Consider the following 144179-nt stretch of genomic DNA (forward strand, 5'->3'; position numbering starts at 1 on the left):
AGAAAAAGTCAATATTGGTGGGAATTTATAGCAGGGCTGATTTTATCTAGAGTAATTACTTCGATTTACCCGAGAATAATTTAAGGTAATTAAATAAAACCCGTACTCTGGATAGATAAACCCCCCTACGGCCTAGACCCCAAAATATAGGTGTTATTAGTGGGGCGACGAAAGATGAGGTCCTTTAAATTAACACTGTCAAAAAAGCACTAAATGGAGTGAGGCAATGAATAAACAATTCCAATGAATAGGCTCGAAACGAGCACATTACATAAGTGCACAAACTCAGAAACGGGATGGTCTTACTTGTTGCGGTACAGTTAATAAAGAGGACAGTGGAAGCTAGAGTCCTGGCCCAGCCCAGCCTCCTTCAGCCACCGAACGGCCACAAAACGGCCCGCCCTTGTCCCGGGCTTCTCCCGGGCTTCTCCCGGGACGCTCCCGCGCCGCGGTAGAGGCTTCCAATTAAATGGGATGTGGACCACACAGGGGGCAGGGCTAGCAGGGAGAGCGGGCCAGGTGTTGCCTATTGGCCGAGCAGGGACTCCTGGGAGATGGAGTCCCCGCACACGCTCGCAGCCCTGCTGCTCTGCCCCTGGCTCACCCCAAACACAACGTCCTCCAGCCGTCTGCAGCCACCGCACCAAAGTCCTTTTCTGCGAAGCGGGTTCCGCGAGTTGTTGGTTTGTAAAAGGAAGGGCAGCAGAGTGAACACTTCTAAACGGCAATCCCAGTCGGCAGTTCCACGCAGGGCAGAGTCACAGCACAAGGTATCCCTCCGGGTCAACAACTACAGGGGGTTCAAATGATCTCCAATGCACAGGGGGCGGGGCTAGCAGGGAGAGCGGGCCAGGTGTTGCCTATTGGCCGAGCAGGGACTCCTGGGAGATGGATTCCCCGCACACGCTCGCAGCCCTGCTGCTCGGCCCCTGGCTCACCCCAAACACAACGTCCTCCAGCCGTCTGCAGCCACCGCACCAAAGTCCTTTTCCGCGCTGCGGGACCCGCGAAGCGGGTTCCGCGAGTTGTTGGTTTGTAAAAGGAAGGGCAGCAGAGGGAACACTTCTAAACGGCAATCCCAGTCGGCAGTTCCACGCAGGGCAGAGTCACAGCACAAGGTATCCCGCCGGGTCAACAGCTACAGGGGGTTCAAATGATCTGCAATGCACATGGGGCGGGGCTAGCAGGGAGAGCGGGCCAGGTGTTGCCTATTGGCCGAGCAGGGACTCCTGGGAGATGGAGTCCCCGCACACGCTCGCAGCCCTGCTGCTCTGCCCCTGGCTCACCCCAAACACAACGTCCTCCAGCCGTCTGCAGCCACCGCACCAAAGTCCTTTTCTGTGCTGCGGGACCCGCGAAGCGGGTTCCGCGAGTTGTTGGTTTGTAAAAGGAAGGGCAGCAGAGGGAACACTTCTAAACGGCAATCCCAGTCGGCAGTTCCACGCAGGGCAGAGTCACAGCACAAGGTATCCCACTGTTCATTATGTCGTTTTGTGTCCCTCGGTCAATGTAAAATTGCGGTCCTATATTTTTTATGTACTTTCCTGTTATTGCATCTAGACCTAGCGCTCAAAGGTGAATATATACACCTAAAACGACCCAGACCTGTTGGTTCTGCTGATATTAGTAGTTTGTGTAATTACTCCTCAAGTTAGTTAGTAATTGGAATTGCAAATGTATCAATTCTGAAACTATGAGATTAGATTAAACATTGGTACGGTCAGAAATAGGTAGTGGTTTTTGGATTATCTCAATTGGCTCTTTTCTCCCACTCATATTACTATCTTCTGCAATAACTATTAAACACTTTCATATTTTTTCTCCCCACATTTCTCTGAAATCCCCCATCTTTTTTCTCCCAACATCTCTTTTAAATCCCCCATCTGCTTCTCTCATATGCCATCTCCATCCTCTTCATCGCTTTTTTTATGCATTCCTCCTGCATGCACTTCTTTACATCACCTCCCTCTTTCCATTGGTGCTGTCAGTGGCACTTATTTCCCGTATCAGATATTTACAGAGTGCAAGAGAGGGAAAACACACAAATTGGAAAGACGGAGGAAGACCAAGACAGCAAAACCATCACAAAGGAAGAGAAGCAGAAGAAGCAAGAGCGAGAAAACGAGGCAGGGAGTGTATGGATTAACACCATCCCTGCTTGAGTTATTCTGTGCTGGGTCATAATGGAAATGGGTGTGGTCAGCACAGGAGCACTGTGCCTCATGATGAGCTGAGCTCGTCATGAGCACGGAAGGGGTTAAAGATTACTGGCCTTGGTATCAGACATGTCAACGTTTAATTGCACCAGCCGCTGCCTTCCGATCAGAGCTTCAGGCACTGGCACTCTTTCTTTTACAAATTAAACACTGGGTGTTGGTAATATTCACCACTTGTGTGTCCCAACATCACACTTTCATGTAAAATGTAAAGTGCAATTACCATATGTAAGAGTTGCTTGATGTACTCTGCAGAGAGGCCCAAAATTGGATGAGTATGCAGTCTGAATATCTTCATGTCTGACTAATGAGCACTGTCGGTGTCTAGTTATAGCGCCCAAAAGTGACTGCACAAGAGCAGTTCAAACATGAATCGCAGAATATCCTGGTTTGCAAATGTATTCCACCTAATTAAGGCTCTGCCATAGAAGTCACATAATACATCGTCTGCTGCATAATCGGATGATTTTACTAATAAATTGTTTGTATCTTAAAAAGATCAAAAGATACTAAAAATGTGATTTATGTGGCTGCGAAGTGGAGGGCCCCTTGCAAGGGTTAAGTGGTCACCTTTCTCACTGCTGCATTTGCATGTTACACTTGGACTAATGAGGCGAAACCTTTGTCTTCGCAACTATAAAAAACTGATTAAATCCACTCAATCCAAATATTACCAGGAAAAAATTACTTCTGCCTCCAGCTCTTCCAGGGAAATCTTTAAAATATTCAAGTCCTTAGCAACCCCATCTACTCCCACTGCTGACCCCAGTCTTGCGTCTACTCGTTGCAGGGAATTGGCTAATTTCTTTGTATAAAAAATAACAGACATCTATTCCACTTTCCGTGAGACTCCATGTATAATAACCTCGCCCCCGAGTTTTGAGCTGAATCTCCTTGAGACATTTCCCCCTCTTGATTGCCCTAATGTCCAATCACTTCTGAGTAACCTTAAATCAGGTTCACCGGTTGATGTGGCACCCCCCACCATGCTCAACTTGGTCTCTGATGTTGTGGCCCCGGTGATTAAGAAGGTGATCAATACTTCACTCTCAGCTGGGGAAGTCCCCCTTCACTGGAAACATGCAAGAGTAAAGGCACTACTTAAAAAGCCCAACCTCAATCCTGACGACTGGGCTAACTATCGCCCTATCTCTTTGCTGCCCACAATTAGCAAACTCACAGAAAAATATGTCAATTCTCTGATTTCCAACCATCTAGAAACCCAGAATTTACTGCATCCTACCCAGACCGGATTCAGGTGCAAACAAGGCACTGAAACGGCTCTGGTGGCAGTTATTGAGGAAGCAAGAAGGATTGTAGATGAAGGCAGTTGCGCAGCCATACTGTTATTAGATCTCAGCGCGGCCTTTGACACCGTTAATCACTCTATTCTGATTCAAAGGATGGGTGATGTGGGTGTCACTGGCACCGCGCTGAAATGGCTGCAATCCTTCCTCTCAGACTGGACCTTCTCTGTATTTGAGGATGACATCTCTTCTCCACCTGTTCATCTTCACTGTGGCGTTCCCCAGGGGTCATCCCTCAGCCCGACCTTATTTAATATCTATATGAGGCCTTTGGCTGAGGTGGTGTTACCTTGGGGAGTGCAACTAGTGACGTATGCAGATGAGACGCAGCTTATCATCACCCTTTCTGGCCAGATGTCATCCTATGATAAACTCTCCTCCTGTCTTAGCAAGGTTCGTGAGTGGATGGATGCATCATTCTTGAAACTTAATGGAACAAAGACGGAGATCATGATGTTGGGACATGATGCTCCCTCCGCGGTTGACGGATGGTGGCCTACCACTTTGGGTCACCCTCCTTCCCCCAAAAAGAAAATCAAAAGTCTAGGGGTTTGGCTAGACCCAGCACTTAACTTTTTGGTGCAAGCTCAGAAGGTTGCAGCGACCTGTTACGCCCTGATGAGGTCCCTTAGAAAAATCATTGAACTGCTTCCGTTCGAAGCAAGGCGGATATGAGTCCAGGCCCTGATTTTAACACGCCTGGACTATGCTAACGCAATATATTTAGGAGCACCATTAGGGACACTCAGGGTTCTACAGACGGTACAGAATTGCGCAGCTCGGATGCTTTTAAAGATACCGCGTAGAACTTCTGCCAAACCAGCACTCAGGCAACTCCATTGGCTGCCAATACAACAAAGGGTCGATTTTAAGGCTATGACTATTGTCCATAAAGCCTTGACCAAGACAGGGCCTGGTCTAACTCAATCTCTGTTCTGCCCTTACCAAACCAATAGGACCCTTAGATCCAGTAGTAAGAACTTCCTGGCAGTCCCACGAATAAGGAGAATCCGCATGGGTGGCAGACGTTTTTCTGTCCAATCAGCTAAACTCTGGAACAACCTGCCGGACCCTATTCGGATGGAAGAGAACCACCTTAGGTTTAGAAAGATGCTAAAAACCTTCCTATTTCTGTAATCTCTCGGGTGATGAATTGGTACACTGCAGCGCTGGGATGCCTCCGGGTAACCACGCGCTATATAAATGAGTAATCATTCATTCATTCAGTATACGTAAACATGTCAAACTAATAAAGTATCAAAAAAGGTACCACATTACGCTGCAATCCCGGACTTGTTCCTAAACGGTCGCTCCCTTCCTCCCCCGGTGGTCTCACGCACTGTGGACGCTGCTGACTGACTCCATTTGGTATCGTTACCTTTATTCAGAAATCGGCTCGATTGCCTTCCAAGAGCCTCTGTATTTTATAGCGCTACGCGAGGAGCTTGGTAATTGACTTGCTTGTCTTCATAAGGCACTGTGGACACTGCAACGCTACCCCTGAAATTGACTCGATTGCCTTCCAAGAGGCTCTGTTTTTAATAGCGCTATGCGAGGAGCTTGGTAATTGACTCGCTTGTTTGGACACTGCAACGCTACCCCTGAAATTGACTCGATTGCCTTCCAAGAGCCTCTGTATCTTAATAGCGCTGTGCGAGGGACTTGGCAATTAACTAGCTTGTTTGCAAGTGGCACTATAATTGTTACAGAATAGCGCTGTGCGAGGGACTTTGTGGCGCTTTAACAGAACAGTAGGAGCGCTGGTCCATTTGCTGCTCCTACCTCACCTTCCCTTTGACCCTCCATTTTGTCTGTAGCAGCTCCCTGACCCGCCCCTCCTCCCCGCTACCGCCTCCCAGCTGCTGCCCCTCCCACCCACGGATAGAGAGCTCACCTCCTCCTCTGACCCTCTGTGACCGCCCGGACTTGTTCCTAAACGGTCGCTCCCTTCCTCCCCCGGTGGTCTCACGCACTGTGGACGCTGCTGACTGACTCCATTTGGTATCGTTACCTTTATTCAGAAATCGGCTCGATTGCCTTCCAAGAGCCTCTGTATTTTATAGCGCTACGCGAGGAGCTTGGTAATTGACTTGCTTGTCTTCATAAGGCACTGTGGACACTGCAACGCTACCCCTGAAATTGACTCGATTGCCTTCCAAGAGCCTCTGTTTTTAATAGCGCTATGCGAGGAGCTTGGTAATTGACTCGCTTGTTTGGACACTGCAACGCTACCCCTGAAATTGACTCGATTGCCTTCCAAGAGCCTCTGTATCTTAATAGCGCTGTGCGAGGGACTTGGCAATTAACTAGCTTGTTTGCAAGTGGCACTATAATTGTTACAGAATAGCGCTGTGCGAGGGACTTTGTGGCGCTTTAACAGAACAGTAGGAGCGCTGGTCCATTTGCTGCCCCTACCTCACCTTCCCTTTGACCCTCCATTTTGTCTGTAGCAGCTCCCTGACCCGCCCCTCCTCCCCGCTACCGCCTCCCAGCTGCTGCCCCTCCCACCCACGGATAGAGAGCTCACCTCCTCCTCTGACCCTCTGTGACCGCCCGGACTTGTTCCTAAACGGTCGCTCCCTTCCTCCCCCGGTGGTCTCACGCACTGTGGACACTGCTGACTGACTCCATTTGGTATCGTTACCTTTATTCAGAAATCGGCTCGATTGCCTTCCAAGAGCCTCTGTATTTTATAGCGCTATGCGAGGAGCTTGGTAATTGACTTGCTTGTCTTCATAAGGCACTGTGGACACTGCAACGCTACCCCTGAAATTGACTCGATTGCCTTCCAAGAGCCTCTGTTTTTAATAGCGCTATGCAAGGAGCTTGGTAATTGACTCGCTTGTTTGGACACTGCAACGCTACCCCTGAAATTGACTCGATTGCCTTCCAAGAGCCTCTGTATCTTAATAGCGCTGTGCGAGGGACTTGGCAATTAACTAGCTTGTTTGCAAGTGGCACTATAATTGTTACAGAATAGCGCTGTGCGAGGGACTTTGTGGCGCTTTAACAGAACAGTAGGAGCGCTGGTCCATTTGCTGCCCCTACCTCACCTTCCCTTTGACCCTCCATTTTGTCTGTAGCAGCTCCCTGACCCGCCCCTCCTCCCCGCTACCGCCTCCCAGCTGCTGCCCCTCCCACCCACGGATAGAGAGCTCACCTCCTCCTCTGACCCTCTGTGACCGCCCGGACTTGTTCCTAAACGGTCGCTCCCTTCCTCCCCCGGTGGTCTCACGCACTGTGGACGCTGCTGACTGACTCCATTTGGTATCGTTACCTTTATTCAGAAATCGGCTCGATTGCCTTCCAAGAGCCTCTGTATTTTATAGCGCTACGCGAGGAGCTTGGTAATTGACTTGCTTGTCTTCATAAGGCACTGTGGACACTGCAACGCTACCCCTGAAATTGACTCGATTGCCTTCCAAGAGCCTCTGTTTTTAATAGCGCTATGCGAGGAGCTTGGTAATTGACTCGCTTGTTTGGACACTGCAACGCTACCCCTGAAATTGACTCGATTGCCTTCCAAGAGCCTCTGTATCTTAATAGCGCTGTGCGAGGGACTTGGCAATTAACTAGCTTGTTTGCAAGTGGCACTATAATTGTTACAGAATAGCGCTGTGCGAGGGACTTTGTGGCGCTTTAACAGAACAGTAGGAGCGCTGGTCCATTTGCTGCCCCTACCTCACCTTCCCTTTGACCCTCCATTTTGTCTGTAGCAGCTCCCTGACCCGCCCCTCCTCCCCGCTACCGCCTCCCAGCTGCTGCCCCTCCCACCCACGGATAGAGAGCTCACCTCCTCCTCTGACCCTCTGTGACCGCCCGGACTTGTTCCTAAACGGTCGCTCCCTTCCTCCCCCGGTGGTCTCACGCACTGTGGACGCTGCTGACTGACTCCATTTGGTATCGTTACCTTTATTCAGAAATCGGCTCGATTGCCTTCCAAGAGCCTTTGTATTTTATAGCGCTACGCGAGGAGCTTGGTAATTGACTTGCTTGTCATCATAAGGCACTGTGGACACTGCAACGCTACCCCTGAAATTGACTCGATTGCCTTCCAAGAGCCTCTGTTTTTAATAGCGCTATGCGAGGAGCTTGGTAATTGACTCGCATGTTTGGACACTGCAACGCTACCCCTGAAATTGACTCGATTGCCTTCCAAGAGCCTCTGTATCTTAATAGCGCTGTGCGAGGGACTTGGCAATTAACTAGCTTGTTTGCAAGTGGCACTATAATTGTTACAGAATAGCGCTGTGCGAGGGACTTTGTGGCGCTTTAACAGAACAGTAGGAGCGCTGGTCCATTTGCTGCCCCTACCTCACCTTCCCTTTGACCCTCCATTTTGTCTGTAGCAGCTCCCTGACCCGCCCCTCCTCCCCGCTACCGCCTCCCAGCTGCTGCCCCTCCCACCCACGGATAGAGAGCTCACCTCCTCCTCTGACCCTCTGTGACCGGCCGGACTTGTTCCTAAACGGTCGCTCCCTTCCTCCCCCGGTGGTCTCACGCACTGTGGACGCTGCTGACTGACTCCATTTGGTATCGTTACCTTTATTCAGAAATCGGCTCGATTGCCTTCCAAGAGCCTCTGTATTTTATAGCGCTACGCGAGGAGCTTGGTAATTGACTTGCTTGTCTTCATAAGGCACTGTGGACACTGCAACGCTACCCCTGAAATTGACTCGATTGCCTTCCAAGAGCCTCTGTTTTTAATAGCGCTATGCGAGGAGCTTGGTAATTGACTCGCATGTTTGGACACTGCAACGCTACCCCTGAAATTGACTCGATTGCCTTCCAAGAGCCTCTGTATCTTAATAGCGCTGTGCGAGGGACTTGGCAATTAACTAGCTTGTTTGCAAGTGGCACTATAATTGTTACAGAATAGCGCTGTGCGAGGGACTTTGTGGCGCTTTAACAGAACAGTAGGAGCGCTGGTCCATTTGCTGCCCCTACCTCACCTTCCCTTTGACCCTCCATTTTGTCTGTAGCAGCTCCCTGACCCGCCCCTCCTCCCCGCTACCGCCTCCCAGCTGCTGCCCCTCCCACCCACGGATAGAGAGCTCACCTCCTCCTCTGACCCTCTGTGACCGCCCGGACTTGTTCCTAAACGGTCGCTCCCTTCCTCCCCCGGTGGTCTCACGCACTGTGGACGCTGCTGACTGACTCCATTTGGTATTGTTACCTTTATTCAGAAATCGGCTCGATTGCCTTCCAAGAGCCTCTGTATTTTATAGCGCTACGCGAGGAGCTTGGTAATTGACTTGCTTGTCTTCATAAGGCACTGTGGACACTGCAACGCTACCCCTGAAATTGACTCGATTGCCTTCCAAGAGCCTCTGTTTTTAATAGCGCTATGCGAGGAGCTTGGTAATTGACTCGCTTGTTTGGACACTGCAACGCTACCCCTGAAATTGACTCGATTGCCTTCCAAGAGCCTCTGTATCTTAATAGCGCTGTGCGAGGGACTTGGCAATTAACTAGCTTGTTTGCAAGTGGCACTATAATTGTTACAGAATAGCGCTGTGCGAGGGACTTTGTGGCGCTTTAACAGAACAGTAGGAGCGCTGGTCCATTTGCTGCCCCTACCTCACCTTCCCTTTGACCCTCCATTTTGTCTGTAGCAGCTCCCTGACCCGCCCCTCCTCCCCGCTACCGCCTCCCAGCTGCTGCCCCTCCCACCCACGGATAGAGAGCTCACCTCCTCCTCTGACCCTCTGTGACCGCCCGGACTTGTTCCTAAACGGTCGCTCCCTTCCTCCCCCGGTGGTCTCACGCACTGTGGACGCTGCTGACTGACTCCATTTGGTATCGTTACCTTTATTCAGAAATCGGCTCGATTGCCTTCCAAGAGCCTCTGTATTTTATAGCGCTACGCGAGGAGCTTGGTAATTGACTTGCTTGTCTTCATAAGGCACTGTGGACACTGCAACGCTACCCCTGAAATTGACTCGATTGCCTTCCAAGAGCCTCTGTTTTTAATAGCGCTATGCGAGGAGCTTGGTAATTGACTCGCTTGTTTGGACACTGCAACGCTACCCCTGAAATTGACTCGATTGCCTTCCAAGAGCCTCTGTATCTTAATAGCGCTGTGCGAGGGACTTGGCAATTAACTAGCTTGTTTGCAAGTGGCACTATAATTGTTACAGAATAGCGCTGTGCGAGGGACTTTGTGGCGCTTTAACAGAACAGTAGGAGCGCTGGTCCATTTGCTGCCCCTACCTCACCTTCCCTTTGACCCTCCATTTTGTCTGTAGCAGCTCCCTGACCCGCCCCTCCTCCCCGCTACCGCCTCCCAGCTGCTGCCCCTCCCACCCACGGATAGAGAGCTCACCTCCTCCTCTGACCCTCTGTGACCGCCCGGACTTGTTCCTAAACGGTCGCTCCCTTCCTCCCCCGGTGGTCTCACGCACTGTGGACGCTGCTGACTGACTCCATTTGGTATCGTTACCTTTATTCAGAAATCGGCTCGATTGCCTTCCAAGAGCCTCTGTATTTTATAGCGCTACGCGAGGAGCTTGGTAATTGACTTGCTTGTCTTCATAAGGCACTGTGGACACTGCAACGCTACCCCTGAAATTGACTCGATTGCCTTCCAAGAGCCTCTGTTTTTAATAGCGCTATGCGAGGAGCTTGGTAATTGACTCGCTTGTTTGGACACTGCAACGCTACCCCTGAAATTGACTCGATTGCCTTCCAAGAGCCTCTGTATCTTAATAGCGCTGTGCGAGGGACTTGGCAATTAACTAGCTTGTTTGCAAGTGGCACTATAATTGTTACAGAATAGCGCTGTGCGAGGGACTTTGTGGCGCTTTAACAGAACAGTAGGAGCGCTGGTCCATTTGCTGCCCCTACCTCACCTTCCCTTTGACCCTCCATTTTGTCTGTAGCAGCTCCCTGACCCGCCCCTCCTCCCCTCTACCGCCTCCCAGCTGCTGCCCCTCCCACCCACGGATAGAGAGCTCACCTCCTCCTCTGACCCTCTGTGACCGCCCGGACTTGTTCCTAAACGGTCGCTCCCTTCCTCCCCCGGTGGTCTCACGCACTGTGGACGCTGCTGACTGACTCCATTTGGTATTGTTACCTTTATTCAGAAATCGGCTCGATTGCCTTCCAAGAGCCTCTGTATTTTATAGCGCTACGCGAGGAGCTTGGTAATTGACTTGCTTGTCTTCATAAGGCACTGTGGACACTGCAACGCTACCCCTGAAATTGACTCGATTGCCTTCCAAGAGCCTCTGTTTTTAATAGCGCTATGCGAGGAGCTTGGTAATTGACTCGCTTGTTTGGACACTGCAACGCTACCCCTGAAATTGACTCGATTGCCTTCCAAGAGCCTCTGTATCTTAATAGCGCTGTGCGAGGGACTTGGCAATTAACTAGCTTGTTTGCAAGTGGCACTATAATTGTTACAGAATAGCGCTGTGCGAGGGACTTTGTGGCGCTTTAACAGAACAGTAGGAGCGCTGGTCCATTTGCTGCCCCTACCTCACCTTCCCTTTGACCCTCCATTTTGTCTGTAGCAGCTCCCTGACCCGCCCCTCCTCCCCGCTACCGCCTCCCAGCTGCTGCCCCTCCCACCCACGGATAGAGAGCTCACCTCCTCCTCTGACCCTCTGTGACCGCCCGGACTTGTTCCTAAACGGTCGCTCCCTTCCTCCCCCGGTGGTCTCACGCACTGTGGACGCTGCTGACTGACTCCATTTGGTATCGTTACCTTTATTCAGAAATCGGCTCGATTGCCTTCCAAGAGCCTCTGTATTTTATAGCGCTACGCGAGGAGCTTGGTAATTGACTTGCTTGTCTTCATAAGGCACTGTGGACACTGCAACGCTACCCCTGAAATTGACTCGATTGCCTTCCAAGAGCCTCTGTTTTTAATAGCGCTATGCGAGGAGCTTGGTAATTGACTCGCTTTTTTGGACACTGCAACGCTACCCCTGAAATTGACTCGATTGCCTTCCAAGAGCCTCTGTATCTTAATAGCGCTGTGCGAGGGACTTGGCAATTAACTAGCTTGTTGGCAAGTGGCACTATAATTGTTACAGAATAGCGCTGTGCGAGGGACTTTGTGGCGCTTTAACAGAACAGTAGGAGCGCTGGTCCATTTGCTGCCCCTACCTCACCTTCCCTTTGACCCTCCATTTTGTCTGTAGCAGCTCCCTGACCCGCCCCTCCTCCCCGCTACCGCCTCCCAGCTGCTGCCCCTCCCACCCACGGATAGAGAGCTCACCTCCTCCTCTGACCCTCTGTGACCGCCCGGACTTGTTCCTAAACGGTCGCTCCCTTCCTCCCCCGGTGGTCTCACGCACTGTGGACGCTGCTGACTGACTCCATTTGGTATCGTTACCTTTATTCAGAAATCGGCTCGATTGCCTTCCAAGAGCCTCTGTATTTTATAGCGCTACGCGAGGAGCTTGGTAATTGACTTGCTTGTCTTCATAAGGCACTGTGGACACTACAACGCTACCCCTGAAATTGACTCGATTGCCTTCCAAGAGCCTCTGTTTTTAATAGCGCTATGCGAGGAGCTTGGTAATTGACTCGCTTGTTTGGACACTGCAACGCTACCCCTGAAATTGACTCGATTGCCTTCCAAGAGCCTCTGTATCTTAATAGCGCTGTGCGAGGGACTTGGCAATTAACTAGCTTGTTTGCAAGTGGCACTATAATTGTTACAGAATAGCGCTGTGCGAGGGACTTTGTGGCGCTTTAACAGAACAGTAGGAGCGCTGGTCCATTTGCTGCCCCTACCTCACCTTCCCTTTGACCCTCCATTTTGTCTGTAGCAGCTCCCTGACCCGCCCCTCCTCCCCGCTACCGCCTCCCAGCTGCTGCCCCTCCCACCCACGGATAGAGAGCTCACCTCCTCCTCTGACCCTCTGTGACCGCCCGGACTTGTTCCTAAACGGTCGCTCCCTTCCTCCCCCGGTGGTCTCACGCACTGTGGACGCTGCTGACTGACTCCATTTGGTATCGTTACCTTTATTCAGAAATCGGCTCGATTGCCTTCCAAGAGCCTCTGTATTTTATAGCGCTACGCGAGGAGCTTGGTAATTGACTTGCTTGTCTTCATAAGGCACTGTGGACACTGCAACGCTACCCCTGAAATTGACTCGATTGCCTTCCAAGAGCCTCTGTTTTTAATAGCGCTATGCGAGGAGCTTGGTAATTGACTCGCTTGTTTGGACACTGCAACGCTACCCCTGAAATTGACTCGATTGCCTTCCAAGAGCCTCTGTATCTTAATAGCGCTGTGCGAGGGACTTGGCAATTAACTAGCTTGTTTGCAAGTGGCACTATAATTGTTACAGAATAGCGCTGTGCGAGGGACTTTGTGGCGCTTTAACAGAACAGTAGGAGCGCTGGTCCATTTGCTGCCCCTACCTCACCTTCCCTTTGACCCTCCATTTTGTCTGTAGCAGCTCCCTGACCCGCCCCTCCTCCCCGCTACCGCCTCCCAGCTGCTGCCCCTCCCACCCACGGATAGAGAGCTCACCTCCTCCTCTGACCCTCTGTGACCGCCCGGACTTGTTCCTAAACGGTCGCTCCCTTCCTCCCCCGGTGGTCTCACGCACTGTGGACGCTGCTGACTGACTCCATTTGGTATCGTTACCTTTATTCAGAAATCGGCTCGATTGCCTTCCAAGAGCCTCTGTATTTTATAGCGCTACGCGAGGAGCTTGGTAATTGACTTGCTTGTCTTCATAAGGCACTGTGGACACTGCAACGCTACCCCTGAAATTGACTCGATTGCCTTCCAAGAGCCTCTGTTTTTAATAGCGCTATGCGAGGAGCTTGGTAATTGACTCGCTTGTTTGGACACTGCAACGCTACCCCTGAAATTGACTCGATTGCCTTCCAAGAGCCTCTGTATCTTAATAGCGCTGTGCGAGGGACTTGGCAATTAACTAGCTTGTTTGCAAGTGGCACTATAATTGTTACAGAATAGCGCTGTGCGAGGGACTTTGTGGCGCTTTAACAGAACAGTAGGAGCGCTGGTCCATTTGCTGCCCCTACCTCACCTTCCCTTTGACCCTCCATTTTGTCTGTAGCAGCTCCCTGACCCGCCCCTCCTCCCCGCTACCGCCTCCCAGCTGCTGCCCCTCCCACCCACGGATAGAGAGCTCACCTCCTCCTCTGACCCTCTGTGACCGCCCGGACTTGTTCCTAAACGGTCGCTCCCTTCCTCCCCCGGTGGTCTCACGCACTGTGGACGCTGCTGACTGACTCCATTTGGTATCGTTACCTTTATTCAGAAATCGGCTCGATTGCCTTCCAAGAGCCTCTGTATTTTATAGCGCTACGAGAGGAGCTTGGTAATTGACTTGCTTGTCTTCATAAGGCACTGTGGACACTGCAACGCTACCCCTGAAATTGACTCGATTGCCTTCCAAGAGCCTCTGTTTTTAATAGCGCTATGCGAGGAGCTTGGTAATTGACTCGCTTGTTTGGACACTGCAACGCTACCCCTGAAATTGACTCGATTGCCTTCCAAGAGCCTCTGTATCTTAATAGCGCTGTGCGAGGGACTTGGCAATTAACTAGCTTGTTTGCAAGTGGCACTATAATTGTTACAGAATAGCGCTGTGCGAGGGACTTTGTGGCGCTTTAACAGAACAGTAGGAGCGCTGGTCCATTTGCTGCCCCTACCTCACCTTCCCTTTGACCCTCCATTTTGTCTGTAGCAGCTCCCTGACCCGCCCCTCCTCCCCGCTACCGCCTCCCAGCTGCTGCCCCTCCCACCCACGGATAGAGAGCTCACCTCCTCCTCTGACCCTCTGTGACCGCCCGGACTTGTTCCTAAACGGTCGCTCCCTTCCTCCCCCGGTGGTCTCACGCACTGTGGACGCTGCTGACTGACTCCATTTGGTATCGTTACCTTTATTCAGAAATCGGCTCGATTGCCTTCCAAGAGCCTCTGTATTTTATAGCGCTACGCGAGGAGCTTGGTAATTGACTTGCTTGTCTTCATAAGGCACTGTGGACACTGCAACGCTACCCCTGAAATTGACTCGATTGCCTTCCAAGAGCCTCTGTTTTTAATAGCGCTATGCGAGGAGCTTGGTAATTGACTCGCTTGTTTGGACACTGCAACGCTACCCCTGAAATTGACTCGATTGCCTTCCAAGAGCCTCTGTATCTTAATAGCGCTGTGCGAGGGACTTGGCAATTAACTAGCTTGTTTGCAAGTGGCACTATAATTGTTACAGAATAGCGCTGTGCGAGGGACTTTGTGGCGCTTTAACAGAACAGTAGGAGCGCTGGTCCATTTGCTGCCCCTACCTCACCTTCCCTTTGACCCTCCATTTTGTCTGTAGCAGCTCCCTGACCCGCCCCTCCTCCCCGCTACCGCCTCCCAGCTGCTGCCCCTCCCACCCACGGATAGAGTGCTCACCTCCTCCTCTGACCCTCTGTGACCGCCCGGACTTGTTCCTAAACGGTCGCTCCCTTCCTCCCCCGGTGGTCTCACGCACTGTGGACGCTGCTGACTGACTCCATTTGGTATCGTTACCTTTATTCAGAAATCGGCTCGATTGCCTTCCAAGAGCCTCTGTATTTTATAGCGCTACGCGAGGAGCTTGGTAATTGACTTGCTTGTCTTCATAAGGCACTGTGGACACTGCAACGCTACCCCTGAAATTGACTCGATTGCCTTCCAAGAGCCTCTGTTTTTAATAGCGCTATGCGAGGAGCTTGGTAATTGACTCGCTTGTTTGGACACTGCAACGCTACCCCTGAAATTGACTCGATTGCCTTCCAAGAGCCTCTGTATCTTAATAGCGCTGTGCGAGGGACTTGGCAATTAACTAGCTTGTTTGCAAGTGGCACTATAATTGTTACAGAATAGCGCTGTGCGAGGGACTTTGTGGCGCTTTAACAGAACAGTAGGAGCGCTGGTCCATTTGCTGCCCCTACCTCACCTTCCCTTTGACCCTCCATTTTGTCTGTAGCAGCTCCCTGACCCGCCCCTCCTCCCCGCTACCGCCTCCCAGCTGCTGCCCCTCCCACCCACGGATAGAGAGCTCACCTCCTCCTCTGACCCTCTGTGACCGCCCGGACTTGTTCCTAAACGGTCGCTCCCTTCCTCCCCCAGTGGGCTCACGCACTGTGGACGCTGCTGACTGACTCCATTTGGTATTGTTACCTTTATTCAGAAATCGGCTCGATTGCCTTCCAAGAGCCTCTGTATTTTATAGCGCTACGCGAGGAGCTTGGTAATTGACTTGCTTGTCTTCATAAGGCACTGTGGACACTGCAACGCTACCCCTGAAATTGACTCGATTGCCTTCCAAGAGCCTCTGTTTTTAATAGCGCTATGCGAGGAGCTTGGTAATTGACTCGCTTGTTTGGACACTGCAACGCTACCCCTGAAATTGACTTGATTGCCTTCCAAGAGCCTCTGTATCTTAATAGAGCTGTGCGAGGGACTTGGCAATTAACTAGCTTGTTTGCAAGTGGCACTATAATTGTTACAGAATAGCGCTGTGCGAGGGACTTTGTGGCGCTTTAACAGAACAGTAGGAGCGCTGGTCCATTTGCTGCCCCTACCTCACCTTCCCTTTGACCCTCCATTTTGTCTGTAGCAGCTCCCTGACCCGCCCCTCCTCCCCGCTACCGCCTCCCAGCTGCTGCCCCTCCCACCCACGGATAGAGAGCTCACCTCCTCCTCTGACCCTCTGTGACCGCCCGGACTTGTTCCTAAACGGTCGCTCCCTTCCTCCCCCGGTGGTCTCACGCACTGTGGACGCTGCTGACTGACTCCATTTGGTATCGTTACCTTTATTCAGAAATCGGCTCGATTGCCTTCCAAGAGCCTCTGTATTTTATAGCGCTACGCGAGGAGCTTGGTAATTGACTTGCTTGTCTTCATAAGGCACTGTGGACACTGCAACGCTACCCCTGAAATTGACTCGATTGCCTTCCAAGAGCCTCTGTTTTTAATAGAGCTATGCGAGGAGCTTGGTAATTGACTCGCTTGTTTGGACACTGCAACGCTACCCCTGAAATTGACTCGATTGCCTTCCAAGAGCCTCTGTATCTTAATAGCGCTGTGCGAGGGACTTGGCAATTAACTAGCTTGTTTGCAAGTGGCACTATAATTGTTACAGAATAGCGCTGTGCGAGGGACTTTGTGGCGCTTTAACAGAACAGTAGGAGCGCTGGTCCATTTGCTGCCCCTACCTCACCTTCCCTTTGACCCTCCATTTTGTCTGTAGCAGCTCCCTGACCCGCCCATCCTCCCCGCTACCGCCTCCCAGCAGCTGCCCCTCCCACCCACGGATAGAGAGCTCACCTCCTCCTCTGACCCTCTGTGACCGCCCGGACTTGTTCCTAAACGGTCGCTCCCTTCCTCCCCCGGTGGTCTCACGCACTGTGGACGCTGCTGACTGACTCCATTTGGTATCGTTACCTTTATTCAGAAATCGGCTCGATTGCCTTCCAAGAGCCTCTGTATTTTATAGCGCTACGCGAGGAGCTTGGTAATTGACTTGCTTGTCTTCATAAGGCACTGTGGACACTGCAACGCTACCCCTGAAATTGACTCGATTGCCTTCCAAGAGCCTCTGTTTTTAATAGCGCTATGCGAGGAGCTTGGTAATTGACTCGCTTGTTTGGACACTGCAACGCTACCCCTGAAATTGACTCGATTGCCTTCCAAGAGCCTCTGTATCTTAATAGCGCTGTGCGAGGGACTTGGCAATTAACTAGCTTGTTTGCAAGTGGCACTATAATTGTTACAGAATAGCGCTGTGCGAGGGACTTTGTGGCGCTTTAACAGAACAGTAGGAGCGCTGGTCCATTTGCTGCCCCTACCTCACCTTCCCTTTGACCCTCCATTTTGTCTGTAGCAGCTCCCTGACCCGCCCCTCCTCCCCGCTACCGCCTCCCAGCTGCTGCCCCTCCCACCCACGGATAGAGAGCTCACCTCCTCCTCTGACCCTCTGTGACCGCCCGGACTTGTTCCTAAACGGTCGCTCCCTTCCTCCCCCGGTGGTCTCACGCACTGTGGACGCTGCTGACTGACTCCATTTGGTATCGTTACCTTTATTCAGAAATCGGCTCGATTGCCTTCCAAGAGCCTCTGTATTTTATAGCGCTACGCGAGGAGCTTGGTAATTGACTTGCTTGTCTTCATAAGGCACTGTGGACACTGCAACGCTACCCCTGAAATTGACTCGATTGCCTTCCAAGAGCCTCTGTTTTTAATAGCGCTATGCGAGGAGCTTGGTAATTGACTCGCTTGTTTGGACACTGCAACGCTACCCCTGAAATTGACTCGATTGCCTTCCAAGAGCCTCTGTATCTTAATAGCGCTGTGCGAGGGACTTGGCAATTAACTAGCTTGTTTGCAAGTGGCACTATAATTGTTACAGAATAGCGCTGTGCGAGGGACTTTGTGGCGCTTTAACAGAACAGTAGGAGCGCTGGTCCATTTGCTGCCCCTACCTCACCTTCCCTTTGACCCTCCATTTTGTCTGTAGCAGCTCCCTGACCCGCCCCTCCTCCCCGCTACCGCCTCCCAGCTGCTGCCCCTCCCACCCACGGATAGAGAGCTCACCTCCTCCTCTGACCCTCTGTGACCGCCCGGACTTGTTCCTAAACGGTCGCTCCCTTCCTCCCCCGGTGGTCTCACGCACTGTGGACGCTGCTGACTGACTCCATTTGGTATCGTTACCTTTATTCAGAAATCGGCTCGATTGCCTTCCAAGAGCCTCTGTATTTTATAGCGCTACGCGAGGAGCTTGGTAATTGACTTGCTTGTCTTCATAAGGCACTGTGGACACTGCAACGCTACCCCTGAAATTGACTCGATTGCCTTCCAAGAGCCTCTGTTTTTAATAGCGCTATGCGAGGAGCTTGGTAATTGACTCGCTTGTTTGGACACTGCAACGCTACCCCTGAAATTGACTCGATTGCCTTCCAAGAGCCTCTGTATCTTAATAGCGCTGTGCGAGGGACTTGGCAATTAACTAGCTTGTTTGCAAGTGGCACTATAATTGTTACAGAATAGCGCTGTGCGAGGGACTTTGTGGCGCTTTAACAGAACAGTAGGAGCGCTGGTCCATTTGCTGCCCCTACCTCACCTTCCCTTTGACCCTCCATTTTGTCTGTAGCAGCTCCCTGACCCGCCCCTCCTCCCCGCTACCGCCTCCCAGCTGCTGCCCCTCCCACCCACGGATAGAGAGCTCACCTCCTCCTCTGACCCTCTGTGACCGCCCGGACTTGTTCCTAAACGGTCGCTCCCTTCCTCCCCCGGTGGTCTCACGCACTGTGGACGCTGCTGACTGACTCCATTTGGTATCGTTACCTTTATTCAGAAATCGGCTCGATTGCCTTCCAAGAGCCTCTGTATTTTATAGCGCTACGCGAGGAGCTTGGTAATTGACTTGCTTGTCTTCATAAGGCACTGTGGACACTGCAACGCTACCCCTGAAATTGACTCGATTGCCTTCCAAGAGCCTCTGTTTTTAATAGCGCTATGCGAGGAGCTTGGTAATTGACTCGCTTGTTTGGACACTGCAACGCTACCCCTGAAATTGACTCGATTGCCTTCCAAGAGCCTCTGTATCTTAATAGCGCTGTGCGAGGGACTTGGCAATTAACTAGCTTGTTTGCAAGTGGCACTATAATTGTTACAGAATAGCGCTGTGCGAGGGACTTTGTGGCGCTTTAACAGAACAGTAGGAGCGCTGGTCCATTTGCTGCCCCTACCTCACCTTCCCTTTGACCCTCCATTTTGTCTGTAGCAGCTCCCTGACCCGCCCCTCCTCCCCGCTACCGCCTCCCAGCTGCTGCCCCTCCCACCCACGGATAGAGAGCTCACCTCCTCCTCTGACCCTCTGTGACCGCCCGGACTTGTTCCTAAACGGTCGCTCCCTTCCTCCCCCGGTGGTCTCACGCACTGTGGACGCTGCTGACTGACTCCATTTGGTATCGTTACCTTTATTCAGAAATCGGCTCGATTGCCTTCCAAGAGCCTCTGTATTTATAGCGCTACGAGAGGAGCTTGGTATTGACTTGCTTGTCTTCATAAGGCACTGTGGACACTGCAACGCTACCCCTGAAATTGACTCGATTGCCTTCCAAGAGCCTCTGTTTTTAATAGCGCTATGCGAGGAGCTTGGTAATTGACTCGCTTGTTTGGACACTGCAACGCTACCCCTGAAATTGACTCGATTGCCTTCCAAGAGCCTCTGTATCTTAATAGCGCTGTGCGAGGGACTTGGCAATTAACTAGCTTGTTTGCAAGTGGCACTATAATTGTTACAGAATAGCGCTGTGCGAGGGACTTTGTGGCGCTTTAACAGAACAGTAGGAGCGCTGGTCCATTTGCTGCCCCTACCTCACCTTCCCTTTGACCCTCCATTTTGTCTGTAGCAGCTCCCTGACCCGCCCCTCCTCCCCGCTACCCGCCTCCCAGCTGCTGCCCCTCCCACCCACGGATAGAGAGCTCACCTCCTCCTCTGACCCTCTGTGACCGCCCGGACTTGTTCCTAAACGGTCGCTCCCTTCCTCCCCCGGTGGTCTCACGCACTGTGGACGCTGCTGACTGACTCCATTTGGTATCGTTACCTTTATTCAGAAATCGGCTCGATTGCCTTCCAAGAGCCTCTGTATTTTATAGCGCTACGCGAGGAGCTTGGGTAATTGACTTGCTTGTCTTCATAAGGCACTGTGGACACTGCAACGCTACCCCTGAAATTGACTCGATTGCCTTCCAAGAGCCTCTGTTTTTAATAGCGCTATGCGAGGAGCTTGGTAATTGACTCGCTTGTTTGGACACTGCAACGCTACCCCTGAAATTGACTCGATTGCCTTCCAAGAGCCTCTGTATCTTAATAGCGCTGTGCGAGGGACTTGGCAATTAACTAGCTTGTTTGCAAGTGGCACTATAATTGTTACAGAATAGCGCTGTGCGAGGGACTTTGTGGCGCTTTAACAGAACAGTAGGAGCGCTGGTCCATTTGCTGCCCCTACCTCACCTTCCCTTTGACCCTCCATTTTGTCTGTAGCAGCTCCCTGACCCGCCCCTCCTCCCCGCTACCGCCTCCCAGCTGCTGCCCCTCCCACCCACGGATAGAGAGCTCACCTCCTCCTCTGACCCTCTGTGACCGCCCGGACTTGTTCCTAAACGGTCGCTCCCTTCCTCCCCCGGTGGTCTCACGCACTGTGGACGCTGCTGACTGACTCCATTTGGTATCGTTACCTTTATTCAGAAATCGGCTCGATTGCCTTCCAAGAGCCTCTGTATTTTATAGCGCTACGCGAGGAGCTTGGTAATTGACTTGCTTGTCTTCATAAGGCACTGTGGACACTGCAACGCTACCCCTGAAATTGACTCGATTGCCTTCCAAGAGCCTCTGTTTTTAATAGCGCTATGCGAGGAGCTTGGTAATTGACTCGCTTGTTTGGACACTGCAACGCTACCCCTGAAATTGACTCGATTGCCTTCCAAGAGCCTCTGTTTTTAATAGAGCTATGCGAGGAGCTTGGTAATTGACTCGCTTGTTTGGACACTGCAACGCTACCCCTGAAATTGACTCGATTGCCTTCCAAGAGCCTCTGTATCTTAATAGCGCTGTGCGAGGGACTTGGCAATTAACTAGCTTGTTTGCAAGTGGCACTATAATTGTTACAGAATAGCGCTGTGCGAGGGACTTTGTGGCGCTTTAACAGAACAGTAGGAGCGCTGGTCCATTTGCTGCCCCTACCTCACCTTCCCTTTGACCCTCCATTTTGTCTGTAGCAGCTCCCTGACCCGCCCCTCCTCCCCGCTACCGCCTCCCAGCAGCTGCCCCTCCCACCCACGGATAGAGAGCTCACCTCCTCCTCTGACCCTCTGTGACCGCCCGGACTTGTTCCTAAACGGTCGCTCCCTTCCTCCCCCGGTGGTCTCACGCACTGTGGACGCTGCTGACTGACTCCATTTGGTATCGTTACCTTTATTCAGAAATCGGCTCGATTGCCTTCCAAGAGCCTCTGTATTTTATAGCGCTACGCGAGGAGCTTGGTAATTGACTTGCTTGTCTTCATAAGGCACTGTGGACACTGCAACGCTACCCCTGAAATTGACTCGATTGCCTTCCAAGAGCCTCTGTTTTTAATAGCGCTATGCGAGGAGCTTGGTAATTGACTCGCTTGTTTGGACACTGCAACGCTACCCCTGAAATTGACTCGATTGCCTTCCAAGAGCCTCTGTATCTTAATAGCGCTGTGCGAGGGACTTGGCAATTAACTAGCTTGTTTGCAAGTGGCACTATAATTGTTACAGAATAGCGCTGTGCGAGGGACTTTGTGGCGCTTTAACAGAACAGTAGGAGCGCTGGTCCATTTGCTGCCCCTACCTCACCTTCCCTTTGACCCTCCATTTTGTCTGTAGCAGCTCCCTGACCCGCCCCTCCTCCCCGCTACCGCCTCCCAGCTGCTGCCCCTCCCACCCACGGATAGAGAGCTCACCTCCTCCTCTGACCCTCTGTGACCGCCCGGACTTGTTCCTAAACGGTCGCTCCCTTCCTCCCCCGGTGGTCTCACGCACTGTGGACGCTGCTGACTGACTCCATTTGGTATCGTTACCTTTATTCAGAAATCGGCTCGATTGCCTTCCAAGAGCCTCTGTATTTTATAGCGCTACGCGAGGAGCTTGGTAATTGACTTGCTTGTCTTCATAAGGCACTGTGGACACTGCAACGCTACCCCTGAAATTGACTCGATTGCCTTCCAAGAGCCTCTGTTTTTAATAGCGCTATGCGAGGAGCTTGGTAATTGACTCGCTTGTTTGGACACTGCAACGCTACCCCTGAAATTGACTCGATTGCCTTCCAAGAGCCTCTGTATCTTAATAGCGCTGTGCGAGGGACTTGGCAATTAACTAGCTTGTTTGCAAGTGGCACTATAATTGTTACAGAATAGCGCTGTGCGAGGGACTTTGTGGCGCTTTAACAGAACAGTAGGAGCGCTGGTCCATTTGCTGCCCCTACCTCACCTTCCCTTTGACCCTCCATTTTGTCTGTAGCAGCTCCCTGACCCGCCCCTCCTCCCCGCTACCGCCTCCCAGCTGCTGCCCCTCCCACCCACGGATAGAGAGCTCACCTCCTCCTCTGACCCTCTGTGACCGCCCGGACTTGTTCCTAAACGGTCGCTCCCTTCCTCCCCCGGTGGTCTCACGCACTGTGGACGCTGCTGACTGACTCCATTTGGTATCGTTACCTTTATTCAGAAATCGGCTCGATTGCCTTCCAAGAGCCTCTGTATTTTATAGCGCTACGCGAGGAGCTTGGTAATTGACTTGCTTGTCTTCATAAGGCACTGTGGACACTGCAACGCTACCCCTGAAATTGACTCGATTGCCTTCCAAGAGCCTCTGTTTTTAATAGCGCTATGCGAGGAGCTTGGTAATTGACTCGCTTGTTTGGACACTGCAACGCTACCCCTGAAATTGACTCGATTGCCTTCCAAGAGCCTCTGTATCTTAATAGCGCTGTGCGAGGGACTTGGCAATTAACTAGCTTGTTTGCAAGTGGCACTATAATTGTTACAGAATAGCGCTGTGCGAGGGACTTTGTGGCGCTTTAACAGAACAGTAGGAGCGCTGGTCCATTTGCTGCCCCTACCTCACCTTCCCTTTGACCCTCCATTTTGTCTGTAGCAGCTCCCTGACCCGCCCCTCCTCCCCGCTACCGCCTCCCAGCTGCTGCCCCTCCCACCCACGGATAGAGAGCTCACCTCCTCCTCTGACCCTCTGTGACCGCCCGGACTTGTTCCTAAACGGTCGCTCCCTTCCTCCCCCGGTGGTCTCACGCACTGTGGACGCTGCTGACTGACTCCATTTGGTATCGTTACCTTTATTCAGAAATCGGCTCGATTGCCTTCCAAGAGCCTCTGTATTTTATAGCGCTACGCGAGGAGCTTGGTAATTGACTTGCTTGTCTTCATAAGGCACTGTGGACACTGCAACGCTACCCCTGAAATTGACTCGATTGCCTTCCAAGAGCCTCTGTTTTTAATAGCGCTATGCGAGGAGCTTGGTAATTGACTCGCTTGTTTGGACACTGCAACGCTACCCCTGAAATTGACTCGATTGCCTTCCAAGAGCCTCTGTATCTTAATAGCGCTGTGCGAGGGACTTGGCAATTAACTAGCTTGTTTGCAAGTGGCACTATAATTGTTACAGAATAGCGCTGTGCGAGGGACTTTGTGGCGCTTTAACAGAACAGTAGGAGCGCTGGTCCATTTGCTGCCCCTACCTCACCTTCCCTTTGACCCTCCATTTTGTCTGTAGCAGCTCCCTGACCCGCCCCTCCTCCCCGCTACCGCCTCCCAGCTGCTGCCCCTCCCACCCACGGATAGAGAGCTCACCTCCTCCTCTGACCCTCTGTGACCGCCCGGACTTGTTCCTAAACGGTCGCTCCCTTCCTCCCCCGGTGGTCTCACGCACTGTGGACGCTGCTGACTGACTCCATTTGGTATCGTTACCTTTATTCAGAAATCGGCTCGATTGCCTTCCAAGAGCCTCTGTATTTTATAGCGCTACGAGAGGAGCTTGGTAATTGACTTGCTTGTCTTCATAAGGCACTGTGGACACTGCAACGCTACCCCTGAAATTGACTCGATTGCCTTCCAAGAGCCTCTGTTTTTAATAGCGCTATGCGAGGAGCTTGGTAATTGACTCGCTTGTTTGGACACTGCAACGCTACCCCTGAAATTGACTCGATTGCCTTCCAAGAGCCTCTGTATCTTAATAGCGCTGTGCGAGGGACTTGGCAATTAACTAGCTTGTTTGCAAGTGGCACTATAATTGTTACAGAATAGCGCTGTGCGAGGGACTTTGTGGCGCTTTAACAGAACAGTAGGAGCGCTGGTCCATTTGCTGCCCCTACCTCACCTTCCCTTTGACCCTCCATTTTGTCTGTAGCAGCTCCCTGACCCGCCCCTCCTCCCCGCTACCGCCTCCCAGCTGCTGCCCCTCCCACCCACGGATAGAGAGCTCACCTCCTCCTCTGACCCTCTGTGACCGCCCGGACTTGTTCCTAAACGGTCGCTCCCTTCCTCCCCCGGTGGTCTCACGCACTGTGGACGCTGCTGACTGACTCCATTTGGTATCGTTACCTTTATTCAGAAATCGGCTCGATTGCCTTCCAAGAGCCTCTGTATTTTATAGCGCTACGCGAGGAGCTTGGTAATTGACTTGCTTGTCTTCATAAGGCACTGTGGACACTGCAACGCTACCCCTGAAATTGACTCGATTGCCTTCCAAGAGCCTCTGTTTTTAATAGCGCTATGCGAGGAGCTTGGTAATTGACTCGCTTGTTTGGACACTGCAACGCTACCCCTGAAATTGACTCGATTGCCTTCCAAGAGCCTCTGTATCTTAATAGCGCTGTGCGAGGGACTTGGCAATTAACTAGCTTGTTTGCAAGTGGCACTATAATTGTTACAGAATAGCGCTGTGCGAGGGACTTTGTGGCGCTTTAACAGAACAGTAGGAGCGCTGGTCCATTTGCTGCCCCTACCTCACCTTCCCTTTGACCCTCCATTTTGTCTGTAGCAGCTCCCTGACCCGCCCCTCCTCCCCGCTACCGCCTCCCAGCTGCTGCCCCTCCCACCCACGGATAGAGAGCTCACCTCCTCCTCTGACCCTCTGTGACCGCCCGGACTTGTTCCTAAACGGTCGCTCCCTTCCTCCCCCGGTGGTCTCACGCACTGTGGACGCTGCTGACTGACTCCATTTGGTATCGTTACCTTTATTCAGAAATCGGCTCGATTGCCTTCCAAGAGCCTCTGTATTTTATAGCGCTACGCGAGGAGCTTGGTAATTGACTTGCTTGTCTTCATAAGGCACTGTGGACACTGCAACGCTACCCCTGAAATTGACTCGATTGCCTTCCAAGAGCCTCTGTTTTTAATAGCGCTATGCGAGGAGCTTGGTAATTGACTCGCTTGTTTGGACACTGCAACGCTACCCCTGAAATTGACTCGATTGCCTTCCAAGAGCCTCTGTATCTTAATAGCGCTGTGCGAGGGACTTGGCAATTAACTAGCTTGTTTGCAAGTGGCACTATAATTGTTACAGAATAGCGCTGTGCGAGGGACTTTGTGGCGCTTTAACAGAACAGTAGGAGCGCTGGTCCATTTGCTGCCCCTACCTCACCTTCCCTTTGACCCTCCATTTTGTCTGTAGCAGCTCCCTGACCCGCCCCTCCTCCCCGCTACCGCCTCCCAGCTGCTGCCCCTCCCACCCACGGATAGAGAGCTCACCTCCTCCTCTGACCCTCTGTGACCGCCCGGACTTGTTCCTAAACGGTCGCTCCCTTCCTCCCCCAGTGGTCTCACGCACTGTGGACGCTGCTGACTGACTCCATTTGGTATCGTTACCTTTATTCAGAAATCGGCTCGATTGCCTTCCAAGAGCCTCTGTATTTTATAGCGCTACGCGAGGAGCTTGGTAATTGACTTGCTTGTCTTCATAAGGCACTGTGGACACTGCAACGCTACCCCTGAAATTGACTCGATTGCCTTCCAAGAGCCTCTGTTTTTAATAGCGCTATGCGAGGAGCTTGGTAATTGACTCGCTTGTTTGGACACTGCAACGCTACCCCTGAAATTGACTCGATTGCCTTCCAAGAGCCTCTGTATCTTAATAGAGCTGTGCGAGGGACTTGGCAATTAACTAGCTTGTTTGCAAGTGGCACTATAATTGTTACAGAATAGCGCTGTGCGAGGGACTTTGTGGCGCTTTAACAGAACAGTAGGAGCGCTGGTCCATTTGCTGCCCCTACCTCACCTTCCCTTTGACCCTCCATTTTGTCTGTAGCAGCTCCCTGACCCGCCCCTCCTCCCCGCTACCGCCTCCCAGCTGCTGCCCCTCCCACCCACGGATAGAGAGCTCACCTCCTCCTCTGACCCTCTGTGACCGCCCGGACTTGTTCCTAAACGGTCGCTCCCTTCCTCCCCCGGTGGTCTCACGCACTGTGGACGCTGCTGACTGACTCCATTTGGTATCGTTACCTTTATTCAGAAATCGGCTCGATTGCCTTCCAAGAGCCTCTGTATTTTATAGCGCTACGCGAGGAGCTTGGTAATTGACTTGCTTGTCTTCATAAGGCACTGTGGACACTGCAACGCTACCCCTGAAATTGACTCGATTGCCTTCCAAGAGCCTCTGTTTTTAATAGAGCTATGCGAGGAGCTTGGTAATTGACTCGCTTGTTTGGACACTGCAACGCTACCCCTGAAATTGACTCGATTGCCTTCCAAGAGCCTATGTATCTTAATAGCGCTGTGCGAGGGACTTGGCAATTAACTAGCTTGTTTGCAAGTGGCACTATAATTGTTACAGAATAGCGCTGTGCGAGGGACTTTGTGGCGCTTTAACAGAACAGTAGGAGCGCTGGTCCATTTGCTGCCCCTACCTCACCTTCCCTTTGACCCTCCATTTTGTCTGTAGCAGCTCCCTGACCCGCCCCTCCTCCCCGCTACCGCCTCCCAGCAGCTGCCCCTCCCACCCACGGATAGAGAGCTCACCTCCTCCTCTGACCCTCTGTGACCGCCCGGACTTGTTCCTAAACGGTCGCTCCCTTCCTCCCCCGGTGGTCTCACGCACTGTGGACGCTGCTGACTGACTCCATTTGGTATCGTTACCTTTATTCAGAAATCGGCTCGATTGCCTTCCAAGAGCCTCTGTATTTTATAGCGCTACGCGAGGAGCTTGGTAATTGACTTGCTTGTCTTCATAAGGCACTGTGGACACTGCAACGCTACCCCTGAAATTGACTCGATTGCCTTCCAAGAGCCTCTGTTTTTAATAGCGCTATGCGAGGAGCTTGGTAATTGACTCGCTTGTTTGGACACTGCAACGCTACCCCTGAAATTGACTCGATTGCCTTCCAAGAGCCTCTGTATCTTAATAGCGCTGTGCGAGGGACTTGGCAATTAACTAGCTTGTTTGCAAGTGGCACTATAATTGTTACAGAATAGCGCTGTGCGAGGGACTTTGTGGCGCTTTAACAGAACAGTAGGAGCGCTGGTCCATTTGCTGCCCCTACCTCACCTTCCCTTTGACCCTCCATTTTGTCTGTAGCAGCTCCCTGACCCGCCCCTCCTCCCCGCTACCGCCTCCCAGCTGCTGCCCCTCCCACCCACGGATAGAGAGCTCACCTCCTCCTCTGACCCTCTGTGACCGCCCGGACTTGTTCCTAAACGGTCGCTCCCTTCCTCCCCCGGTGGTCTCACGCACTGTGGACGCTGCTGACTGACTCCATTTGGTATCGTTACCTTTATTCAGAAATCGGCTCGATTGCCTTCCAAGAGCCTCTGTATTTTATAGCGCTACGCGAGGAGCTTGGTAATTGACTTGCTTGTCTTCATAAGGCACTGTGGACACTGCAACGCTACCCCTGAAATTGACTCGATTGCCTTCCAAGAGCCTCTGTTTTTAATAGCGCTATGCGAGGAGCTTGGTAATTGACTCGCTTGTTTGGACACTGCAACGCTACCCCTGAAATTGACTCGATTGCCTTCCAAGAGCCTCTGTATCTTAATAGCGCTGTGCGAGGGACTTGGCAATTAACTAGCTTGTTTGCAAGTGGCACTATAATTGTTACAGAATAGCGCTGTGCGAGGGACTTTGTGGCGCTTTAACAGAACAGTAGGAGCGCTGGTCCATTTGCTGCCCCTACCTCACCTTCCCTTTGACCCTCCATTTTGTCTGTAGCAGCTCCCTGACCCGCCCCTCCTCCCCGCTACCGCCTCCCAGCTGCTGCCCCTCCCACCCACGGATAGAGAGCTCACCTCCTCCTCTGACCCTCTGTGACCGCCCGGACTTGTTCCTAAACGGTCGCTCCCTTCCTCTCCCGGTGGTCTCACGCACTGTGGACGCTGCTGACTGACTCCATTTGGTATCGTTACCTTTATTCAGAAATCGGCTCGATTGCCTTCCAAGAGCCTCTGTATTTTATAGCGCTACGCGAGGAGCTTGGTAATTGACTTGCTTGTCTTCATAAGGCACTGTGGACACTGCAACGCTACCCCTGAAATTGACTCGATTGCCTTCCAAGAGCCTCTGTTTTTAATAGCGCTATGCGAGGAGCTTGGTAATTGACTCGCTTGTTTGGACACTGCAACGCTACCCCTGAAATTGACTCGATTGCCTTCCAAGAGCCTCTGTATCTTAATAGCGCTGTGCGAGGGACTTGGCAATTAACTAGCTTGTTTGCAAGTGGCACTATAATTGTTACAGAATAGCGCTGTGCGAGGGACTTTGTGGCGCTTTAACAGAACAGTAGGAGCGCTGGTCCATTTGCTGCCCCTACCTCACCTTCCCTTTGACCCTCCATTTTGTCTGTAGCAGCTCCCTGACCCGCCCCTCCTCCCCGCTACCGCCTCCCAGCTGCTGCCCCTCCCACCCACGGATAGAGAGCTCACCTCCTCCTCTGACCCTCTGTGACCGCCCGGACTTGTTCCTAAACGGTCGCTCCCTTCCTCCCCCGGTGGTCTCACGCACTGTGGACGCTGCTGACTGACTCCATTTGGTATCGTTACCTTTATTCAGAAATCGGCTCGATTGCCTTCCAAGAGCCTCTGTATTTTATAGCGCTACGCGAGGAGCTTGGTAATTGACTTGCTTGTCTTCATAAGGCACTGTGGACACTGCAACGCTACCCCTGAAATTGACTCGATTGCCTTCCAAGAGCCTCTGTTTTTAATAGCGCTATGCGAGGAGCTTGGTAATTGACTCGCTTGTTTGGACACTGCAACGCTACCCCAGAAATTGACTCGATTGCCTTCCAAGAGCCTCTGTATCTTAATAGCGCTGTGCGAGGGACTTGGCAATTAACTAGCTTGTTTGCAAGTGACACTATAATTGTTACAGAATAGCGCTGTGCGAGGGACTTTGTGGCGCTTTAACAGAACAGTAGGAGCGCTGGTCCATTTGCTGCCCCTACCTCACCTTCCCTTTGACCCTCCATTTTGTCTGTAGCAGCTCCCTGACCCGCCCCTCCTCCCCGCTACCGCCTCCCAGCTGCTGCCCCTCCCACCCACGGATAGAGAGCTCACCTCCTCCTCTGACCCTCTGTGACCGCCCGGACTTGTTCCTAAACGGTCGCTCCCTTCCTCCCCCGGTGGTCTCACGCACTGTGGACGCTGCTGACTGACTCCATTTGGTATCGTTACCTTTATTCAGAAATCGGCTCGATTGCCTTCCAAGAGCCTCTGTATTTTATAGCGCTACGCGAGGAGCTTGGTAATTGACTTGCTTGTCTTCATAAGGCACTGTGGACACTGCAACGCTACCCCTGAAATTGACTCGATTGCCTTCCAAGAGCCCCTGTTTTTAATAGCGCTATGCGAGGAGCTTGGTAATTGACTCGCTTGTTTGGACACTGCAACGCTACCCCTGAAATTGACTCGATTGCCTTCCAAGAGCCTCTGTATCTTAATAGCGCTGTGCGAGGGACTTGGCAATTAACTAGCTTGTTTGCAAGTGGCACTATAATTGTTACAGAATAGCGCTGTGCGAGGGACTTTGTGGCGCTTTAACAGAACAGTAGGAGCGCTGGTCCATTTGCTGCCCCTACCTCACCTTCCCTTTGACCCTCCATTTTGTCTGTAGCAGCTCCCTGACCCGCCCCTCCTCCCCGCTACCGCCTCCCAGCTGCTGCCCCTCCCACCCACGGATAGAGAGCTCACCTCCTCCTCTGACCCTCTATGACCGCCCGGACTTGTTCCTAAACGGTCGCTCCCTTCCTCCCCCGGTGGTCTCACGCACTGTGGACGCTGCTGACTGACTCCATTTGGTATCGTTACCTTTATTCAGAAATCGGCTCGATTGCCTTCCAAGAGCCTCTGTATTTTATAGCGCTACGCGAGGAGCTTGGTAATTGACTTGCTTGTCTTCATAAGGCACTGTGGACACTGCAACGCTACCCCTGAAATTGACTCGATTGCCTTCCAAGAGCCTCTGTTTTTAATAGCGCTATGCGAGGAGCTTGGTAATTGACTCGCTTGTTTGGACACTGCAACGCTACCCCTGAAATTGACTCGATTGCCTTCCAAGAGCCTCTGTATCTTAATAGCGCTGTGCGAGGGACTTGGCAATTAACTAGCTTGTTTGCAAGTGGCACTATAATTGTTACAGAATAGCGCTGTGCGAGGGACTTTGTGGCGCTTTAACAGAACAGTAGGAGCGCTGGTCCATTTGCTGCCCCTACCTCACCTTCCCTTTGACCATCCATTTTGTCTGTAGCAGCTCCCTGACCCGCCCCTCCTCCCCGCTACCGCCTCCCAGCTGCTGCCCCTCCCACCCACGGATAGAGAGCTCACCTCCTCCTCTGACCCTCTGTGACCGCCCGGACTTGTTCCTAAACGGTCGCTCCCTTCCTCCCCCGGTGGTCTCACGCACTGTGGACGCTGCTGACTGACTCCATTTGGTATCGTTACCTTTATTCAGAAATCGGCTCGATTGCCTTCCAAGAGCCTCTGTATTTTATAGCGCTACGCGAGGAGCTTGGTAATTGACTTGCTTGTCTTCATAAGGCACTGTGGACACTGCAACGCTACCCCTGAAATTGACTCGATTGCCTTCCAAGAGCCTCTGTTTTTAATAGCGCTATGCGAGGAGCTTGGTAATTGACTCGCTTGTTTGGACACTGCAACGCTACCCCTGAAATTGACTCGATTGCCTTCCAAGAGCCTCTGTATCTTAATAGCGCTGTGCGAGGGACTTGGCAATTAACTAGCTTGTTTGCAAGTGGCACTATAATTGTTACAGAATAGCGCTGTGCGAGGGACTTTGTGGCGCTTTAACAGAACAGTAGGAGCGCTGGTCCATTTGCTGCCCCTACCTCACCTTCCCTTTGACCCTCCATTTTGTCTGTAGCAGCTCCCTGACCCGCCCCTCCTCCCCGCTACCGCCTCCCAGCTGCTGCCCCTCCCACCCACGGATAGAGAGCTCACCTCCTCCTCTGACCCTCTGTGACCGCCCGGACTTGTTCCTAAACGGTCGCTCCCTTCCTCCCCCGGTGGTCTCACGCACTGTGGACGCTGCTGACTGACTCCATTTGGTATCGTTACCTTTATTCAGAAATCGGCTCGATTGCCTTCCAAGAGCCTCTGTATTTTATAGCGCTACGCGAGGAGCTTGGTAATTGACTTGCTTGTCTTCATAAGGCACTGTGGACACTGCAACGCTACCCCCTGAAATTGACTTGATTGCCTTCCAAGAGCCTCTGTTTTTAATAGCGCTATGCGAGGAGCTTGGTAATTGACTCGCTTGTTTGGACACTGCAACGCTACCCCTGAAATTGACTCGATTGCCTTCCAAGAGCCTCTGTATCTTAATAGCGCTGTGCGAGGGACTTGGCAATTAACTAGCTTGTTTGCAAGTGGCACTATAATTGTTACAGAATAGCGCTGTGCGAGGGACTTTGTGGCGCTTTAACAGAACAGTAGGAGCGCTGGTCCATTTGCTGCCCCTACCTCACCTTCCCTTTGACCCTCCATTTTGTCTGTAGCAGCTCCCTGACCCGCCCCTCCTCCCCGCTACCGCCTCCCAGCTGCTGCCCCTCCCACCCACGGATAGAGAGCTCACCTCCTCCTCTGACCCTCTGTGACCGCCCGGACTTGTTCCTAAACGGTCGCTCCCTTCCTCCCCCGGTGGTCTCACGCACTGTGGACGCTGCTGACTGACTCCATTTGGTATCGTTACCTTTATTCAGAAATCGGCTCGATTGCCTTCCAAGAGCCTCTGTATTTTATAGCGCTACGCGAGGAGCTTGGTAATTGACTTGCTTGTCTTCATAAGGCACTGTGGACACTGCAACGCTACCCCTGAAATTGACTCGATTGCCTTCCAAGAGCCTCTGTTTTTAATAGCGCTATGCGAGGAGCTTGGTAATTGACTCGCTTGTTTGGACACTGCAACGCTACCCCTGAAATTGACTCGATTGCCTTCCAAGAGCCTCTGTATCTTAATAGCGCTGTGCGAGGGACTTGGCAATTAACTAGCTTGTTTGCAAGTGGCACTATAATTGTTACAGAATAGCGCTGTGCGAGGGACTTTGTGGCGCTTTAACAGAACAGTAGGAGCGCTGGTCCATTTGCTGCCCCTACCTCACCTTCCCTTTGACCCTCCATTTTGTCTGTAGCAGCTCCCTGACCCGCCCCTCCTCCCCGCTACCGCCTCCCAGCTGCTGCCCCTCCCACCCACGGATAGAGAGCTCACCTCCTCCTCTGACCCTCTGTGACCGCCCGGACTTGTTCCTAAACGGTCGCTCCCTTCCTCCCCCGGTGGTCTCACGCACTGTGGACGCTGCTGACTGACTCCATTTGGTATCGTTACCTTTATTCAGAAATCGGCTCGATTGCCTTCCAAGAGCCTCTGTATTTTATAGCGCTACGCGAGGAGCTTGGTAATTGACTTGCTTGTCTTCATAAGGCACTGTGGACACTGCAACGCTACCCCTGAAATTGACTCGATTGCCTTCCAAGAGCCTCTGTTTTTAATAGCGCTATGCGAGGAGCTTGGTAATTGACTCGCTTGTTTGGACACTGCAACGCTACCCCTGAAATTGACTCGATTGCCTTCCAAGAGCCTCTGTATCTTAATAGCGCTGTGCGAGGGACTTGGCAATTAACTAGCTTGTTTGCAAGTGGCACTATAATTGTTACAGAATAGCGCTGTGCGAGGGACTTTGTGGCGCTTTAACAGAACAGTAGGAGCGCTGGTCCATTTGCTGCCCCTACCTCACCTTCCCTTTGACCCTCCATTTTGTCTGTAGCAGCTCCCTGACCCGCCCCTCCTCCCCGCTACCGCCTCCCAGCTGCTGCCCCTCCCACCCACGGATAGAGAGCTCACCTCCTCCTCTGACCCTCTGTGACCGCCCGGACTTGTTCCTAAACGGTCGCTCCCTTCCTCCCCCGGTGGTCTCACGCACTGTGGACGCTGCTGACTGACTCCATTTGGTATCGTTACCTTTATTCAGAAATCGGCTCGATTGCCTTCCAAGAGCCTCTGTATTTTATAGCGCTACGCGAGGAGCTTGGTAATTGACTTGCTTGTCTTCATAAGGCACTGTGGACACTGCAACGCTACCCCTGAAATTGACTCGATTGCCTTCCAAGAGCCTCTGTTTTTAATAGCGCTATGCGAGGAGCTTGGTAATTGACTCGCTTATTTGGACACTGCAACGCTACCCCTGAAATTGACTCGATTGCCTTCCAAGAGCCTCTGTATCTTAATAGCGCTGTGCGAGGGACTTGGCAATTAACTAGCTTGTTTGCAAGTGGCACTATAATTGTTACAGAATAGCGCTGTGCGAGGGACTTTGTGGCGCTTTAACAGAACAGTAGGAGCGCTGGTCCATTTGCTGCCCCTACCTCACCTTCCCTTTGACCCTCCATTTTGTCTGTAGCAGCTCCCTGACCCGCCCCTCCTCCCCGCTACCGCCTCCCAGCTGCTGCCCCTCCCACCCACGGATAGAGAGCTCACCTCCTCCTCTGACCCTCTGTGACCGCCCGGACTTGTTCCTAAACGGTCGCTCCCTTCCTCCCCCGGTGGTCTCACGCACTGTGGACGCTGCTGACTGACTCCATTTGGTATCGTTACCTTTATTCAGAAATCGGCTCGATTGCCTTCCAAGAGCCTCTGTATTTTATAGCGCTACGCGAGGAGCTTGGTAATTGACTTGCTTGTCTTCATAAGGCACTGTGGACACTGCAACGCTACCCCTGAAATTGACTCGATTGCCTTCCAAGAGCCTCTGTTTTTAATAGCGCTATGCGAGGAGCTTGGTAATTGACTCGCTTGTTTGGACACTGCAACGCTACCCCTGAAATTGACTCGATTGCCTTCCAAGAGCCTCTGTATCTTAATAGCGCTGTGCGAGGGACTTGGCAATTAACTAGCTTGTTTGCAAGTGGCACTATAATTGTTACAGAATAGCGCTGTGCGAGGGACTTTGTGGCGCTTTAACAGAACAGTAGGAGCGCTGGTCCATTTGCTGCCCCTACCTCACCTTCCCTTTGACCCTCCATTTTGTCTGTAGCAGCTCCCTGACCCGCCCCTCCTCCCCGCTACCGCCTCCCAGCTGCTGCCCCTCCCACCCACGGATAGAGAGCTCACCTCCTCCTCTGACCCTCTGTGACCGCCCGGACTTGTTCCTAAACGGTCGCTCCCTTCCTCCCCCGGTGGTCTCACGCACTGTGGACGCTGCTGACTGACTCCATTTGGTATCGTTACCTTTATTCAGAAATCGGCTCGATTGCCTTCCAAGAGCCTCTGTATTTTATAGCGCTACGCGAGGAGCTTGGTAATTGACTTGCTTGTCTTCATAAGGCACTGTGGACACTGCAACGCTACCCCTGAAATTGACTCGATTGCCTTCCAAGAGCCTCTGTTTTTAATAGCGCTATGCGAGGAGCTTGGTAATTGACTCGCTTGTTTGGACACTGCAACGCTACCCCTGAAATTGACTCGATTGCCTTCCAAGAGCCTCTGTATCTTAATAGCGCTGTGCGAGGGACTTGGCAATTAACTAGCTTGTTTGCAAGTGGCACTATAATTGTTACAGAATAGCGCTGTGCGAGGGACTTTGTGGCGCTTTAACAGAACAGTAGGAGCGCTGGTCCATTTGCTGCCCCTACCTCACCTTCCCTTTGACCCTCCATTTTGTCTGTAGCAGCTCCCTGACCCGCCCCTCCTCCCCGCTACCGCCTCCCAGCTGCTGCCCCTCCCACCCACGGATAGAGAGCTCACCTCCTCCTCTGACCCTCTGTGACCGCCCGGACTTGTTCCTAAACGGTCGCTCCCTTCCTCCCCCGGTGGTCTCACGCACTGTGGACGCTGCTGACTGACTCCATTTGGTATCGTTACCTTTATTCAGAAATCGGCTCGATTGCCTTCCAAGAGCCTCTGTATTTTATAGCGCTACGCGAGGAGCTTGGTAATTGACTTGCTTGTCTTCATAAGGCACTGTGGACACTGCAACGCTACCCCTGAAATTGACTCGATTGCCTTCCAAGAGCCTCTGTTTTTAATAGCGCTATGCGAGGAGCTTGGTAATTGACTCGCTTGTTTGGACACTGCAACGCTACCCCTGAAATTGACTCGATTGCCTTCCAAGAGCCTCTGTATCTTAATAGCGCTGTGCGAGGGACTTGGCAATTAACTAGCTTGTTTGCAAGTGGCACTATAATTGTTACAGAATAGCGCTGTGCGAGGGACTTTGTGGCGCTTTAACAGAACAGTAGGAGCGCTGGTCCATTTGCTGCCCCTACCTCACCTTCCCTTTGACCCTCCATTTTGTCTGTAGCAGCTCCCTGACCCGCCCCTCCTCCCCGCTACCGCCACCCAGCTGCTGCCCCTCCCACCCACGGATAGAGAGCTCATCTCCTCCTCTGACCCTCTGTGACCGCCCGGACTTGTTCCTAAACGGTCGCTCCCTTCCTCCCCCGGTGGTCTCACGCACTGTGGACGCTGCTGACTGACTCCATTTGGTATCATTACCTTTATTCAGAAATCGGCTCGATTGCCTTCCAAGAGCCTCTGTATTTTATAGCGCTACGCGAGGAGCTTGGTAATTGACTTGCTTGTCTTCATAAGGCACTGTGGACACTGCAACGCTACCCCTGAAATTGACTCGATTGCCTTCCAAGAGCCTCTGTTTTTAATAGCGCTATGCGAGGAGCTTGGTAATTGACTCGCTTGTTTGGACACTGCAACGCTACCCCTGAAATTGACTCGATTGCCTTCCAAGAGCCTCTGTATCTTAATAGCGCTGTGCGAGGGACTTGGCAATTAACTAGCTTGTTTGCAAGTGGCACTATAATTGTTACAGAATAGCGCTGTGCGAGGGACTTTGTGGCGCTTTAACAGAACAGTAGGAGCGCTGGTCCATTTGCTGCCCCTACCTCACCTTCCCTTTGACCCTCCATTTTGTCTGTAGCAGCTCCCTGACCCGCCCCTCCTCCCCGCTACCGCCTCCCAGCTGCTGCCCCTCCCACCCACGGATAGAGAGCTCACCTCCTCCTCTGACCCTCTGTGACCGCCCGGACTTGTTCCTAAACGGTCGCTCCCTTCTTCCCCCGGTGGTCTCACGCACTGTGGACGCTGCTGACTGACTCCATTTGGTATCGTTACCTTTATTCAGAAATCGGCTCGATTGCCTTCCAAGAGCCTCTGTATTTTATAGCGCTACGCGAGGAGCTTGGTAATTGACTTGCTTGTCTTCATAAGGCACTGTGGACACTGCAACGCTACCCCTGAAATTGACTTGATTGCCTTCCAAGAGCCTCTGTTTTTAATAGCGCTATGCGAGGAGCTTGGTAATTGACTCGCTTGTTTGGACACTGCAACGCTACCCCTGAAATTGACTCGATTGCCTTCCAAGAGCCTCTGTATCTTAATAGCGCTGTGCTAGGGACTTGGCAATTAACTAGCTTGTTTGCAAGTGGCACTATAATTGTTACAGAATAGCGCTGTGCGAGGGACTTTGTGGCGCTTTAACAGAACAGTAGGAGCGCTGGTCCATTTGCTGCCCCTACCTCACCTTCCCTTTGACCCTCCATTTTGTCTGTAGCAGCTCCCTGACCCGCCCCTCCTCCCCGCTACCGCCTCCCAGCTGCTGCCCCTCCCACCCACGGATAGAGAGCTCACCTCCTCCTCTGACCCTCTGTGACCGCCCGGACTTGTTCCTAAACGGTCGCTCCCTTCCTCCCCCGGTGGTCTCACGCACTGTGGACGCTGCTGACTGACTCCATTTGGTATCGTTACCTTTATTCAGAAATCGGCTCGATTGCCTTCCAAGGGCCTCTGTATTTTATAGCGCTAGGCGAGGAGCTTGGTAATTGACTTGCTTGTCTTCATAAGGCACTGTGGACACTGCAACGCTACCCCTGAAATTGACTCGATTGCCTTCCAAGAGCCTCTGTTTTTAATAGCGCTATGCGAGGAGCTTGGTAATTGACTCGCTTGTTTGGACACTGCAACGCTACCCCTGAAATTGACTCGATTGCCTTCCAAGAGCCTCTGTATCTTAATAGCGCTGTGCGAGGGACTTGGCAATTAACTAGCTTGTTTGCAAGTGGCACTATAATTGTTACAGAATAGCGCTGTGCGAGGGACTTTGTGGCGCTTTAACAGAACAGTAGGAGCGCTGGTCCATTTGCTGCCCCTACCTCACCTTCCCTTTGACCCTCCATTTTGTCTTTAGCAGCTCCCTGACCCGCCCCTCCTCCCCGCTACCGCCTCCCAGCTGCTGCCCCTCCCACCCACGGATAGAGAGCTCACCTCCTCCTCTGACCCTCTGTGACCGCCCGGACTTGTTCCTAAACGGTCGCTCCCTTCCTCCCCCGGTGGTCTCACGCACTGTGGACGCTGCTGACTGACTCCATTTGGTATCGTTACCTTTATTCAGAAATCGGCTCGATTGCCTTCCAAGAGCCTCTGTATTTTATAGCGCTACGCGAGGAGCTTGGTAATTGACTTGCTTGTCTTCATAAGGCACTGTGGACACTGCAACGCTACCCCTGAAATTGACTCGATTGCCTTCCAAGAGCCTCTGTTTTTAATAGCGCTATGCGAGGAGCTTGGTAATTGACTCGCTTGTTTGGACACTGCAACGCTACCCCTGAAATTGACTCGATTGCCTTCCAAGAGCCTCTGTATCTTAATAGCGCTGTGCGAGGGACTTGGCAATTAACTAGCTTGTTTGCAAGTGGCACTATAATTGTTACAGAATAGCGCTGTGCGAGGGACTTTGTGGCGCTTTAACAGAACAGTAGGAGCGCTGGTCCATTTGCTGCCCCTACCTCACCTTCCCTTTGACCCTCCATTTTGTCTGTAGCAGCTCCCTGACCCGCCCCTCCTCCCCGCTACCGCCTCCCAGCTGCTGCCCCTCCCACCCACGGATAGAGAGCTCACCTCCTCCTCTGACCCTCTGTGACCGCCCGGACTTGTTCCTAAACGGTCGCTCCCTTCCTCCCCCGGTGGTCTCACGCACTGTGGACGCTGCTGACTGACTCCATTTGGTATCGTTACCTTTATTCAGAAATCGGCTCGATTGCCTTCCAAGAGCCTCTGTATTTTATAGCGCTACGCGAGGAGCTTGGTAATTGACTTGCTTGTCTTCATAAGGCACTGTGGACACTGCAACGCTACCCCTGAAATTGACTCGATTGCCTTCCAAGAGCCTCTGTTTTTAATAGCGCTATGCGAGGAGCTTGGTAATTGACTCGCTTGTTTGGACACTGCAACGCTACCCCTGAAATTGACTCGATTGCCTTCCAAGAGCCTCTGTATCTTAATAGCGCTGTGCGAGGGACTTGGCAATTAACTAGCTTGTTTGCAAGTGGCACTATAATTGTTACAGAATAGCGCTGTGCGAGGGACTTTGTGGCGCTTTAACAGAACAGTAGGAGCGCTGGTCCATTTGCTGCCCCTACCTCACCTTCCCTTTGACCCTCCATTTTGTCTGTAGCAGCTCCCTGACCCGCCCCTCCTCCCCGCTACCGCCTCCCAGCTGCTGCCCCTCCCACCCACGGATAGAGAGCTCACCTCCTCCTCTGACCCTCTGTGACCGCCCGGACTTGTTCCTAAACGGTCGCTCCCTTCCTCCCCCGGTGGTCTCACGCACTGTGGACGCTGCTGACTGACTCCATTTGGTATCGTTACCTTTATTCAGAAATCGGCTCGATTGCCTTCCAAGAGCCTCTGTATTTTATAGCGCTACGCGAGGAGCTTGGTAATTGACTTGCTTGTCTTCATAAGGCACTGTGGACACTGCAACGCTACCCCTGAAATTGACTCGATTGCCTTCCAAGAGCCTCTGTTTTTAATAGCGCTATGCGAGGAGCTTGGTAATTGACTCGCTTGTTTGGACACTGCAACGCTACCCCTGAAATTGACTCGATTGCCTTCCAAGAGCCTCTGTATCTTAATAGCGCTGTGCGAGGGACTTGGCAATTAACTAGCTTGTTTGCAAGTGGCACTATAATTGTTACAGAATAGCGCTGTGCGAGGGACTTTGTGGCGCTTTAACAGAACAGTAGGAGCGCTGGTCCATTTGCTGCCCCTACCTCACCTTCCCTTTGACCCTCCATTTTGTCTGTAGCAGCTCCCTGACTCGCCCCTCCTCCCCGCTACCGCCTCCCAGCTGCTGCCCCTCCCACCCACGGATAGAGAGCTCATCTCCTCCTCTGACCCTCTTTGACCGCCCGGACTTGTTCCTAAACGGTCGCTCCCTTCCTCCCCCGGTGGTCTCACGCACTGTGGACGCTGCTGACTGACTCCATTTGGTATCGTTACCTTTATTCAGAAATCGGCTCGATTGCCTTCCAAGAGCCTCTGTATTTTATAGCGCTACGCGAGGAGCTTGGTAATTGACTTGCTTGTCTTCATAAGGCACTGTGGACACTGCAACGCTACCCCTGAAATTGACTCGATTGCCTTCCAAGAGCCTCTGTTTTTAATAGCGCTATGCGAGGAGCTTGGTAATTGACTCGCTTGTTTGGACACTGCAACGCTACCCCTGAAATTGACTCGATTGCCTTCCAAGAGCCTCTGTATCTTAATAGCGCTGTGCGAGGGACTTGGCAATTAACTAGCTTGTTTGCAAGTGGCACTATAATTGTTACAGAATAGCGCTGTGCGAGGGACTTTGTGGCGCTTTAACAGAACAGTAGGAGCGCTGGTCCATTTGCTGCCCCTACCTCACCTTCCCTTTGACCCTCCATTTTGTCTGTAGCAGCTCCCTGACCCGCCCCTCCTCCCCGCTACCGCCTCCCAGCTGCTGCCCCTCCCACCCACGGATAGAGAGCTCACCTCCTCCTCTGACCCTCTGTGACCGCCCGGACTTGTTCCTAAACGGTCGCTCCCTTCCTCCCCCGGTGGTCTCACGCACTGTGGACGCTGCTGACTGACTCCATTTGGTATCGTTACCTTTATTCAGAAATCGGCTCGATTGCCTTCCAAGAGCCTCTGTATTTTATAGCGCTACGCGAGGAGCTTGGTAATTGACTTGCTTGTCTTCATAAGGCACTGTGGACACTGCAACGCTACCCCTGAAATTGACTCGATTGCCTTCCAAGAGCCTCTGTTTTTAATAGCGCTATGCGAGGAGCTTGGTAATTGACTCGCTTGTTTGGACACTGCAACGCTACCCCTGAAATTGACTCGATTGCCTTCCAAGAGCCTCTGTATCTTAATAGCGCTGTGCGAGGGACTTGGCAATTAACTAGCTTGTTTGCAAGTGGCACTATAATTGTTACAGAATAGCGCTGTGCGAGGGACTTTGTGGCGCTTTAACAGAACAGTAGGAGCGCTGGTCCATTTGCTGCCCCTACCTCACCTTCCCTTTGACCCTCCATTTTGTCTGTAGCAGCTCCCTGACCCGCCCCTCCTCCCCGCTACCGCCTCCCAGCTGCTGCCCCTCCCACCCACGGATAGAGAGCTCACCTCCTCCTCTGACCCTCTGTGACCGCCCGGACTTGTTCCTAAACGGTCGCTCCCTTCCTCCCCCGGTGGTCTCACGCACTGTGGACGCTGCTGACTGACTCCATTTGGTATCGTTACCTTTATTCAGAAATCGGCTCGATTGCCTTCCAAGAGCCTCTGTATTTTATAGCGCTACGTGAGGAGCTTGGTAATTGACTTGCTTGTCTTCATAAGGCGCTGTGGACACTGCAACGCTACCCCTGAAATTGACTCGATTGCCTTCCAAGAGCCTCTGTTTTTAATAGCGCTATGCGAGGAGCTTGGTAATTGACTCGCTTGTTTGGACACTGCAACGCTACCCCTGAAATTGACTCGATTGCCTTCCAAGAGCCTCTGTATCTTAATAGCGCTGTGCGAGGGACTTGGCAATTAACTAGCTTGTTTGCAAGTGGCACTATAATTGTTACAGAATAGCGCTGTGCGAGGGACTTTGTGGCGCTTTAACAGAACAGTAGGAGCGCTGGTCCATTTGCTGCCCCTACCTCACCTTCCCTTTGACCCTCCATTTTGTCTGTAGCAGCTCCCTGACCCGCCCCTCCTCCCCGCTACCGCCTCCCAGCTGCTGCCCCTCCCACCCACGGATAGAGAGCTCACCTCCTCCTCTGACCCTCTGTGACCGCCCGGACTTGTTCCTAAACGGTCGCTCCCTTCCTCCCCCGGTGGTCTCACGCACTGTGGACGCTGCTGACTGACTCCATTTGGTATCGTTACCTTTATTCAGAAATCGGCTCGATTGCCTTCCAAGAGCCTCTGTATTTTATAGCGCTACGCGAGGAGCTTGGTAATTGACTTGCTTGTCTTCATAAGGCACTGTGGACACTGCAACGCTACCCCTGAAATTGACTCGATTGCCTTCCAAGAGCCTCTGTTTTTAATAGCGCTATGCGAGGAGCTTGGTAATTGACTCGCTTGTTTGGACACTGCAACGCTACCCCTGAAATTGACTCGATTGCCTTCCAAGAGCCTCTGTATCTTAATAGCGCTGTGCGAGGGACTTGGCAATTAACTAGCTTGTTTGCAAGTGGCACTATAATTGTTACAGAATAGCGCTGTGCGAGGGACTTTGTGGCGCTTTAACAGAACAGTAGGAGCGCTGGTCCATTTGCTGCCCCTACCTCACCTTCCCTTTGACCCTCCATTTTGTCTGTAGCAGCTCCCTGACCCGCCCCTCCTCCCCGCTACCGCCTCCCAGCTGCTGCCCCTCCCACCCACGGATAGAGAGCTCACCTCCTCCTCTGACCCTCTGTGACCGCCCGGACTTGTTCCTAAACGGTCGCTCCCTTCCTCCCCCGGTGGTCTCACGCACTGTGGACGCTGCTGACTGACTCCATTTGGTATCGTTACCTTTATTCAGAAATCGGCTCGATTGCCTTCCAAGAGCCTCTGTATTTTATAGCGCTACGTGAGGAGCTTGGTAATTGACTTGCTTGTCTTCATAAGGCGCTGTGGACACTGCAACGCTACCCCTGAAATTGACTCGATTGCCTTCCAAGAGCCTCTGTTTTTAATAGCGCTATGCGAGGAGCTTGGTAATTGACTCGCTTGTTTGGACACTGCAACGCTACCCCTGAAATTGACTCGATTGCCTTCCAAGAGCCTCTGTATCTTAATAGCGCTGTGCGAGGGACTTGGCAATTAACTAGCTTGTTTGCAAGTGGCACTATAATTGTTACAGAATAGCGCTGTGCGAGGGACTTTGTGGCGCTTTAACAGAACAGTAGGAGCGCTGGTCCATTTGCTGCCCCTACCTCACCTTCCCTTTGACCCTCCATTTTGTCTGTAGCAGCTCCCTGACCCGCCCCTCCTCCCCGCTACCGCCTCCCAGCTGCTGCCCCTCCCACCCACGGATAGAGAGCTCACCTCCTCCTCTGACCCTCTGTGACCGCCCGGACTTGTTCCTAAACGGTCGCTCCCTTCCTCCCCCGGTGGTCTCACGCACTGTGGACGCTGCTGACTGACTCCATTTGGTATAGTTACCTTTATTCAGAAATCGGCTCGATTGCCTTCCAAGAGCCTCTGTATTTTATAGCGCTACGCGAGGAGCTTGGTAATTGACTTGCTTGTCTTCATAAGGCACTGTGGACACTGCAACGCTACCCCTGAAATTGACTCGATTGCCTTCCAAGAGCCTCTGTTTTTAATAGCGCTATGCGAGGAGCTTGGTAATTGACTCGCTTGTTTGGACACTGCAACGCTACCCCTGAAATTGACTCGATTGCCTTCCAAGAGCCTCTGTATCTTAATAGCGCTGTGCGAGGGACTTGGCAATTAACTAGCTTGTTTGCAAGTGGCACTATAATTGTTACAGAATAGCGCTGTGCGAGGGACTTTGTGGCGCTTTAACAGAACAGTAGGAGCGCTGGTCCATTTGCTGCCCCTACCTCACCTTCCCTTTGACCCTCCATTTTGTCTGTAGCAGCTCCCTGACCCGCCCCTCCTCCCCGCTACCGCCTCCCAGCTGCTGCCCCTCCCACGCTCCGCCCCCTCCACTCTCCATTCATGTCGAATGTCCACACGCGCAGCGTCCACGCGCTACGGACACGCCGAAGGTGCGCCAAAGGTAAGCCCGTCTACGCCCGTCCGCGCCTGGACCGCGCCCAGCGCCAGACCCCCTGCCCCTCGCGCTCCCCAGCCCCCCCGCATTACCTATGATGCCGCCTCCCTCCTAGCCCTTGACCCCGGTCGCGCCCCCACCTGCGTCCAAGCCGCTCCTGGACACACCCATGGACCTTTCTCCTGCTACTCCTGCAGATTCAGCGGCACCGACAACATCTCCGCCACGACCACACCACAGAATCCCGATCCCAACCACCTACAATGCATCCTTCTCAACACTCGATCGGTGCACAGGCACGCCATTGACCTATGGAACCTTCTCTCCAGACGTCGCCTTCCTTACGGAAACATGGATGAATGCCTCCTCCGCACCAGACATTACCATTGCCATCCCTGAAGACTACAAAATCACCCGCAAAGACCGTACCAGCCACACAGGAGGAGGAATCGCTATCGTCCATAAGAAATCAATCCGCATCTCAACCAGCTCTGACGCCAACCTCGCCAACTCCGAACACCTTCACTTCCAGATCCACATCGACCCCAAGACCACACTCAGAGGCACCCTCCTCTACAGACCACCAGGACCCCGCGCAAAATTCAGTGAAGACATCGCGGACTTCGTCACTCCACACGCGCTCCCCTCCAAAGACTACATCCTTCTGGGAGACCTCAACTTTCACCTTGAAAAGATCAACGACCGCAACACCACCACCCTCTTGGACAACCTCGCCAACCTAGGACTTAAACAACTAGTCACTTCCCCCACCCACATCGCAGGTCACACACTAGACCCCATCTTCACATCCAGCAATCATGTCTCCTTCAGCCACACTACGGATCTCCTATGGACCGACCACAGCTGCGTTCACTTCACCTACAACAAGCCGAAACCCATCAACCACTCTCAACCTATCCTGCAAAGAAACTGGAAGAAAATAACCACGGACCAAATCTCCGCATCGCTCCTTCGAAACTCCCCAGCCCTCTCTTCTAACGCCAACGAAGCCGCCGCCAACCTCACCCTATGGTTATCCAACACCGCCGACACCTTAGCTCCACTGAAAAAACGTCAAAGCAAACCTGGCAGCAAGAAGGCCTCATGGTTCAACGACGATCTCAAGAAGTCCAAGAAACTCTGCCGCTCCCTCGAAAAGGCCTGGAAAAAAGACCCAACCACCAGCACCAAGGACGCCTTCAAAAGCGCCACCCGCACTCACCACCAACTAATCCGAAAAGCCAAGAAAACAGCATTCAAGGATCGACTTGACAACAACGCCCACAACAGCAAGGAACTTTTCAACATCGTCAAGGAATTTTCCAATCCCTCAGCCAACTCCAACGACATCACCCCCTCTCAAACCCTCTGCGACTCCCTAGCCTCTTTTTTCCACAACAAGATTGCAGACATCCACAACAGCTTTGACAACCTACCCGGAAACCAACCCACCCTACCTTCTGCCGACCCTCTTCCCCCCGCGAACACCCTTAACGCTTGGAACCCAATCTCCACTGAGGACACCATCCGCCTGATGAACTCCATCCACTCAGGATCCCCCACAGACCCATGCCCTCACCACATCTTCAACAAAGCAGACTCCGTCATAGCACCGCACCTCCGAGACGTCATCAACTGCTCCTTCAACTCCGCTACCTTCCCTGAAGACTGGAAACACGCTGAACTCACCGCCCTTCTGAAAAAACCAACAGCGGACCCCACCGAACTCAAAAATTACAGCCCCATCTCGCTTCTTCCATTCCCGGCCAAAGTCATCGAGAAAGCCGTCAACAACCAGCTCGCCGCCTTCCTCGAAACCAACAAATCCCTCGACCCCTCACAATCTGGCTTCCGAGCAAAACACAGCACTGAGACCGCCCTCATCGCAGCAACAGACGACATTCGAACTCTACTGGACAATGGAGACACAGTCGCCCTCATCCTCCTCGACCTCTCGGCAGCATTCGATACAGTCTGCCACAGCACCCTTCTACAACGCCTCAATAACATCGGAATTCAAGGAAAAGCACTTGAATGGATCACCTCGTTCCTCACCAGAAGAACCCAGAGAGTCCGCCTTCCTCCATTCAAGTCCGAGGCCTCTGAAGTCATTTGCGCCGTACCCCAAGGATCCTCACTCAGTCCCGCCCTCTTCAACGTATACATGAGCCCCCTCGCGGCCATCGCACGCCAACACAACCTCAACATCATCTCTTACGAGGACGACACCCAACTGATCCTTTCTCTCACCAAGGACCCCAGCACCGCCAAAACTAACCTACACGAAGGAATGAAAGAAGTTGCTGAATGGATGAAACAAAGCCGTCTGAAACTGAACTCAGACAAAACAGAAGTCCTCATCTTAGGTACATCCCCCTCTGCATGGGACGACTCTTGGTGGCCGGAAGCCCTTGGAAAAGCACCCATCCCGACAGACCACGCACGGAACCTTGGCGTCATCCTGGACTCCTCACTCTCAATGAACAGACAAGTCAGCGCCGTATCCTCTTCCTGCTTCAACATTCTTCGCATGCTCAGAAAAACATTTCGCTGGATCCCCTCCGAAACAAGGAAAACAGTCACCCACGCTCTGGTCACGAGCCGACTGGACTACGGAAACACCCTCTACGCAGGCACCACCGCTAAACTCCAGAAGAAACTCCAACGAATCCAAAACGCCTCAGCCAGGCTCATATTAGACATCCCACGCAACGAACACATCTCTGGTCACCTTAAAGACCTCCACTGGCTACCCGTCAATAAGAGGATCACTTTCCGTCTGCTTACCCACGCACACAAATCACTCTACGACATCGGACCAGATTGCCTCAACTCTCAACTGTCCTTCTACACCCCCTCCCGCCAACTACGTTCTTCCGGCCAAGCCCTCGCCACGGTACCTCGCGTTAACAAGACCACCATGGGAGGCAGATCCTTTTCATACCTGGCTGCTAAGACATGGAACTCACTCCCCGCTTACCTTCGCCTCACCCAGAACCACCTAGCGTTCAGAAAGCAGCTTAAAACGTGGATATTTGACAAATAATCCTCCTCCCCTCCTAAGCGCCTTGAAACCCTCTGGGTATGTAGTGCGCTATACAAATTTTTATGACTTATGACTTATGTTTTTGCTGCATAATTTAGTTCAGCACTTCGACATCATTTTGTCCTCCCTTACTGGATAATTCAAGTGCTTCCAAAGCAGATAGCACATGTTAAAAGCACTTGTGCATGAAGCAGAGAGACAGTGAAGTTTGCGAACTTAGTTTGTTGTGCAGGCAATTCCTCCATTGCCGATCCCTGGTGAGTTGCACTAATACTGCTGGAACAAGGCCAACTTTAGTATGGGTTGTGGTGCAGACAGGCCTTCAAGGTTAACCCATACTCTCTGCGGCTAGCGTCCAGCAGCTGGTGCTAAGTGATTAGGGCTTCTAAGGGCTAGCGGGCCTTCTATGGTCTAATAGGGAAATTCGCTCCATCAGGAGAGTGGTCTGTTCATGAAGGCTGAACCTGGTTTCCCAGTTCCAAATTCGGAAGCTCTGGCCATATTGCCACACCCTCTCCCCCACTGAACGCTCTTCTGCCCCACTGAGAGAAACTTGCGCTGCATTCAGCTACAACCCAATTGTGCCCCGTTATACACACCTGGATGGGACTCACTTCAAAGTATGCACTAGACAAGCATAATATGCTGCCTGAAAAAAAAGTGACAACATGCTAGAAAAAAGCAAACACTCATAGGAAATACAAGATTAGGTAAAGCATGTGAAATGTAAGCACAAACGACATGACTGCAGTTGTTAACAACAGTGTCAATGCCCTGACAAAATGGTCTAATAAAACATATTATTTTTGGACAAATTACTAATAAAGTTCATCCACTCCTTTTTACTGCAGTGAAAAGATCATGTCATTTTGTTGTCACGCTATGGTCTCCTTATTTATGACTAAACAAATCACATAATGAATAAATTACATTGTCAACACTCAAAGGGTCAATTTTTTGTATTTGTTTGCCCCAAAATAGACCTAATGTACTAGTGCTGGTTAAATACCTTTGCTTGTGACGCATGGATAAACAGCAGCGAAATCTGTGAATATCGCGGAGAATACAGCGATATTCACGCATTATCGCTAACAGGGTCTTAGCCATTATATCCACCTCCCATTGGATATAATGGCTAAGAACTGGTCTGAGCAGGCGTTAGTTTTTGGAGATTTTCGCGCTTAGCGCAAATATTTCCATCGCTACGCCTGTGTTGGTAATAGGCGATAGCGATGTTAGCAACTGCTTTCAGTCACTAACAGGTTGGGTACGCCCACTTTGCATGTCATTAGCGATAAATATCGCTGACATGCAAAGTGGGCCCCAAACTGCTCGCTATCGCCTACAAGCTGTCGCTAACTGCTGTTAGCGACAGCTTGCTAATAGGGCGATAGAATTATCGCCGCTTAGCGGACGAAAACGGCAGCTAAAGCAGCGATAATTTCCTATCGTCCCCTTGATAATATGCCCCTAAATGCCTTATGAACTGCTGAATGAGTGGTTAGATGCAGGGGTATAAAGCAAGCCCTTGCAGCCCTGTGGCGCAGGGGGCCCTTAACCCTTAGAGGCCCCCATGCTGCCCAAGGTAAATGAATATCTGTGAGATATGAAAGACTGAGGGGCCCCTCATCACATTCTGCAGGAGGTAACATAATTTTGCCTTATGCCACTGGTTAGACGTCGTGTTTGACTGGCTGACTGGTTGATCCACTGATCTGTGCACTTATGTGTGGATAAAGAAAGTTGTGAACTCACTTTCTTTATTGTAAACAGGTTATTGTCAGTAAATCTTTCAATTATTGGTTAAAAAAACTGTTTCCTTAGGTCTTTCTAATCCACAAGACTTTGGATACTTTCATTTAAAGGATCATTATTTTAACCTACCCCAGAAACATTGGCTTGGCTGAGCCCTGCATCTGCCAAGTCAAACTTACTATGACTTTACTAGTTTGCATAAACAATTAAAATGCTACATGCCCATTCGATGGTGTCTATGCTGTTATTGGTAGTTTCCCAGATTCACTCATAGTATTTTGTGTCATGGATCGTGACTTCCGACACCTGGACGTAAATGAAAGCTGTGTGAGTGATAACGGTTTGTGGCTGTCTGCAATCTCCTCTTAGCATAGGTGAGACTGAGGTCTGATTGTAAAAAGTCCAGGGCCAATTGTACAAAGCATTTTATCAGTTGCAAACGGCCCATCAGGCCGTTTGCGACTGGCAAAATGCTTTTTAGCATGTACCAATTCTATTTTATGGTTTGGCAGCATACTATCGACTTGCAAAATTGGGTTTGTGAGTCAATATTAGAAAGGGGCGTGTTGAGGGCACTCCTTCCTAATAGTGAGTCGCACTGGTATGTAGAAATATTTTGCAACCGGAATGCAGTTGCAAAACATTTGCAGTTACCACCAACTTCAACTTGGTAGTAAGCCATTCACAAACGGGAAATGGTCCCCAAAGGACACCTTCCCCATTGTGAATGGGGGGACCAACATTTTTTTTCAGAGCAGGCAGTAGTCCCACTGACCTCCAAAAAAATCAAAAGAAAACTTTTAATTTTTTAAAAATGCCTCCCATTTTCCTTTAAGGAAAACACGCTGCATTTTTTTAAACTGCTTTATTTAAAACGTTTTCATCACAGGTAGCCGTTTTTGTGCACTTACATAAGATTCATGACCCCTACAGTGTTGCTGGACAGACCCCTTCCTCCAGTTACAGAGGAGAAGGGAAGATCATGGCGATGCTGAGGCCATCCTCTATGTGCACCTCACACGGCTCGATGATTATTAAAGCAAGGACCATTCCTGCCTGTCTTGGAACGCATTTTAAAAATAATAAAATAGGGGAACGGACTGCATTAAATAAAAAAAAGTTGGGGCACGCTGTAGCCGCCCTATCCCGCCCTCTTCGACCACTGACTGGATGGGACAATTTAAGGTCATGACAAATAGCTGTTAGTGGTGTTCTTTTTAAGTTCAGACCATTACCCCAAACAAGTTGTGTGATTCCCTAGCAATAGCAGATGAGGTTTCAATGTGAGGTTGCCTGCTTGCAATCTCATCAGGCCACATCACGGCTAGGGCACACCACACTGCTTGCACCACGACACATAAAACAGGTGCGCCATGCACAAACAGTGAAAGTGGGCCCTATCACATTGAATGCGCGGCCCCCAGGACAGCCACAAACTCATGCTGCCCTGAGGGCAGTGCATTCTAGTGAGAAACGGAGCGGCTTTGAAGCAGGCACTCCTATTTTCACTTTACAAGCAGCCACCCGCCTGCATTTTTAAGGGGGATTAGAGATCCTCTTGCAGGCGGGTGCAGTGAGTGACTGCACCCACCTGTAAGGGGGTGTCTTTTGCTCCTCAAGAGGGCTGCTATCAGGGGGCCGAATGACAGTGGGGCACTGTCAGTGGGCCTCCTGACAGCTTCTTTGCGCCCGCGTCCAAGTCATGGTACTGGCGCAGAGGCAAAGGGATTACCTTACTCACCTGGCGCCATGCCCCCACACAAATGAGGGAACACCCTCTTGAGAAAGCGCTGGCGCTGTATGTGCACCAGCGCTTTCGGTATTACAATAGGGTCAGTCGGCAGCCCCTTCTATAATACCAAAGTGCCCCAGGGAACATGCAAAGTGGGCGGCTGCGCCTGTTGAGCCCCTGGTGCACTTTTGTAATAGGCCCCTGCAGGTACACTTTTTATTGAGGTGTTAGGGCTTAAGATCTGAACTACACTATGATAGAAATCAAGAGTTGGGCTGTTGTCCAGCTAATATCAGTAACAGAAAAATTTAAGAACAATCCTGACCCAGTTTCTCCACAAATCTGACTATATAAGAAAGATCCTGCCCCAAAAATAGATCAAGGTTATTCAAGAAAGTTGACCAAGATTAAAAATAACAGGGCCCACCTTAGATGGGATCAAAAGTTAGGATTTGAGATTAATCAACCTCTAATAAGCAGTATGTGATAATAAATAACAAATATTGCCTAGTGGAATGTGACTCCAGCATTTACATACATTTTTTGAGTCATTGTCTGAAATGGTGGGATAGGAATTACCAATACTATTAACAGACCCACATATACAACAAAAACGGCTGGTGTAATGAAACATGCTGAAAATAGAATAAACCTAGTTTGGAAGTATGTATATACAGAATTACATGGTAAATGTGAAAAGAATATAAAAAATAGTTTTTTTACATCTTTATTTAAAAATGTTTAGCTGTCCAACAAGTTAGTAACAACAAGACAACATCAGTTCACTCCTTTACAATCATAGAAATTTACCTCAGCTATGAGCAACATTATACAACAATGAGTGCTTATCAGTTTGAGGCATGATGTCATACACGTACTATTCATACAGAGTGCTGTAACCTTGGCAGCTATACTAAATTAATTATAACAAGACCCTCTCTCATGCACACTGTTCTCATAAACGAGGCATTTCAGAGGGCATAAGTGTTGTTATAAAAGCTAGGATTTAACATTGTAGGAGTGTAGGATCTGCAGGAAAAAAGAGAGTTTTCCCTAATCAACCCAGAAAGGACTGGGAAATATTGTGACAAAAAACAAAATTCCTTCCTGTGTATTCTAATTTAGATCTCAAATATAACTTGTAGAACAAGACACCTTCCTAGAAAAAACGTTCTGTCCTCAATTACTCATATACTAATCAAACCATAGAATGAATTATATCAAAAACCATATTTATTTAAAAAAAAGAGGTTCTTATCAAATGACTTAATATGAGCAATTTCTTACACATAAAGTTTCATACATATTTTATCATCAATCACAACAAATAATATTCAATACATAAATATACAGAAAATCAGTTAAAAAAGCCAGTATTGTCGACGCGTTTCGGTGCTTTGATGATTGGAACACCTTCCTCAGGACTTATGTTAAAAACATCTTCTTTCTAAAAAAGTATATATAACATTAATTAGTATACAGTATATGAGGATTTATAAGTTTTTTACAGAAAGTTTTTTCTAGGCTCATACGGTGTCAAAACCACGAGTAATCAAATCATCTTACATTTATAGCATTTTAAATTTGCGATACCAGTCTTGATCCTGGAGTTGAGGTAGCCTTATATAATTTCTTGCAACTCTGCTTTATCGTCAAAGGATCTGTATATATAATAATATCAAATTTAGAATTATGATACATCCATGGCTGTAGTGCATAGTATCTACATCAGGACAGCGAAAGCGTCTTGCTTACTTATTGATTGTTCGTAGGCTCATGCGAGCAAGTAGATAAACTCCACACGGCTTTGTTTTACTGGTTTATGCCGGTTGTAACCACCTTTCCACTTCTTAATTTATGTGGGGGTTGTTGTGGTCGTTTTTTCCTCGTTTTACTTTGTGGCAAGCTTTATCATCTAAATGAATGGTAAGAAGACTTTTTATTCATTTTATGGGCTCTATGTATGGATTACTAGCATACAAGTATAGGGCTATAAACTTTTTCAAGTATGTATAAAAGAGTGCTATAAACCATAACAGTTATCACCCTAAAAGCCAAAAAAATGGGATCCCCTATAGCCAATTTATTAGAATAAGACGGAACTGTACTAACAAAAACACCTTTGAAAAGCATGCAGAAAACCTGAAGACTAAATTACTCCAACGAGGTTACCCCAAGAGATTAATAAGAGAAAGCTATAAAAGAGCCAAATATCAAAACAGAGAATCTCTCTTTGAATCTAATAACAGACGTCAACAACCTGAAAATAACATTGTAATGGTTTCAAACTACAATGGTATAAGTTCAAAGCTCAAAAATCTGATTAACAAAAATTAGTCTATCTTAAACAAAGAAGGAAAAATCCCTCTACCGAAACCTATTTTCTCTTACAGGAGAAACAGGACCATCCGTAACTGCTTTGTCCACACATATAGAGAACCTAGAAAAGGTAGGCAATTGAGTATTGACCAAGGAAAGCCTATTCGAGGAAACCAGCCATGTGGGTCCTGCTCTCATTGTAAGTCCATTGTCCAATCTGACAAAATAGAATTGAATGGTATATCACATTGTATGAATGACCATGTAAACTGCAGAACATCCAACGTCATATACCTAATAATTTGCCCATGTCAGGAGGGATATATCGGCGAAACTGGACGTGAGGTGCGACTGCGTTTGTCTAAACACAGATCAGCCCTTAAAAATCGCAAGAAAAATGCTCCATTAGTTGACCACTGGACCATAGAAAAACATAAAGAGGATGAACTTAAATGGTTCATAGTGGAAAAAATAAAGACAACAATGAGAGGAGGTGATATGGACTTAAAACGCAAACAAAGGGAACAGTTCTTTATGTCCAAGTTTAGAACATATACTCATGGCCTTAACAGCAGAGAAGAGTGGGAAAGACTAGTCAGGTAATATGAAAGCATAATAGTCAGGTAATCTGAAAGCATAATAGATATAAACTAAGGATATAGAACCTAATAGTAGTCCTAAAATGTATTCTATGTAACTGATAATTATAACTGTCTTTTGATGCTTGGGTTGGGTGAACCACATTATGATGTATAACAATGTGGAGTAAATTGATGTCTCTCTGTACGTTGCTCAATCCGAAGAGAGCGGGATAGTATGAATATAAATTTCCCTATAATGAACTGCGTCTGTATGAATACCATGTGTATTATGTGGAATTGATATGATTGTAAAATGGTTTCTTGAGCATAGTAATGTGCCTTGTTTAAACACTTATTTGGATCCACTCAGAACGAGTATGTCATATTAAATAAGATCGAACAGACCCAATGGTCTGATTATGACGCATTTGATCATAACAAACTATATTCGTGACTGTAGATATGAATAACTCATTGGTATTATAAATAGGAATTACATTGTTTTCTGATTATTGTCAAAGCATTTTTAAAGGACGCTCTGGTTATATGGGACATATGTACGCAGTAAACGCATAAGATTTAACATATATTCATATACACATACTATATGTATAAGATTCAACATATATTCATATATATATACTAGATACAGCCCAATTTTGAATTTATCCCGTATTTGGATCCCCCTGTATAAATTGTCCATAATAATTCATTGAGTGTTTCGTTTACATACTGCAGATCCCAACAACACGAGCGTCCTCTCTCTATAACTTTGTACTAAATAGAAACAAGTTCAAGAATTGCAATGTACTGCTCCGATGTAGCTGCACGTAAATTACTGAAACTACTGAAACTACAAAAATGGCGGACGTGCTTTGATAAATAAGATAGAGTGTACACTTGCGCGAGTAAATTCCAAAATAACCTTTAATAAAACCAACTAACACTAGTAAGATGAAATAAGAGAGTACTCCCACAACACAAAAGAGTTTTATAGAGAAATAGAGTGCCCGAGCGCTGTAAGCGTGCGTGTATCCTTCGGCACCCGATATTATTTAAATATAATAAATAGGACATCTCCACTTCACGATTTCTCTGAACGGTGCCCGAAAACGAAGTATAAATAAATATATGCTTTAAACAGAAAGGGAAGGTTAACAATTAAAAAACGTAATCTTCCGTTTAAGTCCGTTTTCTAATGTGTACAAAACTTTACTATACGGACCAACATAAACTACAAACATGGCGCTCACCATTTAGAGAACGTATTTTGTGTTAATAATATGAAGGTGCGGATAATGATTCAATTAAATACAATTACTGCACATATAAATTGAGGCGCACCGGCACAGTGTTCATACTGATACTGGATACCAGGGAGACCAGGCAGGCGGTGCGTGCTGGCGCGAACCGAGGTAAGAGGAGATTGCGGGCAAACTACGATAGGGGGCTGGGTTATGGGATTGAAGCCCGGATCAACGTAGGACTCCTTTAACTCATTACAGCACTTAATGCTCGTACAAGAGATTGAGTTTAGTAAACAATACTCAAGAGAGCATGCTTTTATTCTTACTAGTATGTCACTCGTGAGAGCATGCTATAATCCTCACTAGCATGTCCCTAGCCCTAAATGATAAAAAGATCCTGTATATACTGGATGTATGTATATAGAACATTAAAAAATAACAAATGGGAAGATATAAGGCTTCTCCTTCTTCTCTTAAACGTGTTAATAAAAAGCTTATAGCACTCTTTTATACATCCTTGAAAATGTTTATAGCCCTATACTTGTATGCTAGTAATCCATACATAGAGCCCATAAAATGAATAAAAATTCTTCTTACCATTCATTTAGATGATAAAGCTCGCCACAAAGTAAAATGAGGAAAAAACGACCACAACAACCCCCACATAAATTAAGAAGTGGAAAGGTGGTTACAACCGGCATAAACCAGTAAAACAAAGCCGTATGGAGTTTATCTACTTGCTCGCATGAGCCTACGAACAATCAATAAGTAAGCAAGACGCTTTCGCTGTCCTGATGTAGATACTATGCACTACAGCCATGGATGTATCATAATTCTAAATTTGATATTATTGTATATACAGATCCTTTGACGATAAAGCAGAGTTGCAGGAAATTATATAAGGCTACCTCAACTCCAGGATCAAGACTGGTATCACAAATTTAAAATGCTATAAATGTAAGATGATTTGATTACTCGTGGTTTTGACACCGTATGAGCCTAGAAAAAACTTTCTGTAAAAAACTTATAAATCCTCATATACTGTATACTAATTAATGTTATATATACTTTTTTAGAAAGAAGATGTTTTTAACATAAGTCCTGTGGAAGGTGTTCCAATCATCAAAGCACCGAAACGCGTCGACAATACTGGCTTTTTTAACTGATTTTCTGTATATTTATCTATTGAATATTATTTGTTGTGATTGATGATAAAATATGTATGAAACTTTATGTGTAAGAAATTGTTCATATTAAGTCATTTGATGAGAACCTCTTTTTTTACATAAATATGGTTTTTGATATAATTCATTCTATGGTTTGATTAGTATATGAGTAATTGAGGACAGAACGGTTTTTCTAGGAAGGTGTCTTGTTCTACAAGTTATATTTGAGATCTAAATTAGAATACACAGGACGGAGTGTAGGATCTGCCTCTTATGGTTACCCCCACTCTTTGCTGATGTATCACTGTTTTTGACTTAGACTGCTGTCCAGGTCCAGGACCCAAGTCTATCTGCTTTCTCCTACACATTGATTGCATGTACTTTAGGTACACTCCAGATTGAATACTGGGGTACCCTTATCAGTCCCTAGTATATGGTACACCATGTGCCCAGGGCATAGATATCCCAGAGGCCTCCCAGGGGCTGCAGCATGTATTGTGCCACCCCTGAAAGACCATTCAAAATGGCACCACAGGTCTGCTACTGCAGCCTGTGTAAGGTGGTGCATGCACCCCTTACTTAGATATAGGTAACCTATATCTATTCTAACTCACTGCACATATAAACCTATCAGTCACCCCTATGGCAGGCCTTATGAATCCCGAAGGCAGGGTGCTGGGTTTTGTGTGAGAGGGTGCCCCTGCATGAGCAGAGCCCCTCTGCTGCCTTTGGAACCTATTCTCCGGGGTTGTGTGTGATGCAGCCAAACCATATATATTTAAGTGCATTATAACCTCGCGGTAAATGCTAACTTTAAAACTGCTGCTTAGAAACATGTTGTGTTTGGTGTCAAACATCTTGGAGTCAAACCTCCACACCAGTAACTGGTGTGGGAGGTATGATTCCTCCCTTCTAGAACCTCTACTGTGGGTCACCGGTCTACCCAGTACCAGCTTTATCGACCAGGACAGCACAAAATGGATGCTGCAAGCCACAGACACTCTCTGAAGGTGGTAGCCGGCTGGTACTGTACTACTGCCGACTGGACTTCTGGTTCCGCTTTGTCGAGCAGAGAGACAGCAGAGAGACTGTGGCATGGCGGCGGCTGCAGCTCCTAGCAGTGGCTCCTACTAGCAGCGGCTCCTACTAGCAGCGGGGCAAAGTGCAAGCGGTGCAACGAGGAGCAGTTCAGCCCGGCAAAAGACATCTGCAAAAGTCACCTGAGCCAAACGGAATACCGGGTCCTTTTGGTCCGTGATCAGCAGGCGCTGCGGTTTCTAGCGATGCCGAGCAGTCTGGCGGCGGTGGTGTTGGCTCCTTGACCGCACCTGCTTCAGCTAAAAACCCGATCTGCGGTAAGTGAGGCCTCTACCAACGGGAGTCCACAGTGGGTCCACAATAATACCTCAGTGACCGCAGCGTGACAGTGAGACAAGCGGTTGTTTAGATCACCTTTACCGCTTCTGTTTAATTAGCTGCTGAACCAACTGAACGAAACCCTGTATTGCAACGGTAAGCACGGCCGCCATAAGCGGGCGGCTGCAGTGAGGGATTGTGTTTGGGTGTTTGGAATGCGGAAGCGGCCCGATTAGATAGGGCACAGCCTGCATCCACGGCAAGTGTATCCACTTGCCCCCCCTAATTCACTTACGCTTATCTCACCTCCTCCTTACCACGTGCCACCTGCCATTTGCCATCTGTAGATACAATTTGTGTTGTGCTTCATTTTACTTTGCATCAATTCACTACTCCCTTGCTCTACATTTGCCACTAAAGCAACTGTAGGAGAATGTAGGAGGAAGAGGTGTTGGCACTGGAGATTGGCTCTGGAGATCTGGATATGAGGCAAAATCCTTAGCCAACTGGGAGACAGCCTTGAGCTTTCTGGAGGACCAAATTTCTGGCAGCAGCAGCAGAGTGACTAGTCTAGTAATTTTCTGCTCAATCTATTGTTCACTACTGTGACACTTCATATCACGCTCTGTTTTAATTGTGCCCCAGGTGTGAACTGTCCCCACTTGCTCGTTCTGTTAAGGAGGAAGACACCTCTTGCTCTACAAAGTGCGTATTATAATGTCGGGAAGGGAGTGGCCACCTTCCCCCCATTAAGAGGAAGAAAAAAATGTAACAATCATCAATTCTAAACAAAGTAAAAGTAGAAAAAGCAGGTAATATTCAGTCTCTCAAACATCTACGGTCCATATATTTGGGAAATCAGGAAAGTCTCCAACAAAATTTGATTTCATGAAAGATCCAACTGAAGCCAACCTAACATTATTAACTAATTCACGCGGACTCCAAACCCCAATTAAGCCAATAGGTGAATCAAGTACAACATCCCTTAACCAAGGAGTAAGAGAACCCAGCCAGTATGAGATGGAGGTGGAGCTAAGGTCAAATTCAACTGAAGAACTATGGGGTTAAATAACGGACCTAGAACTGCTAAATATTCCTCTAACTGCACATTTGCAACGAGAAGTCCAGAACTGCATGGGGCAATCGATGGGAGATACACTACAACTATTAACAACAGGGCTGCCAAGTGCAAGTAAACATAAGAAAAGCCAACGGTGTAGGGGACCCAATTACTCTGGTTCAAAAAATCAACTCCAGCAAGAATCTCCAAAAGAAGGGGTCGACTGGGCTAAAACTGAAAGGAATGATAAAATCCACCCCAATTACCACCAATCGGATCTTAATCTGACTACAACAAATATTGTCCAAAAGTTGGACCAGGAGAATTCTAAACAAAATAATGGGTCTCAAAATAATATGGATGAATACAACAGTAAACCAGAAACCTTGCAGCGTTGGAGTACCCCCTATCAAAAAGATGAACGGAATAATGGGATACAATTCACTGGGCTACGCGAAAAGGGATTCGACCAGCAAAGTCCTGCACATGAAGCCTACAAAGAACAGTCATTTATAAATGGGCAAAGCCGAAGCCCGGGAGTACAAGAAATAGGAAACTGGAATTTTGGGTCAATTTGGGACTTTTTTTTAGAACCTCACAACGAATTCTTAAAGCTTTAACATATCAGTCCAAATAAAAAGGAGGTGCAAATAGATCTTTTGAGTGTTATGGCATCCTCGGTAGCCAGAATTGACCTGAAGATAGCAACATTAAACAATCTAATAATAAAGGCCCAAGCACAACCAATATCTTCATATACAGAGTGCAATTGTGCCCCACTAATTAATAAACAGGCCACCATTCCTGATGGCAATTGCAAACAAAACAGGTGATGGACCGAATGTAGATCAATGTCACACATTCAACCCAGTCAAAAGATCTGGGCCCAAATCCATCATTTTTTTTGCACTCCACACCACCCTGGGTTAGACAATGGCGATATGCAAATCAGCTCTGACCCTGTGCCCCATGGGAACAGTCCAGTCCGAACTACAAAAGCCATGTACTTCCCAGAACGGAATCAAGCATCCGAGGACCGGACCGGTTTCGAGGTAACACCTCTCATCAGCCCGGCTAGCTTGACTCCAGTGGTGTGGAGTGCCTGGGACCCACGTCTGAGCATCCCCAGCACACTTATGGCGGCAATTGCAAACAAAACAGGTGATGGACCGAATGTAGATCAATGTCACACATTCAACCCAGTCAAAAGATCTGGGCCCAAATCCATCGTTTTTTTTGCACTCCACACCACCCTGGGTTAGACAATGGCGATATGCAAATCAGCTCTGACCCTGTGCCCCATGGGAACAGTCCAGTCGGAACTACAAAGGCCATGTCCTTCCCAGAACGGAATCAAGCATCCGAGGACCGGACCGGTTTCGAGGTAACACCTCTCATCAGCCCGGCTAGCTTGACTCCAGTGGTGTGGAGTGCCTGGGACCCACGTCTGAGCATCCCCAGCACACTTATGGCGGCAATTGCAAACAAAACAGGTGATGGACCGAATGTAGATCAATGTCACACATTCAACCCAGTCAAAAGATCTGGGCCCAAATCCATCGTTTCTTTTGCACTCCACACCACCCTGGGTTAGACAATGGCGATATGCAAATCAGCTCTGATCCTGTGCCCCATGGGAACAGTCCAGTCCGAACTACAAAAGCCATGTCCTTCCCAGAACGGAATCAAGCATCCGAGGACCGGACCGGTTTCGAGGTAACACCTCTCATCAGCCCGGCTAGCTTGACTCCAGTGGTGTGGAGTGCCTGGGACCCACGTCTGAGCATCCCCAGCACACTTATGGCGGCAATTGCAAACAAAACAGGTGATGGACCGAATGTAGATCAATGTCACACATTCAACCCAGTCAAAAGATCTGGGCCCAAATCCATCGTTTTTTTTGCACTCCACACCACCCTGGGTTAGACAATGGCGATATGCAAATCAGCTCTGACCCTGTGCCCCATGGGAACAGTCCAGTCCGAACTACAAAGGCCATGTCCTTCCCAGAACGGAATCAAGCATCCGAGGACCGGACCGGTTTCGAGGTAACACCTCTCATCAGCCCGGCTAGCTTGACTCCAGTGGTGTGGAGTGCCTGGGACCCACGTCTGAGCATCCCCAGCACACTTATGGCGGCAATTGCAAACAAAACAGGTGATGGACCGAATGTAGATCAATGTCACACATTCAACCCAGTCAAAAGATCTGGGCCCAAATCCATCGTTTTCTTTGCACTCCACACCACCCTGGGTTAGACAATGGCGATATGCAAATCAGCTCTGACCCTGTGCCCCATGGGAACAGTCCAGTCCGAACTACAAAAGCCATGTCCTTCCCAGAACGGAATCAAGCATCCGAGGACCGGACCGGTTTCGAGGTAACACCTCTCATCAGCCCGGCTAGCTTGACTCCAGTGGTGTGGAGTGCCTGGGACCCACGCCTGAGCATCCCCAGCACACTTATGGCGGCAATTGCAAACAAAACAGGTGATGGACCGAATGTAGATCAATGTCACACATTCAACCCAGTCAAAAGATCTGGGCCCAAATCCATCGGTTTTTTTGCACTCCACACTACCCTGGGTTAGACAATGGCGATATGCAAATCAGCTCTGACCCTGTGCCCCATGGGAACAGTCCAGTCCGAACTACAAAAGCCATGTCCTTCCCAGAACGGAATCAAGCATCCGATGACCGGACCGGTTTCGAGGTAACACCTCTCATCAGCCCGGCTAGCTTGACTCCAGTGGTGTGGAGTGCCTGGGACCCACGTCTGAGCATCCCCAGCACACTTATGGCGGCAATTGCAAACAAAAAAGGTGATGGACCGAATGTAGATCAATGTCACACATTCAACCCAGTCAAAAGATCTGGGCCCAAATCCATCATTTTTTTTGCACTCCACACCACCCTGGGTTAGACAATGGCGATATGCAAATCAGCTCTGACCCTGTGCCCCATGGGAACAGTCCAGTCCGAACTACAATTGCCACCATTCCTGATGGCCTAAAAACAATAATTGAGGAAGTGAAAGGAAATCTATTCAATGTTGGAAATCAAGCCAGCCAGAGTGATTGATTACCTGAAGATATGACGAAAAGTAATGATAATATTGTAGTTAAAGAAAATTTGAAAGATCCAATAGCCAATAAAACGAATGATCAAGAGGCGAAAATTACATGTTCACTACAATCAACATCTCTAGAAGCATCACCAGAAGTTCATTTCTCCAAAAGACAGAGGGAAAAACAATGGAAAGCCAGAAATAAAGTCTTTAAAGTAACAAAAAAATGCAATTATCCCGGAAGTAGTGAGAACAAATAGAGGAAATATCCATTAACAAATATGAAACCAGGAACAAGATGTCAAAGAAATGTTACCAGCAAAACCCTTCTATCCCTTATTCAAGTCATAGTCAGAAGTAAATGCAGTCATAAAAAACAAAGTCATAAACGAACCAATAGATAATACAAAACAGGTAGAGAAGGAAAAAAATCAGCTCTTAGGTATGTCGTATGTGGAAGAAAATAAAGACACAGTGAAAAGTAACATACCCCAATCGGAAAAGATAAGGTCAAAAAGAGAGAGAATTTGAGTGGCTCATGAGAATACAGAATCGCCTGAAAACTCAAAGGATAGTAATACTCCACAGGTTCAGGGAATTGAGGGAAAATATCTACTTAAACAACAACAAATATGGCCTCAGGAATTATGTAAACACATTGGGAAGCAAAGAGAGTACGATCCAGAAAAAGATGAAAATTGTTTACAAAAAATTAAGATAAAAAATCTTGATCAAAAAGAGGGAGCAATACAGGTAATTTTTAGGCCCGAATATAAATCTAGGGGTAGCAACGATATCTTGAATCGAGGAAATATCTAAAAATTGTGCAAAGCAGTATCTTCACTGTAAAGAATTAGAAGTACTGACATAGAATCAATTGAATTTCTAGCAAGTAATAACAACAATCAAGAATCGACATTGGTAACCTGGACAACACCTACCGCTGCTGGTCTTATTATACAAGAACACAATCTTTTTCTGGACTGGGGAATAAAAGTAACAACCCCACTCCAACCCTCTTACCCAAGCCCATTTATCTCACCAAAATCACAAAATAAGAAGCAAAAGAGAATAGATAATAACCAAAAATACTCAATATTAAAAAATCCGATAGTTATGACAAATAGGCAAGTACTGAGAGCACTAAAGGAGAACAAAGGTGCTCAATTAGATACCGTAAAGTTTGGTTGACCGACAGCAGCTCTACATAATGTCAGGCAGGACTGACGTTTTGCAAATGATGTTCCTACAAGAGGGTCAACAATCCCAATTGATAGGATTAGAATTTGCTCCTGGAATATAAACAGCGTACAATCAAAGATCCAGAATGAGCAATTACCCTACCTGTCGGACCATTCTCAAATCATCTGCATACAAGAGACCTGGGCAATTGTACTTTTTAGGTTAGACTGAAACAAGGGAAATTATTCGCAGGCCAAGAAAACAAGTAAATATGGCAGATCCTGTGGGGGTTTGGCTATTTTCATTTCAACTGAACTAAATATTGAGAACGAGATGGATGCCCAAAGTCTAAAGGACTGTTTGATTGTCGAAATACGTTACAAAGAACAAAAAATAAATGCATCTCTTGTAATAATGAATGTATATATTCTCCCTGATACTGGTTCACAAAGAACAATGGTTAGCTGCCTGACAACTATGATATTGCAGAAATTGAATAATGACATCCAACCATGAACATGTTGTGGTTTTATGTTAGAGAAGCCGAAGTTCAACAACAGAACCATTTATGGTCAATCCCCAGCCTCCCACCAACAACGGATATTAAGGGAGGAAAGAAAGAAAAACCTGGTAAGAGTTTCATAAAAGGCTTAGGGCCCGATTACGATTGCGGTGAATCCGCATCCTCCGGGCATGCGGAAGCCACCGCCGGCCCGGAGGATGCGGAATCACCGCTGCGTCGAGAGAAATTACCCCCCCCCCCTCAGATTAGGATGGCGGGGGTGTGATCTGCGGACTGCATGACCGTCCGTCGCTTTTCCGCGGCGAGACCGCGGCGGAAAAGCTCTAATATGGTGGCAGTGTCTATCAGACACCGCCAGCCATATTCGGATTTGCTTAGGGATATGCCTTTCCGCGGCGGCAATGCCGCCACGAAAAGGCATACGGTCTTTTCATTGGGGGCCCTTTGCGGGCCCCTAGGGTGAAGGGGGGGTGCACATGGGGGGTACCTATGGTACCCCCCCTGCATTTGCATGCACGAAGCGGCAGGCACCATGTGGTGCCTGCCGCTTTGTGCATGCAAATGCACTGCTTGCATTTTTGACAGTGTAGCAGGTGTTGCTTCAAGCAGCACCCGCCTCAATGTTAAACATACAGGATGTGACCGCCAGGGTGGCGGTCACCTCCTAATTTGCACGGAGGGACCGCCGCTGCCCCTGCGGACGGTCCCACCACCTGTGGGGTTGCGGACGGACGCTGGTCCGTCCGCCATCCTAATAGGGCCCTTAGAAACTATAAGCTTAAGGGTGCTAAACAGGCGATGTCAGTAAGACCCGCCTCCCGCTTTGACGTATCAAGCAAGCGGCAACAAGTCCAGACTAGATTATACAATAGCATTGTTGGATTTATTTCACAAAATTGCGTCTTACCGGATAGGTGGAACAGACATGAGTGATCATAATCAACAAATAATAGAGTTAAACTTAAATGGTATAAGGCATGCAAAATATATGACACTTCCGGAAGATACAACAGTAAATTATAAGAAACTTTATTGGTCAGAAAATACAAAAGAATCATTAATAGCCAGTGCACAAGCAATGGCAGAGACATATTTTGAAGGAGACTTCTTTAATGCTAGTGAAAAATGGTCCATCTTCACAAATAAATTAATCTCCAGTTAGTCCCAAAAAAATGGTAACAAAGGGCAGCAGAAAAGAAAAGCTTTGGCAATGGTTAAAATATCTTCTGAATGTCATCTATTAAAAACAGAGCGTAATAGAACCCTTAGACTGGTAGGGAAGTACCCAGGCAATCGAACCTATGGTAAAAACCTCAAAAGGATAAACGCAGAAGTAAGGAAATTGACCTGAAAGGACAAAACAAGCGTTTTGGGCAAAAGCTTTATATACTTGTAAAAGGAGCAACGCAAGAGAATTCTGGGTACTAGTCAATAAATTGAAAAGAGTTAGTAGGTAATCTACTTCTCCGACAGTCGCTGAAACAGAATGGGTTACATTTGTAAACATGCATTTGAATCACAATCCAGGCACGGTTATGAATCCCATTACTGAGAGCATATGTGGAGCAGAGGATAAGAAGAATACTGATATAATTATAACGGAAAGCCAAGTATGCAAACTTATTAAGAAACAGAGACCCAATGGTGCCCCTGGCCCAAATGGGATTACAGCTGTGTTTTATAAGGAGAAAGCACTATTTGTCAAGTTATCTAACACCAGTATTCAACCAAGCACTGCAATCAAGAACCATCCCAGAGTCCTGGAAGCGTTCTATAATTTCACTTATTTATAAAAGTGGGGACTGGGCAATTCCAGCAAACTGTAGACTAATTACGCTGCAAGATATTGAAGGTAAGCCTTTTGCATCAATTCTCCTCAAAGAGTTAATAGACTGAGCAACAGACAAGACCTTAATTCATCCGAATCAATCGAGTTTTGTACAAGTCCAAGGGACGGCAACAAGTATTTTAATATTGGGAACATTAATGGAAAAATTCTAAACGAAAAAACAGCCATTATATTTATGTTTCGTTGATTTTAAATCCACCTTTGACTCCGTGGATAGGCAAATTTTATGGAGGAAATTGATCACTATGGTATTAGTCCCGGTCTTCTAAAAGCAATTCAATTGCTATATACTGAGACCTGGACTAGGGTTCGACTAGGCAATGGCTCGAGGCTATCTAGAAAAATCAATACATCCAAGGCTTAAAGCAAGGTTGTGTTTTAGCACCATATTTATTTAATTTATTTGTATCCGACCTTGAGGTAGTGTGCACATTCACCGAAGCTGGCAGATAAGCAAATTTCAATGTCGTCTGCTAAGTCAAACAAGGATAGGGTTGCAGCGAATAATAAACAAAACATCAATGTATTCACTTGAGAATACAATGATGATAAATGAAACAAAAACTAAAGTAATGGAAGTTAGCAATAAGGTATTGAAGCGCAGCAAATATAAATGGTATCTGCAAAAGCGGAAGCTAGAAAAAGTGCATTGCTATAAATTCCTTTGGCATATTGTTTGATGAGAATGGATCTTTTTCACACCATAAAACAGAGATGAAAAAAAGATGCAATTGTTTACAAGGGGCCTTTCGCTTACTTTACAGCTCTTTGGGAGGTCCAACTTATCTCCCACTACTAAAAGTAATAAAAGCAGATTGCTCCCTAGTCTTATCTATTGAAGTGAAGTTCTCTGTGGTTTGGACTCTACACTATTAAATAATGCTGTCACAAAAACTTTTAAATATTTGTTTCCACTTCCATCCAATGAATCGCCTGCTCAGAGCAGGCTGGAATTTTGCTTCTGTAACCAACAAATTGCAAGGATGGGTCAATATGTAAAGACTTGGAAACAAATTAAAACCAATATTAATAATCCAATGTGCTGTCTATTTTGGGAAGAGATGCAACGGAATCAAAAGTTGTCTTTTTTAAATATCTTCATATGGCTTTGAAAGAATTGTCAATCCTTGAGATCTGGGAAATGTCTTTAACCCCACAAGTTTTTAAGAAAATAATTAACAAATCAGTAAAACATCTATCTCTTCTGAAAGACAAAGAACTGTTTATTAAACGATCACATGCATGGATGATAGTAAACGAATATACGAGTCTTAAAGTTCAACCATATCTAGAAATACCCTGGACAGTACAAACCAAAAATATATTTATGAAAGAAAGATTCTGCAACTTGCCAGGCGCAAAACTTGTGATGCTTTGGCTGAGACCATCTACGCCGACTCCCTGAAGATTATGCAATTTATGGGAAGAAAATATTACTCTTTTAGTTTGCATATGTGCAGCAATGGCGGCTGAGAGAAACCGATATCTGAAAAACTGCTTCATTGATAGAGGTGTTCGCACATGTAGACATGCTATGGTAGTTTGTTTTTAGACCAATGGACATTATAATGAACGCTAATTTTACCAAATTCTTGATACTTGCAAAATAGAAACTGGACGCCAGTGAGTTGAGCCCAGTAAATTTGGAAGTTTTAAATAGTTAGGGATAATTTTGCACTATACAAATGAATTTGCACATAAGTAATGAAATTATAATGGCTACTATCCATATTAAGATTTATCTATGTGTCTTATAAAAATGACGGAGTGAATGAACGTTTATAACTCATTTTTGGGTACTATTTGAGAAAATTGTCCGAATAAGATTATTTAAAATTTTAGACTTATTTGCTATGTTTTAAACAAATCTATGACAAAATATCGAATACAAAAATATCTACCTACAAAAATATCGATTACAACAATATCGACATCCTATCTCTAACAAGGGTAGTACAAAAATATCGAAAAAAAAAAGTAAAACATCTATCTCTTCTGAAAGACAAAGAACTGTTTATTAAACGATCACATGCATGGATGATAGTAAACGAATATACGAGTCTTAAAGTTCAACCATATCTAGAAATACCCTGGACAGTACAAACCAAAAATATATTTATGAAAGAAAGATTCTGCAACTTGCCAGGCGCAAAACTTGTGATGCTTTGGCTGAGACCATCTACGCCGACTCCCTGAAGATTATGCAATTTATGGGAAGAAAATATTACTCTTTTAGTTTGCATATGTGCAGCAATGGCGGCTGAGAGAAACCGATATCTGAAAAACTGCTTCATTGATAGAGGTGTTCGCACATGTAGACATGCTATGGTAGTTTGTTTTTAGACCAATGGACATTATAATGAACGCTAATTTTACCAAATTCTTGATACTTGCAAAATAGAAACTGGACGCCAGTGAGTTGAGCCCAGTAAATTTGGAAGTTTTAAATAGTTAGGGATAATTTTGCACTATACAAATGAATTTGCACATAAGTAATGAAATTATAATGGCTACTATCCATATTAAGATTTATCTATGTGTCTTATAAAAATGACGGAGTGAATGAACGTTTATAACTCATTTTTGGGTACTATTTGAGAAAATTGTCCGAATAAGATTATTAAAAATTTTAGACTTATTTGCTATGTTTTAAACAAATCTATGACAAAATATCGAATACAAAAATATCTACCTACAAAAATATCGATTACAACAATATCGACATCCTATCTCTAACAAGGGTAGTACAAAAATATCGAAAAAAATATATAGATGTCAAAAATATTGTTTTAAAAAAAAATCGTTTTGTTTTTAAATTTAAAAAAATGTAATAATAATAAAATAATATTTATAAATGTAATAAATATATTTAAAAATATATTATAATAAGATATAATACATGGTATATACTTCATTAACAATAACTCTAAAAAACGTATTTTAATAACTTATAAATAAATGAAAATATAATAATTTACAAATAAATGTATATACATAAAATAATAATATAAATAAGAATTAATAAAAATGTAAAACAAATTTAAAAAAGTAGGTAAATGTTGGATAGCGTAGGGGTAAAAATTACTATTCCCACTCCAGAGAGTGCAACAGTAGGGAAAGTGTTGGATAGCGTAGGGGTAACAATTACTATTCCAACTCCAGAGAATGCAACAGTAGGGAAAGTGTTGGATAGCGTAGGGGTAACAATCACTATTCCCACTCCAGAGAGTGCAACAGTAGGGAAAGTGTTGGATAGCGTAGGGATAACAATTACTATTCCAACTCCAGAGAGTGCAACAGTAGGGAAAGTGTTGGATAGCGTAGGGGTAACAATTACTATTCCAACTCCAGAGAGTGCAACAGTAGGGAAAGTGTTGGATAGCGTAGGGGTAACAATTACTATTCCAACTCCAGAGAGTGCAACAGTAGGGAAAGTGTTGGATAGCGTAGGGGTTACAATTACTATTCCAACTCCAGAGAGTGCAACAGTAGGGAAAGTGTTGGATAGCGTTGGGGTAACAATTACTATTACCACTCCAGAGAGTGCAACAGTAGGGAAAGTGTTGGATAGCGTAGGGGTAAAAAATACTATTCCAACTCCAGAGAGTGCAACAGTAGGGAAAGTGTTGGATAGCGTAGGGGTAAAAATTACTATTCCCACTCCAGAGAGTGCAACAGTAGGGAAAGTGTTGGATAGCGTAGGGGTAAAAATTACTATTCCAACTGCAGAGAGTGCAACAGTAGGGTAAGTGTTGGATAGCGTAGGGGTAAAAATTACTATTCCAACTCCAGATAGTGCAATAGTAGGGTAAGTGTTGGATAGCGTAGGGGTAACAATTACTATTCCCACTCCAGAGAGTGCAACAGTAGGGAAAGTGTTGGATAGCGTAGAAGTAAAAATAACATACTTATAAATAAAGAAAAATGTTTAAATAATCAAAAACTTAACTAATAAATAAATGTAAACCATTTACAAATACCAATACATAATTATTAAAACCATGATTAGCAATAAATATTTAACTAAAAAAATTGTCAAAAAATACAATTTAATAATATTTAATTACCAATTATTAATTAATTAACAATTATATAATTAACAAAATAAATAATTAAAAAACATTATTACTTAATTATATTTAAATTACTTCCCACTCTATTCTCCTATAAACCCACAACCCACTACAGAACATATTTATCAATTAATCAATTAATAAAAATTAATGACCAATTAATAAAAATTAATTACCAATTATTTAAAATCAATTTATATTTCCCAATAATTAATAATTAATTTAGTATAATTAAATTACTTCCCACCCTATCCCTCTATAAACCCACAACCCGCTATAGAACATAATGATCAATTAATCAATTAATAAAAATTAATTACCAATTAATAAAAATTAATTACCAATTAATTAAAATCAATGTATAATTCCTACTAATTAATAATTAATTTAGTATAATTAAATTATTTCCCACCCTATTCCCCTATTACCCACAACCCGCTACAGAACATAATTATAAATTAATCAATTAATTAAAATGAATTACCAATGAATTAAAATGAATTACCAATTAATAAAAATTAATTTATAATTCCTAATAATTAATAATTAATATAATATAATTAAATTACTTCCCACCCTATTCCCCTATAGACCCACAACCCGCTACAGTACTAAAATACATAATGTAATTAAATTACATAAAAATAAATTAAAAACATAATAAACACATAATATACAAAAGAAATATAAAAATCGATATTAGTAACATCGAAATTATTAACATCGATATTACTAACGTCGATATTTAAAACATCGATATTACTAATATCGATATTAAAATCTATCGATATTACTTACCTTCTATATTTTGTCCCTTCGAAATTTAAACATCGATATTATTGTATGCCGATATTTACATTTCTATATTTTGTCTGCATACCGTTTTAAACCCTTGCCTGCGGGGCTAATTCCCCCGCTGTGCTGGGGGGAGGGGGGGCGTACACATCCTTTAACTCTTCCCATGCTCATGACGAGCCAAGCTCGTCATGAGCCACGGTGGCCGTGTGCTCATGACCAGCTGAGCTCGTCATGACCGTTGCGCCGCGCCCACTCTGGGATAATTCCCCTGCTGTGCTGGGCGTTCCATTGGAATGGGCGTGGTCGTGACGAGCTCAGCCACACGGCCACGGTGGCTCATGACGAACTTAGCTCGTCATGAGCCACGGTGGCCATGTGCTCATGACGAGCTGAGCTCGTCACGACCACGCCCGTTCCAATGGAACGCCCAACACAGCAGGGAAATTATCCCCACGTGGGCGCGGCGCAACGGTCATGACGAGCTCAGCTGGTCATGAGCACACGGCCACCGTGGCTCATGACAAGCTCAGCTGGTCATGAGCACACGGCCACCATGGCTCAGGACGAGCTAAGTTCGTCATGAGCATGGGAAGAGTTAAAGGATGTGTATTAAAGATTGTTCTAATTGTAAGATTTTTATTAATCATACAATACAATTTTACTACAACACAAGTCTTCCCTCCTCCTGCTGAGCTGAGCTCAAGCAGGGGAAGGCCTGACAATAAGTTTCCTGTCACAGGGAGATGTGACCTTCTCCCAGACAGGCTTTAGTGTATTGGGGCTGGGTGGGTGTACTTTGAGAGTGCCTGAAAGTCTGCACTGGGGGCACATTTGGTATCCCTGTGCATAGTCAGCTCAAACAAGCTCAAACCAGTAGCAGGAGCCATTTTCTTCTGCTATGGAACAAAACTGGACAAAGGACATGGGTGTAGCCACCCCTCTGCCCTGTCCCTCCCCTAGGAGGGTCCCCAGAGTGTGTCCAACCCCTTCCTTGGGACTTTAGATTTTACCTGGACTAAACTCTGCAAGCAGAAACCAAGTACTTTGACGGGTACACATTTTGCTGGACGACAGAAGAATCTCCCTTGGAGTAAATGAGTTATTCCCCTGCAGAAGGAGGCACCTTAACGCATCTGACCAGTTTGCAACTCATGAGCTCCTGAGGACTCCGGAGATTTCTGCAACACAGGAGGTGGGTTTCCGAGCTTCTCTGTAGTGGTGACGTAATGTATTTCTTTATTGGAGTGTTAGTTAGTGGAAAGTTATACAAGTAATACTATGTTGTGTTTCGACTGTATGGAGTGTTCTGTGTCTCGTGGTGCATTCAGTAGCTTTAGTTGCTGAATGGACTCCGAACCGGCTAAACGCTCCTACTGTGGGTGAATTACCCCTTGGAATAAATCTTAATTTTTCATATGTAATGTCTCTTTGGCTCATTACATATTGGCGACGATCGGGATTATTTTAATTCACTCACCGACCCACGTAAATAATTTTTATCTGTATGGATTTGAGACAAAATTGGATTTTCTACTTTCCAGAAGTCATTAACTGACCACGAAACTCCCTATGCCTACATCGACATAGTTTCAAAGGATGAGAATAGAGGAGACACGTCGAATTGCGGTAGGATAAGGTCGAGTTTGGTCATTTATACAATTTTTGACTGTCTGGGAATAATTGTCTCGAGAAACTGTTTTAAAATTGGGACTCTGATGATCTACATTGTTTAAGAAGTCTTCTTCATTTGGTTGTGGATTTGTGGATCATCGTGAATTAACTTTTGTTGGGCATCTGTTAGTTGAAAAGTTTAAAAGAATACAGGGCCTCACCAGAATATTCAGCGTCTCACTGCTTTCTCAACGTTCAGGAACCTGAGAGCGGTATTAGAGTGCGACGCTGCCTGGAGTCGTTCTGGGCTCTTCAGTGACGTTCAGCGTTCTACGTTTTGCTGTGACGTGCAGCGCTACGGCAGCAGCTCTACAGCGCTCAAACATGCCGTGAACCACCCTGTAGTATGTAAACAACGTACCACCATTTTGTTTTTGGGATGATAGTTTGGTGAAACATCAGAGCATTTCTCTCGACTTCCTCACGACTTTGGATTTTAATTGGACGCTCCTCTCTATTTGCCTTTTAATTTGATGAACTAAAGACGTAAGTCTATTTTTATATCATTTTGAGCAGTTATCTTGATGGAGCAGATTTCATATGCAGTCAGGCATTGTTTTATTTTTTGTGCTTCAGACAGACTGCATTTAAATTGCGACGCACATTTTGGTGCAAGTAAAAAACATGGCACATGAAAAACATGAAAGTGAGGCCTATTCAGTCTGAAATGCTTTTAACATGTGTTTTTTGCAATGTAGAGAAAAGTGGCCTTTTTAGCTTTGAAGATTAATAGAATGTGTTTCTCTCTTCCCAGCTCATCCCTTGTAATCTAAATACACTATTCCTGTCTTAAAAGACTTTGACTTGTTGCATATTTTGATAAATATTTTCAGTTAATAACACCTCTTTTTATAATGTGTGTGAATTAATAATGCACCAAACACTACACAGGGGGCTAAATGCTTTTTTGCATGAAAAGCTATATAAAACACTAAAGCATGTTGCTGTGTGTGTTGTGTGCGCTATATTAACTGTGTATGCTTTTAAATTTTACACTAAAGCATAAAAATGCCATGTTGCACATTGCACATTTATTTTGCATGTTGTCATAAATAATAGAAAAGCTTTTTTACACTGATAGCTTGGCTAGGTAAACATTTATAAGGGGTATTAGTATGGAGTTGGGAAACATAATGGGCTGATTTACATGAAATTCATATTTTATTTGTGTTTGTTTTATTTTTGGGCCTACCAATAAATGGCTGCCTGTGAAACCAGCAAGGCTATGACTTGCTTTGAAAGAGAAGAGAGCATGCGCAGACACCAGCTTGACTCAAACCATGAAGAAGTCAAGGACATCTTGAACTGTACATTCTTGTGATTGTGCCAATGTACCGGTTTGATAAAGTATCCGTCCTGACTGCGCTGTGAAAGGAAGGAAGAATTAGAATGAAACATTTTTCCTAGTAAATGTTGCAAATGTTTATAAATGTAGTTATTCATGTATGCTTCTTTTGTTAAAACTGGTAAAGTCAGTTTTTTTAGAATGAGTCAGGGTAGTGAGAACTCATGCCATCATGACTGACCAATCACGTACTGGTTTTCCTGAAGATGAAACATTTTGTGTAGACTTCCAAAAATTAGAGTATAAATAATGACCTCTCTGAAGGGGCTTTGGCTTCTAGGCTCATTAGGGGGGTGTGTGAGCTCTTGAGAGAAGAAACAGATTAGACCAGACATTCTATGGGTTAGGTACGAGGAACGTCCCGGGAGATTGCTGAAGGGCGGGGTTTGCGTCCGAGGAGAGTCAGGGGGAGGTTTCTCGCTTTCCAGTCATATTTTGGCACTGCAGGCCCCATTCCTTTGAGGTCTGGTGAAGGAGGGGCTGTCTTACTCCCTGCTTTCTCTTTAGACACAGACAGATGCAGAAGAACAGCACCAGATAGAAAGGCTTTTTAGATTTAGATGCTAAACTTTAAGTTTATGTTTTGACTACTTTATTAGGTCTGAAAAGATTTATTTGTCTTATGCATTTATTTCTCTCTATGGGAGATTTTTGCAAACTATTTGATTTTTGATTAGCCTTGCAAGACTATTTTTCTTAGAAACTCTTTAAGAGTTTTGACTGAAATTTTGCGCCACATATTCTTTCCTATATGTAATGCTTATATGCAGACTGTAATGTGTTCTGTATTAATGCTATTTTTCCTGTTTTCCAAATTCTGTAACCTGATTGATATTTTACTAATGAATAAAGGGTCAGAGAAAAATTTACTTTTGACTAGAAAATAAAGCCCTTTAAATACTCAACAACTCTCTTTATTGGCTTAAAATAATAATTGCATTTTTGACTGTTCATCTTTATTTAAAGTCTCCTGAAGGTAATACATGGTGCGAAGGGCCCAACACCTTTTTCAGCGGTAAATTAGAGGTAGCATGAGGGTTTTGCATTGAGAAATTACCAGAAGAAATTACCGCTCCATCAGTTTTTGGTAATCAGAGGATGGTTATTATTGATTAGTTTGGTGATTAATGATTATTGATTTCACCATCAACTACTCAACTAATGGATCATTGACCTTAAGAGGGAAATGTAATAAATGCCCAAGTTAGATGCATGTCCAAGTCCTGATTCCTGACTCCAATGCTCAGAACCTGAAGACTGGAAAAGCAGTACTGGAAGGTGATGCAAGAAGTGGTGTGAGTATTAATAGGGCTGTGAAACGTTGTTAATGTGCTAGGATGTATTTTTTGAAGTGTTGAAAATATTAAGGTTTTATTTTTACTGTTGGTGACATGTTGCACATTTTGAATTGATGGTGTTATTGATTATGTTGGTAATTTCATAGGACATATTTTTTTATTATTGATTTCATGTTTTAACTCTTTATGTTAAGTAAGTGTCTTGTTCTATGTTGTCTGAACACGCAGGTATGCACACCTGTGGAATCCCGGGAAGGAATAGCGGGTGGTAAATGGAAGCCACACTGCACTGAGATTACTCGTCTGTTGGAATAACACTGAGAAGCTAGGTAGGGCTGGCAGTGTTAAATTAGGGACTATTTTCTGTGTGAGTGATTGATAGCAAAGAGTTCGCTGGTGAAACTTTGGTCTGATATCACCTAGAAAGGGTCACACTAAAGGAGTAGCAGGTTCTTCTGAGCTTGATTGATAGCAAAAGGGTTCGCTGATGAAACTTTGGCCTAAGATATATCCTGAAGGATAAGTCCAAAGGAGTAGCAGGTTCTTCTGAGCTTGAGTGACAGCAAAAGGGTTCGCTGGTGAAACTTTGGCCTAAGATATATCCTGAAGGATAAGTCCAAAGGAGAAGCAGGTTCTTCTGAGCTTGAGTGAAAGGTAAGCGGAAGGGATTTACCTGTAGTGTCTGAAGAGTAAACGGAAGGTCTTACTTTGTGAAGGGTAAGCGGAATGTGTTACTCGCAGTGAATATAAATCTATCCTTCATTTAGAACAACAGACAGAGTAGCGAATGTATTTATGTTGTTACTAACAGAGTTATTGATTAAGAGAAATATTGCAGTAAGATTTTGTGGAGGGTCAGTAGTAGGAGTAAAACTGACTAAAATTGAGACTGACAGCTTTGGAAAAAAGAAATTGCATTGAACTATTGCAAAAATGAAATTGTTTGAAGGCTTAAAGAAGCTGTTAGGAGGTCAAGTGAAAAATTCGTTTTTTATTGGTGACGCTCCTGAAGGAACACCTGTGCATTTTATGTCTACCAATTTGGGACAAAATACATGTATGTGGGTTCACCAATGGTGCAATATTACTGAAAAAGAGGGTGCTTTGAGGTTTCCAAAAGATGGTACTTTTGAATTGCAAATTATTGACAAATTAAGGGAAGTCTTATGTGAAATAAAGACACCATCTAAAGCTGCACAATTTGAGGCCTTAAGCTTGTGGGAAAAGACAGCAAGAGAGAAAGCAAGTGAGGATAAAAATGTAAAGCACCAAATCCATGAGAAGAGAATTAATGATGATAAAGAGCTTCAAATAAATAATGATTCAGGGGATGAAATAATGGATGAATTGTTAACTGAGTGTCCACCACTTTATGTGGTTCCCATTAAAAATATTGAAAATAGTGTACCAGTAAGCACTACAGTGGCTACTGCTTCTGTTGAACAGAGAAAAACACAGATTGAGAAAACTGTGCAAACATTTCAGATTGACCCATTACCTGTTGATTCAGCACTGACAGTGATACCTCCAGGTGTTACTGCTTCAAATGTGCCTGATTCAGTCGATGAATTGCTAACTGCAGATGCACAGATAATGCATAGAAAAAATATGACTGTCCCAATTAATATGGTCCCTACTGAAAAGGTTCAAAGAGCTGCAGAAGGAGTGATTATGGCAGGGTTTATTTCAGAAACTCAGAATTCACAGATTATTGAACAGAAATTACCCCAAGCACTGAAAGGTGAGGGAAAAATGGCCTTTACAACATCTACAGCTCAGGATAAAATAAATATATTTAAAAATGGGATTTCTCAAACCTGCTTTGAGGAAGCAGCAGTGATTAAAAAGATAGAAAACATGGGAGAACATATTAACACAGGCCCTGAAAAAGAGAGACAGTTTACAGCCTGATTCAGCAAGCCGAAATCGCCTCGCAAAGGGCCAGATTCTGAGAATCTGGCCCTTTGCGAGCGCTATATTTGCATTTGGGATTCATCATCCCAAATGCAAAAATCGGTAATAGCGATTTTGCAATTTAGCGAGGAATTACATTTAAGGAATCTCTATTTGAGATTCCTTAAATGCAATTCATCATCCATTTAAAATTTGCGAATTCGCAATTTCGGCCCGCTATTTACAGCGAGGTCAAACCTCGTGGTAAATAGCGAAAACTTAGAAAAATGCTTTTAAAAGCATTTAGTTGCATGTTGCACACACACATGTCCTTTGGACATGTGTGTGCGCAACACCTGTTTCAATTTGCATTCAAGGGGTGCTACAGGGTGTCTTTTGGACACCCCTGGCACCCTTAAAATCGCTATCTTATTTGCGATTAGCAAATTGCTAACCGCAAATAAGGAATACTCCCCATTCATTCCTATGGGCCTTTTGGCCCATAGGAATGAATGGGGAGTTATTCCTTATTTGCGATTAGCAATTTGCTAATCGCAAATAAGGAATGTGTAGGAATCGCAATTATTTTTGCGATTCCTACATGAATCCCGTTTTGCGAGTCTGTAATAGCGATTCCTTATGAATCGCTATTATAGACTCGCAAAACGGGTCTTTGATGAATCAGGCTGTTAGTGTTTTAAATTCAGCACTTGAACATGGAGAAAATAACAGTCCATGCTTTTTAAATAATGAAAATGTTAACCAGTGTCAGGAAAAATAATTAATTTCCCTGAGTAAGGAAACAGTTGCGTGTGAATTAACTACACATAATGGCCTGACAGATTTGGCTAAAAAATATGAAACTGATGTTTCAGGAAGTTTTCCACCTCAGAAAAGTTTTAGGGTACATATGGATGATGAAGCAAATGAGAAAATATGTTCTTCAGAAATGCAATTGCAAATTGCAGAAATAAAATATATTTTTAAATGCAATGGGTTTGAGAAATTAGAAAACAAATGGGCAAGAAAACATGAGAAGAAAAAGAAACCATCAGACCTAGCAAGGAAACTGGATAAGAAAAAGAAGCCACCAGATTTAGTCAAGAAAAATAATAAGCAGAATGAGGGAGAAGCTTTTGCTTACTCATTGAGAGAAATAGTGGGAGAAGTGCATGTTCCTATGCCACAGAATAAAAGTGAACTTGCAGCATTTCTGAACATAATCCCACAATTGAGAGACAGACATATGCTGTGGTACCCACAAGTTGATGGATTTGATGACATTTTAAAAGAGTTGTGCATTAATTTGGAAATGTTCTTTTACATTGCCATGCAGACTAAAATGTGGTTTGAATCTAAAGTTGTTCAAGGGCCAGGTGAGGAGACAATGAAAAGAGTTTGCATGAATGCACCATCATTTTCTGTTGTTATGGAGGAAAATATAGCAGTGATTATTTTCCTGAAGGGTGGAGTGCCAGCAAAGGATGTTGATTGGGTACAGATTAAAAGAACACAGGATGGAAGTAAAGGTGGTTTGGTTTGTGCAAATTCGGGTATGGATGTTGTACTGCTGGAAAATATGTCCTTTTGCCATCTTTATAGCAGATTGGAGCATTGGAAGAAGAAAAATAAATTTAAACATGATGCACAAAAACATGGAGAAATGCACATGCAAAATATACCAGCTAAGCAAATGCAAATGTCAGTTCAGAAACAGGTACCTATGGCAGGAATTTTCCAAGCAAAGATGGTCCCACAAAATATGGAAAATGCTAACATTAATTTAAATAAGTTGTCCAGAGCAAATGTGAATTATTTCCAGAGACAAAATCAGAACCCAGTCCAACAGGTTGCAGTGTTTGAAAATGAGAGTTTTAACCCTCACAATTCTGAATTTGCAAAGTCCATTGTGGAGGCAGTGGAAAGTCCAGACTTAACTTCAAGAGTTTTAAAGAAAGAAATTATAAACCCAGTTTTAGAAAAATTTGCACCAAAATTAGGCCCATTTGAGGAAGATTGCAAAACTGTTGTCTGTGATTCAGGCCTAGCAGAAAAACAATTGTTTTGCAAATTAACCAGCAGAGATTACTGTACATCAGATAATGTCATTTTCAGATTCCTGATGAGGATGTACATTTTAAAATGGCCCAACAAGAAACAGCTGTAGCATTATTTTCAGAAAAGACAGATGAAAAATTACCTTCTGATTTTGAAAAAATAATAAACACAGAAATAAGAGAGTTCACAGAGAAGGATGCCAGATTAATAAAATGTGCAGAACATGTCTTATTAAAATTAGAACCAAGTGACATGTATTCAGGAACACCATCAGTTGCAGGAATTTTACCAATAAAAGGATTTTTGATGGAAGTGATTGGAAGTTTGTGTGACTTTCTGATCACAGGCTCACAGAAAATAAATGAAAAGAACAGAATAGTGCAGGAGATTAAAAGCATATTTTTTCCATGTTGTCCTGTGGTACCGAAACCAGCCAATATATTTTTTCACATTCCATGTGCTGAAGAATGGCTTACTTTTATTGATTTTTGCAAAGTCCATGTAACAGTGCCATTGCATGAGAATAGTCAGGAGTACTGTCAAAAAGAAGATGAATACCTGGGACACAAAATTGAAAAGGGAGGTAGAAAGGTGTCACCAGAAAGGGTGGAAATAATTTCCAAGATAAATCCACCTCAAATTAAGAAAGAAGTCTGGACATTTTTGGGAATGGTTAGCTGCTGTGGAGAGTGGTTACTAAACCTTTCCCTAGTGGCTAAGCCTTTACTGAGGCTGACACATGAGGATGTGTCTGATCCGCTTCCATTGGACAACAATTGCACAAAAGCATTCCTAGAGTTGAAAGAGAAAGAATGTTGTGCCCCAGCACTAGGAATGAAAGTTTATTTGAAAGAAAATACACCAATTTGCAGTGAGAGGGAGGGCTGCACTCTCTCATTCCCTATTCAAAAAGATGACTGTGTTCAAAGGTCTGTGATATATTGCCCAATGACCTTTGACCCTAACTTCACAGAAATGTCAGCAAATGAATTGGATTGTGATGAAACTGAATATGAGTGTCTAAATATCATGAAAATATGTATAAAGCCAAATTCAGACTTTAAGGATGAACGTCTGATCAGCCCAACAATGTCCATTTTGTAGATGGTCCATGTTTGAAAGGTATTTAGGAGAGGCAAAATGGTTTTTGTTAATTGACTTGAGATCTGCCTACCACCAGGTCCCTTTGTCTAAGGACTCCCAGGAGCTGACTACCTTTGTCACCCCATTTGGGGCTTTCAAGTTTTTGAGGCTTCCTTTTGGGTTGGCATCAGCGGGCAGCGTCTTTCAGAGACTTATGGACACTTTATTCAAAGATTTGATTGGTGTGCAGGCATATTTGGACGACATTTTAATCTTCGCAAAGAGTTTGTATGAACATAATATTTTGCTGAGGAAGGTTCTTTCTTTACTAGGATCACAGGGTATGGCAGTGAGGGAAGACAAATGTAAGTTCGGGGTAAATGAGTTAGAATATCTAGGCCACACCATATCAGCTTCTGGTATCAGACCGAAATTTTCAGTAGTCAGAGCTTTAAAAGACGCAAAGGCACCATCAGACAAAGACTCTTTACTTTCCTTTCTCGGACTAGCAGAATATTATGCTAGGTTTGTGGTTAACTATGCTCAGATTGTCGAATCTCTGCGAGCATTACTCATGAAAGGGCAAAAGTTTTTGTGGTCCGATGAGCTGGAAACAACTTTTATTAAGGTAAAGGAACTAATTGTTTCAGCTCAAGCTCTTCACGCTTTTCATGATGACTGTGTCTCCACCATTTCTGTGGATGCAAGCAAGAATGGGTTGGGGGCAATTCTGACTCAGGAAGTTAATGGTAGGGAGCAAACAGTTGCATTTGCTTCCAGGGCTCTGAAGCAGTTTGAAAAACACTATAGTACTATAGAACGGGAAACCTTATCCTGTGTTTGGGCTGCATAAAAGTTTAAGATGTATTTTTGGGCCCGTAAATTCATAATTTTGTCTGATCATGAGCCTCTTTCTTTTATTTTCAGTAGGGTTACTGGAAATAATAATCTTTCTCCAAGATTAACTAGATCAGTATCCAAGCTTCAGGAATATAATTTTGAATTGAGACACATTTCTGGCGGAAAGAATTTCCGAGCAGATTGTTTGTCCAGAATGGGATTGAACAAGGATGATGATGAGGATGTATTGGAGGATGATGTAGAATGTGTGGTGTTGGTAGATACCATTGAAGAATGGAAGTTGCCATTTTCGGAAGAGGAGTGGAAGGAGGCTGGGGGAAAGATCCCATTTTACCTAAAGCAATTGAATTTTCATCAAGGAAATGGCCTGAAATCAGGAATTTGTCTGGTGAGTTAAGGAATCTAGCTCAGGTTGCAGAGGAATTATCGGTGAAAGATAAGATTTTGTTACGCGGGGATATATTTATTCCTCCTGCAAAACATAGAAACGCCATTATAAAGATAGCCCATAAAGGCCATTTGGGGGTTACAAAGACTTGCATGAGAATTAAGCTCCATTATTGGTGGCCTAGTTTGGATGCGCCGGTTAGATCCTTGGTGGATAGTTGTGAGGAATGTCTACTTTCGGATGAACATTGGAAGATTGCGAGTGCTCCTTTGCACCCAACTACTTTTCCTAATTCAGCATGTGAGAAAGTGGGTTTGGATTTTTCTGGTCGGTATAATGTTTTAACTGAGGGAATGAGATATTTGATTCTGGAAGTGGACTATTATTCAAAGTGGCTGTATTATAGGTTTGTTAACACTCCCAATTCATAAAATACCATTTCATTTTTGAAAAGATTGTTCTTATTGGAAGGGGCTCCTCAATTCCTGGTTACGGACAACGGAACTCCCGTTGTTTCAGAGAAAATGTGTAAGTTTTTATCTTCTCAGGATGTTAAACAGTTGAAAGTCTCTCTTTACTCCCCTTCCTCGAATGGTTTGGTGGAAAGAGGTAACAAAATCATGAAGGAGGGAATTCAGACGGCTGTTGCCGGGAGCTAGATGTAGTAAAATTTATTGAGGAAAAAGTTTGGAATTACAATACATCTCCTCATTGTACAAACAAAGTTACCCGATTTGAACTTTTAAGAGGGAGAAAAGTTCATTCATCTTTGTTCCCAGCTTGGTTAGATAGGAAAAGTTCAAATAAAGAGAAGTTGTGTAATAGAGAGTTTGGCTGGGGTTGTTAAGAGAAAACAGGATTTAATGAAGAGAAATTTTGATGAAAAAAAGGTCTGAAAGAGGTGGTAATTGCCGTGGGTGATTGGGTTATGATTAAAAAACCTGTTAAAGTTTCTAAGTGAAATTTGATTTTTTCGAGTCCTATTCAAGTGGTCAAGACAAGTAAAGGTGCTGCCTTTCTAGGGAAGAAGGGTTGGTGGAATTTTAGACAGCTGGTGGGAATGTCTGAGGATCAAGCAAAATTAGTTGGCAGGGTTAAAGACAAATCTGCTACAGAAAATTGTGGCTGGACTCACTGGTTGCAGTCTGAAGTAGGTGAAAATGTTCCTAATCTGAGAAATGTAAATAGTGGTTCTGACAATTATTCTGCTAATTCTTTTACTCGCTGTGGCAGATTAAGAAAATAACCTGCAAGGTTTAATGAATTTGTTAAATATTAATTTATAGGAATGTTTTATTTCCTGTTAGGTTCAATGAAATTTGTTAAATAGGAAATTTTTGTTTTAAAAATTAAGGGGGGAGGTGATGTAGTGGTGACGTAATGTATTTCTTTATTGGAGTGTTAGTTAGTGGAATGTTATACATGAAATACTATGTTGTGTTTCGACTGTATGGAGTGTTCTGGGTCTCGTGGTGCATTCAGTAGCTTCAGTTGCTGAATGGACTCCGAACCGCCTAGACGCTCCTACTGTGGGTGAATTACCTCTTGGAATAAATCTTCATTTTTCATATGTAATGTCTCTTTGGCTCATTACAGTCTCGGAGGTCGATCTGCTCTCTTAGCAATCCTGAGACCATTGTCCCTCGCAACCCGCACCCCTGTGCACTGTGTACATTTGCTTATTGATTAAGTATTGTGTGCCTTGTGCTCTAATCTCATAAAGAGGTTAGTAGAGACTGTTTAGTAATAAATACATGTATTTTATATAACACTTGTGTGGTTCTCCTTTCATTTGATTATTCAGGAGGTTCTGATCTGGTAAAACAAGTTGCTTTACATTCCTTCAAGACTTAGCCTGAAGGCTGCTCTCCATAGCTACCACTAGGATAGCTTTAATAAAGGTTATCTTTAACCTAATCACCATAAGGGTGGTTTGGATTGGTACAGGGTGCCCACTTTAACTAGTGGACAGCATATACCAGGCCAACTTCTCACAAACATCCTATAAGTGGTGTAATATAACAGGGTATGTGAAGTTCATGGGGAGGGCATGAGTTATAGTTAATTTAGTCTGGCTAGCAAGGTGACAGCACTCTGCATGGAATAGGGTAAGTTATAGTAAGTTGTGGTCGGGGCAAAAATTTTAACTTTAAGATAAAACTATAATTTTTTAATTGTTGAGGTTTGTGTAGCTTAAGTTAGCTTTATATAGATGGGATTTAGTGAAGAGTTAAAAAGTACCTGGCTCGTGGGTGTCTAGGAAAAAACTTTATTCACAATCCCGGGCTGGTACTACTAAAAGAAGTGAAGTGCGAGGTTTAATCTGTCATATTTATGGACAGTACCTCATGTGTGCGTCAACATGTTTCGGAGCATGTGCTCCTTCTTCAGGATGGGGGCACAACTTCCCCACCTTACTCACGTTTCACTAGTTTGTAACTTAAAAGTTTTGTGTAAGTAACAAAAAGTGAACAATAATTTTTAAGTGTATAAATATATAGGCTATAATGTGCCTACAGCGTTTTTTTGCTCAAGTTACATGCAATTGCATGCCCTGAAAAAGAAAAAGGAAAAGGAGATGGTCACCCTAGTCATGGGTAGCTCAAACAGGTGCAGTCACCTGGAACAAACCATTTGCGCAATTCGCCCTGTAAAAGAAAAACTAGACACCCATGAGCCAGGTACTTTTTAACTCTTCACTAAATCCCACCACTCACATAAATATCCCTATCACACGCACCACACATAGTCATTACTATCAGTGCTCCCACGTAGTCGTAGGTCGCAGCACGCCGCATCCGGCTAGAGGGGTGCAAAGACCCCTATGATGAAGCATGACACCAAGGGGCCTTTTGGTGTGTGAGGGGTATTTTACAAAACACTAAGTGCTCCCACACTCCTGTGGGTAACACTTCCCCTAGATCCAGGGACTCCTACTGACAGTGACTGACTGATGCCTGCTAGAGGAGTCATATGCAAATTTAAAAGAGTGGGGCTGAGTCAAAAGATTCTTGGGACTCTGCAGATGTAGTCCTTGAGTTCGGAGGGAATGGAGCGAGCTTGTGCTGTTGCATACTTTCAATTATGAAGGAGGCTATCCACTTCAGAGATGGTCCTTAGTTTCTTGTGTTGTAGAGTCTGGGGATGAATGTGTGTGTGCTGGGAAACTACAGGATTCCCCTGAAGAATTGAATGATGACATATACATGCACTTCTCCTTTCATGCAGTGCAGCAAGGTGCCTTCCTGTATAGTGTTTTGTGCATATTTGTGAAATATGACCCCTAGGGGGCAATAGTGCACAAATTGCATGCATGACAGTACAACAGGGAAGCTTTGTACATTGTTCGTACAAAAGGTAGAGGGCAGTAAGGTGGCCAGTGTTGGGGCGCAAACTGAGGTATAGTTGCATTGTGTGAAATGTTTACAAAGAGCCCCCCTAGTGAATAATGAGATTGTTTGCTCATTGCACATGTATTGCCATGAGAAAGGCAACAATAGTGCAAATGGATATATTCTTTTGTGGAAACATATGTTCCACATATCCCTGTGTACTTGAAAGTGAAGCTAAATACTGCCCAAATGTAATAAAAAATCACGTATGTTATATTCAATCATGAAATCTTAATAACACATTTCTATTTCTTTCCAGAGAGACAAACAACATCTACCGGTCCATTATGCCCAACCTTTTGATGACACCATCCTGCCTCCCCATGGATGAAGACACCTTCAACATCTCCTGGACACTTTTAAAACTTTTTCTCTAGTACTGGCAATATAAGATGACATTGTTGGGTCTCAAGATAAACAAACACAGACTGGATAACTTTTACAATAACAGCTGAGGACTCTGAGGACCCCAAAGTTACTTTTCAACAGCGAGTGGTAAGAGTCCATCAGCGAGAGGCTGAATAAGTTCACTTGGGGATGGAGACCATAGCAGGTGCTCTGGAAGTAGTCTGTAGCTGTCTTAGCCCTGATAAGGGGTTGACCAAGGCAAACAAAGACGCCTACACATTGCTCCATGGGATTGATGACTCCCTAGCTGACATTGCAGGTGTCATGATGCAGAAGGAAAACCAAACCAGCCTTCTACATCTGACATCAGTGTAGTTGTCAGGCAGCTTGTAGAAATAAATGAATCCATTCTGTACCTGGAGGCCAAGATTGACTCCTTCATAACATCAACGAGTGCCCTCAATAGCAATGTTGTTGTTTTGATGGCAAGCCAGCAAGCCTTTGAGGCAAGGCCTAATAAGATTGCTGAGGTCACTCCTAATGGAGCTCCCGCTGGCAAAAATAAATCCTGGTGGAATCCTATGGCATTGGGGTTCTGCTATGCCACAAAAACATCTGGGAGCAGACAGGTCAGACAGAGCAGAGTAGAATTTGGCAGCAGTGAGAAGGGACCAGCATTGAACAACAGTTGTACCCTAGCCAGATTGAGCATTGGCGGCTGGAGCATCTGAGAGACAGGAGTGACCCTTGGAACACTGATCCTGGAGGGATGCCCGAAGACGAAAGATGAGATCAGGGACTTGTCGCTGAAATCGGCACCGGAGTGGAGTGCAGTGACTCTATGAATAGGGTAGGAATAAGAATAGGCGGCGCGACAGCCGAGACAGCGCGTGAAACTGTGGCTGAGGCTACGGTCCCCGTGCACACGAAGGGGCATATGTAGGTAATGTTTGTTTTGCGATTCTCAAATTGCGATTTTTGGGGAATCGCAATTAGAGAATCGCAAAACGAAATGTTGGGAGGATTAGCAATTTTTTGGGCGAATCCCAATTATACCTTATTCGCGAATCGCAAATTGCGATTTGCAAATAAGGAATACCTTCTCATTCATTCCTCTGGGTTAGAAGGCCTAGAGGAATGAATAGGAAGGCATTCTCAATTTGAGATTCTCTATCAGAGAATCGCAAATTGAGAATGTAATTTCAAGGTTGCAAGGGTGTCAATAAGACACCCTGTTGCACCCCTGAAATTAACATGTGTGCACATGTGGCCCACATATATGCCCGTGTGTGACCCACATGGCACTTTGAAAAATGCCAAAAAGTGCATTTTTCAAAGAAATCGCAAATTACCACCACCCTGAAGTTGGTGGTATTTTGCGATTCCTTAAGCCACAATTCACACAACTTGGGTGCTTCCTACATTGCATTTAAGGAATCGCAATTTGCTATTCCTTAAATGCAATCTCAAAATAAGGAATCACAAATTTTGCGATTCCTTATTTTGCGTGTGGCTTTTTGTGTGCTACATAGCACACTGCCCAAATTCCGATCGCAAACGCTGAAATTCTTCGAATTTCAGCATTTGCGATCGCAATGGGGCTACCTACATATAGCCCTTAGTGTGGTGGAAGAAAACGGAGATAGGCCTGTTGGAAGAACAACATGGCCGGCAAGTAGTAAGGAAGCATTCCTTGCCCCCAGAAATTTAAGTGGGCCGGGTCTCACCGGTGTTGAGCACTGGCAGTTTTTTAAAGGGGGCTTCGAAACGGGTCTGTATCTGGCTCTGTTTTGTGGCTGAGACAGGCGGTCCATGTTTTTTTCAGACTGCAGTGACAGCGACACCCAGCTGATCCTCTCCGACAGACGACAGACGACACCCAGCTGATCCTCTCCCTCACCAACGACCCCGCCACCGCCAGAACCAACCTACACGAAGGGATGAAAGACATAGCCGAGTGGATGAGGAACAGCCGCCTGAAACTTGTTGCATATATATTGTTATGTATTTATCTTCCACGTGCACTCTGTGCTCGAGGAAGATAGTGTTCTCTTTATGAATTGTTATGGTTTGCATGGCGAGTGGGATCACTGGGAGAATGTTGTTCATTAACTGATAACCTATGACATGAGAAGCTGCATTAAATCTCTTCTCTATAAACACAGTTGTCAATGTGTTTTATTTAACGGATTCCACTTCCCTACACTGGCGACGAGGGGTACAATCCTGCACAAGGAGAATAATCACGTGAGATTATTTAATTTATTTTGCTCTCGACCGCAGTTATCGAGCGGTGGCGTTCCTCATTTGGAAACTTATTCGACCGCATTAACCAAGCGGTGGTGTATCCATTATTTCAACAACTTCTTCGACCGCATTAACCGAGCGGTGGTGTATCCATTATTTCAACTGTGTTTCTTCAACTTTTCAGGAGTTGGAATTACATCTATTTATTTATTTTTTGAGCCTTGATTGCTCCTGCGGCAGTCTACTGTTACGCTTTACACGTGTGCATTTGATAGCACCTGCGGCTGTCTCTGTGTTTTCATAATCTATTATTTATTTTTATTTGTTCCCGACATCTTGTGTATCCTGTTTGTTTATTATTGAGCTTACTTTGTTGGAGCATTGAAGACACGTATCAACGGCAACTTAGAGAATCTTCTCCACGAATTTCCATGTTGTTGCCTAGCTGCGTCTTCTTACTGTAGTCCGGATTGACACACTAGGGATTGTTGGAAGGCGTTGCATTGTGGGTCATACCTCATTACGTTTGCACGTCGGCGACCATTTTTGTTTGAAGGTTTCCATGGTTACGTGTCATCTTTTCATCTGGGAAGTTACAGCGATGCTCGCTCTATGACACACATGAAAATGGGTTTTGGCATTGTTATTGCCACTTCTAAAACAGCAATATGGTTGATTTGACCTTACACTCTTTTGGGAATATTAAGTTATTTCTTTTATACCTATGAGTAAGCTTCATGAACTTTCTTATTAGCTTGTTATTTCAATTCTTGTAATTTTTCACGATTATTTATTTATTTATTTATTTATTTATTAATTATTTCTCTTGATAAAATGTCTGGTATATCACCTCCTCCTTCATGTTTTTAGCCTATGTGGAGGTCATGGAAGGTGAAGATTGTGAAGCAGAGAGGAAACTTTCTCTTTTAAAACACGGTTTAGGTGGTTTTGGACTTAAAGAATTTAAAACTCTTCCTGTGTTAATTAACCCGGGTAGAATTAATGTGTATCAGTATGCTTCTACCCAACTTAACATTCGTTTTGGGAAAAAGAAAAATGTTGTGATGGAAAGGTTTATTTTCTACTCCCGTAAACAGCGCGACGAGGAATCCATTGAAGATTATGTATCTTCTCTAAGATCACTCGCAGCTACTTGCGCATTTGAACATATCTCTTATGACCAGGTATTAAGAGACCAGATTTTGATGCGTACGAATAGTAAAAAAGTTCAAGAGAAATTATGGTCTACCCCTGATTTGTCCTTGAATGCAGCGATTGATATTGCTAAGTCAATTGAGCATTCAGAAAAGTTTGTTAAGGAAATCAGGGGTAAGGATAAAAGTGATGTTTTTAATGTAAATAAGGAACTGAAAGAACAGAATAAACAAAAGATGTCTTCCAGTCAAAGGAGTAACACTTCCAACAAATTTGATACTAATCATAAGAGTATGAATCAATATAGTGAGAAACGCAGTCATACACTGTTGTGTTTTAGATGTGGTAATAATTTGCACTTAGCCAATTACAAGAATTCTCCGGGCTTTGATAAAGTTTGTGCTAAATGTAATAGAAAAGGGCATTTCACTAAATTCCATAAGTCATCACAAAAAAAGTTAATTACATGCATTATTCAAGTGATGATGATCTCAGTACGGGTAATGATGAGAATGACATCAACAATGTTATTAACGTTTGTTGTGTTGAAGGTGTTTCCAAATTTCCATCTTGCATCGTCAAAGTAGATGGTATCGAGTTAGACTTCTATGTTGACTCTTGTGCTTGGTTTACTATTATTGCCCGCAAGATCTTTGAGGACAATTGGCCTGGGAGGTGTTTAACATCACCAGATGTATCTCCTGGTGGATATACGGGCCATAAAATTGATTTAGTGGGATATTTTTCAGCTGAGTTAGTATTTGGCAAAAACCATGCATCAGGCAAAGTTTATGTGACAAAAAGTGGGAAGTCATTACTTGGATGGCCACAACAATTTGATATAGGAATTAAGCTTGACCCTAGGGCAAACCCTCCTGTGTTTGCTATTGAACTACCAACGCAAAATAGTAATGCCTTGGTTGAGAAGCTAAGAAGGGAATTTCCTGATGTGTTCAGTGGGAAATTAGGCAAGTATCTTGGGTTTGAGCACACTATCAAGCTACACGAAAATTCTGTTCCCATACGACATAGGGTAAGAAATGTTCCAATTTCTTATCGTGGTAAATTAAAGGATATGTTGAAAGATTTATGTAATGATGGTATAATAGAGCCTATTGAATCCTCACCGTGGGTTTCTCCGATTGTGATTTCGGTCAAACCTTCTGGTGAGCTCAGATTGTGTGTCGATCTACACAGTTTGAATCGCTCTATTTGGGTGGATGCTCATCCCTTAGCTAATTTACATGAGATGGTTTCCACTTTAGCGGATGCGAAAGTCTTTTCTTGCATTGACTTGACTAGTGCGTACCATCAAGTGGTATTGTCGGAAGAATCTAAAAATATGACTGCTTTTATCACTCCTGAGGGTCTCTACAGGTATTGCCGAATGCCTTTTGGTCTTGCGAGTGCAGCTTCTGTCTTTCAGAGGTTAATGAAGGATACCTTGGACGGATTGGATGGGGCTGTCGCTTTCCAAGACGACATCTTGGTATATGGGAAATGTGATGAGGATCATGATCGCAATTTGTACTGTGTTATTGCTGCATTAGCCAAGAAGGGTCTCACGCTCAGGTTAGAAAAATGCAACATCAAAGCGAAGGAAGTTGAGTACCTTGGTCATACTATTAGTGGGGACGGTATTAGGCCTAAGGGAAAGCATGTTAAAAGCATTGTGAATGCATCTTCTAAGGAACAATTAGTGGCGTTTTTGGGGTTAACTGAGTTTTATGCTAAATTAATTCCTAACTACTCAGTCAAGGTTGATCCTTTTAGATGTCTACTTAAGAAAAAGGCTGTTTTTAAATGGTCTGAAGAGATGTCTGTTGTATTTAATGTGCTGAAGGAGTTCATTGTTAATGCTCCGTGCTTAAAACCTTTCATCCCTGGGAAGAAATGCATTGTGATGGTGGATGCAAGTTGTTTAAGACTGGGTGGAGTTCTTTTACAAAGGGACAATCACAATGAATGGATAGTTGCTTATGCATCTAGGGCGTTGAGGGAAGCTGAAAAAAATTATTCTGTGATCGAAAGAGAATTACTAGCTTGTGTGTGGGGGGGCCGAGCGTATTAGTAAGGACATGGAGTTTTTTTTCAATAAGTGTGGAATAACTCACAAGAGGATTGCTGTTTTCCATCCTGAAGCAAATGGACAGGTGGAGCGCTTTAATCGGGTGGTGAAAGAGGCCATTCAGCTTTCTACTAAGAGTGGTCTGAATTGGAAGAATGCTTTAGGTTCCATGCTCCTGTCTTACAGGACCTCTCCTAATTCGGTTACTTTAGTCAGCCCATTTGAACTTTTGAGAGGGAGGAAGCCTAGTACTACTTTGGTTCCTTGGTGGTTAAAAGGGAAAGTTTCAAGTGGTAAATGGAACAACGTTGATTATGATGTAGTAAAGGAAAGAGTTTAGAAGTACAAAAGTAAAATGAAAGTGGACATGGACAACAAAAGAGGTCATCCGAGCAAGCAAAAGCTGGTCACTGGTGATTTTGTTCGAGTTAAAATAAACACCAATGTCTCTAAGGGATCTCAATGTTGGTCAGATCCTAAGGAAGTTATTGAAGTCTTTAACAATGTGGTCAGGATAGAAGGGGGAAGTGTGTGGAATTTCAATAGGATTTCATTATATAAAGGATTTGATTGTTCTTTAAAAACTGTAAGAGAATTAGAGTTGGGGGAAACTGTACGATCTTGTGCTCCTCCTAGATCTAATCCAGGTTGTTCAAATGAAAATGTGGAAAAACAAAGGGAGAAAAGGGAACTTCATGTGCCGGGTAGGTTCAAAGATTTTGTTATGGCTATTAAGAGGTAAAAAAAAAAAAGGGGGGAAGATGTGTTGCATATATATTGCTATGTATTTATCTTCCACGTGCACTCTGTGCTCGTGGAAGATAGTGTTCTCTTTACAATTTGTTATGGTTTGCATGGCGAGTGGGATCACGGGGAGAATGTTGTTCATTAACTGATAACCTATGACATGAGAAGCTGCATTAAATCTCTTCTCTATAAACACAGTTGTCAATGTGTTTTATTTAACGGATTCAACTTCCCTACAAAACTGAATTCAGATAAGACAGAAGTCCTCATCCTGGGATCGTCGCCATCCGCCTGGGACGACTCCTGGTGGCCCCCTGCCCTGGACAGTGCACCCAAACCAACGGACCACGCACGCAACCTGGGCTTCATCCTGGACTCCTCCCTCTGCATGACCAGACAAGTCAACGCCGTCTCCTCGTCATGCTTCAACATCCTACGCATGCTACGGAAGATCTTCCGGTGGATCCCCACCGAAACCAGGAAGACGGTCACCCAGGCCCTCGTTACCAGCCGACTGGACTACGGCAACTCCCTCTATGCCGGAACCACCGCCAAACTCCAGAAAAGACTTCCGCGGATTCAGAACGCCTCAGCACGACTCATCCTGGACATCCCCCGACACAGCCACATCTCCGCACACCTGAGAGACCTGCATTGGCTCCCCCTCAACAAAAGAATCACGTTCCGACTCCTCACCCATGCACACAAAGCTCTCCACAACGAAGGCCCAAGATACCTCAACGACCGCCTCAACTTCTACACTCCCACCCGCCAGCTTCGATCGACCAACCACGCCCTCGCCGCCGTCCCCCGCATCCGAAGAGCCACAATGGGAGGAAGATCCTTCTCCTACCTGGCCGCCAAGACGTGGAACTCCCTCCCCACCCACCTCCGCCTGACCCAAGACCACCTCGCCTTCTGGAAGCAACTCAAGACCTGGCTGTTCGAGCAGTAGCAGGCCCCCCCCTCCACAAGCGCCTTGAGACCCTCCGGGTGAGTAGCGCGCTATACAAATGCCCTGATTGATTGATTGATTGAGCGGGCACATCGATGTGCGAGTGCTCATACTGCTCACTTCTCACTAGTTGAGCAGTTACGATATGACATCATGCCAGATGAACGTTGTAGGGGAAGGGAAATCCTTTAAAGAGAGTCATTTTCTCTCTGGATTTCCCTTTTCTTTTTGAAACTCAGGAGCAGCAACATTGTCGTTGTGTCACCAGGGCTTTGAGTGGAAGCTTTTTCAGTATTTTATACAAGCCATAGTTGCTACTTATTTATCTTATGCAAGTAACAACCATTGAGAAAGCCAACAATCCTGACGTGTTGTAGATATGATGTTACTTGTATCATATATCTGGATGCAATGACAGAAACCACAAAATACATGTCAGGTGGCACACTGTTAAGCACACATTTTTAGCTTACGTGTTTTTAAGCCACGCCCTTAATTACATTAGCCACGCCCCTTTGAGACCCCCCAGTTTTTCATTCCACTTAAAGCCCTGCTTGTCCCCCTCCTGGACCGCAATGGCCTATAGGTATGCATTGGCTGGGGTTGACGCTGAGCCTACCATGTGCAGTGAGGCTAGGCACTGAGGCTCCCAGAGAGGCCTTGCACACCATGAGCCTGAAGCAGGAGAGTGAACTGGAGTATGGCGAGGCTCAGGGAATACGGTGTGAGCGGGGCTGGTGAGTGGTGGGGCCAAGAGGTAAAGGTCCACGGTGAGAGAACTGCTGAATGAAGCCGGGTAGAGACAGCAAACATAGTGGAGTGGAGGTCCCCTTAGACTTAGAGGATAAACGCTGGCCCGATTCGACTGTGAAACCCTGAGTCGGCCTATATACTGCTGCGCTGAAGACTCGAACCCTGGCATCTGGGGGAGCCCAGGGGAGGTTCCTGTTGAGAGACTGACGCAGGTGGTCTAGAGGCAGCCCCAGCAGGACAGCGACTACCTAACAAATACAATACGGGACGAGGGTGGTCGCTGCTGTGCAGGAGAGAGTCTGCTCACAGTCTTGTGATCAAGACACAGGAGACAATTCTGGCCTTATGGCATGATGGGTAAGGACAAAACTGCCAAAATAGCACAGGCAAACTAAATTGTAAATTACACAGATGTCCTGCAACTGGAGGGGACGGGAGATGAGCAGGGGGGCCGGATCGGAGTTCAGGCAGAACGAACCACGATGCTGGCAGCCTGATGGCGGCTATCAAGGGCTCTCAAGAGGAACTTTTGCTTAAAATAGAGTAAGTAATGGCATGTTTTCCTAAAGACACATTCTTTGACGAAGCAATGCTCACCCTGCGAGAAGTGGGCTGCTAATGTGAAGTCTTGTGGGGATCAGCTACTTATGAAAAGCGGGCAGTAGTACAATCATCACAGCGGGATTAACCATTAAGGACAATTTACCTTTCACCTCTGCGCAGCTGCTATCTGGTGGTGCACCTCGAACGATGTTTTGGACGTTTAGCAAAGAGCGTCTCACTTTCTGGGACTTTGGTAAACATTTTACAACTGTAATTATGGATAATGTGCGCCTGCCAAGTGGACCCATGTCTTATGATACCTTAAGCCAAGCCAGGAGGTTCAACCACCAGCACATAACGGCTGCCCGAGGCCACCCGGTGGCCGGTCAGGAGGGAGGCCCCCTAGTCACAGAGGGCTTCCGCCTGGCCCCCTCTGGCTCCCACTCCTCCCCCGGGCAGGAGGAGTCCCGAAGGGAGTATGGGAGGAGGCTGTGTGGTCACGTCCGGTGTGGCAGGCAGGGCGAGGGGTACTTAAGTGCCCCTCGCCATCTTCTCTGCCTCTTTGCCGCACCAGACGCGTCGTGGTGACCTCACCAGCGGGGACACATATTTTCATTCTCGACCTCTCACCCTGTGTGTCAGCTTGGGGGGGACAGTTCGAACTTTTTAATGTTTTAAGTTTCGTTGCAGGCGGAGTTACAGGGCGATCCGGAAGAAGATAGGTGCAGCACTATACCTCAGCGGGCACATAGGAGTGCCAGAGCCTAAGACCTAGGGCCTCAGGGGAGGTCCCGGGAACCCGTGTCGGCGCCCCAGTAGTCCTTCGGGCTGTTGTGGGCCTGTGCAACTGGGGGTTTGCCTAGCTACGCTACGCCCCACAAGGGGCGTGAGTATAATCATTACCATAAGGGGCAGCACATAGGTGGTTCGCCACAGTGCTGCCTGGCTCATCAGGCGGGCAGGTGGCGAGAATGCGGCCCGCCCTTGGATCGCCCGTAAGATAACCCACTATGATTACATAACGTTGTATGTAATAAACCTGCAGCAGCTTTTCCCAAACTAACACTGGTGTCTAGTGTGTTATTTGCGGGATGCATGCTTATGTTGTGGGGTGGGGGGTCCTGTTGCCATGATGTGACTATGCATGTTGCACATTACCCAAATCTAAATAGTAAAAACAAAAGTGCACGTTTGTGAATGCAAAGCTCAGTTTCCTAGAAAAACCTTTATTAATTGAACGTCTAGAACATTAAAACACTGGTCAGCTAGACTTCTTTCACACGTAGATTACCAGTAAAGATGGTTTACTCTGAGCACAGCAACGATTCAGGTACATTCTGTGGGTCATAGTCTTCATGGTGGTCTGGAAACCTCAGACTGCAACTTGACTGTATCACCACTATGTCCTTTTCTGCAGCTCCAAGTCCAACTGCCAATCAAAAGCCCTCTTCCCCTTGTTGACCACAGCACTTACAGTCTTACTGTCAGTAATGCATGCCTTAGAATCTGAGGTACTCACTTACTAATAGATCAAGCTGTTGCAGTTAAATGGGAGTGGTGCATTCAGTACTGTGTTGTCCTTTGCATTTTGGGACTTTCAGTTTTGGTTTATTCATCATAAATTCAAGACAACAAATTTGATAGTGCACAGAAACAATTATTGGCAGGCAAAGTCCATAGTTTGCACCTTTCAAAGGCATTAGTCAACCTTTTGTTTTTGCCAGTGCTTGTTGCTGATGTAGCGCAAAACTAATTTTTCATTGTAGGGGTGCGTTCATAATCACATATGTAGACTGGATCAGAATATAATCTTAGGTTGTGTTAACCTAAGTGTTAAGATCTTGCAGTGTGTTAACATGAACGTGACATATTTAGGCCACTATATAGAAAACATGAAGGATGAATCTGAGGTAATTAAATGTACTCGTGTTGCGCAACTGACAACCATTTATTATTGAATGTGTTTAATAATCGTGTCATTTTATAGGTAGGTAGGAATATTCATTGGATGTGCCTTATTTCTATACAAATTTGTAAAGCCATGTTCCATTTCTCTTATCTTAGCTGAATTCTGTAGGCCTGAAATGCATTTTCCCTGGGAGCTCTCACATTAGACATGGCCTCCACACAAACTGACTAACCAACTAGTCTCCTACATTCTAATCCTCACTTTCAAAGCCCTTCCTCCACCCTCCCCCTTCTCACTCCACCGACTGCAGCAAATAGAGAAGCCCCTTCATCCACACCGGACTCCTTGGACTGGCACATCAAGCTTACACTAGCGTGGCTAGGGGTGCTCCCCCACCATCCTTCTCCACCTGGCTCACCCATCGTGACATGAATTTTGGGATCTTCCTCCGAACGTTGAGACCTAACTAGCTGACAGATGCCCGGTGGAGCTACCTGTTAGCTATAGAGGAAATGGGTTGTGGACTTCCCCCTCAGCCGTCACCTACCCAGCTGGACTTTGGGCAGACTTTCCTTGGTCTCTCCATCGTATTCTCCCCCTACCCTTTTACCCTTCCCCCTACCCTTACGATCCATTATCACGTCTTCCTTTGCTCTTTAAAATGTTTTTTAACCGAGAACTTGCTATTTGGCCGATGCCCAGTGGAGCTACCTGATAGCTAAAGAGGAGATGGGCCGTGGACGTCCACCTAGGGCGTCACCGACCCAGCCGGACTTGGGGCAGACTTTCCTTCGTCTCGACGTCATATCTCCCTCCTACCCCTTCACCCCAACCCCCTACCCTTCTATGCTCGATTTATCTCATCTCCTATGCTCAAATGTTTTACTAGTAACTTATGTAACCTGTTAACTGATGTAATTTTGTATCTTTGTGGTACCTCATGTAAAGCGCTCTGATACCTTCGGGTCTAGCCAGCGCTATATAAAACTCAATAAATAAATAAATAGATTAGAATTAACAGTTGAATTTCATGTGCATGTTGGATTCTGTTCTTTCTCACGTTTCTGTTGCAGGTGGAAGAATCATCCTTGTTAGCTAGAATAATGTCTTTGTTTTAGGAGTTTGGTGAAGAAGGAAGAGGATACATTGAGTGTCGATATTGATAGTGGAGAACTGTTGCACTTTCTCATCAGAGATAGCCTGGGAATCAATGTCATCCACTGATGCACTGGAGCATCGCTGCCCAATGGAAAAGTACAGTTGAGGATGTGGCCTGACCAGATTGTGTGATCTGTGAGGTATGGGGTGGTCATCTTCTCTATTGATATATCATAACTAGGGAAAGAGCCCTGTGCACTTCTTCTTTCTTTCAAGATAGAGATCATCTCAGAACTTGCTTTGTAGCTTCATGCTACCTGAACCAAAGGATGAGGGGTGATATCTAAGGAAGACCTCACAGGCTGACACCTTAACTGGCCCTGCCCCGGAAAATGCTAATGTAGGCATGTCACGTTAGTGTTAGTGTAGGGACAGATTAATTTTCAATTCCCGCGAACCTTCTATAGAGGGGAATTTGGATGTTTGTTCCCTAATCTTTTGCATCCTGATTCTTGAACTAATTATTCTGCGCGTGTTGCACCACCTTAATTTCATTCATATTATGCCCAATGTACTTCTACATCCTCATTCTGATATGTCTATATGTTCAGTTATTTTTGGCTTTGTAATATATCAACTATCTCTATTTGGTAGTCTGTAAATCTTAGGAGTCATGGGAATTGGAATTGTACTGATTGACCTTCTGACGATTTCTCTTCCCCCCCCCCCACACTTTCATGCTGAGAAAAAGTATCATAAACTCAAGGTTATAGAGCAGATCTAGAACGTGACACCCAGCTCCTTCATTGCTACTTCTGAACATCATTGGCTAAAAAGATAAAACAACCCTTGTTTCTGATGCTGAACAGTATTAACAAAAATAAAAGAACCGACATGGCAAAGCCTAATTTGATGACGTATGCTTGCAAATGCATCATGGTACTGCAACTGCCATTTTTTCTTTTAATTTATCTTCTATGATATTGCAGGATCATCTTGGAGCAGTACACGCTATGTAAAACTCTAAATAAAAAAACAGTGTAGAAAATTAGTTTAGAAAACTTATGGTGAGTGACATGGAGAAAGTGGAAGTGGGGAAGTGCAGGGGAGGCAGCACACTGGAGTGAGAGAAAGCAAAAGCCTAACCTTGTAGTGTGGAAAGAAACGCAAAATAAAAATTAGGGGCCATATTATCAAGCATGGGATAATGGGCTTGATAATATGCCCTTGTGAATTCCCATAGAAGCCCAGGTTCTGCTGTTAACCTGGGCTTCTATGGGAATTCACAAGGGCATATTATCAAGCCCATTATCACCGCTTTATCTGCAGTTTCCTGCCGATAAAAGCGGCGATAATGTATCGCCCATGCTTGATAATATGGCCCATAGTTCCCTAATGTAAGCAGTTAAGGAATAAGTACAGTGATACTTCTACAGTGATGCAGGTAAAGGTTTTATTAACGTAAAGTCAAATCTCACTTCCCTACACATAACTCCACTTTAACGTTGTTTTTGCCAGTGAGTTACTATAGTTTTTTTAGGTTATAGTAATATCTGATTATGAAACGTCTACGGCCAACCCCCCCCGCCACTCATGGACTTTGGACGTACCCTTTGAAGTCACGTCATGCATCCAACACCCGCAAGATGGTCAACCTCCGAAGCACACAGCCAAAGGTCACATGCAGCATGAGGCAGGGAGCAGAAACTGCATCCAATCCCCATAAGCAGTCAAGCATCCTGTGAGCAGCAAACGGCCCACAGACCCACACTCCACTGTCGGCCTTAAAAAAAAAAATCAGTCCATGGGTCTCCTGTGAGACCACAGGGTCTTCATTGGGTCCTCTCGATGGATTATCCCGAAACGTAGGATTAACTTTTTTTTAAAGTTTCTTTAATAGTCGTCAAATGACAGCAAAGTTAAAAGCAAAACAAACTTCCTATGAAAACTCTGATTTTAATAGAACAACACTGTGCTGACCGCCACTGTGCAATAAAACACATATAAAGTTTGTCTTTTGTAAAATGTGTGTTCAGGCAGAGAGGTCTTTCTAGCAATTAATAACAAATGTTTATTGTTACATTATTTTATCATCCTCGAGAGAATAAATGACTTGGGTGGGCCTGCTGGGAATTGTACTTGTAAGCCCGGGATGCCACATCAGCCATGGGTGTAAATCGATTAGTTTAATTAGACCCCAACACCCAGCTAAAAATTGGTTTCAGTGCGTTAGGGCATTTTGCAACAGAAGACTCAGGGGGATATGTACAATAGAAATGGCTGAACGTTTCATTAGCCTCCTGGGCTTAACGGCGCGCTCCGGCCACTTCGGAAACGCAAGGTTGCACTATATTTACAAGAATGTGGTGCAGCCTTGCCTTTCCCCCTGTGATGGTGCTAAGTTTAACGAAGGCACCCTTGCACCATAGTGCAAGGGTGTCTGTGTGCAGGGGAGGATTGGTTATGTGTAGTTTCCCTTCCTGCCCATAAACAATCCTAAAAGGCCATTTTGTAACTTTCATTTGTGCTGCTTTATGCAGCACACATGAAACTTACAAAATGGCATATTTTAAAAAGGTTTGTTTATGTGCAGGAAGGGACAACTTCCTGTACATAAACAAACCATGGCATTTTGCTTTTTCTATTTGTGCTGCACAAGGCAGCACAATTGGAAAAAGCAAAAACGAGGAGAAATAATGTATTTCTCCTCGTTTCGCTAGTTTAAGACCAGGGTTTTCCTGGTCTTAATTTTGGCGCTGCCTCCTATGTACGCCACCCTTATACATAGGGGGCAGTGACAAATACAATGGGTGTAGCAGAGGAACGCCCACCACAATACCCACTGCACGCTCCTTTCACGCTAAACATAGCTCAAAAGGGTGCCTTATGTACAAGACAGTGTTTAGCCTCGTTAAGATTCTTAACGCTGCCTTGTACATAAGGCAAGGCCCCTATCCCCACGGGAACGTCACAAAAAGTGACTTTCCCAAGTCAATAGGGGCTTGTACCTATGCCTCTCAGTATGCCAACTCGTGAACCACCCTCTCCTCCATAAAGCTCTCACATTTATTTTAAAATGTATCTAAGATTGGGTTTGTTCATTTAAAAAGTCTTAAATAAAGTTTACATATTTTTAAATAGTTGAGATTATTTTTATAAACATATAAATAACTTTGTTAGCTTTCCATAAAAACCCACCCTTCTAGCAACTAGTCATAAATACATTTTTAAAAGATCCAGGAAGGGCTGATTCCTTCACACAATTTTCTTATCTGTCTCCCTGGCACTATTTTTGAATCCAATCATAACAATCTTTCGAGTTAAAATAGATTTTTTTTATCAAATGAAAATAGAGGGGTAATTGTATGTTTTGTCGCATAATAATTTCACAAACCTCCAAAAGATATTAAGCTCTCCTGGCTGAGCCTGTTGCATCAATTAAAACATGTTTCGTTTGCCACAACTAAAGAACAATCCTCATGTTCTCTGATTTGCCTTAAATCAGCACTTATACAATACTGCTTGTATTGTGTTGTAGTAAATGAAATTATGGAAGTTCCCAAATCTTAGAAATATTTAACCTGAATCATATTTTATTATTCATTTTTTTCAACGTTCAAAAAGGTATCCCCAAGTGATGTATGCACGCATTCTCAATTAGGTATTTATTCTTCTGGGAGTATTGTGAAACTGAAGGGATGAACCGATACTGTAATATAAATACTGCATCAGGATGTCTAGCCCCTTCAGAGAGTGGCAGGACATAAACTATTTTTGTCTGATGTTCTGTATGTTTTCATTTGAGAAATCTGCTGTCTAAAATATACAGTAGGTTGGCAAGCACGGGCAATACCGTATTTACCGCCGTTCGCAATCAGAGGTAAGCATAAGTAATATCTAATTCCGTTGATGTTTTATTTAAAAGTTTTGTTTTTTTAAACAAATCAGCCCAAGTTAAATAATGCAATACTCCCCCCAGTATTTTAGAACGGAATTTAAGAGAACCATACTACTGCTCAAAATTGGGAACACTAGAGTACTTATTAGACATGCCTATGTGTTTGGTCTGTATATGATATTTGTAGAGCACCAATCTAGATGAAAGGCAGCAGATGTGACAGATACTCGCTTTTAAGGTTGTTCCTGCTTGATATAGGTTTACATCGTAAAACTTGTCTTTTTCTAAATCCCTGTATACAGTATGTTTTTAATCTGTCATCTTGTTTTATACTTTGTGTGCTACTCCACATACAAATCTGCCCTGTGGCCATCATCTAGCCAGGAAGGCAACCAATTTCTTCCACTTTGAAGTGGCCTCTAAGCAGCATTTACAGTTCTATAAGTACTAAAAAATCAATATATAAACGGGGCTGCATTTTAAGATACTGAATTCAAGAGGTCATTATGACTTTGACATTGTTGCATTGACACACATCTTTAACTGTTCACTCAGCAGTGTTGCATTGTGGAATGAATCATTGATGTCGTTCATTTTCTGAAGACATTTAGAGGCATATTTTCAAGGGGATATCACCACCAAAACGTCACTTTTAGCGTCGTTCTGGTGGCGATATACCTTTCTCCTTCTTTACAAATGTACTCTTAATGTGGCTTAACACCGCCTTGTAAATAAGGTCCCTTTTTATGCTTCGCTTAGTGTGAAAGGGGTGTGCAATGGGTGTTGCAGTGGACCTTCCGCTGCAACACCAATTGCTTTTTGACGCTGTCCCATATTTACAATGCTGGGGGAGCGCCAAAATCGAAGACACTGAAATGCATGGTCTTAAACTGGCAATACGAGGAGAAATTATTAATTTCTTCTGGTTATTTGATCCTTCCATGTGTGCTGTATTCTGCAGCGCACGTAGAAAGAGCAAATCGCCTTTCAAGATTATCTATGGGAAGGAAGGTGCCAGAGCATGGCGCAAGTGTGCCTGTGCTGGCGCTAGGAGGCTTTATTAGCGCCAGCGCTAGGGGAAACACCGGGGTGGCGTTACCAATTTTGCTATAACACCACTCTCCGAGATTTGGTTGTTAGTATGAGCATTGAAACATTAAAATACAGCTCATGGACTATCTTATTACTCTCAGGAAAGTTTGACGTAATTTTTGACAATTTGCCCGCTGTCATCGCCAACATGATATTACGTTAAAATAAGACAAGACAAATATGTATGCTTCTCCTTTATGTGTCATATAGTTCTAGCTCCATGACACGCATACAACATTGTTCTAAATTATTTAATTTCCATACAGATCACAGCTTGCTTATTTTTAACCTCTTCAGTGCTGATGACAAAGCCAGCTCGTCATGGGCGTTACCTGCGCTACGCGCATGACGAGCTGGCTTTGTCACGTAACGTGCGATTTTCGAATCTTCAGCGCGCAGTGGGAAAACCCGCTAGCGCGCATGCGGTTAAAGAAGCTTTCGATTGACAGTCACATTAAATTGCCGATTGTAGATTTTTGGAAGGTAATGACAGTGGTGTGAAGACTTATAGTTTTAGAATCCTTCTTGGATCTTTCGCAGCCATTCCACAAATATACATTCAAGAAATAAGCATTTCCGATCATGAGAAAATCCCTTTTCACTTTATTATAAATACCTGCTGGTCCAATTCTAATATCACATATGTCTAGCAGCAAGCCGTAACTTCTTAAATAAGAGCTCTCCATTCCTAATGGTAGTCTTGAAGACCGGATACAGGAAGTCTGGAGGGCAGTGCATATTAAATGTCATCGAGCATACAAAGCGCCAAGAATAGCTAACATTCAAGTAAATACCTTGTTACTTGCCCTGCAATGAAGAAATGCTAGAACAGGAGTGTTTCAAAAGTTTAAAAAAAATATATATAAATATTACTTAGCAATCTTATCGGTCTTCAAATAAGCCTCACCCCAGATAAAAAAGACACAGCAACAATATCCTGCATTCTCCTACCTACATGGACATTATCTGGCTAAGCATTATCAGAATTTTGATCGTCTCTTGAAGAACTCCTAGGAAATGCAGCCCTGCTTTAATTGGGACTGTTGGTGTTTGCGTTCTGTACAGATTCTAAAGGAATGGGGGACTCGATTGCTGTCTTTAGTTTCATCAGCAAAGTTCTCGTTTGCCTTCCAAAAATCAAAGGTTGCTCCCTCCACGCTGAGCACAGAACACAACAATATATCCTTTTACATAAAATGTGTATTTAAAATATGAATACCCACGGTTTAGAAAGTATACTTTCCAAGGTTTTGCATTTTCTGTACCTCATTTCTCGGGTGCAACTACTAAATTAAGGGCTGCAGCTGGGTGGTCTTTGGGTGAACATTTTAAACAATTGTGCGAACATGTTAAATATTTGTCTACTCCACTAATCGACTATTTAAAAAAAAAAAAAAAAACCCAACCATATCTTTTTGAAGCTTTGGTAAAACCAAACATTCTTAGGAGTGCTAGATTTTGTTAGGCAAGTATGCTGTTTGGGAGCAGTGGACAGTAGATCAGTATTGGGCCCCACAGGTAGGATTTCATCCACTTTTGGGCATTCTGCCGCCTAACAAAATACCTCCATGAAAATGGGCGTGAAAATGGGCATGAAACACATTTGGGTTGAAATGTTCAGCAAATTGTTAGTGGATTGCCTTTTATAATGCATCACCCAACGCATCTGTTTGACAGACATTCGAAAACGAGGGGAGGGAGCACTCGGCCTGGCATACACAATTAACCCAGATGCAATGTGGGAATCGCAGTGCATGCTAGCTCTCATTTAAGTGGAACGTCTTTAGTAATCAGAATTGTTGGCACAGCCAGTGCTGTGTATCTCTAGACATATATTTCAGGATATTTGTCGTTTAGTAGAGAGTAACACTTACATTTGGGGGGCCTGCATTGCTGTCCTCAGTCTTCCCAGGTTTCTGTGCCACTCCCAGATCGCAGGTGCGGCTCAATCAATCAATCATATCATTTGTAAAGCGCACTACTCACCAGTGTGGGTCTCAAGGCGCTGGGGTGGGGAATGCTGCTCCTGCTCGAAAAGCCAGGTCTTGAGGAGTTTTCTGAAGGTCAGCAGGTCTTGTGTGAGAAACTATGAGGTTCCTGCTGAACTCTTACTGGTAATCCAGGAACTGCACAGCCAAAATTGGGCACAGGTAATTAAAGATACATCTGGCAGCCTAACACCCAAAATAGCTATAAATAATGGTCTTAGGCAAGGTTGTGTTTTGGCCCCGCTTCTCTTTGCCATATTTCTATCAGATTTGCCCCTTATCCTGAGGTCTGCCAGAGGAGGAAGCCCAAAAAATTGCATCATTGCCATTTCCAGCTAAGATCTTTGAATCTGTCATGAATGAACAACTATCTGACTATATTCAAGCTAATGACCTATTAGACGACACCCAGTTCGGTTTCCGACAAGGTCATGGGACTGAAACGGCTCTGATCAAGGCCGCTGATGAAATAAGAACTACAATGGACAACGATGGACAGGCTGTCCTGATTCTGCTGGATTTATCGGCGGCTTTCGACACGGTCGATCACTCTACTCTGATCGGCCGTGTCGAGGCCATCGGTATCAAACATAAGGCCAGGGATCTTATAGCATCTTTCCTGGCCGACCGCAAACAGGCAGTCAAGCTGGGCCCATTTACCTCCCCGACATTCCCCCTTCCTTGCGGTGTCCCACAGGGCTCCTCGCTGAGTCCGACCCTTTTCAACATTTACGTGTCGGACTTAGCGAGGGTAATAAAAGCTCATAATATCAATCTGACCACTTATGCTGATGATACCCAGCTGGTATTATCTATTCACAAAAACGGTTCCACCATAGCGGCCAACTTCAAAGACGGCATGCGGGCTATCAGCAGCTGGATGGCCTCCAACTGTCTTAAATTGAATTCTTCTAAGACCGAAGTAATGTTGTTTGGTAAGGTCCAGCCTGCCTGGTCTCCCTTATGGTGGCCGGAGGAAATGGGCACTCCACCTGAACCGGTCAGCAAAGTGAGAAACTTGGGAGTTATATTCGACGACAAACTCCATTTCCATCACCACGTGAACTCTGTAGTTTTATCGTCATTCAACATCTTGCGAAAAATTAAAAAGCTTTTGCCATACCTCCCCACCACTACTGGCAAAACTCTTATTTCAACTCTGGTGTTTTCACGTACTGATTATTGCAACGCCCTTTTCCTCAACGCGCAAGAAAAAGTTATTTCCAAATTGCAAATGATTCAGAACGCCGCGGCCAGAGTTCTACTTGGCATTCCAAAATTTACCTCCGTCTCAAGACAACTGGTCCAACTGCACTGGCTCCCGGTCAGGAGCCGTACTAAGTTTAAGTCCTTATGTATTGTGTACAAGGCAATAAACAACATGGGACCCAAATTTCTTAGAAATTCCCTTAAGCCTCTACCAACCCCCAGAACGCTTCGTTCCAACACCGCTCACCTGATTCAAATTCCCAGAACAAGGAAAGCCAATTGGGGAGACAGACATTTTAGCATTGCAGCAGCAAGATTATGGAACTCTCTTCCTCTCAACATAAAATCTAGCCCCACATTGCTCATCTTCAGAAAGCAACTTAAGACATGGTTGTTTTCTCAATGAACTAATTAGCACCTTCAGACATAGAACTCTGCATCTGTTCTCTAAGATACTGGTAATAGATCTAGCTCCTAGCGCCGAGACACCCACGGGTAATTGCTGCGCTTTAAAAATCACATAAATAAATAAATAAATAAATAAAGTAAATGGAAAGCATTTGTCCTGTTTGCTGTATGCCGACGATCTAGTAATACTGGACCAAACTGAGATGGGTCTACAAAGGAAGCTGAATACATTCAGCGCATACTGTACGGCAAAAAGACTTACAGTAAACATGGACAAAACCAAAATGTTGTGCTTCGGGAAGAGGAATATGAAGTTCAACTGGTTTTTAGGCCAAACCAAACTAGATTTTGTAAATGAATACAAATACCTTGGAATATGGTTTACAACTTCTTTGAAGTGGGGCATGCACTTGGAGGCACAGAAAATAAAAGTACAACTAGTGGTATGTGGGTTGAAAAGATTCAATCACAGCTATGGTCATATGTCCCATAAACCACTACTAACGGCCTACAAAGCAATGATTTCCCCGCAACTCCAATATGGTTTGGAAGTTTTTTGTATTGATGGTAAAAGCTCCTGGGATAAAGATGAAGGGAAATCTTTAAAATCATTACTGTCCCTCCCTAGTTCTGCAATGACCCAGGCAATTAGATTGCAATTAGGTCTGACTGCGTGGAATGTTCAGGTACAATTAGGTCTACTCGGATTCTGGAATCATTTGGGTCTTTGGGAGGTCACAAAGGTGTCTCAATGGTGCATGAAAGAAATTCAATCCAGTGAGTTAAAATGGGCTAAAGCTACAAGAAGTAAACTCCAGACCATTTGTGACCACCTGAATGTGAAAATAGATCCGAAGACATTGCAAATCAACGTAACAAAGAGTGTACTTAAAATGCAGGGAAAGGAACTGTCTAGAGCAATAGACCAGGAGTATCTGAGTAAGAAAGACTCTGTAAAATATATGAGTAATAGCTGGGAGAAAGACATAAGCTATCCATACCTAGACATACTACTGAATTGATGGTTACGAATGGAAGTTTTTAGGATAAGAATTGGTATTAACCCGGCCTTAACAAATAGCTCAATAAAATCTGGCTTAATGCAACCAAATGGGAAATGTATGTATAAGATGGGGATGATGTGTAATATTTTACACATTTTATTGGATTGCCGAAAATGTTTAAATCTACGTAAATGTATTACTTTGTCCGATCTTTTTAAAGTATGATGTAAGGGCGCGTTCACAAGCATGGGAGCTTCTTGCTGCTATGGAAAATGTAGATATTGCGATAGCCATTGGGAAATATATGCAGGGTGTATATAACTTCCCTGCTTCATTAGAGGCTTAAGTGCAGCTAAGAGTATTGCGATTTAAAATGAAATTTTATTGTTTTAAAATTGTTGGGAATGAATTTTTAAGGAAAATATGCTTTTTATTGCTTAAGAATACGACTATTTAATGTGTTAGACTAAATGTTAATGTATGAGCTGTAGTTTAAAGACCAAATGGTCTAAATAAGCTTTATTTTTGAACTGAACTCAACTTGTACCTTGTTTATGTCGAAAGTCTGGGTATATGAATGACGTCGTGCGAGAGGTGGGTAAGGTGTAAAATAGTGTGGTTGGCATGTCCAGTCACCCAGCGGCGGGCGCGGTGTGTCACAGTAAAGCAATGGTATTGATGTCTGCACATAAACCCGGTGCAGGGGGGTAAGGGGAGGCCCAGTAAGACTGGGATACTGAGGTCTGCCGGTGCCAAAGCGGGTGGTAAGGTGCGGCCTAGTGACGTTGTGATATTGGTGTACCTGGCCCTGAAAGGCTGAAATGCAGAATATATAGTGGTATGACTTCTGCCTACTGGGTTGTTTAGGTGTTGGTATGCTGTTACAGAGCAAATTGGGGCCTACAGTGCCCCCTTGGGTGGTCATTGAGGATGGCAGGAGAGACAAATAAGGCTTATCCGTGTGGACAGAGAGAGGTAAAGTCCTTGGCGAGGGTAGGCTGTGTGGCATTGCTGTTTGTTAAGGCACAAGGCCCTCAGATGGTCACGGAATGGCATGAAGGAACAGGGTTCAGCTAAACCTCCAGTTGGTCAGGAATTGACATGGCAGATGGTGTTGATCAAGACCTATCAGATGTCCTTGAGGTGGCCAGGGGGGCGGCAAAGCAAGGTAGGATTTATTGGGTCTGCCCTTTATGATGAACAGGTGGAGGCATTTCAGGACAATGTTTGGTACGGTCTGCCCTGTGGCCTGTGCGATGGGTGTGGTTGCATGGCGATGCAGGGTTTCTTAAGCCCTGCTCTGTAACCCCGAAGGTTGGCGGGTCAGGTTTAAAAGGGCCTGTCCAATGGCCCCTAACATGGGCGTGTCCAGCGTGGCCCTCAGGGTGGGAAAGGAAGGAGGTTTGGGTAGTTTGAGAGCGAGGAGGGCCCCTGTATGAGCGAAGACTGCGCCAAGAGATGAAGAGAACAGAGCGCTTTGAAAGCAAACATGTTTACATTTACTTCCCACAACTCCACACCCTCTTATTATTCAGAGACCAAAAAACAAGTATTGCTGCTGAAAACCTGGGACTGATTCACAGTTACCCACATGGCATTGTGGAGCAGCAGTTGCAGTGGGGTCAGCTAGTCGAGAGTGGGCATGTTTCTCCATATTTCTCTAAATGGTTGGATAAACACACAAAAACAATGGTGTGAATAAACAAGTGTAAAGCTAGAGACCTTGCTTCGAATTAGTAACTACAATAAATTCCTAAGCTAAAGTGTAGACTTTATCTGAACGCCGGTTCTATGCTTATGACCCACTGTGTTTGCAAGATCACTTATCAAGGCCAGGCACCTTCCTCCCGATTATCGGCTTTTCTTTTACTAGTTATTGTTCTGGATGTGTTACTCTAATCGGAGAGTTACAAAACTACACCTCCCATAATGCAGTGAGTGTTAGATGGAAGCCTGGAAGTGGTGACCTGCTGACCGGGAGTGATTTGGCAATCTCATTTACTAGAGAAAGGGAATGCAAGCATAGTGCCCACACCGTCATCCGCTCCCCCTTGCATTTTATACACTTGCCCATAATCATTACAAGGACACATTGTTATGGGTAAGAACTGCTGCAGGTTTATTTTCATACAACAAAAGTATGACGTTTTAGTGGGTTATCTTACGGGCGATCCAGGGCAGGCCCCTCGCTGCCCCGCCCGCCTTATGAGCCAGCCGGCACAGTGGGTCGACGCCCGGACAGTGCAGCCTTTGCTGATCCCCTTCCGGATCACGTGATCATGTCTTATACTCCCGCCCCTTTCAGGGCGGAGCGTGCTATGGCACGCCCCCGGTTGGTCAGGCCCCCCAACAGCCCGAAGGACTAACGGGGCGCCATCACGGTTTTCCTGGAACCTCCCTGCGGCTCCAGGTCTTTGGCTCAGGCACCCTTACTGTGCCAAGCAGAGGTACCCTTACTGTACCGGTCTGCCGCAGAGGTACCCTTACTGTACCCGTCTGCCGCCAGATCGCCCTGTAACTCCGCCACAGCTCTGGAGGAGGCTACCGTCGATGACAGAGCCCCCCACCTCTGTGTTCCCTACTTGCATCCCACAGCTTCAAGGGCATCCTGCACATCCAGGAGGAACATATCCATCCCGACTTTGCCACCTTGACCAGACAACTTCATGGTTATGTTCAAATTATCCCTGGTACCCCTAACAATGGAGTCACAACAGGTCTGAAGGAATAGTGCAAGGTGTCCCTCCCAAGACATTGCACCTTTCGTGAAGTGCCAACCTACAGATGGCCGGACCCCGTTATCCACCTGTGACCCTGGATACTTATATCAGTAATGGTGTCAGCACTACCAGATGGTGGGTCACATGTCTAGCTATAGCCCTTTCATGGTGGATTTGCTGGGGACCCATCATTGTCCCTGCCATTCTGGCTCTAGCGCCAGTGTTATTATCTGAGTTGGGTTATCTTACGGGCGGTGGGCTTGAGCATCCATTTCTTAGTGCATGCCTGCAACCTTAATGTAATCACCTTAGTTGTGTAAGCCCCTGCCTGGCCGCAAGCTTAGTTAGGCCCTTGTTATGTGCATGTGTGAGACAGTCATATGTACGATATTTTGAAGACACACTGCCTGGTGAGGTATTAGACTGACGTAGCTCAGATGAAGCAGGGTATAACAAATATCCACAGTCAGTCCGAAAAGCCTGTGGGCAAACCCTGCAGGCTTACCATCCTAGCCCGGAGCACGTCCTGGCAGTTCCTGCTTCCGTTCCCACCTGTCCTTGTCAGAGTGGTGCCTTTGTACTTGATCTGATTGACCTGCTCCAAGGCGTGGTTTGACCATTATCAAGTGAAAACCGAGCGTTTCTGAAAGAGAGATCACATCCATGAAAACAGCCCCTAACCAGCACTGACCGGTAAGCCTATTGCTAACTCGATCGCCAGGATCAGAGCCCATTACTTGCGCTCCAGTTGATGTAGAAAGACTCATTCCAATATTGCCCAGGCTCATCAGTTGTTTTAAGAGAGAAAACAACCCATTATTGCACAGGAACTACCTTCTCTGCTCAGAGTCATCAGTCGACTACCAATGTATTACTTACATGGGGCATAACCTGCGCGTCCTCAAACGGGGACAGTAGTGACTCCTGGGGAGAACCTGGGTGCATCAGACCCTAGATCACTGCCCCCCCCCCCAGTGTGCATGACCCTTATACCTGTTGATATTTCTGGTGGCCCCCATGTGAGTCGGGCGGTTCTCCAGCGCGGCTCCTGCATGAGAGACATAAAACATCTATTAGAAGCCTACCCCCCTAATATACCGCTATATATTCTCTGCAATGAGGCAGGGGCCCTCAATGCCCCCATGTTACCAAGGCCAAGCCTGTTTGTCAGTCATGAGAACTAGCTTGCCCTTATACATTCTCGGAAGGAGTTGGGTGTTGCACGCACTTGTGTACCGACCGAGGTAGTAGTGTAGTGTCGTGTCTTGAAAATAGGTCATTTATTCGTATGCTGAGCCTGATAATGACCATTGCACTTTGGTGTGTGTGATTTAGTATCACATCCTAACTCGACCCCTTACCATTCTGCCCAGGAACCTTCCTCTTCCCAGGCCTCCAAACTGACCTCCAAGTTCTCCTCCTTTAATGGCACTTCCAAATACAATGAATGCCCTTTCCATTATCTGCAGAGAGCCTTATTATTATAGCAAGTTCTATTCTCCAAGACAATGGAAGTGTCTTCCCATAGTGTTCCTGTGGTTAGAGAGTCCGCCATTTACTGCAGTATTATCCTTCTACCTATTTTTGATACTCTTTTGTACCTGTACATGTCACTTTTATCTCGAAACACAATGCTTGCTACCTCTTACATCGTGTTTGCTTCTGGTACTTGCACAGGTGCCACCCTTACTTCGTAACGGTTGTCCTTGTGTATGACTGTCTGCCATGTGTTGCAGTCTTGTACCTCTACTTGTACTTTGTACTCTTTTGTAACTTGCACTCTTGTAAAGTTCTCCTCCTATAAAGACACTTCTGACTATAATGCATGCCCTCTCTATTATCTGAAGGAAGACCTTTTAGAAACTTTGTCTATGGAAGTGTCTTCCCAGTGTGTTCTTGTGGTTTGCGAGTCTGCCATCTATTGCCGTATTATACTTTGTCCTGTGTTTGGTACTCTTTTGCAACATGCACAAGTCACTTTCCTCTTGTAACACACTGTTTGGCAGTATTTTACCTCTACTTGACTTTATACGCTTCGAGCACAAGGGCATGAATTGCCCAAAATCATTGGAAGTGAACACAACCATGGCACGAACCCTGATAACGCACCAAAGTCATCAGCGCTAACTCAACCCGAATGAAAGAAGCGCTTTCAAGCACAGTTTTTACATTACATATTCCGACAGGTGAGAGGTACGCGTTTTGTCCGGAATCACCTAATTGAACGCGGCACTCAGGCTCGAACCTTGGTTCTAGCACCCAAGTCGGCAGCGTGGACTTGGCCCAGACGTAAGGAGTGCTTAAATGCGCAGTAATTTATCACCCATACAAGGCACATACCTGGTCAGTGAGTTGCCCAAAATCACTGCATGTGAACGCGGCCCTGAGGCAAGAAACCAATAATTATCTAGCGCGACTCAACCCTACAGTATGGGGCATATACCTAAATAGTTTAATAACCATGATCACCTTGTGACATTGAAAAGGGGGCTGTGTTATAAAATTGACTGCTTCCATCTGTGTTGTGTTCTTAAAATTACAACAGAGGTTGCCGGATCCGGTATCAGTCATTATGTAGCACCAGTTATGTTACATGTAACTTTCTCCTCCCCTTAGGCCCAGTGAAATTAAGTGATTTGCCCAGAAGCACAGATGTTTCGCGTCATTACCGAGACTCGGAACCAGGTCTCCAGGTCCGAGGTAACAGGGTTGAACACGAATAATAGACCCCACATCTAAGAAAAGTGTGCGAAAGCGAATCTATTACTGGAAATCATATTTGGATCTACATACGTGTTGGTATCTTGTGATGTTAAAGGGGCATAAATAGCTTCATTCACGCCCATAGATAGCTCTATTCTATTGGAATAAACTCCCATTAGCCAGGTTCTGTACCATCTGGCAGGTAGCCAGCAGATGGCCATGGGTAGATGCCAAAGTTAGTGAATTTACACTTGCCCGTGGCCATGAACTTTTGCTTTAGCTATTCTGTGTTTTTTAAGCTTTGGCCATGTGAATAAAGCTATCTTTTGGCTCAGTCTTTGTATTGCAATATAAAGTCGAAATAGAAGAACCCGGTACATTTTCCACCCAGAGGAAGTGCAGAGCCATGAGTAACTATGGGCAAATACCATAGGTATTGCGTCCGCTGTATTGTAAATGCATTATAGCCTTCTACTGGGCCCTTGTGTCTCAGGCCGTGTTTCTTCATCTCCCTGAATTACATACATGTCAGCCCTGCTTTTAACAATACATTCAAATCTCGCCTCACACCTGTTAACATATTTTAGTGGAAACTGTCCTCTGATTGTCCCCCTTTGGAATATCAGTCCAACTAGTTCAACTGAGGTTAATCAGGCCTACAAATTGCAGAATGCATTGCACTATTAAATGAACGCCATGGAGTGGTACACCGTACAAGGTGTTTTGGACGACATGGAGCCATCTAATAACTTGTCTAACCAACATAGAGTGAACATTTACAAATATGCCGCTGCCCGCGTCCCCCACAGGGCCCCCCAACGCGCCCTCCCCCGGATGCACGTCACTGGTGCACCCGGCCAGAGGTGGGGCTGGTGAACTGCCCGGGCCTCCCCCTCTACGAGGACTGAAGGAGGTGGGGTGCTACGACTAATGGGCACTAAGGGGGCTGCCCTGCTGATGTCCCCCTGTGGGGGACGCGGGCAGCGGCATATTTGTAAATGTTCACTCTATGTTGGTTAGACAAGTTATTAGATGGCTCCATGTCGTCCAAAACACCTTGTACCACTCCATGGCGTTCATTTAATAGTGCAATGCATTCTGCAATTTGTAGACCTGATTAACCTCAGTTGAACTAGTTGGACTGATATTCCAATGGACAGTGGTTATTTGAAGGAAAATCCAATAGGAAAACAGTGTCTTTGATAACATGGAGTTATCATGTAAACTTTTATGCCTCCTGGAAGTGGTGACCTGCTGACCGGGAGTGATTTGGCAATCTCATTTACTAGAGAAAGGGAATGCAAGCATATTTGTAAATGTTCACTCTATGTTGGTTAGACAAGTTATTAGATGGCTCCATGTCGTCCAAAACACCTTGTACCACTCCATGGCGTTCATTTAATAGTGCAATGCATTCTGCAATTTGTAGACCTGATTAACCTCAGTTGAACTAGTTGGACTGATATTCCAATGGACAGCGGTTATTTGAAGGAAAATCCAATAGGAAAACAGTGTCTTTGATAACATGGAGTTATCATGTAAACTTTTATGCCTCCTGGAAGTGGTGACCTGCTGACCGGGAGTGATTTGGCAATCTCATTTACTAGAGAAAGGGAATGCAAGCATATTTGTAAATGTTCACTCTATGTTGGTTAGACAAGTTATTAGATGGCTCCATGTCGTCCAAAACACCTTGTACCACTCCATGGCGTTCATTTAATAGTGCAATGCATTCTGCAATTTGTAGACCTGATTAACCTCAGTTGAACTAGTTGGACTGATATTCCAATGGACAGTGGTTATTTGAAGGAAAATCCAATAGGAAAACAGTGTCTTTGATAACATGGAGTTATCATGTAAACTTTTATGCCTCCTGGAAGTGGTGACCTGCTGACCGGGAGTGATTTGGCAATCTCATTTACTAGAGAAAGGGAATGCAAGCATATTTGTAAATGTTCACTCTATGTTGGTTAGACAAGTTATTAGATGGCTCCATGTCGTCCAAAACACCTTGTACCACTCCATGGCGTTCATTTAATAGTGCAATGCATTCTGCAATATGTAGGCCTGAATAACCTCAGTTGAACTAGTTGGACTGATATTCCAAAGGACAGTGATTATTTGAAGGAAAATCCAATAGGAAAACAGTGTCTTTGATAACATGGAGTTATCATGTAAACTTTTATGCCTCCTTCCCTTTTGTTATGGTGCCAACGCGCTCGAGCTTTACACGCCCGCTGATGACCCTTTTAGTGTAAGTAGTAGTGTAGACAACACATTCATGCATGACCTCAACTGAGCTAGGAGCATGCGAGAGTAGCTAATCCAGTACAAGGCTTTCTGGAATTTGTAGTGCTAATATTATAATGTAACACAAAGGACTACAAATTCCGGAATGCAAAGCAAAAACTTAGACTGGGTTACTCTTGCATGGGCCTGGGACTTCAGAGCCCTGTTTCCCTCGCATTAGGGCTGGTTATTTGATTCTGTTGTGCCGCCATTTGGCATAGAGCACAGTAAGATTACTGCAAAATGTATGTTTGACAATGTAGACTTTTAGGGAATGACTATATTGTGTTTTTTTTTTACGGGAAGAAAACATTCTTTGAACGCCCAGCACCTTCCACCGTAGCTCACCAGATGCAGTCAGCCCTGTGAGCCCCTGCTTGTCTCAGTGTAACCCCCGTGCCTCACAGCCTGCCACACCCGCTTCAGTGAGAACCGGCGGTTTGGCCGTCTGACAGCTGCAGGCCAGCCGCCCACTTCCGGGTGCAGGTTGGAGTCTATAGTTAAAAGTCTGTACACAATCCCTGCTGACTTTCCTCTGATGTAACCGCTATCCGGGTCCCCTGGAGGATGCAGTGGGGCTGTGGGAGCAGCGCGCACTGCAGGCTGAGAGCGGTGCGAGCTTGTGCAGGGTTAGAGGCGCAGCCTGTTCGTCATGGGCCTTAGTGCTTGGAAGGAAACGGACTCTGTGACCGCTGGTTGGGACTGCGAAATGCAGGAATAATCAGGGTTCCACTGCAGCTGCTGCACGAATGAAAGCTACGCCCATAATGCCAGTTGCATAAAAAAAAAGCACAAGCGCGCGCCGCCTTCGATGGCAGTAGGGGGGAGGGGAGGGAGGCGGGAGCGGGGGGCTAGCGCCTCAATAATTGTTAACATTTGGCCCCAGCTGCTCGCTCCCGCGAGTGATTAGCCAGACGTGCATGCGTTGCCATTGGAAGCACTGCAAAGCGTGCACGTTTTTCACTGGAAAGCTCTACTGATGGCTTAAGGTTACGGAGGCGAGACCCAAAAAGGGTGATGCTAAGCGCGACCCCTCCAGGATACCATGTACCAGCGCTCTTTGGGATGAAGTGAAAGTGGGAGATACAACTTGAAAATACTGCTCTTTTAACAAGTATTTGCAATGCAATCGATCTTGCATTGGTGAAAGTTAGAGCTTAATTGAGAAATGGATCACAATAGAGCCTATAATAAACAATGACTGTACATGTGTCAAAATACAAAAAAAGAATGTAGAAGGGAGCCGACTCAGAAAACAATCGCTCAGTGAAATGAATCTACCCTGAGACAATCAACCGGTACAGTAACGGGTATCGGTCAATCACTAGCCATGAAGAAAAAGTGAAAACTCGCATGAGGAAAAACCTACATGTACTCATGTAGTAGATGTAATGGAGACACCAGGTAAAAAAAATGCAATGGCACCCGCACCTCAGGAACTCGCAACAGCATGCGGGCAGCTCTCTTTTGAATGAGTGATATGGCACGGCGTCCACCTTATAGGGGCATGTGGGGGGCAGCCTGATAATTAAAAGGCATGCAAAGCTAGACATAACACACACCAGTAATAGAACCAGTTTACTGGCTCAAAACAGCTGCCATAATAAAAGCAAGGGTGGCCAGGAATAATCAATTACAATGCACCCAGTTACTCCTGGCTCATCATAAGATTAAAAATTTGCAAACAAGAATTTTCACGGAGTAACTAAATCGCCCTATATGCAAGGGGATAACCCAAAACTAATAAAGTGAGGTGCCAAAATAATCAAACATTCTCACTCTATTTGTATAAGGAGAGTAGCCATAGGATGGTAATATCACATCAGGGTACATGATCTCCTTGCAAAGGACGACAAAGGCCTATGCTAGGCGTGTCATCCTTCAATAATGAATGCCACAACAAGAGCACCCCACAACGACCAAAGGTCAAATATTGCTAAACGGAATGCATCAAGCCACTCCTAACTCATCTTAAGAAGTGTAAAAAAAAGATTAAAAAGTGCATAAACGGGGGGCGTGGCTAGCGGCCGATGATGGCGGCAGCAACCTAGAGAGGCTCCCGTAGCAAGGCGGCTTCCCGCAACAATCCGCATGCCTATCCGCTCACTGATCGGTCCAGAGGGAGTGTCCTGGGTGCGGTGACCGAACGGCGTCAGCAAAGAAAATTTGGGAGCGTTCGGACCCCGGAATCGGGACGAACTTCGTCCACGTCCCTCACGGAAGACAGGCCTAGTGACACGAGGCGAGCACCGGTGTCGAGTGAAACCTTGGGCCGGGCGGAAGTCCACCCTCCCCGGCGCGACCAACCGGAAGTAGCCGCTGACGACAACGCTCAACACCTCCGACTGGCAATCCTTCCCACCGACCACTTCACCCTTCACGCGGTGTACCCAGTGACGCTACGCAGTGGTGCTCCTTGGCTGCGCTCGACATACGCCGTGGGACCTGTGCGGCGCCAGTCGCCATTTTGCTTGAACTTGCCGAGACCGCAACAGCTCTGCGGCCGTCGGCGGCCATCGTCAGCGACCTCTGGCCCATACCCAGTCTGGACCTTCTGCATACCCCCCCCCCCCCCCCCTCCAAGCGGACGGCTACGGGCGTCCGGCCCGCTCCATCATAAACAGTGTCTCGCCGCAAAGGGTCAATGGCGGGGAAGGGGCCACGACAGACCGCCGCTCAGGCGCAGCTCCGAAAATATGCTTACGATAACCAGACATCCACTCCACCTGAGCAGCGCAAATCGCTGGGAAAGGGTGCAGATAACGACGGTGCAAAGAAAGCCACGCTGGACGATGTACTGCGAGCGCTGGAGCAGGTGCAGGCCACGGTGGGCTCGACCGCGGCCGAGGTTACTCTTATTAGAGCCGACCTCCAGAAAATGAGCGAAAGGGTGAAGCAGGTGGAGGTGGTGACCAAATCATTAATAGAAGACGTTTCCGACCTACAAGTGGCAATGGAGAGACTGCAGGCGGACAATAAACTTTTAAAAAGTAAGCTGGACGACCAGGAAGGGCGTTCCAGACGCAACAACGTCCGTATCTTGGGGGTTCCGGAGTCTGAAACAAAGGGTGCCATGGATCTGTATGTTGAGGACCTTATAAAGACTAAACTGGCCCCGAAAGGACTGTCCAACTTCTTTACAGTGGAACGGGCCCACCGGGTCCCTGGGGGGACCCCTACCCCGGGGGCCGCTCCGCGCCCCATCCTGGCAAGACTCTTTAACTTTAGAGACCGTGATGCAGTCCTCCAGGCGGCCAGGGTGGCACCGCCCATCCAAATCCAAAATTCACGGATTTCATTCTTCCCGGATTACACGGCGGAGGTCACCCGCAGAAGGAGGACCTTCCTAGAGGTGAAAAAATCACTCCGCGACCAAGAACTGCCGTACTCCATGTTGTTTCCGGCCCGGCTGAGAGTGGTGGCCGATAAGAAGGTCTGGTTCTTTGACTCGGCGGAGACTGCAAGAGAATGGCTGGATGGCTGGCGCACGGTGGACCGCACTTCCAACCGCCGACGCAACAGGACGGGAGAGGAGAGCCGGCCGGGCTCGCGTTCGTCGACCAGGGGCAGCGCGAATGGATCACCGTCGCAGGACCACATGGGAGCTGCTGGAGGCAAATGATACTACCACGAGGGACTAAATCGTGAACCCTGGACCTTACTCCCACTCTGATTGTTCACCAAGTCGTTCATGGACGCTGGCCCGGACGACCCGAGGACAGCAAGGGACCGCCTGCTTTGGGGGACACTCTCCCCTGACGCGCAAGTACTCTGTTTCTGGCATGGGATAAGCGCTCTGCTAAGTTGGGGTGGCGGGCAGTTCTGAGTCCGTTTGGCAGGGAGGCAGGGTGGGGGGAGTTGGGGGGGGGTTTGTTCGTTTTTACGGGACGTTCACAATATCGATCACACACTGTAAAATGTGCTATGATGCTTATGGTACTAATGCTAGGGAGATGGAGTCGATGCCGATGGTTTCTGTTTCTAATGTTCAAAGATGGTGGATGTACAGCCTAACGTAATGCGTGCGGGGGAGACGCGATTGGGCGGCTCCTCCCTTAAGCTTCTAGCCTGGAATGTGCGCGGCCTAGGTGATAAAGTGAAGCGCGGCCTCGTTCTGTCCGAGGTGAAACGTCACAAACCTGACCTAATACTCCTCCAGGAGACCCATTTAATGGGCAGCGCCACTAAGGCCCTGGACAGACGGGGGTATACAATGTTAACCCACTCGGAATTCTCCACAGGGTCCCGGGGTACAGGCATCCTACTTAGAAAGTCCTCCAATTTTATCACCCTCAGCACTAGAACCGATACGCAGGGCTGTTTTGCGGCAGCGGTTGGACAATGGGACGGGCGCCCCCTGACGATAGTCTCGGTCTACATCCCGCCGTCATTGCACTCAGTGATGTTGCCAGCCCTGGGCGATTTCTTACTATCCCTCCCCGAGGGAGACGCGCTCCTAGGCGGGGATTTCAATGCACCTGCTGACCCACAACTCGACAGGTTCCCAACGACAGCCCTCCCGGGGGGTCCCTCCAGGTTTCAGCGCTTCACTGAGGCACTAGGGCTGGTAGACGTGTGGCGCCATGTTCACCCTACACTGCGACAATACACGTTCCACTCCACCGTCCACAATAGTCTGTCCCGCATTGATCACTTCTTGGCGTTAGGGGATGGGTTACAGCGCGTAGAGGAGGTGCTCATACACCCTAGGGGCATCTCAGATCACTTACCACTGACTCTCACCATTACCTCACGAACACGAACACGCCATCGCGTCTTCCCTATGCACGCCTCTTATCTTAAGGTTCCTAAGGTCAGAAAGGCCCTGCAGACCGCCACGACACATTATTTCATGGAAAACGAACCTACCGCAGCCTCGGCTGAGGTCCTATGGGAGGCTTATAAGACAGTCCTGAGGGGGCAAGCAATCAGCTCTATAACATCACATAGAAGGGAACAGGCAGCTGACCACGCGGCGCTTGAGCTCCGACTGCGCGAAGCCACCACTGCCCATGAAGCAGACCCCACAGATGACACAACACATGCACTCGCACTGGCCCAGCGCCTATATACAGACCACGCTCGTCTTGTCACACAAGGCCACATCACAGACACACAAAATCGAGTATATGATGTTGGGGACAAGGCGGGGAAGATGTTGGCCTGGCTCGACAAAAGAGGGGGTAGCTCCAGGGGAATCCAACAGGTGAAAGACGAAGTGGGCAATACTCAGACTGACCCAGATCGCATAGTGGAGGCACTGGCTGCCCACTTTGAGAAAGTCTACACTCCGGAACGGGAGGTCACTACGATTGCAGCCCAAAGCGCACTATATGACATAAACATCCCAACACTGTTACCGGAGGCTGCAACTGAGCTTGAGGCGCCATTCACCGCTGACGAACTGCGGATCGCCATCGGGGCCCTCCATACGGGCAAAGCGCTTGGGCCAAACGGCATTCCGATCGAGTGGTTCCAAGCCCGCACTGACGTTCTTAGCCCATACCTGCTCCGAATGTATGAAGAGTGCCGTGCTAAGGGGGTGCTCCCATTGGACCAACGAACGGCCACGATCGTGACTATTCCTAAGCCCGGTAAGCCCCCTGGGGAATGTTCCTCATACCGCCCCATATCTTTGCTAAACGCAGAAAGCAAAATTCTTGCTAAGCTTCTGGCAAATCGTCTCCTGCCTCATCTGTCCGATCTTATTCACCCGGACCAGTCAGGGTTCATGCCCCACAGGAACACCTCGCTCAATCTCAGACGGGTGCATGGGGTGATAGCTAAAGCGGATGACGTAGGCGAGTCCGCGGTCATTTTGGCACTGGATGCAAAGATGGCCTTCGACATGGTGGAGTGGGCCTATCTCTTTGAGGTGCTCCGATACATGGGATTCGGACCCGTCTTCATCTCCTGGATCAAACTGCTATACACCGCACCGGTAGCGCATGTGGTAGCGAATGGCCACATTTCACGCTCCTTCCCACTCAGACGCGGCACCCGACAAGGATGCCCTCTCTCCCCCCTGCTATTTGCGCTCTCACTGGAGCCCTTGGCGATCCGCATCAGGACTACCCCTTTGCTTAAAGGGATTAAATGGAGGGAGGGCTGGGAGGACCGCATATCGCTTTATGCGGATGATATGCTGGTGTATCTGACAGATCCCGATCACGGCATACCGGCCCTCTTGCGCATCTGCAACGACCATGGAGAGATGTCAGGCTACACTATCAATTGGAGTAAATCCGAATTGTACGCCCTGACGGGTAGCCACCCAACGCTTGGTCCAGACTGCCCTCTACGACTGGCCGGTTCCTCATTTAAATATCTCGGTATTCACGTCACGGGTGACCCGGCGGAATACGAAAAACTGAACCTAGCGCCGCCGCTGGACCGCCTCAAGCAAGATGCAAGCTTCTGGGCAGGATTACCGTTGACGATGCTTGGGAAAGCAGCCCTGTTTAAGATGAAATCCCTGCCCCGCTTCCTATATATCCTAGACAAGATCCCCTTCGCTGTGCCCCCAAGGTACTTCAAGAGGGTGGCGGCAGTGGTCTCTGGTCTGCTGTGGGGCAACCGCCCGGCACGAATAGCACACGCCAAGCTCTGCAGGAGCTGGTACGAGGGCGGCATCGCACTTCCCAACCTCCACCTCTACTACTGGGCGGCACAGCTCAGACCGATCAACCAGTGGTTGCACGCATCGCAATCAGACCCAGCATTCCAGGCGGACAGGGCCCAACTGGGCGCCAGTACCCTGTTGGCCCCACTTTATGATAGACGGAAACTCAGACCGCTGAAGGGCCCCACTAGGCTCACAGTGGCCACCTGGCACACAGCCACCGCTGCGCTAGGGTGGAAGGACACACTCACCAAACTCACTCCACTCTGGGACTCGCGAGCCCTAGGCAATCTTCGGACCAGTAAGGGGTTCTCCCGTTGGGACGACATCGGCATTTCAACAGTGGGGGACATGTGGGACCATGGGGGAATCATTACTTTTGCCCGCCTGAAAGAACTTTATGACCTAGGGCCGCATGAAACCTACCGATATGTCCAAATCCGTCATGCATTACTGGCGGCTATCCCGGCGGGATCATCTCTCCCCGAGTCTTCCCCGCTAGAGGATCGCCTCTTGACAGACTACATGATAGAAAAGGCCACCTCCCTCACTTACCGAAAACTCCTTAACAATTCCCCAGACCTGCTGGTGCCTCTTAAAGAGAAATGGGAGCAGGAAGTGGGCGAGTTGGATGAACATGAATGGAACGAGGCACTGGCATCCCCTAAGGAAGCGGGCATATCGTCTAGAATGAGACTCATCCAACTCAAAGTTCTACACAGAACATATTACACCAGGACATTGCTTCACTGCATACAGCGTGCCCCTGACCCTTTCTGCTTGCGAGGCTGCGGGGAGGAGGGCACATTCTACCACACATTCTGGGACTGCTCAGTTATACACTCCTATTGGCGTCAAGTCATGCGCACTGTGTCACAGGTGTTGGAGGTCTCGGTACTCCCGGAACCGCGGCGCTGCCTCCTCAACGTGTGGGAACCAACCGACCTGTCCCTGCATGGCCGCCTCTGGGTAACACTAGGGATGATGATGGCCAAGAGAGATATCGCGCAGCGCTGGGGGGTGGCAGACCCACCGACGGCCTCCCTGTGGTGCGTAAATATGGACAGGGCCATGGTCACAGAACGGGCAGTTTATTTGAACAGGGGGTGCCCGGCCAAGTGGAACAAGATGTGGTCTCCATGGAACACGTACCGGGGAGACATTTGTGATCCACTACCTGCAGATGACCCAATGGACTCAGACGAAGAAGACGGGGTGGGCTGAGGGGGGCTGAGTAGTGCGGGGGGTGCACCGGGAGGGGATGGAGGGATGAAGAGGTTCGGCTCAACTCTACCTAGCGTGAAGGGCGGCATGAGGCTGGCCCTAACTCAGGATTACACTCACGTCTAACTGGCATTTAACTTATTGCATTGATCGAACTGTGACTTCCCGAAGTTTTGAATGTTCTTTCCTTAGGTATAAAACAGAAAATGAAAACCTCATACACCCAGCATGGACCATTTGCACTTCTCCTTCACCACTTGTTTCTAGATCTTTACCTTTTGTCTTCAGAGGATACGGGCACAACTGTATTGTAATGATCTTTTTTTTTTCCTTGACACCTTACTTGGCGGCCGGCCCAATTGGGTTGTAGGCGACAAGCTGTGTAACACTGTGAAGGCTCAATAAAGGTTTTCAAAAAAGAAAAAAAAAAAAAAAAAAGTGCATAAACAAACACATCCCTAAAGAAACGGCAGCACCTTTGAGGCGAACATAGGGAGACTACAACATAGATCTCCATAGTGACACGATGTGGTGCAGCAGTCATAGCTGCTGACTCGGGAGCTGGGGGATCCATGTTTGAGCCTTGGCGTTGGCTGAACATCCTCTGAATCTAGGTAAATTACTTCATCCTCCCCCTGGCCATGCTAAAATATACTAATTATTATTTATTTTTTTAAAGCAGCAAATTCAGAGGGATGGTAGGGATGTACAAGCAGTGTTGTGGGGGTGGACGGCTGATGGCACAGGGATAATAAGTGGGCAGACAAATGAAGCTGCTCAAGCAAAGTAAATAGAGCATGTCCTGCCTGCAGCAGGAGAAAGTCATTTAAGAAAATAGTGTTCACAGACTGTAGTTAAAACATCCTGAGTAACAACACATGTAACAGGGGCAGTCCTCATGAGAATTTAAAACAGGAGAAAATGAGGTACTAAGGAGGGACTCCTATGCCTATTCAAAAATCAAAAGCCACCATTTACAAAGGACAGTTACAGGATCCAATTGAAAAGATGGGTGGAAAATGGACCCAGCTTAAAGTCAATACCTGAATACAGAATGTCTTGAAGAGACAGCGCAAGCGCTGCCTAGGCGAGACCGAAAAAAGGAGGTAAATCAGGTTAGATGAAGTGTATATCCCACTATATGTGTCAAGCCATTAAAAAGTTGAATGAATCAAGTGTATTCATGTTTTGATTACTTATAATAGAGCTCTCTTGTATTGAAAATGTATCCATATATTAAACACAATAACTGCCAGGAGAAGCTGCCTTCCTCTACTTTTTTGGTGTTTCCGTTTCTGTGGATTATTCTGAATCTTGAAAGGGCGGGTTTCTTAAAAATGATGGATGATCTGTCACGGAATCATGTATTATTGAGTCCAGGTAAGTGAAAATATTTGTTGGAATTGAGAAAATATATGTCAATAGCATGTTTCCAATCAGAGTAAGTTGCTATTAGCCTCTCATTTGAAGAAGATTCAGTTAAAGTTAAGGTGACTTGTGCCACTGTATTCTGTGAATCTGGAAGGTCTGGTGATGCTTTTGTGCTTTCCATAATGTTTGGTTGCACATCTGATGCTCTGAGAGGTAGTTGCTTGTGCCATTTTTAGGTCTCGCTTGTGCAGCGCTTGCGCTGTACTTGAGAAATCTATTGTTTATAATATAAACTTAAAAGAGACTTGCGGGCGGGGGGACCATCTGCGCTGTACTGTGTACATTTCATTGTAAGGATTGTATTCTTTCCAGTCATGTGTATTGCTGCTTGATTATTTGACTTGCCATTCTCAATGCTCGCACCCTTTGTTTGTCTGATGCCCTGTGTTTGATTTATAAAAGAATTAAAAAAATTCAACAAAGAAAAAGAGACTTGCATCCCTCCTCCTCTTTTCCCTGGCTTCTCATTGGTTCCTGTGCGTGCCACTTACCTTTCCCCATTTCTATTATCTGGAGCATATTTTCCTGAATTTACCAGTGCTTGCTCCTCGTCTGCTTCTCTTAACAGTATTCCAGCGATGGGAAACTGATAACATCCACTTTGGTGGAACTATATTTTCATAAAGTTTTGCATTTGCCGTTTACTCTTGTGGCATATTTATATAACAATGTATCTCCTGGAGAGATTAAGGGCCAGATGTAGGTAAAATAGATTTACCGATTTTTTAATTACCGAATTTTACAGATTCGGTAATTAAAAATCGGTAAATCTAAGGGGTGGATATGTAGGTATTCCAGATGTGCTGGAATACCAATTCGGAAGAATTCGGTATTTACCGATTCGGTAAATACCAATTCGGTAATGCCCATTCATTCCTATGGGCTTTGAAGCCCATAGGAATGAATGGGCATTACCGATTCGGTATTTACCGAATCGGTAAATACCGATTTTTACAAGGGTGCAGGGGGTGTCACTTTGACACCCTCTGGCACCCCCAAAACAGGCTCGGGTGCCATGTGGCAGGCATACATGCCCTAAGGGCAGGTCTGCCTGTCACATGGCATAGGTGTGCATGCACACATGTGCATGCACACCGGAATCGGTATTTTACCATCAAATTGGATTTGATGGTAAAATACCGATTCTGAAAGGGCTCTGGGACTCTGAAGAGTCCCACCTACATCTGGGTGCCTCAGAATCGGTAAAATTACCGAATTTTTATTTTACCGAATCAGTAATTTTACCGATTCGGTAAAATAATGCCCCCTACATACCTGTCACCCATTTACCGATCGGTAACGGCCAAAATCGTCCGTTACCGCTCGGTAAATGGCCTCAAACGGCCACCTACATCTGGCCCTAAGTGATTTGCAAAGAATCCCAGGATGTTGCACGGCACTGCAGAGACAACATTCTTTCCACTCCGGTGTTATATGTCAGGGAGCGCTTTCCTTCTCCCGGAAGATGATTGATGAAAACAGCTCCTACCTATGCTTGTTAAACAAGCTGTCATAAAAGCTTTTACTGGCGTGTGTTGAGTAAACAGACTTTGTAACATCTAACTGGGCTTGTGGGGGCTCATAAGTATATGGGGCCTCATTTATGAAGGCCTTGCGCCACTGGTGCGTCACTTTTTCCCATTTTAAAAGTGACGCACCGGCGGCACAAGGCCTTCATAAATAAGGCCCTTGGTCACTTATCTGCATTAGTATCCACCCTCGGGCAGGTCCTAGTGTCTTCCCATTCGAGTCACTGGTGGACATCACTACAGCCTGGTTCTGAAATATGTGTCTTTTTAGCTACCTTGTTTGGCCTGCTTCTTATTTAAAGTATGCGGCATAGGGATTTAGGTAATAGTTAATGGTGCTTAGAGGGCTCTAAGTGAACTATGCGACCTACTTTTCATTTGTCTCTTAAAGTTGTTGTGAAGAAGTTCTTAAGGAAATGTGCCTTTGTGACTATATTATAGTACTTACATTTGGTTTCTGTTATGCGTGTGGCATGGACAGCTTTTCAACTTCAATTTGTTTTTCAATTTTCGATACTAATCCTACAGTATAAATGTAATGCCAAGTTGCGCCTCTGGATGCAAGTCATTTTGTGACTCCTTGGCTACAGGACGCATCTAAATGGTACCTCCAATTGTCAGTGACATATCTCTTAGGCAGTTCCTGATACAGTCCTTTTGTGAATGTCCATATCCTCAGTAGAAATATGCACTTCCACGCTTGTATTGTGCTTCCGGTTTCTGCTTGCAGAATTCCATCAACTTTATGTGTTTTGGGGTACGTTCTTGTTGAAAAACGGACTCAGTCATGAAAGTTTGGTGTCTGAGATGCAGAATGAGGACATGTGCAGAGATCCAACACTGCTTCCACAATTATCATGCAGATATATAGTGAACCCATGACGAATGTTCCCTTTACGTCTGAGTGCTCTGGTTGTCCCCATCATTGAGGCTATGTTTGCTTCTGCGGTTATCACTAAATGACTTGAGGCAGAGTTGTTCCACAACTGAAGTATGTATTTATCACATGTGCTGTTTTGTTCAATATTTATTAGTGGCACAGGCTGCTGAGACCTATCCAGCCCACAACCCCTTTCTCTTCGGGTATGTGACACAGTGCTCATAAGGAGGTGAAGAATGAGGAAACTGAAAAGTACAGTATAAGGGGACCAAATTCTAAGCCAAGCCACCTTTGCCAAAATTGTCTGATTCTCTGCACATTCTGGCTCACTCTGCACTTCTGTCTGTCTTCCGGTTCCCTCGGAGCGCCCTGGATGAGATTGTGTGATTGCGCATCTCCATATCTCTGCATTCAATGGGGCCGATTCACGGAACTAACTTAAGACAAAATCCTAAACTTACTACTTTTGGTATTCACAGAAGTTAGGATTTTGTCTCAAGACAGACTTAAGAAAGACTTAAGTTAGGATTTTGTCTTAAGTCTGTTTTAAGACTAACGTAAGACAAAATCCTAACTTCTGTGAATACCAAAAGTAGTACGTTTAGGATTTTGTCTTAAGTTAGTTCTGTGAATCGGGCCCCACATGCTCTTCTTTTACCCTGGCTCATCCTTGATTGCACTGTGTGATCATGTGCACATCTCTATCTCACTCTGCCACTTTTCTCTGTATCTCAGTTCCCTTGTTACCTTTGACCAGATTGTGTGATCCTGTGCACCTCTATTTCACTGTACCTTTATTATCCTGACACACCAGTGCCTACAGTTTGAGATCTTGTGCACTCACTGTGCCACTTCTCTGTGCCTAAGCATTGATTACATTGTGTCATAGCGCACACATCTCTTTCTCACTCTCCTGCTTCACTTTATCCTCTATTCCCCAATATGAGAAGTACAAGAGCATTTAGAGGAGGATGCCCATTATTAGGCTACCTTGTAGTAGCCTGACCATATTAGGAGGTCTTCATAAGCTAAGCGAAAATGAAACTAATAACTACGTCTGTCCCCTTGCTGGGGGACAAAAGCACATGCCTGGGTCGGGGGTCTTGTGGCACCTGGGAAGCCTACTAACTCCTGACATTATAAACAGTAGGGGGTATATTTACTAGAAAATGACAGTGCGACGTTGAAAGTAATTTTGCTTCCCGAGCTGCGTCATTAGGAAAGTGCAGGGATGCATCGTATTAACAGCAAGATATGCATCCCTTTGCTTACCTCGGCGCTGGCGAACATTGGCTTCTTAGCGCTAATTCAGGCACCTGTGCACCGTGGTTCAAGGGTGTCTGCATTCCAGGGATGATTGTTTTTGTGCAAGAAGGGACACCTTCCTGCACAAAAAAAACAATTCATGGCTCTGTCCTCCTTTTATGTATGCTGCAGAATGCATCACACATAGAAAGAGCATAAAAGGAGGAGAAATAAAGGTATTTCTCCTCGTTACACTACTTTAATGCCTCTCCTGCGGAAACGTTAGAATCTGATGTAATCCCAGGTTTACAAAATCATGGGGCATGATTACGAGAAAAGGACATCGCTACACTGCAAGCCATCTTGCTGAGCCAAGCTGCATCATTAGGAAAGTGCAGGGATGCATTGTATTTACAGCAATACAAGGTATCCCTGTGCTTTCCTCTGCGCTGAGGCACAATTGGCTGCCTAGCGCCATTGCTGGCACCCTCGCACTATGGTGTACAGGTGCCTGTGTTGCAGGGATGACTGTTTTTGTGCAGGAATGGACGCCTTCCTGCACATAAGCAATAATTGATGGTGTTTTCCTTAATCTACTGCAGCACACATAGAAAGAACAAAGAAGGAGGAGAAATAAAGGTATTTCTCCTCGCTGCAGTTCTTCACGCTGATCCTTGGCTGATCCTCGGCTGTCGGCAGTATCGAGCAGTGAGCGGCGAGTGGCGAACAGCAAAGAGAACGCGGTGAGAAACGCTGTGAGGCTGTGCAATTGCCAGTGGCTGCCCGCCAGCCCAACCCTGCCGCTGACCCCGCAACGTGTCACCCCGCCCTCTGTTGCCTAGGCGCTCCCCGGCGCTCCTCGGAGCTCCCCGTAGTGGCGAAAGTTCTAGCGAGCACGAGTGAGGCTCCGCTAAGTCCAGTTCCAGTTCCAGCTGGGGGGTGGGGCTTTCTAAGGCCTCCGAGATCTCCCTGCAGCTCCCCACAGACTTTGCTGGGGGACCGCGGATCACGGACCACAGATCAAGTCGCAAACCCCCCTCATCACTAATCCTTGCCACGGCTTGACATCGCTGACAAAGTGTTTCAGGCTGGGGTGAGGTGAGGCAGGACGCAGATCACCAGCCGATCACCAGCCATACCCAGCCTGGAGATTGCGGAAAATTGTGGAGTGAGAGGCGGCACGAAGCGGAAAGACAGCTGAGGGAGCAGGGGGTTCATTGAGGGGTGGTCTGCACAATCTTGCCTGACCTTGCGTCTATCACTGGGGAGGTTCTTCACAGTTTCCGGTACTCTCCAGGTACCAGCTGTCAGTCTCTCCCGCCTTGCTGCCTCACAATGCCACCTCGCTACTCTTGCTGTCCTGCTGCTCTCCACTTCGCCCCGCAGCTCCCATAGCAAGCAGCCGGGTGGTTGGATTGAAGGAGTGTGAGAGCAGGCTTCAACCCTCGCCTTCTGCCCTCTCCGCCCATCGTCCTGGTAGTAGCAGAAGGAGCAGCAAGTGCTACTGGAGCTAATGATGACAGGACAAACAGTGTTGAAAAAAGCAGACAAACCCAATTTCGAAGAAACCAGACCAGACCGAATTGAACTGAACTGATTAACTTCCCTCCCATTCCACTGCCATTCCATCAGCAGCTGACAACCTGTCAGACCTGTCCTGACCTGCTTCGGAATGGCTTTCCGGCAACGCAACGCAATGCAACGGGGCAAGCGTTAGAAAGCAGGGCGTACAGCAGGGCATCTTCAGAGGACCAAGAGTATTTCAACTATTTCAACCATGGGGTCGGGCAGGAAAAGGGGGCAGCCAATGGTCACTGTGCGCAAGGCCAAAGTGGAAAAACAAAACCAAGCACAATAACTTTGGTAATGGCCACCAAAAAAGGGGAGAGAGTAGAAGTCCCCAACAACCTAGCACAGAACCCTGAAAGTCACCGGCCTCACTTATACCAACCAAAAATCTCGTCAAAATTTCAATTTCTAAAGGACCCAGCATCGTCCACATTCTCTTTTAGTGGCAAAATTCTGGGCCTTCAAGATCCACTCCTCCCTCTGTTCCCCCCACAACCACCGACCACACCAGTCACAGAACAAGCTACAGTGGGAATTCCAGCAGCCCAATTGGTGGTTTCTCCGCACCAGAAATAATCTGGAAACATAAAACTAACAGCCCATTTGATTCTCAAGAGGGGGTGGTGGTGGAGGTGGAAACACGAGCTCAAGAGTACGTCATTCGTCGATTGTTGCCTACCCCTTCCCCAACCTGGTACGCCACAATCTGTAATGCCATAACAGCCTCAGCCAACCCCAAAAAGTGAAAGGAAGTACAAAACTCACAAGAGTCCATAACAATGAACGGCAAGGCCACAAACTTAGGGCAGGAGGACTCAATGGAACTCAAATTTAATTATTCTCCCAAACCCGAACACCACTCTAAAGTCTTGCCTCAGAAAGAACCCCACAAACCCCCTCATGATCCGCCACAACATCAAGAGGCCAGCAAACTGGCCCAATCTCCCTTAGGAGCAGAAACAGAGGGCGACTACGATATCCCGAAAGTGTCTTCTGAAACTTCATCGGACTCCACAGTTTCCAGGGGAGGAGGGCAGGACCCCCTCTCCTACCTGGGATCACAGAAGTGGGCGGACCTAATAGCATCCTATGTATTGGACACCCCTGGAAAACAGCTTCCGCCCACAGCCTGTTTCAGTATAAATCAAGGTGTGAAACAAGGCGACGACCAAGAAACAGCAATTAACAATTCAGTTTCACGAAAAAGCCCTCCAACTCCTTCTTCGACCTCAGGGTCATCAATTCAAACTGAGAAACAGGCATTGAATACATGGGACATCCAATTAAACACAATGCATCGAACGGTTGATGTACTATATTACCAGTCAGATAAAATGGACCTGCAGTTGACACTACTAACTAGATACTCTGGCCCTCTTCGTGGGTGGAATAGATGACAAACTAGGCCAACTAAACCTTTTAATCAGCAGAGCTCAGCAGGAAGCGAAATTGAACTGCAGCTGTGGTCCTATTATTGACAAATTATCATCACTCCCCTCAATTGTTTCTACTCTTATAGACGGCCTGCCAAAGGGCCCAAATCAAGAGAAATCAAGGGCAAACTCAAAAAAGTAGTGCCCAACGAGTCAACAAATAGGGATCCTGTCACCCAAAAAAACTCTGGCAACAATCTTCCGATCTGTCACGAGGGTAGCCTGTCCATTAGGACCCCTCCGTTATCCAAGGAGCAAACACCAAAGCAGAACGCAAAGCGATGTCGACAACTCAGGAGGAAAGTTCGGAAAAAAATACCATCTCCGAGCTTCACAAAATGTTACCCTCTATTTACAACAAAAACATCACAGCAGCAAGAGCAAGTACAATCAGCCATCGCACATGTCCCTGAAGTTGAGGGAAGGTCCAATCAGCCAAAGAAAACTTACACTATGGAAAAGAAGGATGCAATACAAGAGGAAACACCACCTTTGGGGGAAGCCCGGACATCACCCACTGGTCAAATCGACATCCAAGGCAAAAGCAAAACAAAATCTAAATTGAAACAGGATGATAGCACTAATAGCCGATCGCCACAATCAATTGAGTTGAGGGAGCCCTCTAATATCCACGGTCCAAACCAGGAGTTGGCACCAACCTCCACCTTACATGTGCCACTTCTACTGGGCGCCAATCCCAATACACCAACCTTGCAAATTGAGCTGCCAGCTCACAGGATCTTTCAGGAGTCAACTAAGGCATCAAGGGAAGAAAATACAAAAAATTGACAACACAAATAGAGCCTTCAATGAAGTCCATGGAGCCCCCCCACGAGCCAAGGACCACTACATCTGGGCACGTAGGTCTCTCCGCAACACGAAACTCAAACTGAGATCATGGCTTAGACGGATCCACAGGTCCTAGGCACCAAGAGTTCCCAATTCCCGATACCTTCTTCGGACCAAGTCAGCAACTCATTAACTTCACCACAGAACATCACCTGGGGCCAATCTCAGGAAAAAACCCTGTAACTAACCATACCAGGAACTCTGTCATTACTATCTTCACCCCAGAATACGAATCGAAAGGTACTTTCGATATCTTGAACAGAGGGAATATTCTTCTCTCCTAGGCACAATACCAACACTAAAAGGTATACGTTCTACTGATCTTCTTTCAATAGAATTTGTAAAGCTGGATAAAGCACAAGAAATGGAATCCAACAAAGCCACCTGGAGGACCATCCACATCGCAAACAAAGTCCTAGAAGAAAGGATATCTTTAAAGCCTGGGGGATACAATCCACTGTGTTTTATAATACAGGATACCCATTCCCTTTACTCGATATAGCAAGAAACGGAACAACCCGCAAAAGCAATAAAACTTTGTCTGTACTTGGGGGGCCGGAGGATGGTCACCACAAAAAGAACAGATATCAAACATACAAACGAGCACAGTAGCCAATACCGCAGTTGCCCCTGTCTACCTTCAGATCACGAGAACCACTAATACATCTGGTCACCCACAGGGACAGAGAAACGCAATGAGGCATCGTGGAAATTCAGGTACATTACCCCTGAGGATATGCTCATGGAATATCAACAGGCAAAACAACAAGGCCACAGACGCCGAATTTCTTGACTACTTAAAAACCTGCAACATCATTTTATTGCAGGAAACATGGCAAGAGGAGCCTCTGCAAGCAGAAGGATACACCTGTTTCTACACTCCCGTCCAAAGGAAAAGCAACTATGGCTGTCCATCAGGCGGCCTGGATACTTATATCAAAATAAAAAAAACTCATAGCGCACAGGAGTTACTGCCTATACTCCCAGCTGTAAACACCACAAAGGTTCAATTAAATCTTAGCGGAAAAAAGGAGGAGGTATTGATAATTAACATATACATGAATCCAAAACAGAAAAAACAGGACTCAAAAACATTGATTGAACACCTTTATCAACTGATGAGTTCAAACACTACTGCAAACTTCATTTTGTCGGGTGACTCTAATCAACATATATTAGGTACCACCTGAAATGAAGACATTCAATTCCAGTCATTTTTTTAGAACATTCCAACTCAATCACATCGCGCCCACGGAAGAACATCTAAGGGTGCCACAGAGCTACTAGAAGATCTGAAGAACATTGGTTTAAGGACGCTAAATGTCAGATTTGTTGATGACTTCCCACCGGCTGCCTCATTCCACTCAGGCCATGTAACTTCTACAATTGACTACACCTTAGTGTCTCTTTCATTTTTCCAACATATAACAGGTTATTGTCTAGGAGACAAAGGGGACAGTTATCACCGGCCGCCGGAAATCTCAATTTATGCACTGCCTGATAAATCAATCCCTAATCCAGTTGGAATGCATGCATACCACACAATAAGCCTTAAAAGAATCATGTCATCCATAGCAAACTCCAAGAAGGTGCTCCTGGCAGCAAAACAACAACTAAATGAGCTTAACCACCCCACGGGAAATCACATATGGGAAACCTTTACGGCCAAGTTTTTTTAATTCCTACTCATCCGTAGTTCGACACTTCCTGCTCAACGATCCAACAATTGCAGGGAAGGCTACGAGTGCACAAAGGTCAACCTGGAAAAGCCTCAAAAAGTCATAAACAAACCATTGAGGACTTTGAAGTTACGCCCGGGGGATACGGACCTACATGATCAGCTCTGCAAGAGCAAGGCCAAACTTAGGAAACTCAAATGGGACATAAGAAAAACACAAGAAAATTAACTCTGGGCCAAACTTCACTATGACTGCAAAGGAAACAATAGTGACTATTTCTGGGCAACGATAAACAAATTCCTACAACCGGCACATGGGGGTTTAACAACATACATAACAGAAAACAACTGGACTTCCTTTTTAGAACATCACTTCAATCATCAGGTATCTGGATTTAATATTAGCAAGGATGACCAACCAGCACCCCAATTTTGAACTGTGATGACTGACGAGGCCAAGACAATCAAAATTGATGCCGTCATGATCAGGGAACAAATATGTAAAGGGAAGAAAGAAGGAGCACCTGAGCCAAACAGGATTCCACCAGCTCTTTTTAAACAAGACCCAGAATACTGGTCAGAAACCCTAGCTCCTTCCTTTAGCTCTGTTAGGCAGTCTGGGTGTTTTCCCGCATCATGGAAGGGCTCTATCATCTCACCAATTTATAAAGCGGAGGACAAAACCCTACCAAAAAACTACCGTTTAATTGCACTATTGGCCGTTGAAGCAAAATACTTTGCGGGGAACCTACTTACAGAGATACAAGAATGGGCAACAGAGCAAAACATAATTCCCGCTAGCCAAACGGGGTTCTGTGGAGAGACAGGAACAACAACCAATCTTTTAGCAATGTCATTACTTATTGATAAAGCAATTTTAACCAAACAAACTCTTCATTTTTGCTTTGTGCATTTCAAGGCGGCATTCGACTATGTCAACCGAGCTAACCTTTGGAGGAAATTGGCGCTCTGGGGGCTTCCTTCGTCCCTCCTGAATCTCCTAATAGAATTACACTCCAACACGTGGATACAGGTGAAGCTCGGCAACGGCTCCCACCTGTCGAGGTGCATACAAACAACTAAAGACCTCAAGCAGGGGTGCGTTCTCGCACCCTTTCACTTTAACCTTTATACAGCAGACTTGACAACAGCACTCACTGCTTGAAATGCGCACACCCCTCGAATAGGAGGAAAATCCATTTCCAGCATGTCCTATACTCACGATGTTGTTCTAAGTAGCCATACTCAAGTAGGTCTCCAACAGCTACTTAACACACTGCATGGGTACACTGATGAAAACTATCTAGAAGTTAACATTGACAAAACCAAAACTTTGACAATTAATGGAAAAAAGCGGTCCCATGTTTGATCTCTTGGAAAAACCACAATTACGAACTGCGATGTGTATAAGTACCTAGGTGTCATGATTGACAAGGGGGAGCAATTCGTGAACCAGCTTAAGGCCATCAAGAGGAAAGGAATGGCAATTGTGACAACGCTAAGGCAACTTAAAACAAAATTGACAGGACCAACATTTGCCCCACTTCTCCATGTTGCGCAAGCAAAAATTCCTTCATCAGTTACATACGGCAGTGAGGTATTAAGAGGTAGGGACGCTTCACTGCTGGATAACACCTTGGCAAAAGCATACAGAGTAATGCTAAACCTCCCGCTATATACCTCGCCAGCACAGATTCGCCTCAAGCTTGGTCTAACGAAGCAACTCCTCGCAAGGCAAGGCTCGTACATCAAGTGCTGGCACAAATTTAAGAACTCCGCCAGGAAAACATTGAACCACTTTCTCTGGCAGAAACTGTGCAGCACAACATCCACCTCGCCGGCTAAAGCACACTTGGAGGAATCATTGGCCATCACAGGACTAGCTGAACTATGGGAAATCCCAACAATGCACTTGCATTTTAAGCACATCGTAAATAAGGTTATTAAGAAAACTTCTCCCACAGAAGAAAAAGCTGCCTTTGCACACACGAGCCATGCATGGAGGACTCTGTGCAGTTACAAATCATTTGGGTCACAGGCATACTTTAAACTGGGGTAGTCTAAAGAAGTCTTTCTAAAACACGGGGGCGCTAGAGGGCGCACAAGCTGAATGGCCGCACTTTAGTGAGGCTCCGGCAGCCCGGCACTTTTATCCTTCGTTATCCTGCTTACCCTGCTCAAACCCGTCCGAAAAGCCCCACAATGAGAAAGTGAGTGTTCCCTGACACTCGGTGAAAGTTTGGCGGCTCCACCTTCAAAGGGAGCGAAGTTGCTGCAGTTTGAAAATCTGGCCCCGGAGGCACCCTGCGGCTGTGGAGCCCTGAGACGGATCGGAGAATAACGGGACACCAAGGCGCACCACGAGGCGACTAGGCCTGCGGAGTGGGGACGGGCAGCTTTCCTCGTTCCACCTGTGGAGGTGGGTGGCGGTTCCTCTCCTTGCCCTCCCCCCGAAGACCTGCTGGACGGAGGACTGTCTTTTGCCGAGGATCCTTGGGCGCAACCGGTTTGTGTGGCTGCGGGCGCAAACTAGCGCTGATAGTGGCGCTTCTGTCTGTGAGGAACTTGGACTCGTCGCTGAGGCTGGTGAGTTGCTGGGGCGCCGAGGCGAAACAATAAGCACCTCCGCACATTGTGTGTCTCGCCCTAGCCTGCATACCGACATCGGGTGAGCACCGCAGCGACGCCCCCCCCCCTGCATGTCTGACAGTCCCAAGGCATTGAACACGAGAGGCGTTCCGGTTCCTCGTGCTCCGGCGGGGGGCCTGGAGGCACGGCCGGCTGCGCTGCGACGATATTGCTACCGGCGCTCACCGCTCAGTTACAGATGCCAGCCCAGACATAGCGATTTCCCTCCCTACGAACTCCTACTGTGGATGCATCCGGGGCTTCCTTAGTCGACAGTTGATGCAAAGGAGGCAGCACAACTGAAAAGCACCATCACGCTGAAGAGGGGGTCCCCTTTTCAATACAGGCTGCGAGAGGTAGGATCAACCTTCATCTACGGCGTAGCGCTTTTATCTCTTCGGCGCTATGGGGAAACCAGACAACAAGCAGCCCAAGCTGCAGTTTGAGCCCGCAATGCAAAGAAAAGTAACGAGGAATACGGTAGACAGTGGACAACCTCGGAGTCCATCTGCAGAAGTGTCCAACTCAGCCCCCACGGTGCCGGACATTGCCACGATGCTGCAGGAGAGGCGCCAGGGCTTTGCCACTGTCGTCGACAAGGTTGACAGACTCTCAGCCAGAATGGACGGCATAGTCCAGAAAATGGATATTCACGAAGAACGTATAACGGAAGTGGAGCGTCGAATATCCGAGAATGATGACACCACGGCGGCGCATACCTCGAGACTCTCAAGAATGGATAATGTGCTGCGTGTAATTGCCGCCAAAAATGAGGAGTTGGAAGCGAGGAGTCGAAGGAATAACATTCGCGTCACGGGCATTCCAGAGTCGACCAACACGGGGAAGATGGAACTCTACATTGAGAAGATACTCATAGCGGCAGTGGGGGCGGAGGCCTTCTCGAGCCAATTCATAGTTGAGCACGCTCATCGCTCCCTCGGGCCTAGGCCCCAGCCAGGAGCACCGCCGAGACCCATCATTGCACGCCTGCTCAACTATAGAGATCGCGATGCGGCACTACGAGCGGCGCGGGCGAACTAGAACCTCACGCGCGATGGAGTGACATTTTCTATTTATCCTGACTTTACCCCAGTGGTGCAAGACCAAAGGCGGAAATTCCTTACTGTTAAGAGGAAACTTCAGGACCTACACATTGACTATGCCCTTTTGTACCCAGCCAAACTGCGAGGAACCCATCAGGGCACACAACATTTTTTGTCAACCCACAGCAAGTCGAGGATTATATTAAAACTTTGCCTAAACGTGGACGACAACCTGCAGATGCTGAAGGCCAGCATGACTCGAGTTCTGACTAGAAGGACAACTGCTCTTTGTTGCTGAGATTAACCACGCTGATGGGACATGGCACTTGTCTCGTTACGTGGTTCGGTGTTACTACTGCATATGGAGACTGCGACAGCTTTGAAGGGTACCACGGACAGGTACCGGACTGCCGGTGGTAACGTATGCCACCTGTAGTGTGTGGTTGTTGTTAGTGATGACGCGCGTGTGCTCATGCGCGTCACTCACAACAACAAATATCGTGTTGTGATTTGAATGTGTATTGTCGCGTGCATGCGTGCGGGCTGGTATGTTGTTTCTTGAATGTTGATGTATGCATGCGAGTCTGTGTCGCGTGTGAGAGTCGCGTGTTGTGTGTTGATGTTTGAATGGAGATGCGCTGTGTATGTAGAGTTGCTGGGCAGTTAACTGGCATTCAAGAACCTACCCTGAACCTGTAAGCTTCATGAATAAACGCTCTCCTTCTTCTTCCAACTCCGCTTGCCTCCTGAGAGTCATTTCATCTTTTATTACACTGGCGACGAACGGGAACACGTATTTACGCGTGCAACGAATATATTTTTCAAGGATTTCATTTTTTTTTCACATTAAATCGTTTTCATTGGCTGCAACTCTTGGGAGATTTCGCACCTGCATTTCTCATTGGATGGTTTTCAGCGCTCCTGATTGGATCACAAGATATGGATTACTAAGAGCTCGTTTCATTGGTTATGACCCAGACTCTTTCAAAAAAAAAAGGGAAAAACGAATACTTTATTGTTCACCTCATTGTGGATCAGTAACAACTGGATTTTACAAGGAGAGAGGCATTTACAAGGTGATATTGACAGTAAGTGACATCTGTGACTTGCACACACCGTTGTGAGTTACAAGTTATTATAAATAATTATTCTTTTGAACTTTTAAATCCCTTGTTTAAATAACCATGACTGGAATTCAACCTCCTCCCTTATTTTTAGCTAGCAAGGGTGATCCTCCTATTGAATGGGACATTTGGGAACCTATGTTTTTAGCGTATGTTGAAGTTTTAGAGGAAGGTGAGTGTGAAGCAGAAAGGAAACTAGCTTTATTGAAGCATTGTCTTGGTGGAATAGCTCTCAAAGAATTCAAAAGTCTTCCTCCATTAAGTGACACCTCTAATTTAGATGTATACCAAATTGCTACCAGACAATTAGCCATTAGGTATGGAAAAAAAATCAATATGGTTATGGAAAGATTTAAATTTTACTCAAGGAAACAACAAGCAGATGAATCTATAGACAACTATGTATCTGCATTGAGAGCATTGGCAGTAACTTGTGATTTTGAACACATTAACTATGACCAGGTTTTAAGAGATCAAATTCTCATGTGCACAAACAACAAGAAAATACAACAAAGGCTATGGACAACTTCAGACATGACTTTAAATGCAGCAATTGAAATTGCGAAATCAATAGAGCACTCAGAAAAATTTGTAGATGAGATACGTTCACAGAATAGTAGTAAATCTGATGTTTCAATTGTAAACAAGGAGAGTGAGAGATTTAAAGATTCAGGGAAATATGGGAAATACACTATTACAAGGAATGATAACCAGTATAAAAATGAATACAGGAATAGATGGCAAAAACCTGATCAGAGAATGAATACATGGCAAAGACCTGATCAGAGAGTGAATATGTGGCAGAAACCAGATACAAGAACTTATAACATGTACTGTTTCAGATGTGGAAGTAATCTCCATTTGGGGAATTCAAGATTGTGTCCAGCTTTAGATAAAGTGTGTTCAAGATGTGAAAAAAAGGGGCACTTTTCAAAAGTTTGCAGATCAGCACCAAGGAAAGTCAGTTTAGTGCAAGAACAGGAACAGGAGAATTCAAGTGATTGCGAATTTGATGTGAATACCATAATGTGTATAACTAAAGAACAAAAAGTAAAGAAATTTCCTTCATGTTTAATCACCATTAATGGAATCACTACCAAAGTATTTGTTGACTCTTGCTCATGGTACACAGTTTTACCTAATATCTTGTTCAAATCTAATTGGCCTGATATCAAACTATTACCACCGGATGTCACACCAAGTGGATATACAGGACATAAATTGCAACTCATTGGATATTTTGTCGCTGAACTGAAATTTAAAAACTACTCTGCACATGGGAAGGTGTATATAACAGAATCTGGTGATTCATTATTGAGTTGGCCACATGCTGATCAGCTAGGTATGAAACTTGATCCTAGTGCTGATCCACCTGTTTATGCAATTGACTCTGGATTAAGTGAATCTGTACATAGTGAAACTGGAGAAGATTTGATTCTAAAAATTAAAGAAGCATTTCCCAATTTATTTTGTGATGTTCTAGGTAAATATAAGGGGTTTGAACATCGAATAAAAGTACATGCAAATGCTATACCTGTCCGCCATAAAGTGAGGAATGTACCTCTTTCTTACAGAGGAAAGTTGAAGGAAATTCTCGATGACATGTGCAAAAAGAACATCATAGAACCCATTGAATCGTCTCCATGGGTTTCTCCCATTGTAATTTCGATCAAATCTGGGGGAGATCTTCGTGTATGTATAGATTTGCGCAGTTTAAATAATGCAATTTCAGAGGCTAATGAAAGAGGCTAATGAAAGAGACACTGGAAGGTTTAACTGGGGCGATCGCATTCCAGGATGACATTTTAGTTTTTGGGAAGGACATAATTGAACATGACAACCATCTATTTGAAGTATTAAATGCCTTGGCCAAGAAGGGGCTAACATTACGTGCATCCAAATGTAAATTTAGGAGAAATGAAGTAGAATATCTTGGACATCGTATTAGTGCTAATGGCATCAGACCTAAAAACTCACATTTGGAAAACATCAGAAAAGCCCCTATTCCTCAGAACAAGGAACAGTTAGTTGCATTTTTGGGTCTTGTTGAATTCTATTCAAAATTTATCCAGAACTATGCGTGTGTAATTGAACCTTTCAGGATGCTTTTAAAGAAAAATGCAAAATTTGAGTGGACAGAAACTATGACGGGAACTTTCAATGCTGTGAAGTCAATGATCACCAAAGCACCTTGTCTTAAACCATTTGTAATTGGCAAGAAATGTATAGTGACAGTTGATGCAAGTAATTGTGGGTTGGGTGCTGTGTTGATTCAAGAGGAATGGGGTAAAGAATGGATTGTTTCATATGCCTCAAGAACATTGAGAGAGACTGAACGTCATTATTCGGTGATTGAAAGAGAACTCCTAGCATGTGTTTGGGGTGCTGAACATTTCAGACCTTTCTTATGGGGAACAAAATTCACTATAAAAACTGATCACAAACCTTTAGTACATATATTGTCACCGGGTGGAGGACGCACTCTTTCTTCAAGGTTGGCCAGATTATCATCAAGATTGCAAAATTTCCAATATTCCTTAGAATATATTCCTGGGAAATCGAATGTTCATGCAGATTGCATGTCAAGGCTTCCATTACCATGCAGTGATACTGATGTGATTGATAAAGATGAATGTGAGGTAGCATGTGTTTACAATGACATTAATTTGGTGTTTGGTGAAAGTTCAATAGTTGAAGAGGAAACATGGAATGAAGAAATGAACAAAGATTTAGAACTCACAAAAGTGAAGGAATATGTGTTGAATGGTTGGCCTGAAGGGAAAAATTTTACAGGTGGCTTAATGAGCTATCACATGATCAAGGATGAATTAGCCATAGAAAATGGTATACTGTTGAGGAACGATAAATTTATTCCACCTTTTGGTCTCAGGAAAAGGTTTTTGGATTTAGCTCATGTTGGGCACTTTGGGATATCGGTTACTAGAAGACGGTTGAAAAATAATTTCTGGTGGCCGGGTATAGATTATTTTGTTGAACAACAAGTGAAATTGTGTGATTTGTGTACTAACAGTGACAAAACGGCCAAAGCTTTGCCCAGTATACCACAACCTGTCAGTTTACCGACATCACCATGGAATAAGATTGGGATTGACATAATTGGTCCATTCAGTGTTTTACCACAACAACATTCATATGGCATAGTACTCATAGATTACTTTTCTAAATGGCCAGAGATAAAAACAGTCAAAGAAGTGACTAGTGATACTATAATACAGTTTATGGATGAAATTTTCTGCAGGGAAGGCATTCCCCAAGAAGTTGTGACGGATAATGGTCCACAATTTGTTAGTAGAGAAATGGAGAGGTATTTTAGTAGATGTGGCATTTTCCACAGAAGGATAGCAGTATTCCATCCTGAGGCCAATGGTCAAATAGAAAGATTCAATAGAGTTATCAAGAAAGCCATCCAACTAGCTGTCAAAGGTGGTTTGTGCTGGAACAAGGCTTTGCAGTCCATGTTACTATCTTATAGAACTACCCCCAATGCTATTACCTTGCTGTCTCCTTTTGAAATGTTAAGAGGGCGTAAACCTAGCACTAATTTAGTTCCTTGGTGGTTAAAGAATAAGGATAGTAACCGTATTGATTTTGCTGAGGTGGATTTTGAGGAGATTCGCAGGAAAGTTAATGCTTATAAGGAGAAGATGAAGGAAGAATTATCAAGGGAGAGAACACGGAGTTGTGTACCTGTACATGTTGGTGATTTAGTGAGGTTGAAGAAAGGCAGTTATGTGCATAAAGGGTTGGCAAAGTGGTCTGATCCTGTTAAAGTTGTTGAAGTGTTCAGGAACGCTGTGAGAGTAACTGATGGTAGCGTATGGCATTTCAGCAGAGTCTCAAGATATAATAGTAGAAAGGAGTTTCACGGAAATGTTTCATCAAATACAGTTTTGGATGAGGATGATTCATTCAATGAATATTTGGATATTGATGTTAATGACTCAAAGTCATCCGAGTCTTCTACCGCTACCACTGACAGTGAATTACCTACTGTTACCACTGAAAGTGATTCACAAGAATTATTGAGGAGTTCAAGATGTCGGAGAATTCCTTCAAAATTCAACGATTTTGTTTTGTCTTAAAAAAAAAAAAAAAAAAAAGGGAGGGAGGTGTGTAGTGTGTGGTTGTTGTTAGTGATGACGCGCGTTTGCTCATGCGCGTCACTCACAACAACAAATATCGTGTTGTGATTTGAATGTGTATTGTCGCGTGCATGCGTGCGGGCTGGTATGTTGTTTCTTGAATGTTGATGTATGCATGCGAGTCTGTGTCGCGTGTGAGAGTCGCGTGTTGTGTGTTGATGTTTGAATGGAGATGCGCTGTGTATGTAGAGTTGCTGGGCAGTTAACTGGCATTCAAGAACCTACCCTGAACCTGTAAGCTTCATGAATAAACGCTCTCCTTCTTCTTCCAACTCCGCTTGCCTCCTGAGAGTCATTTCATCTTTTATTACACCACCCCCCCCCTTTCCCCTCTGGATAGAGACTTCAGGGGCGGACTTATACGGAGCGGGAGGAATGGGGGTGGACGGACGTGCACCTCAGATGACCCCTAATGGGTATACCCCAAGGAACTTGTTTCCGTTTCTATTGATGTTCGGGTGGTTTGGGCACCTGCTGGGTGGGGGGAGGGCTTGGGATGCTGGCAAGTTGGGGATGCTTCAGTGGGTGGGAGGAGGCGGGCGAGATGTTTTGCATGGGAGGAATGCAGAGAGCAAGGTTTGGGTCTTCTTAGATGTGCTGCATAGTTGTCACGAGAAGAGATGGGAGGTGACTGCTCTTGCTATTTCTGTGCGCACTATGTGCTTGCTGGGATCTCTTGCGAGTGGGCGGGAGGGATGCGCCGTTGGGGGAACTGTTTGGTTTATGTTCAATGCATGTGTGACAGGTATCGAAGAGCTGCTTCTATGTTTAGATATGGGATTTTTCAAATGCGTCGAGGATGAGTGTGGGCCGGGTATGCGATGTGTAGACTCTGCATTGGAGCGAGACAACAATGGGGGCGGAGACACTGCCCGTATGCTGTGTCCTTCGCTCTCCCTGGGGCGTACTGGACACACACAGCTCATGATGAGCCTGCTAATGCTGGTGGTAGATGCGCCATTCAGGACACCTCGATTTCTGGTTCATATATCCAATTGCATGCATGGGGGACACACACTTGAATATAATCGCATGGAACGTGAGAGGGCTGGGTGATCCTAGGAAAAGAAGACAAATACTGGGCTATCTTGATCGTCATAAAATTCATATTGCCTTCCTCCAGGAAACACATTTCAAGCCGCATGGATTACAATCCTTTGGGAAAAGATGGGCCTCGTATACAGTGTTCTCCTCATATTCCTCTTATGCACGGGGTACGGCTATTTTTATAAAAAGAAACACGCCTTTCCATTTACCGGGCTCTAAGACGGACTCACAGGGGAGATTTTGCTTGATGTGGGGCCGATTGGGTCGTATGGCTGTGACACTGGCCTGCTGCTATGGGCCTAACGTGGATGACCCACAGTACTTTACTGACATGTGGGCAGCAATTGTGGAAACTGGACCGCGACATCTCATTTGGGGGGGTGATTTTAACATGAACCTGAACCCTGTCCTAGACAGGTCACACCCCGCTCCCCATCACTGTACCAATGGGAGGGAGGTTCTTCGTGCAACGATTGAAGGTAATAATCTCTTAGACGCATGGAGATCTATGCACGGGACACAGGGGGAAGGTACACACTTCACTGCTCAGGTGAGGTCATGGGCCAGACTGGATTATATACTGTTGACGCCCCAACTTTACACATCACTTGTGCACTCGGCACATCTCCCCAGAACATATTCAGATCACTCGCCAGTACTTATCACACTGCGGGGCACTGAACTAGGCCCACCTGTCACAGCATGGCGTATGCAGCCCAAGATGCTACTGGATACTGAATTCCAAGAAGAGCTACGGGATGAATGCTTAGAATTTTTTTAACATAACAAAGATTCAGTAAAGGATGTTGAAACTATATGGGATGCATTTAAAGTCACACTCAGAGGGGCTTTGCATTTCGAAAGGCTCTGGGGTGCTTAAAAGTATCTTGAATAGATTGAAGACTTTGGAGTCAGACCTTAGAAACACGGAAGATACACTCCGAAATTGCCCTGGGGGTGATACACTAAAGGTAATTTGGGATAAGTTGTCGGAGTATACTGATGAAGCTGCACGGGAGGTGAAGTTCAGGAACAAATACTGGGTGGCCAGAAGGTATGGGGAGGGCGAGAGACCCGGGAAGGCCTTGGCTGCACTGATTAAACTTATGCGTTCGCCTACTGTCATACTCGAATTGGAGACGGCAGAAGGGGTACTGCTCAGGGACACAACTCACATATTAAATGAATTTGTAGGACACTATAGTACATTGTATTCCTCGACTAGAATAGGGGAACTAACACTAGATGACTACCTGGCAGATGTATCATTGGGATGGCTGAGCGATTCACAGAGAGCCTTTCTGAGTGCCCCGTTCGAACTAGATGAAGTGAGGGTGAGGTTCCGTGACGATTGCAAGTGGTGTTTTCGACTCGCATGAATATGGTCGAGTCTGGTATCTATGAACCGCAAATGAATAGTTTAGTGGGTGTGCGCAGTTTCACTGTGCTAACCTGAACCGTTCGTTTGTTTCGTGGGTTCCTATCTGTACCCACGGGTTCCATCTTAGATACGGCATCCATTTTGTCTTTGCCCTCAAGTAGCCAGCGAACGGACGCTGTCCGCTTCGCGACCCTGGGATTCCCAAGGACTCTTGCGGAAGACACATTTCCTTTGAAAGTTTCTTTATGATGAGGGGGATGATACTGTAAGGCAGATGGCCCCGCTCGAGGCTCATCTTGCCGTGCCGGTCTATTGTCTCAGCCGTGCATCTCATTAGACACGTCCCTTTGATGCCTGTAGCTCGTGTTTCCCGATGCCACCCCTTTTACACCCTTTCAGATCTCCCCACTGCTTCTACCTTCCTCTACACCTGTCTCTGTTCCCTCTTCGATCTGTTTACTGCCGATTGGAATGTACTAATGGTGGGAAGATGGGTTTTTACAGTTGGGAACCACCGAATGTTTCTGTACTTATGTTCCAGACCTTGAATGCATCAAAGCGACCCCTCTCGGGGATAATTATGGGAACCAAGTTGTAAACTTTTGTGTACCATGTTAACCTATGAGAGAAATGTGTATAAAAAGGAGCGATCCACAGTAGCAAATTGAAACAGATCCTGCGAACATACCCGCTGTGTACTTCACGTGATTTCTGTGTTCCCTGCAGTAAATAAACCTCGAATCTTTGACGCCGAAGGAAGTGTCCCGTGTCTCTGTCATTTGTACGCCGGAACAGGTTACCTACGAAGGTTTCAGGTGTTGTCCCCTGGCACCGCTGGGTCTTAAATAACCCAGTCCTTCAGTTGGCGCCCAACTTCGTGGGGCTGCATCAGTGGTACCGGTCCAAGCCCGACGATCGTGAGAAACTTCGTGTGAAATCTCCGAGGGAAGGTGCACCCCGCTTCATCGATCCTGTTGTCGAAACAAGTGGCCCGACGACTTTTCCCGCGAAGATTCCCGCCTCCTGACGGCTGCGACGGACTGCTGCCCTGACTGTAGACCTGTTTTGGCGCCTGGCGTAGACCTTGGTACAGCGAGATGATTGACGGGCCTTCCTGGTGACGCCATCGATCTTTGAGTTAAGTATTTGTGTGTCGCTCCCAGAGTCCTTAGTTGTGGTTCTTAGTTGTTGCATGGTTCCATTGCATTTGTGGTTCTTAGTACTTGGTCCTTTGTTGTAATATTTGACGACTGCAGCCGCCAAAAACCGAGGGTTTTTGCTCTTTGCTGGGACTTGGTAAATCCCGTAACCCTTGAAGTTTGTGAAACTCGGCTAGCGTGCAAGATGCCTGGTCGTAGTACTTTGTTTAGTTGTTTCAGACGTTGTGGTACGGATTCCCGACTGGAGGACTCGTGTCCGATACCTCCGGTTGGAACTCCCACTTATGAGCTCTATAGTAAGCATGGGCTAGGCCCGATTACTTTTAATAAATATTGGATTCGCTATACCAGAAAGGATGGTGTCCTTAGTTGGCCACCTCATGGTAGTTTCGAGACCCCGATTTTAGATAACCTCGAGGCAAAATTGTTTAAGAAAAAGTCAAGGCCGGCCATGTTTGATGCCTTTCGGTTGTGGCGTAAAGAAGCCAGACAGAAAGAGATCAGACAGACAAAACACAATCAGAGAGATGGTGTTGCTACCATTGTAAAGAAAGCAGAGCAGTTTCAGCGTGATAAGGAGGAAAAGGAAGTTTTTGATAGGCTTCAGCGTATGACTATAGATAAATGTTATCCCGCTTTGCCAACGGAGTCGGATAAGAAGGAGGAATTAGTTGAGGATCCTTTAATGTCCTATCTTATGAAGTCACCACCTCCGTACGCACAGGGTACCACAGTTC

The sequence above is a fragment of the Lissotriton vulgaris genome, chromosome 12 (genome assembly GCF_964263255.1).
Source record: "Lissotriton vulgaris chromosome 12, aLisVul1.2, whole genome shotgun sequence".
Taxonomy (NCBI): Eukaryota; Metazoa; Chordata; class Amphibia; order Caudata; family Salamandridae; genus Lissotriton; species Lissotriton vulgaris.